We start from the raw sequence: 126,331 nt of genomic DNA on the forward strand, positions 1-126,331 counted from the left end.
TACACACACACACACACACCTATACACACAGACACACACGTATACACACAGACACACACGTATACACACAGACACACACGTATACACACAGACACACGTTTACACACACACACACGTACACACACACACACGTACACACACGTATACACACACACACACACACGTAGACACACACACACGTACAAACACACACACGTACAAACACACACGTAGACACACGTGTACACACACACACGTAGACACACACACAGACGTAGACACACACACACACGTATACGCACACACACGTAGACACACACACACACGTAGACACACACACACACGTATACGCACACACACGTATACACACACACACGTATACACACGCACGTAGACACACACACATGTACACGTAGACACACACACACATGTACACGTAGACACGTACACACACACACATGTACACGTATACTCACACACATTTACACGTACACACACACATGGAGACATACACACACACATGGAGACATACACACACGCACATGTACACATACACACACGTACACACACACACACATGTATACATACACATAATGTATACACACACACATGTATACACACACACATGTATACACACACACATGTATACACACACACACACACACACACACACACATACACACGTGTATACACACACAAACATGTATACACACAAATGTACACACACACATGTATACACACACACACACACATACTATGTATACACACAAACATGTATACACACGTGTATACACACGTGTATACACATGTGTATATACACATGTGTATACACACACATGGAGACATACACACACGCACATGTACACATACACACACACGTATACATACACATAATGTATACACACACACATGTATACACACACACACACACACGTGTATACACACACATGTATACACACACGTATACACACACACAAACATGTATACACACACACAAACATGTATACACACACAAATGTACACACACACAAATGTACACACACACACATGTACACACACACACACACATACTATGTATACACACAAACATGTATACACACATGTGTATACACATGTGTATACACACATGTGTATACACACACGTACACATGTATACACACACACACACACAATATATACATACACACAATGTCTACACACACATGTGTATACACGTCTATACACACATGTGTATACACACACATGTGTATACACACACGTATACACACACACACGTACACACACACACACACGTACACATGTATACACACACACACACACATACAATGTATACACACACACGTGTATACACACACACGTGTGTATACACACACACGTATACACACACACACTATCCCCAGCAAAACCACATCAGCACACCGCTATCCCATGCCCCCCCAGCACACTGGCATTCTCGGCTCCCCGCCATTCCCAGCCCCCATCAACACCATCAGCACCCACACATCGGCACCTTTGCACCTCCCCCATCGGCACACCCCCATCGGCACACCCACATCCGCACCCCCACATCCGCACCCCCACATCAGCACCAAACCCTCCAAAATCAGCACACCGATACAATCACCATCAGTACAGCCACAGCAGCACTACCACCGCACATGGGCCGCGTTGACCACTCCTCACCCAAATGCCACACCCACACCACAAACATCCCGGGCAACGCCGGGGCTCTCAGCTAGTATATATATATATATATATATATATATATATATATATATATATATATACATACACATATAACAAAGACAGTGTAGATTTGTTATAGAAGAGTATACTTTTTAGTATACTTACAAGAGACTTTTTTTAATAGATGTGATGTTATAATATACAGAGTTGTTAATTCTCACATATCTGTTCTTCGGTGCACCTGAATAGAAACTTGTGGGGGGTTGAAAGCTCTTTACAATATATTTTAATATTTAAAGAATTCTAATGTTAGTCCCATAGAAGGCATCACAACCTACAACATCTATTCTATTTAGTCAGAAATTGTTTGCTCAAGTATACAAATCACAGACAATGCATTTAAAAATGACATTTATTATTCAAACGTCACATGTTCCAGAAAATGTACCAAAACATTTGAAAGTGGCAAAACACTTGAGGATGACAATTGTGATTCTCTTTACTTCAGCGGTCTTTAATGGTCCCCTCCAGTGCATGTTTAAAAAAATCCCCCCAAAATGTAATCATAATGGAAAGTCATTAACACTCAGTTTAGTTGCTATTTTAACCACCATGAACCACAAGATAAATAAATGTAATGTCTTGGAGAGTAACAACAAACATGCAGTTTATGATCTTTAGTTCCATAATTATTCTTCATTGTAAATACATTGTAACAGTTCTCTGAGATTGGGTCAGTAGTAATATTTTAATTTCTAGAAATGAAATAGAAAAAAAAACTGAGAGATTTTAAAATCAATTCATAAAACTGACTATTGTCCAAACTGATGAATTTATTGTGGTATTTCTTTATTAAAGGATCTCTTGTTCTTCTTAAGGTGCGACAGGGTAATTTTACTGCTACCAATAGCCCGTACCAACATCCACCTATAACCAAAATAGTATGGTTAGAGTCATTTTGTGGTATCTCCAGTTGTTTATATGTCCCTGAATCCTTCCTCCAATTACATTAGGGAGACAGGCCTATGCTGAAAATGGAGGACACCTGAGATACCCTGGGAAATATGCTAATGGATTTGCGAATTTTATTTAAATCCCATCCCGCACTTCCTAAAAGGTTTTCCATAACAACAACATTAAGTTGTTAAGCCTAAGGCACCTCGTAACTGGAATGTTTCAGGTGTCAGACCCAACAGGACAAGAACCCACAACAACTGATTTTCTAGACAGCAGCTCTAACAGGGTGGGCTAAACCAGCTGTTGGCTGGCACCACTGTCACAGTACACTTTTGAGCTTTAGTTCCCATTGAGTTTTCATACCTCTACAAAACACTGTACCCTCTTTTGGGATAGAGAACTTCAGATCTGCCTTTCAGAATAATACTCCTCCTCTATTCTTTAAGTTACCGAAGACATAAAACATGCTAACCATAGAACCCATATTTCAGAACATCTTACCAGCAATGAGAGACAGCATTTGATGTCAACTGGACATTAAGATCTGTATCCACTGAAATACACATGACACATGCAATAGTATTGTTAACAAGGTATAGCTATTTTTCAGATAGAGTGCTAATGCAGTATTAACCTTATTGCTCCATAGCTTCTTGAATGATAATCATTTAACTGTCCAAAAAAACTCCATACAGTACAAGACAATACATACAATAGTTCTTAATGACTGGTCAGCATTTTTTTGGTAAGATACAGTAAGTGTTATGGTTCATTGAGTACTAAGTACTATTTTTCCAAAACAAGGTGCAGTTCACCATAGAATTAAAATGATTCAATGTTTCTAACATAGTTAAGGGTTTGTAATGTAGTCTCATAAAAAAACAATCAGCCATCTATAGATACGTTTACTGTACACAATTTGTTCAAGTCCCTTTGTAAACATGGTAACTTTGGTGGTACAGTGTTCAATTTCCTTTAGCAGCTCCCTGTTATGTGATGTCACGGTGTCTTAACCTGGACCTGCCACAGCTATGATTCACAAAAGGAGGGTATGTGACAAGGGTTGACAAAACTTACACTTTACACTTAGAAGAGCATTTGTTTCATCCCATCAGTACCATGGATGCCAGTGACAGCGTGCCCCTTCCCCATCTGGCAGCCCAGGAGTTACTTTAACATTTATTTGTTTGAGAGAAGTGTAAAATGTTAAGTATTTTTGCGTGCGCTAAATTAGCCTGCCGCTTTAAACAATGGTATAGTGTTAGGAAAAGCATTGATCAACATGTTCAAAGACATCTCAAGAGTGAAGAGAAGACTGTGCAGTTAGAAACATAATCGTTTTTTGTTTTTTTTAAAAGTGCAAATTTGCCAAGCAGTCTGTATGTTTTATCAATCACAGTATGGACCACGGATCTGGTGGATAACTCTACAGCAAGTGTAGCAAGTGCACTGGTCTGTCATTCCTCAGTACAGGACGTGATGTCATTACTGAAAAAGCGCAGGAGTGGACGGAATATAGCTGAAATACTGTAAGATTTCTTGACAATAGCAAACATAAGAGGGGGAAATGCACAAAAGCAGTAACCGCGATTGTGGATCACCTGGCATGCACTCGAGTGGCCGATCGTAGCCCCTGTATTTTGTGAGTCTCACCCAGTACAAGTTTAAAGTTACAAAGTTCTAAATCACGGGTGGCCAATGCCAGTCCCCACAGGCCACCAACAGGTCAGGTTTTCAAGATATCCCTGCTTCTGCACAGGTGGCTCAATCAGTGGCTCAGTCGCCTTTGCTGAAGCAGGGATATCATGAAAACCTGACCTGTTGGTGGCCCTCGAGGACTGGAGTCTGCTCCCCCCTGCTCTAAATCATATTGGTAAATCACGTAAGTGTGGTTTCTGTTTGCCCTGGTTAGTTTTAATGAAAGCATTGCCATGGTGCTATGTATTCTTCTGCTAAATGTGTTGTTGCACTGTGAGAATTCAGTTGAAGCTCTTACAGTATATACCTTCTCCAAAAAGCTGAATTTAGTCATTGTAAGTATTAGAGTAAATGTGTTTTTCTTACCTCTTCTCTGCTTAGATACACACCTCTCCCATCCTTTGTTAAATTCTGAAATACCTCTAGAATGACAAAAAATGTATTTATATATTTTTATATATATAGATGAAGAGTTATATACTGTATACAACATACAATATATTAATATAACATTAATTGCTCTGAGCATAAAAGACCTGTAAACGGAACAAAAGCTTTCGTGTGAGTGGTACATCAGGAACTAAATGATGAAACAAGCATTAAAGTTGTGAAGGTGTCATATGGCTGAGTGCTTTCTTTTTCTGCAACTCCAATAGTTGTTGCTGGAATGCCCCCCTTAAGGTATAAAAATTAGAGGAAAAAGCACAAAGTTCACCCTACTGTCTTTTATAGCCATTCCAAATAAAAAGATAATCTAAACAGCACAGCTTAACTCTACCTTAAATCAAAATACTGTATATACAAAAAAAGGATAAGTACAGTGTATTTGTCGTCAAAATTTGACATAGGTTGAACTTGGACAGGTCTTTTTTTCAACCTCATCAACTATGTAACTATGTAACTACAGTATGTAACTATGTAGCTACAGTATGTAACTATGTAACTACAGTGGTTTGAGCGGGAGGGCTCTCGTGCTGTCCCCTCCCAACCTGTCGGTCCCTCTCCCCCTGTCGGTCCCTCTCCCCCCCTCCCGGAGCCCCCGTCCTCTCCCCCCTCCCGGAGCAGGGGCAGCTTGCGAAACGGGCACCAGAGGAGGGGGCGGGGTTTGGCGCTATGCACGGCTGCACAGACAGGGTGGCCGCCTCCCTCCCCGTAGCCGCCTCCTTTCCCTTCTCATTGGCTGACTGATGCACCACGTGATGCGTCAGCGCTTCTGATCATAAGAAGCTTGCAGCACCGGCCGTCTGACGCGTCCCAGCGCGCAGTCAGCCATGTCTGAAGGAGCCAGCGGGGACCTTCAAACTGGAGGAAAGGAGCTGGTGGTCCGCCGGCCGCAGCGGGTTCGCAGCCTTACACTCCGTTGCTTTCATGTTTGTAGCACAAAGTTTCAGTAGCTTTGTAGGTCGGGGAGAAATGCAGATTCCATGTACTGTAGGTTTTTTGTGAACATGATACCCTTTAGAGGACCAACATTACAGTTCTTTAGAGATAAAATGAGTGTGCAGAGGTTTCAAACTCATACGTTTCTTCTTCTAGTGTTTTGTGAAATGTACCCTGACGCTACATTTGATATAGAAGCCTATGAAGATTGTGAAAGTTGTGTACAGTACATTATACACTGTAGTTCCATTATGAGTCATTTCTAATGTTGGCTCGCTAAAAGGTGTTCAAACCTAGAATGAGTCTCCTTTAATGTTTAAAATGCAGATTACTTGTTTTATTCCAAAGTCAAATATAGAAATGTTGGATTATTTGTGTTGGTATTACAAGGTCAACATCATCATGGTAGATTAGATTGTACTAGATGTGGTAGTGTAGTCACAGTGGTGTTAAAATGCTGCAGGTATTGTACAGTACTTCAACAGGAGTGATACTTTCTGTTAAAAGATTGAAATTTTAGCACGATTTCAGAGCTATACGCTCTTCCTTACACTGGCGACACACTTTATTCGAGCTCGGCTAGTCCCACGAATTCGGGTATACCAGGGTGTATTGAGGTTTGTGACTGTTTTCTGCCCGAGTGCATTGAGGTATTTTCCAGGCAGGGATTGAAGCATTTTATTCCCGCTGGCTGCAATACTGCACAGTATATATATATATATATATATATATATATATATATATACTGCATTACAATTCATGAATTTATGCCATCTGGTAGACACGCGAAGCATTGCAGCCTATTAAATCCTGATCATTATCATTTAACAGATCAGCCGCCCATCAGCCAGGCTTGAACCCAGGCTGGGAAGGCAAATGCAACGGGGCTTGTCAGAGGTGAGGAGCGGCGCATTCCAGGTATCTGCCAGGTACAAACTGGGTATTTGCTCGAATAAAGTGTGTCGCAGCAGTATGTCAGACTTTGGAGGCATTGGAGATAAAGATCACAGCACTGAGCAGTGGTTTTAAACCTTTTGTTTCTCAGGGCACACCTAATCACAGTGTTCAGTTGCTGAGGCGCCCCCACAATAGGACAGGGTCACAGAACATGCAGGACAGAGACAGAGGGGGCAGTCACAGGGGACCGAGGGAGGTAGCAGAGAGTCACAGGAGGCAGAGTCACAGGAGGCAGAGTCACAGGAGGCAGAGGGAGCAGAGAGTCACAGGAGCAGAGGGGCAGAGGGTCACAGGAGGCTGGGGGAGGAAAGTCACAGGAGACAGAGGAGACAAGGAGTCACAGGAGACAGAGGGGGCAGAGAGTCAAAGGAGACAGAGGAGACAGATTGTCACAGGAGACACAGGGGGAAGGGAGTCACAGGAGACAGAGGGGGAAGAGAGTCACAGGAGACAGAGGGGCAGAGTGACAGGAGACAGAGGAGACAGGAAGTCACAGGAGACAGAGGGGCAGAGTGACAGGAGACAGAGGGGGCAGAGAGTCACAGGAGACAGAGGAGGCAGGGAGTCACAGGAGACAGAGGGGACAGAGAGTCACAGGAGACAGAGGAGACAGAGAGTCACAGGAGACAGAGGGGGAAGAGGGTCACAGGAGACAGAGGGGGAAGAGAGTCACAGGAGACACGGGAGTCTTAGGAGACAGAGAGGACAGAGAGTCACAGGAGACAGAGGAGACAGAGAGTCACAGGAGACAGAGGAGGCAGTGAGTCACAGGAGACAGAGGGGACAGAGAGTCACAGGAGACAGAGGGGGAAGAGAGTCACAGGAGACACAGGAGTCACAGGAGACAGAGAGGACAGAGAGTCACAGGAGACAGAGGGGGCAGAGAGTCACAGGAGACAGAGGAGGCAGGGAGTCACAGGAGACAGAGGGACAGAGAGTCACAGGAGACAGAGAGTCACAGGAGACAGAGGGGGCAGAGAGTCACAGGAGACAGAGGGGGCAGGGAGTCACAGGAGACAGAGGGGGCAGAGACTCACAGGAGACAGATGGGGCAGAGAGTCACAGGAAACAGAGGGGCAGAGAGTCACAGGATACAGAGGAGACAGATTGTCACAGGAGACACAGGGGGAAGGGAGTCACAGGAGACAGAGAGGGAAGAGAGTCACAGGAGACAGAGGGGCAGAGTGACAGGGGACAGAGGAGACAGGAAGTCACAGGAGACAGAGGGGCAGAGTGACAGGAGACAGAGGGGGCAGAGAGTCATAGGAGACAGAGGAGGCAGGGAGTCACAGGAGACAGAGGGGACAGAGAGTCACAGGAGACAGAGGAGACAGAGAGTCACAGGAGACAGAGGGGGAAGAGGGTCACAGGAGACAGAGGGGGAAGAGAGTCACAGGAGACACGGGAGTCTTAGGAGACAGAGAGGACAGAGAGTCACAGGAGACAGAGGAGACAGAGAGTCACAGGAGACAGAGGAGGCAGTGAGTCACGGGAGACAGAGGGGACAGAGAGTCACAGGAGACAGAGGGGGAAGAGAGTCACAGGAGACACAGGAGTCACAGGAGACAGAGAGGACAGAGAGTCACAGGAGACAGAGGGGGCAGAGAGTCACAGGAGACAGAGGAGGCAGGGAGTCACAGGAGACAGAGGGACAGAGAGTCACAGGAGACAGAGAGTCACAGGAGACAGAGGGGGCAGAGAGTCACAGGAGACAGAGGGGGCAGGGAGTCACAGGAGACAGAGGGGGCAGAGACTCACAGGAGACAGATGGGGCAGAGAGTCACAGGAAACAGAGGGGCAGAGAGTCACATGAGACAGAGGGGGTCAAATCACAGGAGACAGAGTGACAGAGAGTCACCGGAGGCCGAAGGAGGAGCAGGGAGTTAGAGGAGACAGATGGGGCAGAGAGTCACAGGAGAAAGAGGGGCAGAGTCACAGGAGACAGAGAATCACAGGAGACAGAGGGAGCAGAGAGTCACAGGAGACAGAGGGGGAAGAGAGTCACAGGAGACACAGGAGTCACAGGAGACAGAGAGGACAGAGAGTCACAGGAGACAGAGGGGGCAGAGAGTCACAGGAGACACAGGAGGCACAGGAGACAGAGAGGACAGAGAGTCACAGGAGACAGAGGGGCAGGGAGTCACAGGAGACAGAGGGGACAGAGACTCACAGGAGACAGATGGGGCAGAGAGTCACAGGAGACAGAGGGGCAGAGAGTCACATGAGACAGAGGGGGTCAAATCACAGGAGACAGAGGGGCAGAGAGTCACAGGAGGCCGAAGGAGGAGCAGGGAGTTAGAGGAGACAGAGGGGGCAGAGAGTCACAGGAGAAAGAGGGGCAGAGTCACAGGAGACAGAGAATCACAGGAGACAGAGGGAGCAGAGACAGGAAAGGAGTTACAGGAGTCAGAGGGGGCAGAGTCACAGGAGGCAGAGGGGGCAGAGTCACAGGAGGCAGAGGGGGCAGAGTCACAAGAGATACACACATCAGGAAAAAACAAATACATACAGTACATACACATAGACACACACACACCAGGACACAACAAATGCGCACATGCGAGGGGACACCACCGCCTCCTCCCCCACTTTGCCATACCCCCAGGCTCCTGAAACCACTTCCTGATTGGCTGCTGCTGGGTAATGCAGCAATCAGGATGAAGGAAACTGCCCAGCCACTTTGCAAATGCCCTGCTTATGCCCTGCTTTCTCCCTGCTCTGTAAGATCAGGGAACTCTCGCAGCACCCTTTTGAGCCTCTCACAGAACCCAAGGGTGCTGCAGAACCCCTCTTGGGAAACCCTGGCCTAGGAGATAATAGCAAATTGTCCAGAGTGAGACAGAAGGATACAAAATAGTACTGCAAAATATGGCGGTTAAATAAAACATATATTGCTTATGTTTGCAAGGATGTGTGTGAACTTACTTGTTGCAGTCTCCAGTCGAATCATGCAACACACAAAGTCTGAGAAATTCAAGTTTTCTGAAAGGTTACCATATCTCAGAATCATGACATTCAGCACCTCCTCACTGACAATAAGTCCTTCACCATGCAAAAAACAAACAAAATGTTAAACTGAGGCATCAAATATATAAAGAAGCTATGACAGACATTTTACACCATGTTAGATAAGTTACCTGTGTGCTTAAATGAGAATATATACTAAAACAGGATATTAACATTTATTTAACACAGCTCATTTCCCTTTTTACTGCGTACGTAACTGACTTGATAGCTTTGTGTCTGTGCACCTTAATCATGGCAATGGCCAGGGCTGAGAAATACATCCATAGGCACACTGTGATATATAACATCAGCTCTACAACCAACATGAAGATCTTATAGAAGTTTCTTAATGGAGATTGGGCCAAAGAGAGAAAAGTACACAAGCAGCCTACACCTCTGGAACTAGGATACCTTGGAATGGAGATATCTATTCTGTGTCGGACCGGGGTATGAATGGCGACGGTGGTTAACAGGTTGTAAGGGCCCACTATTGGACAAGAATGGATAATAGGACTTGAGCCCATGCATACGCGCTGTACAAAGGTTCAAATATGCATTTACGGTGTTCATGCATACATACATACATACTACTACATACATATACATTGCAACCGCTGGTGCACTGCAGCGGGACATCCAAAATGCACCAGTGAGAGTAGGAGCAGGACTACTGCTCTATTTCAACCACTGGAGTGGGCAAGCAGCTACAATAATGTTGGCTACATCATTTTCTGATTTCGTCCTCCCATCTTGCTTTTGGTCATCATCTAGGTACTGTATTTTAATTTCCCTTGTAATCCAACCCAGTACCATCTTTGTCCAACAATGGTCCTTTCTTCTTGGAATATGTCTGGCCCACTGCAATTTTTCCTTCTTCACCCTTGTGATTATGTCACAGACTTTTGTTTGGTTTTGAACCTATTTATTGTTTTTCCCTGTCTCTTCACATAGTACCCAACATACATCTCTCCAGACTTCTTTGAGTTGTCTGAAACTTCTGAATTATCTTTGCATTTAGGGTCCAAGTTTCACATCCAAATGTGAGCACAGGCAGAATACACTAGTTCCCTTGAAAGATTGTCTTGTTTCTTCCAAATGTGCTCCATCTCATTTTCATTCTTCTCTTGATTTAATTAATTGTTACTTTTCGGTCAAGGTTGACATAGTTTTTGACTTCTAATATTCCATTTATTTCGATCTTTGCAGAGTTTACACAGTTGTTCTTGTTGAGATTCATAAGAAGGCGCAGTTTCTTCTTTGGTTAAGCAAGTCCTTTGATTTGTTGCTGGTGGTCTTCTGGACTTGTGGCAAAAATAACAATGTCATCTGCAAATCGTAGGTGACTCAAGTAATTGGGTTGGTTTCATTCATTTTTCTATCCAATCCAATGTTTTGAACAATTTTTGTTGTTGTGAAAAGCTTTGGTAACATGGTGTCTCTCTGCCACACTTCCTTACTGGACCTTATCCTGTTTGTATCTTTATGTAATCTAATGGTGACATTCTTATAAATGTTCCTTAGAAAATCAATGGGTGCTTCTTCAACACTTTGTCTCCTTAATGCGTTTAGAACCACTGAGGTGTTAATTACATGCTTTTTCATAATCTACGAATCCTGAAGTAAGTGGAAGAGCATATTCATTACTTATCACATCTTGTATTACTTGGATGTGGTCAATTGAATTGTATCCACTGTGAAATCCCAGCTGTTCTCTAGGCTGGGAGAAGTCGATTAGTAAGTATCTCAATTGTTATGACATTTTTCTGTTCTTGAAGCAGCATGTAAAGCGTTTTGCAAGGATTTTCTGTACTTCGTCCCTAGTTTCTTCCATATTTCAGTTGCAATTCCTTCTTCTCCCGGAGCGTTAACATTCTTCATGGATTGTATTGCTTTTCCCACATCTTCTGGAAGGACACATCATTGGCTGTCTCTTCTCACTCATACTCTGCTGGTTTATGACTTGTATTATCTGTTTTCACATACAATTATATATCTTCAACCCTCTTTATGATAAGTGCATGGTCTATTATTGTTGATCCATTATCTTGTTTGAGTGCAATGATTAGCTTCTTCCCACACACAAGCTTCTGCTTCGTATTCTTTAAGCTTTTGTTATCTTCGATAGTCTTCTTCACCATACAGTATCACATGTCCTTACATCTTCAGTCATACATTACTTTATACATTGAGGCAGACTGTATAGGAGGATTTGGCTTATATCCCAAGGGTGCAGCGGGCCAGTACGCGCATGGCTACTCTGACAAGTGAGAAATGACTACATAAGCTTAAGACCTCCTTTAGGTATCAATCTACAATATAATTCAAACTTCCCATTGGAGAAGATGTTAAAAAGAAGCACAGATAGTCAACTATTGGTGTACTGTATATCAGTGTATACTATGTGTGTACTTTGGCCCTTGAGTGAGCAATAGTTTGAGGACTCTCAACACTGTCTCAAGAAGCAGTGCTGCTCCCGTAATCTGTTGCAAGCCTCTCTGCCAGTTAAGACTGATGGGATCTTGCTCCTGAAGACATTTACTTTTGACACTAGAAGAAATGTACAGTAATAAAAATGAGCAAATTACTGCTGCAGATTTATTTAAGTAAATGTTGATGAAATCTGCAATGCTTCTTTGATGATAAACATTCTTTAATTGCTCATCACAATTACATAGCTGTGCTGCTTTCCTATCATTGTACATTTTTGTCTTTTCGCTCGAGCTTAGTTTGAAAATAGCTTTTAAAAACGAGGCTCTCTGGAACTGGTAGCATAGTGGGGACAATTTATCAAAGCTGTTGTTTTTGGCACATGGCAGCAAATTTGTTTCTTATATAAAATGTAAGTAATATGGTTTGTCAGCTCACTGAAAATTCTGACAAACCATTGTTTTCTTGGCAAAGATTTGCTGGCATATGATTTATTATTTGAATGAATACTGTATGTGAAAGCTCTGAGTTTGCTTAGACTATTTTAAACAGATGTCCCCATTTAAGACCTCCAGCCATGCAGGTATCAAAAGTAAATTCTAAGTTTAGAGACTATTCATGGTTATATACAACACATTAATAACTTTATTTTATATAGTGCTTTTTGTCCTGGGGGACTTCACAATTACAGCATAGAGCACAGTATACATCACATAGGATAGTTAGACCATACAATCTATGTTTATGGTGTCTGAGACACAGGAAGATCATAAGGTGACTTAACAAGGTCACAAAAAGCTGACCCTGGGAATCGAACCCCAGATTCAAACACGGTCATCAAAGTCAGTGCCATTACTCACTGAGCCACTCCTTCTCCCACAGTAGTGGAGTATAAAAAGATGTACCTGCTTCTTGAGCTGCTCTCCTCAAACCAACCCCATCAAGGAATCCTGATTGGTTCACATCTATTGCCCTAAAAATATCCTGTTAAAATAAAATATCCAGACATATTAACTGTAGTCACTGGGAGACAAAATCTTTACTATGAATACCCAGACTATTCATTTGCTATTATTAACATTCATTAGTGGGGTATGAGTACAGATGTAACTAGAGCTACTGTTCGGGGCACAATGGCAAGCTGCGGTCATGTGACAGTGGCGGCCCCCCCGGCACCAGAGGATCAACGCTGCAGGTGGTCCGACCCAGAAGCATGGACCCCCGCAGTGCGATCACGGCAGCACCGCAGACCGTGGCGCTATGAGACAGTAAGTGTTTCTACTTGTAGTTAAGAAATTTAGAAGCTCCTAGAAAATAATTAAGTAATAATCCCCGAAGAATTAATGGCCAGTAATGCCCTGTTCCGAGGGGATTATTACTATTATAGGCTAAATGTAGGCTTATTTATTTATTTACATTTTTCATAACAAAGATAGACACTTTTGTAGTCATATTGATTTTTATCAGCATGATTGTCTACATTCTTTTGATTTTAGTGCAAGTTTATTAAAAGAAAAATGTACATACACACAGACCTCCTCTCTCTCTCTATACACACACACACACACACACACACACACACACACACACACACACACACACACACACACACACACACACACACACACACACACACACACACACACTCTGCCATCCCCCACTATATACACAAAAACACTCTGCAGTCCCCCCTTCTCTGCACCCACAAAATACGCTGCAGCCCTCCTCACCCCTCTACAACCACAAACACACAAACACACTGCAGCCCCCGTAATCTCACAAATCTGCAGGCGCACACCAAAACACACTCTGCAGCCCTCCTCCACCCTCTACACCTACACACACTGCTGCCCCCCTCTATACCCACAAAACACACTGCAGACACACACACCAACAAAACAGACTGCTGCCCCTTCTACATCAACAAAACACACACCAGCAGCCCCCCTCTACACCCACTGCAGCCCCCTGTAAACCCAAACACAGAAAATACTCTGCGCCCCTCCTTCACCCACAAAACACACACTGAAGACACACACTGCAGCCCCCCCCCTCTACACCCACAAAAACACACACAGCAGACACACACCAAAAAACAGATTCTCCTGGCCCCCTCTACACCCACAAAACAAACAGACACACAAACCTTTCCCCTCACTCTCCTGTGCGGAGCTCTCTGCAGGCAGGGTGGAGGAGGATTCAGTGCCTTGCTGCTGCCTCCTGTCCAATCGCCTCTCCTGTCTGAGAGCTGATCTCACTCTTTGTGAATGAGAACTGAAAGCTGATTGGCTGAAAAAGTTAGCAGGGTGCCAAAACTTCCAGGCCATTACTGATTGGATAATGCCCAGAATTTTAACCAATCAGAGAGCAGGTATTTCAATAATGCCCGGAATTTAACAGCTGTAGCCTATAATATGATAACTTGCATATAAACTGTATGTGCCACCCTGCTATATAAGAGAGTATAATGTGATTATTTCTTATTATTGGCTAAAGCTGTAAAATTCCGGGCATTATTGAAATCCCTGCTCTCTGATTGGTTACAATTCTGGACATTGTTCATTCAGTAATGGTCGGAATTTTGGCAACTTGCAAAGTGTTTATTTCTAGCCAGTAAGCTTTTCCTTTTGTCAGAACAGCTCTGAGACAGGGCATGGGATTGGTCAGGAGGCAAAAACAGCTCTCAGGGGATTGGTCAGGAAGCAGCAGCCAAGCAGTGACTCCTCCCCCTCCCTCTGTGAACACAGCTCCACGAACACAGTTGAGTTGAGGAGGGAGAGAGAGTATTTGTAGCTGCAAAGTAAATGTCTGTCCGCAGAGTTTGTTTGTAGTTGCAGTTTCTGTCTATCTAGTGTGTGTGTGTCTGCTGCAGAGTTTGTGTGCGTGTCTGATATAGAGTGTGTGTGTGTGTGTGTCTGCTGCAGAATTGGTGTGTGTGTCTGCTGCAGAGTTTGTGTCTGCAGCACTGTTTGTTTGTGTGTGTGTGTCTCTGCTGCAGAGAGTGCGTGTGTCTGCTGCATAGTGGGTGTGTCTGCTACAGAGTTTTGAGTGTGTGTCTGCTGCAACGTTGTGTGTGTCTGCTGCATAGTTGTGTGTCTACTGCAGAGTTTGTGTGTGTGTATCTCCTGCAGAGGTTGTGTGTATGTGTCTGCTGCAGAGTTTGTATGTATGTGAGTGTGTGTAGCTGCAGAGATTGTGTGTGTGAGAGTGTGTAGCTGCAGTGTGTGGTGCTGTTGTGTTATTTGTGTGTGTGTGTGTGTGTGTGTGTAGCAGCAGCAGAGTTTGGATGTAGCTACAGAGTTTGTGTGTAGCAGCTGTTTATGTTGTGTGTGCATGTGTGTGTAGCTGTTTGTGTGTAGAGCTGCAGTGTGTTGTGTGTGTGTGTGTGTACACAGAGGGGGCGGCAATGTGTGATATACTGTAGATATCTGCAGTGTAAGTGTATATAGGGGTGCTTTAATGTATTTACCATTTTATTTGAATAATAATAATCTATATAACTACAGTATACAAAAGTGTCTATTATTTATGAAAAAAGACTACATTTAGCCTATAATAGTTATAATCCCCTCAGAACAGGGCATTACTGGCCAATAATGCCAGGCTGGATTAAAGTCCCTTGGATTTGTCTTGGGCCTTCAACTCTTCCAGAGCATTATTGGCCAGTAATGTCCTGTTCTTCGGGGATTATTACTTAAGTATAGGTTCATTGTATGAATGTTTAACTATTAGATACCGTGAAATGACAGATGAAGCAGAGGACTAGAGAATATAAAGTGGAGGAGTATGGGATAGATTTGTTTGTAAACATATTTCCTGGTGTGTGTTTGTTAGTTTAGGAGAGGAGGAAAAAGTTATTGGTCAGGAGAATTATACTAAGAAATAAATATGGTTCAAAAGAAGATGAGATGATCAGGATGCTGCCAAGAGGCTAGTATAGAACCTTGCATAGAGTCTTATAGAATGTCAACTGTGAAGGAAATGAATCAGCATTCACATTACAAGAAGGAGCAGAAATGTGGCAGAACGCGCTACAACGTGGGATTTGGGATACAGAAGAGTGACAAAATATGTTATAGGCGGAGCAGATTTGTAGCAGGATGCGAAGGGTTAAATAGCCACGGAACATTGGCAGGAGTGAGCTGATATTGTCTTGGACTTTGTTAACATTGTGGATAATGGAGTACCGAGGGACACAAGTGGCAATGCATTCTAATACAAGAAAGATGCCATTAAGCATGCATCGGTAAAGAGGAAATGTGTGTGTGGAATAAAGTGGAAAGAAGATGCTAATGGTTTAACCAGGGAGAGGCAATACATATCTCCACAAACTGGGCAGACTGCTCGAAACTATTTATTTCCTTTTTAAAGGGTTGTTGAAATGACAAAAAAGTTTATGGCACTGGTACCTTACACATGTTCAGCCGTTTCCAGAGACGTCCAAACTCTTGGAGGGTAAGTCTTCCATTTGCATTAAGCTGCACGTGTTGTTAAGTAGCATATACTGTACAGTACGGTATGTCATGGAGGTGAAAGAAAGCCGATCCTTCAAAATGATTTTAGGTTTACATATTGCTGCATGTGAAATCCACTCAATATTATAAAACCAATAGGAATTCTCCTAAATTATACCTGAAGACGGCAGTATTAGAGCAGCCTAAATTCTAGACATGTGCAAAACTGCTGAAAAGGCATTTGCTACATTTCAAGCTTGCTTTACTACACTGGCGACACACTTTATTCGAGCTCGGCTAGTCCCACGAATTCGGGTATACCCGGGTGTATTGAGGTTTGTGACTGTTTTCTGCCCGAGTATATTGGGTTATTTCCAGGCAGGGATTGAAGCATTTTATTCCCGCTGGCTGCAATACGGCACAGTATATCTATATATACTGCATTACAATTCATGAATTTATGCCATCTGGTAGACACGCGAAGCATTGCAGCCTATTAAATCCTAATCATTATCATTTAACAGATCAGCCGCCCGTCAGCCAGGCATGAACCCAGGCTGGGAAGGCAAACGCAACGGGGCTTGTCAGAGGTGAGGAGCGGCGCATTCCAGGTATCTGCCAGGTACATACTGGGTATTTGCTCGAATAAAGTGTGTCGGTGCAGTAATTTGATTACCAGTGAAACGTTTCAGCTAGTTTCAAAAAGCTAATAACATTGCCAAATAAGTAAGCTTTCATCGATATATATCCCTAGACAGTGAGTGAATCAGTGTGTGTGCCCTATTTATAATGTCAGAATTTTATAGCAGCATTACTCTCAGCAATATATATATATATACATATATATTAAAGCCTTTTGCTTAAGTCCGTGTGCCTGTGTCTCTCTCTGCTCACCTAATTGGTTGAGTGGCAAGGGAATAGAAGGTTTTTTCAGTGTTGCATTTTAACAACCCCTGATGAAGTACGTCATACAATACGAGCGAAATGCATCATGGTTGTTATATGTATATACTAATACGTTACCACGAAGTGCCTCATCCACTGTATACACAACGTTAATTAATACTTGTTCGCCTTCTCTCTCACCGTTCCTGAAGACTCCTTTGAGTGGGCTTCCTCCTAAAGCTGCGTGGAGGAATTGCACAGAAACGGAAACTGCAAGGAGATGAATATTCACTGGATTCCACAAGATTTGCTTGGGAGGACTCTCGATAGCTAATGTTACAAATCGGGCCAAATGGATTAACAGAAAACAAATAATAACTTGCCTTGACTTATGGTTTATCTTTGCCATTGACTTTAGTTTCTACTTTCAAACGATGCATGGAGAATCAGGGTAATCGGCCATTGAGACAGATATGGGGATTTAGTTACGAAAGATACATCCATTAGCATGAGAATTCCTCGGCATGTGTCCAAGGCGAACGCTCCTCTGTCAGCAATGAAAGTCTGATCTGCAAAATAGGACACAAAAGGAATTACTGTATAGTGTTTTTAGAGGTTTACACAAATTAGCATGTAAAACACAAAATTGCAATGCACATTGACTAAATGCACATTGACTTAATGCACATTCACTTAATGCAAATTCACTTAATGCACATTCACTTAATGCACATTCACTTAATGATTGGCGAATCGCTTGCTTTTTTGCAACCTCCTACAAACATTTTTCACATCTCTACTGCCAGGTAAGGATGGGCGAATCCGGATTTTCTTCTTTCATTTCCCCCCCAAAATCCATTTCGTGGTGTAAAATCCGCAAACGGATTTAGTTGGTTTTAATCTGCGCAGATACCCGTCATTGGATACAACCATGGATGGATTTGTAGGATCCACCAGATTGCTGAATCTGCGGATTTGATTCCACAAATCCGTCCCGGGTTGCGGATTCCGCGGCGTGTATTGGTAACAATAATAAAAATCTGCAAAACGCGAATCAGTTTTTTGAGATTGATCCGCTGAAATTCGCGGACCAAAGGAACCGCCAATCTGCTGTGGATTCAAATTTAACAAGAAAATTCGCCCATCTCTCCTGCCAGGATCTTCTGATCTTCCTCAAGTACACTCTGGCCTAACAAACATTTCATAATATTATTTAATACAAAATACTCTTTGCTCCTGATGAAATTATCCGTTGTCTTTCTTTCATAAAAGCCATAGGGGGTGATTCTGCACCATTTCTATAAGCCTTTTATCTGTTATGGTATATGCTGCACATATACGTCATGTACTTATTTTGCTAGAAGTAAATGTGCCTGCAAAAAGAACTTAAACCCCAAAATTGTTTGACTAGGAACAGGTGTAAAGTGCATTCTTACCTGTAATTACCACGTCATTTAGAAGTCTTTGTAGTTGTTCCGCATCCATTTCTGAGCTCTAATGAAAATGCAAAAAGAATGTTGTAGTCTTTTTGGGTCATTTTGATAGATTAAACTACTTGAAGGATCCAGAAAGATTATAATTTGGGTGGTGTTTGCTAAGATTTTAACATGAAACAATGAGAGCCAAAAGCTAGGATATTATTTCCCATCACAGTTGTATCATGGATAAAAAACTACTATTGCATACAGTACTGTATGCCTGAGATACCTTGTGACCAAGGCACTGGCATCTGAAGTGTCTGCACCTTTCCAACCTACAAAACATTTCACATGATGACCTAATCTAGTTGTTGTTAGATGCAATACAATGCTTAGCAAACACACAATCCCAGCAATCTCTAACCCCTGACCCACCACATTATATATATATATATATATATATATATATATATATATATATATATATATATATATATATATATATATATATATATATATATATATATATATATAATGTGTCGAAAGGAGTGCTACTGAGCTTTGCCAAATGTATACAACAAAAGACAAAAATATTCAATGCTACATCCAATGTGACAAAATACATCGTTAAATACTCCAATGTTAGTATTCTCATGGGTAAGGGTCATTTAGTTAAAGCCTTTGGCTGAAGCGTTATAAGCCTGCAGCCACTTCACGGCATGACCAGTGTGCAGGTCCTAACACTACCTGTGAAGATTCTCAGTTACCTCTGCTGGAGGGAGAAGGACCTCAGTGGGCCTGTCCTGCACTGGAACATGGTAAATATAGCAAATGCAATAAGGGTAAAATTGATCACCATTAGTAAATATTGCACTTTGAAGATGCGAGTCCTGGCATGTATGTGTGACTGTGTGTGTTTATTTACAATATAATAGTTTTTTTCTTGTATAGCACTGGCAGTGAACGCAGCAATGTACATAGAAATGATGCCATCACAAGTCCCAGCCCCGCCCGGTTTACAGTCTATTTGTTGGTGACTGAGGCCCAGGGAGATAAAGTGACCTTGCTAAGGTCAGTGCCTTTACTCACTGAGACACTCCTTCAGCCCAAGCCATCCCCTCGTAGTGGGGACTTTTATATCCCGGGGTGTTACCCTGGAATACCACACATTCAATGGCTGACGGTTTTATTCAACTCCTGTTAGGGGACATTATATAAAATGCAGATTTAAGAATATTCATTGCCCAGTGTTGATGCTATGTCCATATCAGAGGATTATTATATCGATATGTTTGGTAAATATTTTCATGGGAAAAAAAACCTCCTAAAGAAGAACGTATAAACTAATGAAATAATAATTAATCAATTAATAAATAGAAGGAGGCATATAAAGTTTCTTATGTGAAAACTTCAAAGTCTGTTACCTGCTTAGCATAGTGGGCAAATGTATCTTCATAGCTATTTTCTTGATATCTTTTTAGGACACTCTGAAAAGAAATGAGAAATCCCAATCATTTCATAAGTAAAGCTTCCTGATTTGTTAAAGCTGCAGGGAGGTTATTCCACGGTCTTGGGGCGGTTCTGAGAAAACTCTCCCTCCCTCCAGCTTTACCGACCTTAAACTGAGGCTCAATCAATTAAGGGGCAATGGCAGATCTACGGGCCCAATTGGGGGTGGTCCTAATTTGGCAGTTCTGAAGGTAAGGGAGGGGGGGGGGTAGTCCATGGATAGCCTTAAAGGCAAGGGTCAAGATCTTAAAATGAACCCTTTGCTCAACCGGGAGCCAGTGCAGATCGTGTAATACAGGGGAGACGTGGTTTCTCCTTGCATGCTATACAACAGGCAGTGGGGTTTTGCACCAAATGCAGGGCTGTGATATTATGTTTATGGGAAGTAAACCCAGGTTCCCTGTCTTTAAACCTAAAGGCTACTTACTGTATCTTGGACCGGGTCATTAATCCATTTTAATCTGGTCGGTAACTCTTACATACGCCTATAATATATATTATCTTTAACTGTGCATGTATTTGTCATCATAACTCCGTGCCCAGGACATACTTGAAAATGAGTTGTAACTTTCAACTTATTACTTCCTGGTAAAACATTTTTATAAATAAATTAATTCATTAATCAAATTCTCATGCACGGGCCATAGTTCAGCCAAAAAATAAAACGTACTAGATTTATCAAAGTAAAATTTCTTGTTTTGGAGATACTGTAGTAACTTTTGACAAGAATTGATGAAAGTTAACGAGTAATTAACAATATGAGCATTATTTACCTTAGGAGTGTTGAGGCTCAGGCTGGGGCTAAATTCACTGGGGGACAAAAACAGTACATAACTTTGACTTAAATCAAGTAAATGATGTACAGGTAGTTTGCACAAATGGTTCTATTATAATAACTATACAGTATAAGGCAGTAAAATAAAGAGTAAGTGAGTACTTCAGCATTAGGTGATACCTTTTTTATTTGGAGTAACAATTGATATTATAAGACAAGCTTTTGAGAGCTTTCTCTCTTCCTCGGGTCAGCGATACTGATTTACAGAAATTCCATGAGTTTAACACAGATGTAAAAAAAAAAAAAAAAAAAAACCAAGATAAAAATCTAAGGCAGATGATGCAGGAATGGCCAAGAGAATACTAAATAAACAGACAGGCAATATAGTAAATGGATAAAAGGGACAGTAAGGGCTGCATATACTGTGTGAAGCCATGCACGCGCGTGCCTGTGCGAAGGCGCGTGCACGTGCCGCACAAGTTTTGTGTGTATACTGTGCACGGGTTTAGGACTGTACAGTATGTGTGTGTATGTGTGTGTGTGTGTTTTCAAATAAATAAATAAATCCTTTAATAATTTTTTTAATAACATTGTACATACACATACACACACGCACACACACACACACACACACACACATACACATACACACACACCCACACACTTAAATTTTCAGCAGCGGTAGTGGCGCAAATGATTTCTCTTTTTCATCCTGCCCCCTGTCGGCCGGTTCCACTCTCCCTGCCGTGCGCGCGTGGCGCCATTATAGAAAGGCTGACTAACGTCAGCCAACTATAAATGCCGCGTGCGCGTGCGGCGCAGCAAGCGCTGGCACTATAGAACGGGCCAAAGACACAGGATCATGCTTCAGTGTGCAGGGGGGAGAAGGGTTGATTTGTAAAATTAACAATGGCAGGGAGTAACATTACACAAAATATATGATAGTCTGTAAGAAATCCCATATCAGAATTAAGTCCCCTTGTTTTAATGTCAAAGAGCATTTTCATACTGTAACCTCCTGCTGTCCGGCCTTCCTACCTCTCACCTGTCTCCCCCACAAACACTCTGCTCTTTCCTATATCTGTCTCTGCGTCTCCCCTGCTGAAATCCCTCTCCTGGCTTCCGATCAAATCCCACATCTCACACTCCATTCTTCTCCTCACTTTTAAAGCTTTACACACTTCTGCCCCTCCTTACATCTCACCCCTAATTTCTCGCTATGCACCATCCAGACTCTTGCGTTCTGCTCAAGGATGTCTTCTCTCTACCCCTTTTGTGTCTAAATCCCTCTCCCGCCTTAAACCTTTTTCACTGACTGTCCCACATCTCTGGAATTTCCTTCCACTCAATGTCCGACTAGCACCCTCTCTATCCACCTTTAAGAACCACCTTAATACACACCTGCTTAACGAAGCATATGAGTAGCTCCGTGGCTAATACTATACACCTGATACATAAATCTTGGCCTCCTACAGACGCACTTACCAGAATACCCTCCTACTGTCTCTGTACGTTCTTCCTGCCAATTAGATTGTAAGCTCTTTGGAGCAGGGACTCCTCTTCCTAAATGTTAATTTTTATGTCTGAAGCACTTATTCCCATGTTCTGTTATTTGTATTATTTATTATTTATATGATTGTCACGTGTATTACTACTGTGAAGCACTATGTATATTAATGGCGCTATTTAAATAAAGATATACATACTGTACATAAATACATACATACATTTTGAGTTCAAATGTTTTCCATTCTTGGGTGCTTTTAAACATTCCTTTGATGATTTTTATTTTAAAATAATTTATGGAATGATCTGGCTGTGAGAAGTAGTGTCACACTGGAGTGCAAATCCTTCCCTTATCACCTAGAACCAGAATTGGAGCTACTCATAACCAACAACCCAGGATTTGACATCTTCTATATGCTTTCCAAAATCCACAAACCAGGAAACCCTGGCAGACCAGTTATAACAGGTATGGATACACTCACTGAACAAATGTCAGGTCTAGTGGAGAATATCCTTAAACTAGTCACAGACACCAACAGCTTCATACAAGATACCACAGATTTCCTCAATAAACTAGACAACATCAAACAACTACCATCCAACACACTGCTAGTTACCATGGATGTAGAATCCCTGTACAGTAAAATCCACCACAAGGAGAGCAGTGAGGCATGCTTGCAATTCCTTGCAACATCTCCCCTGGCTAGGGAATAGGTAGAGAGAGAACAGGAATCCTTTTTTGTTGGTGCACACTCTAAACAGTAAGGAAGGAGGCCATATACTGTAGGCCAACAACTTCAAATTAGAAAAAAAAAACATATTGGTGGTCTACAGAGGCAGATAATGTCTAGAGTTGAAGCCTGGGCTAATAAGGGCTACTACCAAATAGTGAGACCTGATAATGAAATGGTAGCAAGCACTTGGAATTATAGGTGCTGCTAATAACTAGCTATAAAAACAATTTTAATGACCCATTGGGTAAAACTATTAACGTGAACTAAAGAATAAAAATAGCTGTGAGCAGCGTCTCCCCTGGACCAGAAATACATTGCTGAAGTAATTACCAAACTGATAGAATACAGTACATCCTCCCACACAGTTCACCTTAAACAAGGACATTATCTACAGCTAATGGGCACCAGGATGGCACCGCAATATGCCAATCTTTTTATGACCAATCTTGAACAGAGATTCCTAACCACATGCCTCCGCAAACCTTACAAATATTACAGATACATTGATTATCTGTTTATAATATGGACGGAGTGAAAACAATCTAAAACAATTTTACGAGTGCTTGCATTCATTCCACCCGTCAATTAAGCTCAAAATAGATTATTTGTCAAACCTAGTGAACTTTTTGGATACAACAATAACACTGAAGGATGGCAAACTACACACATCTGTATAGAAGAAACCTACAGACAGATGTAGTTACCTCATAACTCCAGCTTCCATCCCACTCATACAAAACGAGCCATCCTACACATCCAGGCTATAAAATATCAACACATATGCTCTGATACTAAAGACAGAAACAGACAGCTCACAACCCTGACTGAATCATTCAGCCAGAAGGGATACAAGCAAAAGACTATTTCCACAACAATCCCAACTGTACTTAAAGCCCCTAATGAACACCTGCTTCAATACAAAAAATAAAAAAACAACCACACACATACCACTAGTGACTACATACAACTAACTCTGCCCTAGAGGGAGTGAAAAAAATAATCAAAGATCTGCAACCCATGCTGACAGAGGATAAAATATTAAAAGATATCTTCCACAATTCTCCCATCCTCGCATTCTGGTAACCGCCAAACCTCACACAGAATTTAGTCAACAGAAAACTTCATAACTAACTCAAGGATGCTGAGTATGGCACAAGACCATGCAACAACACACACTGCAAACTTTGTGAAAACATATATGCCAAGACCCCACAGCCAGTCACACACATATAACATTCAATGTTAAAGGATCATACTACTGCACATCCAGGAATGTGGTATATATGATTCAATGCAGTCAATGTGACCTAGGATGCTACATTGGCGAAACTAACCAAAAAATGTAAATCAGAGTAAACCTACACATGCACACAATAACACACCATGAAGAAGGAAGATATTGTACTACAGTGGGATTCCACTTCTCACCGCCAGATCATTCCACAAATAATTTAAAAATCAAAACCTTCAAAGGAGTGATTAAAAGCACTCAAGAACAGAAAACATTTGAATTCAAAATGTAAATGCTCTTTTGACACTAAAACAAGAGGACTTAATGCTGATATGGGGTTTCTTATACGCTATCATCATTTTTTGTAATGTTTCTCCCTGCCACTCTGTTAATTTTACACATCGACCCCTCTCCCCCCTGCACACTTCTGGTAGATGTATGGTCCTACAGTATTTCTCACTGTCCCTTCCATCCATTTATTGCCCTGTCTGTTTATTTACTATTCTCTCTGCCATTTCTTTCCTACATCATCTGCCTCAGATTGTTATCTTTTTTTACATCTGTGTTTAACCCATGAAATGTTTATAAATCAGAACTGCTTAACCTGAGGAACATGAGGAAGAGAGGAGAACTCTTGAAAGCTTGTCTTATCAGATACCTTTTTAATTTGGACAAATAACAATTTATCACCTAATTGTGAAGTACTCATTTACTCGGCACTATCGCCACTGGACTAACACGGCTTTCTACTTAATTCACAACTATACAGTATAGTGATCAGTTATAATTTTTTACTATCTCTAGAAGTCTACATTATTCATTTTTTGCTCAACCAAGCCATATGGATAATTAAAGGTGTACTGTACATGATAGAGATTCAGGACATATACAAAGAATTTCAATCTAATAATTTACCAGTGGTGAATGCACAAAAGTACTGTAATCTTAAATTATTAAGTGAGACAAGAGAGCGACAGAAATCCGATCAAATCTAAAAAAATAATGGATTTTTTCTCTGGTCCTTTAAAGTTTCCCAGTCTACAGTGCTGGAGAGCATGCAGTGTTGTCAACATGAACAGAACTATTGTTCATGTACAGTATGTAATGTGGTTATGGCAAGGTCTCTTGGCAAGCCAATGTATTAAATCTAGTCAAGTTCGGAGGGGGAAACAGAAGAACTTAAAATATATTTTTGAAAGTGTTGGAATCCAGGACCTGCATACATGTAGGTGTTCATGTCGCTGTCCATAACAAAAGGGCTGTCATTATTATTATTTTTTATCCCAGAACAACTTAAAAATTAACTGTATAAAAATATTACTCGGCAATCTCTTCGGTCTTCAAAAATATTCGTAAGAGGAACTCTGACTCTTGTCCCTTGTTTTCTGTGAAGGGGAGAATTACATATGTCCCTGGTGAGGCCATGAAGCTTCGGGTGACTTCACGTGTCCTCTGTAGTCCAGAATTTATCGTTTCAGTTACTTGTTGTGGAGAATATTTCTGTTGTGATCCATTCTTCAGACCCTGCAATATAGAACACATTGTCCCATTAAATACCATTAAATAACCAGCTTTTTGGATGAGCGAAACAGACTGTAAAATATTAATTGAAAGTAGAAATGAAGTCAACTGGTGGGTGTGAAGTTACTATTATTGATTACCTAAATCTTGTGATAGTTATGGTATTGATTGTTGTTGTTTGTCTACAGTTCCACACCACAATATAAACCAGGGCAGATTGACTCTGGATTATATTTAAAAAAAATAAAGAGTCAAGATACAAAGGCAGCTATCCATTGTCTTAATATCTGCGCATTTGATATTGGATTGGCCTTATGCCTGATAAAGATTCCTGCGCCTACTGTAATTATGACCCCATGACATGTGTATATTAAAGATTAAATTATATCACTTACTTTGGAATCAACCTGTGGAAATAAAGATAAAACAGTATTATTTTTCCAAAATGACAAATGTAAATTGTGCATTCGTTATCAAAAGAGCAAAGGGTCAGATCATAATGCAAATATATCAAGTCAACCTTTTCTGGTTATTGGATATTGAACAGGACCAATACAAAAATACCATATTTGCTTACATTTAAAAGTGAATATTTGATCACATCAAGGATTGGCCTGATTGTTTAAAATCCCAAAAGAAATATTCTATCTTTGTATATATCTATTAACAATATATATATATATATATATATATATATATATATATATATATATATATATATATATATATATAAATATACAGTGGTTGACAAATCACCAAAATATCTACTCGCCACACAAAAAAATCTACTCGCCACCTAGTACCAAACGTGTGCTGCTTGGGCCAATATTTACTCGCCCGGGGGTTAAATCCACTCGCCCGGGGCGAGCAAATGTATAGGTTTGTCGAACACTGTATATATATATATATATATATATATATATATATGTAGCGGTCATGTAAAATGCCTACAGTCATCTCTCCTGCTGGCAGTAAGGCCTGGTAAGTGTGGGCATGCCAGCAGTAATCATGGAGGTTTTCCCTCACACCCTGGTGGGGTGCTCTGTGTATGGCTGGGACTGGTCACATGCTCTGACTCCATGGTTAGTGATGTCAGAGATGTGTCAGCCTCAGAAGCTTACATAAGGCACAGCACTGTGTTCTAAAGTTGGTTGCTAGTTGTTCTGCTGAGAAAGGAGTTCCAGCTCTTGTCAGAGCTGAGGAAGGAGTTCAAGTTCTGTCAGAGTGTCAGTTATGTTATAGTAACTCCATGGGAGGCTGTGCCCAGGGACCTGGCACAGGACAGTGATTCCTGCGGGAATAGTGAATCCCTGATCTAGGTGATATACCTATCAAAAGGGAGCACTGGCGAGATGAGCGGCTGAAGATACTCCTTGTGGAGGGCAGTTGCCCTGCCGTGTCAATAAAGATGAGTTCAGCCAGAAACCCTCTCGTGTATCTATCTGGAATGAGTGTACAGAGAGGAGCACCACGGAGGAGTTCCTCGCCAGGATCATCCCCTTGCGGACGCAGGGACCCTGGTGAGGTGGAGGCGCTGCACTGGAACTAGGTGAGACTCAGCACACTACCTCAGCTGCCTGTCTGACGGGTTCTCCCCACACACCATCATGCGGGAGACTCAGGAGTCCTGTAGCCAACAGGTGCACCATCAGGCATATCCACACTGTAATGGGGTCCGGTTAGACCACAGGGGCCAATGTGAGATTGGGTGGGTCAGGCCGGGCCAGAAATACCGTTACATTTGGAGGCGAGCTGCTGAGATCAGATCCGTCAACAGGACAGGCTTTTAGCTAGGTCACTTGGAAACAGGGAGAGTGTCTGCTGCCACTTTGTGCTGAGTAGGGACGGACCTAGGGGTGGTCAGGGGGCTGACGGGATATTGTCAGTTCGCAGGGACAACCTAGGGGCCTGAAGGGAGTGAGGGGTCTGGAGCGGGCTATAGCTGACCGAGTCACCTTGAGGCAGTGCTAGTTGGTAGGATGCCAGAAGGGACAGCCTGTTAACTTGGTCAGGAGTCCTGGAGAGGGTCTGCGCTAGGCTGACCAAGACAGGTAGACGCCCCAAGTACTGCATGGCAGAGCCAGCCAGAGTACCTAGCCATTCCAGACACTCACCGTAGGGAGCACAGACTGGGAGGAAGGAGTCACAGCAGACACTGAGAGAGTGAGCCTAGCCTGAGGTAGTGCAACACTGGGTCACACCTAGATAAGGTACACATGTGGTGGTGCATCTGAGCTAATCTTTATTGTACCGGTGTGGTGGCTGCCCCGCAGAGTGGAGCCTCATGTACGACAACTGCTACGAGAGAGTGGAGGATCCGCGTGGCGCGGAGAACGTAAAATGGCGGACAGAGGCTGATGGGGAGGGCACCCGTGGCGTGCAACCCACTGAAGAGCAGACTGTCGCTGAATTGTCCTTAACGAATCTGCTCTGGAGCGGAGCAAAGGCCGTGGCTGCCCCGTTTTTATCCTGCCTGGGACAGCGAGGGGCCACCTTTGAAGAGTGTGAGGACATTGCAATAATTGGGGGAGAACCCCGTGAGGAGAGCGAACGAATGGACTTTTTGGGCGCAAAAACCAACCAAAATGGCGGTTCCCGCTTGCTAGGGAAACCGCATGGGCCAGGCGCAGAAAAAATGGCTGCAGGACTTGCACAGAGCTGGCCGGGAATGGCGCGAACAGCAGAGCCCCGCCCTGATGGGGGGCATGGCGCGAAAGCTATGGCTGCGCCGGGATGGACAGTGACTAATTCAGCCCCTGTGCTGAGTCAACCGTTGAGTCTATGGGACCCTCCCCTGATTTCTACCAGGGGGAGTGACTTTCAATTATGGCCTGTGGGAATGCACCCACTGGGCCCAGGGACTGATATCCAGACGGCGCCACTACAAAAAGTAGTTCCGGCCGCGGAGGTGATTTACAAAAAAGAAGGGTACCTTGCACAAAAAGCTGCTGCAAGGAGAAGGCGGGAACTAGCCGCGGGAAAAGACTCCAGCTCTGAGGAGGAAACTGGCGCGAAAACGCAGACCGCGCCCACCAGGATTGTATTAAGGCCACTGAGGTGGAGGTGTACTTTTGTGATCGAGTTGTCTGAGGGAGGAGCTGGGTGTGAGCTTCCTGTCCCACAGTTGCGAGCTGGTGAACAGGAGAGACCATTGTGCAAAGTGTCTCCCGTAACCAGCACAACAAAGAGCGAGATGGACATTGGGGTATATCCCTATTTATTGCCAGGAGGCTCCCTGGTAGTCAAGGCGGGGGCGGACACAGCCATGCTGACGGCTGAAGCCCCGCGTGCGGCCTGCACCGAACCAGTTGATCCCGGAGAATGGGGATCGCTCCTAATGAGCAGAACGGAGCCTGAAGAGAAAGGGGTCTACAACCGCGGTGAGAACCCGGAACCTCACCGTCGGTCCCCTGCGGCAGTGCCACTCCCCGAGTCGGAGTTCGGCTCCTCGAAAGAGGAACAAGCGACCCTAACGACGGTGGTGATGCGCCTACCGGCGGACCACTACAGCGGTGCGGGAAAAGAACCGGCACTTACCTGTGTCGCGGCGGAGCGGAGTCTCGTGTCGCCGGTGCAGAATCAACCCGAGAGGCGGAGTCCCACGGCCGTGGTGACTTGCAGCGCGGAAGGAGGAGAGGATTCCATCCCGAGCCGACGGAGCGGTGAGATGCATCCTTACCCTTCCCAGGCGCCGGTGGTGGCAACGGCGGAGGAAGGCCTAGCCCAGGCCCGAGCGGAGCGGAGAGCAGAACCCTCACTTCCGGCGGCGGATGTCGTTGTGGAGGAAGAGATCCCGCTTGGGGATCCATCGCAAGATGGCGGAGTATCCGGTTCCGGTGATGACGTCACTTCCGGCGGAGGTAGCGGAACGACCAGAGAGAGAACCACAACGCCTCGGCGATCGGGCAGTGCTTCCCGATCACCTGTGTCAACACAGAGCTGGCAGGCTGTGAGGAGAGCTGAGACGGGTGAGGCCCAACCAGCGGCACGTCTGCACAATGATACGGGACTATCCGAAGGCAGAGAGCGGGTCGGAACCCCGCGGATGCCCATTTCCTGTCCCTATGCCCAACCCCATGCCCTAGGTAATGCCCCTGTCCCTGTCACCTTTTCCTGTGGGTCCACATCCAGTTTGGGAGTGTCGGAAGGGTCCCAGGGAATCGGTGAGGAACGGACTGGGGAGAGACTGAACAGCTATGCCTCTGATGGTGGGTCGAGGGATGGAGGGCATTTGGGAAAAGTATCCGAGTCCCGATGGGTACCTAGTGTGGCCGTAGTTAAGTCTCAGGATAGCTCCAAACAAGAGAGGTGGTCTAGGCCTCTTTCATCAAGGACCTCTGGGGTATCTTCTTGGGGGGATACAGAGGAGGGGGACTCACTAGAGTGGGGGTCTGAGGAACGTAAGGAGACCCGAGGGTGGGCAGTAGGACAGTTTACACCTGTGCAAAGGGAGAGAGAGCTACAGGAACGGTGGTTCAAAATTGAGCGCAGGGAAATAGAGCCCCTATCATGGGTGTTGCCCGGACGGGCAGGGAATGCTGAGCTAATCCGATGTAGCCGGGCCGAGAGGGCCATTATTGCCAAATACAAGGCGTCCCACGGGTTGGAGTACCCGTATGTCCCTGAACCCCTTATGGAAGGATAAATTGAGTTTAAAATGGGTTCCACTGGTGAGGATAGGGGATATGGTACTGATGAGGAGGAAGGATCAGGGGAAGAAGATTGGGATCCTGGCGGGTTACATGAGAAGTGTCGCACAGAGGGTTACAGCATTGCTGCTTTAAGCCCCGTGGACCATGCTGTGCGCAAGCCACCGTAAGAGTGTATGGTAGTACCACTAATGGATACTCCATAAGGGAGTAACCCTGGTTGTTATACATCTATGTTAGGATGTATCTGTAATGTTTATGATGGAGATATGTACTGTATTCATTTGTACTGCATTATGAGAAAATTTGTGTGATGTTAATTATGTTTTGTGTTGCAGTGCTTCCTGGAAAGAGGTATGCAAATTTAGGTCCCAGCGAGGACGATGGGATTCACCAGGGGGAGAATGTAGCGGTCATGTAAAATGCCTACAGTCATCTCTCCTGCTGGCAGTAAGGCCTGGTAAGTGTGGGCATGCCAGCAGTAATCATGGAGGTTTTCCCTCACACCCTGGTGGGGTGCTCTGTGTATGGCTGGGACTGGTCACATGCTCTGACTCCATGGTTAGTGATGTCAGAGATGTGTCAGCCTCAGAAGCTTACATAAGGCACAGCACTGTGTTCTAAAGTTGGTTGCTAGTTGTTCTGCTGAGAAAGGAGTTCCAGCTCTTGTCAGAGCTGAGGAAGGAGTTCAAGTTCTGTCAGAGTGTCAGTTATGTTATAGTAACTCCATGGGAGGCTGTGCCCAGGGACCTGGCACAGGACAGTGATTCCTGCGGGAATAGTGAATCCCTGATCTAGGTGATATACCTATCAAAAGGGAGCACTGGCGAGATGAGCGGCTGAAGATACTCCTTGTGGAGGGCAGTTGCCCTGCCTTGTCAATAAAGATGAGTTCAGCCAGAAACCCTCTCGTGTATCTATCTGGAATGAGTGTACAGAGAGGAGCACCACGGAGGAGTTCCTCGCCAGGATCATCCCCTTGCGGACGCAGGGACCCTGGTGAGGTGGAGGCGCTGCACTGGAACTAGGTGAGACTCAGCACACTACCTCAGCTGCCTGTCTGACGGGTTCTCCCCACACACCATCATGCGGGAGACTCAGGAGTCCTGTAGCCAACAGGTGCACCATCAGGCATATCCACACTGTAATAGGGTCCGGTTAGACCACAGGGGCCAATGTGAGATTGGGTGGGTCAGGCCGGGCCAGAAATACCGTTACATATATATATATATATATATATATATATATAAAACAATATATATATATATATATATAACAATATATATATAACAATATATATAACAATCTATCTATCTATCTATCTATCTATCTATCTATCTATCTATCTATCTATCTATCTATCTATCTATCTATCTATATATATATAACTATATATATATATATATATATGTATATATATATATACCTTAATAGTCGTGGTGATTACCTACTCTTATCTCATTTGAGCAAATGTCAGTAAGCCAACCTCACACTGATGAGACCCATCAAGGTTGAAACATGTCTGTGAGTGGGTTAACTGACTTTGCATCTCCCAAGTCATTGCTTAAAAGCTGTGTTTAAAGCAGCATGCATTGACTAAGGGTTGCTCATGTAATGTGAGCATGAGATAAAAAGTGGCACTGTGTGCTCATTTGCATGTCATTTCCCAGAATCCGATGCTGCAGTGGAAGTGCTGTTTGCTGGGTGATAATAGTGAAAGACAGGGTTGCAGACCTGTCTAAGACATACAAATGAATATACAGGAATATTTATTTATTTTTATATATATATATATATATATATATATATATATATATATATATATATATATATATATATATATATATATACATACACACACACACACACGTTGGCCCTATAAAAATTAAAGATAAATCAACTTTCCTTGTAAACTCATGCCCAACCTAGATTTTTTGGGACAACTTTGTCAATTTGTGAGCACATTTGCATGTCCCAGAGAGGTCTGCAACCCTGCCTTTCGCCATCATCTCCCAGCATACACTGCTTCCACTGCAGCCAGGGATTCTGGGAATTGACATACAAATGAGCACACATATGACCTATACATAAAATGAACACTTCCAACACTATAGTCGTACCCAATAAATGTATCCATGTTTATCTCATAAGCCTCACTGTGTACTCTATTAAGCTCTCAACCTCTTGCTTATGATGAAATATAACAGCGCCACTTTTATTGTTCTCGGCCTATTCTGTTTCAATACATTTCAGGAGTTACCTTGCAAAAGAGAAAGCCAATGGGTAACCAGCGAGGACTATATTTGTGCTCATTGCTAAGGCTCTGCATCAGAGCCACTGAAACAGTGTAGCATCTCTTCATTCCTTCCGACTCTGAAACTCTTATCACATGTTGAGGGTTTTTCCAGATGTCTTATGAACCAACAACAAAAAATAGAGATTATTTGCAATTGAAATATAACAAAGAGGATAAATAAACGTACAGTATTTTTTTTTAAAATACTTTTTTAGTCTTTACTGTATTAAATACTTTTTTAGTCTTTACTGTATTTAGACTTTTAAACTTCTGAGTGGTACAGCACGCTGTTTTTTAGTCTAACTTCTGTAGCTAAAGCTTGGTGACTCTTGCTGTAAGTGGTTCCTTTTTTTTATTTTGAAAGAGTCAGTGTAACACATCAGTGCAAGGATTCCACACAGGTCATTAACTTGTATTCATCAACCCTGTATTTAAACCTACCCCTGATGTTAGGGCCACAACTGCTTGCCCTGGGCCTTGCCAGGACTAGTGTCTCAACCAGGGTCCTGGATTGTTGAGCGGGAGGAGGTGTCTGCTGCCCCCCTGTTTGTGGCCTCGTGAGTCCCCCAAGACCCATCTCTCACGTACGCACACTCCTCTCTCTCACACACACATCCTCTCTCTCTCTGTATCTCCTCCCTCAAACCCCATATTCCAGGTTTTGAACAGAGCCAACCCTCTGTACATCTCACCTCACAAATGTAATGTTAAATACCTGTGATAAATATAACGGAGCTCTGTGGATATGCAATATGCATTGCTAGAGTGAACACCTCTTTTGCATATCATTACCATATAGTAACGCAACACCAGTAAGAGCACTTAACACTGCATTAGGCTACGGTCCCTACCAGTGCACGCACGCAACAGGGACACGCAACACGCACATTCCTGGCAGCAGAGCGACCTGGTGGATTCCTGGCAGCACGCAACAGGGAGGCATGGAAGGGGTGTGGCGGGGACGCTGCCATGACGTCATACGGCTAGTTCGCCCTCATTGGATGAACCGCCGCCGTGACGTGGCCAGAGCTCCGTCGCCACAAGAAAATAACAAAATCCTTGTCTTTGCAAAATGTGGTCGCGCATCGTGCCGGGGCGCGCAGGCAGCTACTAGGGCTGGCCCCATAGAGGGCCGTACCTTGTGTGTGCCGCGCACGCCATTGCAGCCGCAGCTACTGCGGACCACACATTGTGAAGTGAGTGGCTCTGGGCCTGGCTCTTTGATGTCTACTGTAGATAGAAAACATGTTTGTGCTGCCGGGCGGAAGAAGTAAGAACAATAGAAGTTTCTACGTGAACACTGCAGGCTTTGTGCATTTTTAAAAAATTAAAACGTAAACATCAAGAAAAGTGAGGTAAAAGATAAGGCTGCTAATCGACAGCACTTTAAACGGAGATCACTTTCAAGATTTGTAGATTTTGAAGGAGAACTGCAGCATTAAGGGCTAAAAAGGGGAACATTAATCGTGTGTGCTTGCATTTAATAAACATATAAAAGACGGAAATTCACAATAGTGTGACAGCCAGCCTGCAGGTTAAATCCATTTCTGATGCCTCCGGAAGCTTGTACACTGTCAACTTTGTTGGTCCAATAAAGGGAATCATAGAGTCTCTTTTTTCCTTTTTTTTACATTAATAAGGGACCCATGCGGCTTAAAAAAAACATTTTTTTTAAATAAACAGTAGAACAAATGTGTGGTGGAAGAGGAGAGATGGGATAACCCAGAAACTACCATTTGTAAATTGAATGAACGTGGATTGCAATTACAAGAAATGAGCACTGTATGGAAACTGCCTGGTGCACAGGAGTGATTTCATCTTCAGAGTTGTTCCTTCTGTAGAAGTTGCTATATTGTAATGGAACAATGTGTTTAACAGATGTGGAATCTATCTTCAAAATAATCTCCTTCTAAAAGATCAATACGGTTCTTAAGGAGGCAATGCAAGTGGGCGATTTAATTTTTTTTAACCTGGTATTTAAGCAGGTGGCCTCTGGAGCTGAACCCCGTTAATTTAAGCTCTGGGAACCCCCTGCTTCCGGACATACAGAGCTCCATCGGGAGTGCCGGTAGCCGCTCCGCTGGGCTAGCAGGGATCCTGTTAAGGCTGCTTTTCAAAGCTCCGGCGCCCTGTGATCCAATAGGGAGCCGTGATGTCATCAGGTTCGGCTTCCCATTGGCCCACGTTACCTGGGAGCTTTAAGCTTTGCAGAGATACCGGCACCCCCTTTGTAGGTCTCAATCTCGGCAATCAGGGGGTCCCCAGAGTTGAAATGAATGAGGCTCAGCTACGGAGACCACCTGCTTCAAACCTACGTCAAAATTAATAGTAATAAAAAAAATCGCATGAATTGCTCTTTTAAAACAATATAGTATTTAAAGTAATAAAATTAGAAAGACAATAATGAGTCAACAACAATACACTTTTAGTCTGACCTTACATTGGAATTGCTGCAGTGTCCCACGTGTCATGGAAATAGGAAACAAATCGTACTTACTGGAAGGGTTGGCGCCACCAGCAGTGCTTCCTTTAACCCAGTGGTTAAAGTAAGTGGACATCTTCCATATGTGTTGCGGATTTTCAAAGTCCAAATAAGCCGGAGTGTGGTTACAAATGCTTACTTGATCGAAATTTTGCAAAAAATCTTGGCAGGACATCCTGTTAGAATGTAAAATACACTAGGTTTACAACTTTAAATTGCTGTATTGTTTGTTTGTATACAATGCCCAACCACAAATATTAGAGAATTGGGTCATCCTCATCCTTCTCGTTGCCAAAAAGTTTGTACAAATGTAAAAGAAAACGGTTTGGTTTAAAACCAGACATTTATCAGTTTTAAACCAGTTCTTACATTTCAAACACCAATGAATGTCCTGACCCATTTAGAAGGACGAGCAACGCTTAATTCTGCTTCATTATTATTAGTCTATGGGTGAGTATTCCCATAAATGACAAGTCATATATTAAAGGGATTTGTCACCCTCTGTCCTAAACATGCAAAAGAAAACATACAGGTGCATGACTATTACTGCTCTTAATAACATTCACTGTTATTTAAACCCCCTCAGTGTCATAAAGGCTATCTAGCACTATTAAGAATCAATGTTTCCCAAATTTAGGGAAGCGTCTCCTTTTTGAAAACCATCTTGAAAAAAGGAAAAGATTATATAAGTACCAAAACTCTCCATCGTTGCTTTGGACATTTAATTTATTTCTTATGTCTGGCCTGATCCTTTGCCACTGCGACGAACTGTAAAAAGATCAAAAGAGAAGTGAAATGGATATTGTCTTTTAATCCTTAACTCATTATCAATTTATAATAAAGCTAGAGTATCTATTACAACATTTGAACAGTTAGACTGCAGCACAGAATGCCCAAAAGTTCAATGTTGCCAGAAAGATTTGCCAGAAAGATTTGCCAGAAAGCCTATTGGATTATTGGTAATTTATACTTAATGCAATAATAGAACATTGATCACTAAATAAAACTGGAGGGCAAAAAGGAAGAAAAAAATAATATTGCATAGATTGCTTTTTTTTTTTTTAGATATAAAAAAGCCAAATTTGCACTTACATTGGGTAAAAAAATGCAAGTACCTATAAATAAACACAGAATGCCACATCTCTCATTTTCCGGGATTTCGTGGACTGGTAAACGATACTCCCAACTGCCAGGTGATGTAAACTTCCGGTGACGAAACTTCTGGTGGCGAATTTTCGGTGACGCTTGAAGGTGCGCCCAACGGGCTGTAACCCTGGGAGTGGCTAAAGATTAAGCACAATATCTCCCCACCTGGCAGTCGATGCGAGAAGTGACATTCCATCTGTGGTAACTTATACATGCAACAACTTACTTAATCCCACTGTGATTCATATATATGTAGCCCTGTGTAATTTTGGGGTTACATGCCTCTCTCCTCCTGTGCAATAATCCTTGTTAAAAGGACAGGTTTGCCAGGAGTAATCATGAGTTTTGCCCTCATCCCCTGTGATGTGTATTTTGTTGTGAAGGAAGTGACATCATGCTCTCTGTCCACTTACAGTGACACAGGGGTGGTGCCTACTGGAGCTATATAGTACGCATCACTTCCGGAATTTAGTGTGAAGAAGTGTGTGTGAGTGTCTCATCCCACTTGAATGAGACTGTCTGACCCAACACAGTGCCAGGGCTCTGGCAAGGATTGTAGCCATCCCTTAGGGGAGAGGTGGGCAGACTATTCCCCTTACTCTATTAGAGAGTAAGGGAAGAGCAAGGACAGCTTCTAGGGCCCTGACTATGAGTGGTGTCCAGGGACTTCCTTGAGGTGGGCAACCTTTATGATGAACGGCTAGAGACTGGCCGCAATGATGGGCAGTCTACCAGTAAAGATGACAATAAAGGATGTCCAAGTTGAAAGAACCTTCTTGCCTGAGAGTGGAGTCATTCAGGGAGAAGCTGCACCCAGAGGTTCTCTTCCAGAGACTCCTCCCTGCTGTCGTGGGGATCTGGGAGAGATAAGGGCGCTGTACCAGAAGTGAGTAGCTCTCAGCATTACCTCACGAGTCAGTCCTGATGTACTTCCCCATATCACCGCGGAAGACTCAGGAGTTCTGTAAGCCAGCAGGTGCACCACACTATAGTACATGTAACATGGGGCAGTTTCCTCACTTAAGGGGCTAATATGAGATTGGGGGGGGGGGGAAACACTGTTACATATATTAAAGCAAAACCAGTGCAATTCTGGGCCGGAATATTGATACATCTGCTGCAAAGAAAAAATCCTTATAGGTTTGAATAGGAGTCATTCATTTGGTGCAGTTTTCCCCCCTAATATTGCACTGCTTCCTTTTCCAAGGGTTAGCTGTACAATCGGCAAAATCCAGCACGCAAAGGGGGAGAAGATCAACGTAAAGAAAGCGTTAATAGAAGTTTGGTTTGACGTATTGCTCCATTTGCTGAAAGTGTTTTTGCTGATCACATTTGCATCATATGTATGAAAGTGTTTCTTGCACATGACACGAATTATTAGCCAGAAAAGACTTGGCGGATTTTTGGGGACGCAAATACAAGATACAAAAGTGAAGCCTGTCTGTGGGTCATGTAACTCCTCCCTAACTACTTCTAATACCACTCCCCAAATCACATGGGGACACAAACAGCGCAAAACTTGGAGCAAAGACCTTGATACATTGACGAAAAGAGATGCAAGATAAAAATTAAGCAATTTGGGTCAATTTTGTTCCGACTGTGCTATGATACACCCTCCCCCTCCAAAGCACTATGGAATGCATGGAAAAAATGGATAGGAAGCTAAAAGTAACATGCGATCTGGGCACTTACAGTATGTCACTACAGGCATACTCCGGTTTAAGGACACTCACTTTAAGTACACTCGCGAGTAAGGACATATCGCCCAACAGGCAAACGGCACCTGGCGCATGCGCCTGTGAGCACATCAGAAATACCGGCTCCCTACCTGTACCAAAGCTGTGCGCAAGAGGGGAGACTATAGAGTCTGTTATAATTGCATTATTTACATCAGTTATGCACGTATATGACGATTGCAGTACAGTACATCAATAAGTGGAAAAAAGGTTGTGCTTCACTTTAAGTACATTTTCGCTTTACATACATGCTCTGGAACCATTGTGTACGTTAATGCGGGGTATGCCTGTACTTGTAATCCTTGTCTGCACCTTAACCCCTGTATTACCACGTGGAAACGCGTCTATGAAGAATGTTTTTGACTTGTGGAAGACTTGCAAATACACTCATGCAAATCCTATTCTGAAGGGCATACAGATGTAGTCTGAACAACTTTACTTGGGCATATAGTTTACCATTGAAGCAGGACGACGGCAAACGTGTCCATAGAAGAAGCTGACAAAAGCCCACAATTAATCTTTTTGTGCTGGAGCCATGGCAAACAGGTCAGCAGCTCTGAGAAAGATTATTCAGGCTTCATGTGCAAGTAAGAACTGAATTATTTGCAAGACTGTCTGAAAAAATTCCTATGTGATGCATACCGCAAATTATACTGTAATTGTGACGCGCTTTGAGTTCAATTGGGAGAAAAGCGCTATATGAAATAAAGTTGTTATTATTAGTAGTAGTATCTGTTAGTAACTTAAGTAGTCTTACGTTTGTGTCTGTGATTATGATTAGTATGTTTTTTGTCCTGCTTGGTATATAAATTTACCATGGAACCAATGTCAGTGTCAACTCGTACGTGCTCTTGTCACTTTCCAAGCAGTGATATCAGTTCATCCATAGTTGGGAGTATAAATGCCCACCAAAATTCATGCTAAATTCATGTTATGATGAAGCCGCGATCCTCAAACATGACTTTGTCACATACGATGTTCCCGCAATCTCACACTGATTTGAGGCTGAACTGCAGCAAAACTATTTAAATCTGGGCCCTCACAGTATAATTCCTGTTAGGTAAAGGCTCTGTGAGGGATAAGCTCTTTCAATAAGCCGAGATTACTATTGCAGCCTGGATGCATTGTTAATGTACCCAGGGGAGGGCCTAGCAACAACCAGAGGATGCCAGCCTTGGGGGATACTGGCTGGGTCACATGACTTAAATGTGATGCCTGTCAGTATCAGACCTGCCATGTTATGGGGCAGGGTTACAAGCCACACCCTGAGGATAGATACTGACACTCTCAGAAGTCAGGCAGTCTGTCTCCCCCTGCGGAGTGGGAGTATGTGTTATCCTAAATGCCATCAAGGATAAGGAGCTGAATTGGGCCATGCAGGACCTTATGCAAATGGGATGCTGTGGCTTGCTGTGTAAGGACAATAAACATCAGTTAAACATCTATCTGTGTGGATAACTGCCTGGTTCACAAAAGGAGTGTCAGCATGGACCATCCTGGTCACCCTTGGATCTAGTTGGTTGGAGGCGCTGTAACCTGAGGGATTAACACTCAAAACCTGTCCGGATGCCTCCCCACACCACCGTGGAGTATCTCAAGACCTCGTGTTCCAGCCTCACAGGTGCGCACCGCACCAACAACACAAGGTAGCAGCATGATCTCACCCAGGGTGTGGGAAAAGGTGCTACACTTATTATAGATGTAACAGCAGTTCCATCTGTAATAACGTTGCCGTGTGCTATCCCTGTCACACAGCTAATGCTATTACAATGGTGTCTACTCCCACAGGCAAGTTTGTGTGTGTGTCTCGCTGCAACTCGCCAGTGGGAGCAATGACAGCTGCTACATCTGTTTTTCCCCACCAGGCAAACAGTACCAATTATTTCTACAGGCAGTCCTATCATTACATGAAAATTGTACTTTATTCAGCTTATATGCAAATGCAATAAAACCATTAACCAGTTTTCAAAGCTTTCCTGCAGGCTTACTTCCCAGACAATTTCATTTGAACAAAACATACTGGGCAGAATTAAACATAGCTCAGAATAGTTAAAAAAAAAATGTTTCATTTTTATGTTTGCCAAATAAGTGAAGAAGCCAGACAAACAGCCAGCATGCATGTTTCAGCTACCTAAACTATAGGCCGAGTTCATGTTTTTGAACCCAACTCATGCAAAAAGGTACAAGTTTTGTAACTAGGAGAAAAAAAAACAGTGCAAAGTCTCATAGTATAGTATGTTATAAAATATATTGTTTCCAATCAGCAGATAAGTAATGCACGTACATCAAGGTTATAGTAAAAGAGCAAAACATGTTAGGGACATGTTACCACACATGGCAACAACCACTGATCATCCGGTCATGCGTTCACAGCCAGCTGGAACATCCAGGATCCTTTAATCCTTGGGGGACACCGACTCCTGTAGATAATTTCCTCAGTCCTGGTCCACCTGGCTTCTCGCGCTGAGTAACTTCTTGTGGCACCTCCGTGCTTCCAGAGAACGCCGACTGCATGAGGCAGAGCTCCAGTGAATAACGATGATGTCAGCGGGCTACCGTCGCTTGATTAGTAGCTTGTAGAGCAACCGAGATTGTAGCGGTATTAAACCCTGGAGCGCAGCATGTAGTATAGTCCCAGATGAATAAGAGGACTTGAAAATAAAGTGCACAGAATTGTAGCCTCAAGTCCAACGCGTTTCGTTAGCGTCAGCTAACTTCATCAGGGATATATTAATAAAATACTCAGAGGCATTATATATAACCCACAAACCCCAGTGATTGGGCCAGGGGGAGAAAAAACACTGGCCAGTCACAACGGTGCTACCACAGTTGATCAACATAAAACAGCTAAGATATAACACTGAGCATTATACAATAGGCTAAAATCAACATATTTAATTTAATGTAAATTTAATAAAAATGGGGTAAGGGGAAAACAAGGAGCAAACATAATACAATAATACTCAAGGTCTTGAGTCTTGGTGTTCCCCAGGCCGTCCCCACTCCGTCTCTCCCTTTGCACTGCTGAGAGAACATGGAAATCTTTCTGTTCCCCATCCCCACTTACCACTTTCCAATCCCTCCTCCACAATACACCTCCACTCTCAAATTGCAAAAACAAATATACTATAACACCCTTATCAAATTGCTATACCTCATCCACGCCAATAGTTCTGCACCCTAAACAATATGCTACTGTAGAACCCTCCCCATCTCTCTCACCTAAACCACCTTCCCCCCTCTCAGCCACAGATTTTGCCTCCTACTAATTACAAGAAATTAGCAACATCCATGCTTCCTTCTGCACTGCTGCCCCCTCTCCCCCTCCATCCACCACCCCTACCCACTCCTTCCCCTCCTTCTGCCCAAACACTGACGAAGATCTCCTCTCAATCATTAATCGTTCTCATCCCACCAAATCCCCTTCTGACCCCATTCCACACTTCCCTCCCTCACCCAACCTTCCCTCACCCCACCCTCCCCAACACACATGATCTCCCCCACCCTCACCCCTTTCTAAAGTCTCTCCAAAACCCTCCAAAGTACCCCACCTCACCGACAAGACTAAATGCAGAGACCTGACCCCAACCCCTGCCAACTAACCAAGCAAGCTCTCAATGCACCTAACCCATAGCCCGACAGACCATACTGTTCCCACCTCTGCTTAAGACAATGACATCTACAATACAGTAACAATTACTCTATAATAAAATCTATATGTAACCACACCTTTGTTTTTCCAATTAATGTACAGCTCCCTGGATAAGGTCGCTATATAAATGTTGTTATAAATAAATAATAAATGAATGGGTTTGAAAGCAAATAAAAGTCAATGACATCATCACAATGGTGGGCTGGACATATTGTAAGAAGAAATAACCATTATTGGTCAACGATGGTACTTAACTGGATTTCAAAGGATGTGAAAAAAACAAGACGGGAACCAGAAGTAAGATGGGAGGATGATATAAATTATTTGTTTAAGCAACGTGGAGGAGAGAGGCTTGCAACCGCAATACCTGGAAGATCATTTATTTAGGATAGGCAGAAAAGTTAAAATTTCAAGAACTGTAAAAAATCCCAGCTTATTTCCAGTTTTCTTTTATGAATTTTTTACAAATTCAAATCCATAACCAATCGATTTCCAGCAAAACCAAAACACCACTAAAAGGGCCGACCTTTTGCCATATCACACAATGGCAACCCCAACAAGTAGGACCAGTTGGTACAAACGGAGTGGGGAAGGACAAGGTTAAGATAACAAAAGATTGCAGCTTATTAATCCCATATCTTTGGCTTTTCATTCGTTTTTATAAAGTGCAGGTAAAGATGGAGGGACAGTGGTAATTAGATGAGAAAAGAATGAGATGGAGGTAGGGTATGACTGTAATAGAGCAGGGAAATAGTGCAGTTCCCTGGACAGATTTCAGTTGTATTCTATTAAATGGTTCTACTTGCTGCATTGATTGTATGCAAAGCCAGTGAGTGACTAACCAAGGGTAAAAGGGCACTTTAATAATAATAATATGTTCTTATATAGCGCTGCTAGTATTACGTAGCGCTTTACAGAGACATTTTGCAGGCACAGGTCCCTGCCCCACGGAGCTTACAATCTATTTTTGGTGCATGAGGCACAGGGAGATAAAGTGACCTGCCCAAGGTCACAAGAAGCGAACACCGGAAATTGAACCAGGCTCCCCCTGCTGCAAACTCAGTGCTAGTCAGTGTCTTTACTCACGGAGCCGCTCCCTTTCATCAAAATGTAAAGAAAGTCATTGGTACCCTACCCTTATTTTTACTCATCTGAATAAACCTAAGACTCTTCAATGACCCTTTTAACACAAACATTCATAAATTGTTAGATATAAAGACTTCAGAAAGATTAACATGTTATATCTGAAAAGTGAAGCCGTTAGAGAAAATGTATCTTTTAAATAAAAGGTGATACTAGTGATAATTAAAAATTTAATTTAAAAAAATTCCAACTGGATGAAGGTATATTCCAAATTCTGAGTAACTTCCCCTGAGAGAAAGAGACGAGAGAGAATGCCAGTTCACTATCTGAAAATCTGAGCGATTGTTATTATTAAATCATCCTAATTTATACAAAATACATGAGCCAATCTGCAGCAATAATATGACATACAAACCGAGTCTTATTCTCCAAATTAATTTAAAGTAATGATTTGGTTCTGAGACGCGTTGAATAAATGTTACGGTTGTGGCCTCTGATCTTTGTTACTTGTTAGTAACATTTTATACTGCACTATGGTGAAATGTGCCTACGAGGAAATAGATTTAGGTTTCAATGTATCTTAATATTTGTTGATGACTTTTATTGATTGTGCTCTTTTCAGTTGAAACAATCCCTACCCATCACTCCAGCGTCCATTCCATTCCCCCTGCCCCCAAGGATTCCAAACACGAACAAGGTCTTCTGTGCTGCTCTTGTACTCTACCTGTAAAACACAATAATATTTTTAGGGTGTATCTTACGAATCTCATACACTTTGAATCTAATTTGTTCACATAGGCAAATAGATTGTAAGCACTTAAAACTGAAGCGCTACTCACAGGACGGCTATTAGGTACATTTGGCGCCCATTGCCAGCACCTAATAGCCGTCCTGTGAGTAGCGCTTCAGTTTTACTCCACCGGATCGGCTTATCCTGAGTCTTTTCGTCCCACATTTTATTATTTTATAGTTGTATTAAACTAACTTTTTACTTTCAGCTTTGCTTTTGTGTGTTTCTGTCAGTCTTGTTTGTACTGGTCTGTAAGTTTATGTCCATGATTTTCTGTTAGCTGTGTTGCACTAAACTCTGTTTTTTTCGTTACATGTCCCATTCCACACGGATGAAGTTACATCTGGTCACCCTAAGATTACAAGATAGCTAAAGCCACCATCGTTGGGACTTGAACTATTCCATCTGAACACCCAGGACTATCACCTAATTGGACTTATTAGGCGCCGGTAACTCATTGGAAATCAAATATAAAATAAGCTAATTTGGCATGCAAGTGTTTCCCAAACCTCTCCTCAGGGCCCCCTGACTGCACCAAGTATCTGAGGTAACCACCTAATATTCTATCCATATATAAATTAGCAGCATTCACAGGTGGCAAGTGGATTGGTTAGTCCTAAAATCTGTGTGGGGGGGGGGGAGGGGGGAGTTTGAGAGGTGACGGGTGTTCATGAGGAGATATTTTGAAAACTCTGCATGAAAACCATGGGTTATATGATATGAAAAATGTTGTAAAGTATCACAACTGTGAAAATGTATACATTGTATAAGAGGGTATAATTTATAGATGGTCCCTTACATTAAACCATGTAAATAATAAGGACATTTACAAGGGATGCCTAGCATGTGGGAGGAACAGGGTGGGAAGTAAGTTCATTTGACGCCACCAGGAAAATTCTTTACTCCACAAGATGGCTGTTGTTCATTATTAAAAAGTGTATATTTCTCTTTCTTTCTACTTTATAAACTCACAGAGATCATTACATGGTGTCAGGACTTAAGTGCTGAATGAGAAGGATGAGATATCACATTGGTGTTGTTTTCAGTGCTGGAAGTAGCAGAGCAAGTGCAGGTACAGGGGCCGATCACACAGAGCAGTGATAAGTGGTTTAAAGGGAGATAAATGCACTTATAGCGTGATACTGCCTGCTCTGCTATTCACAAAGCAGTGATAACAGTGCAGTATCGCGCAATAATGGCTTTTTATCACCCATAAACAGCCAGTGAAAAAAAAGTCTCCCGATAGGCCAAAAAATGTCAATCCCGTCGTTTTTTGCCAGAACAGCTATTCACAAAGCAGTGATAACTGAATCGTACTATAAAAGCTTGCCAGTTTTTTTCACCAGCTAAAGCTGGCGCAAAAGCGATTGAATCATGCATAAAAGCATGTTTTATTTATTTCAGCATAGCATTGATACAAGAGGCAGACGGGGGTCTCCGGGTGGTCCCCGCGGGTCTCTGAGGGCCCTCGAGTGGTACCTGCGGGTGTCCGGGGGTCCTCGGGTGGTCCATGTGGGTCCTCGGGTGGTCCCCGTGGGTGTCCAGGGGCCTCTGCTTGGTCCCTGCGGGTGTCTAGGGGCCCTCGGTAGTCCCCATGGGTGTCTGGGGGCCCTCGGTAGTCCCCATGGGTGTTCGGGGGCCCACGGTTGGTCCCCGTGGGTGTCTGGAGGCCCTCAGGTGGTCCCCACAGGTGGCCGGGGGCCTCCGGGTGGTCCCGGCAGGCCTGCGGTACCAATCCTGTGCCCCCCCAAATTTTTTCCAATACTTTGAAATAAATACACATCCCTCCCCACCCCACCCCTAACACATACATTACTATTATCCCGATATGGATAATAGTGCATTTGCCCATTTAAAAACAAAACATTAACCAGAAGAAATAAAGTAAATAAAACTTCCACTTACCCCTGCAAGCCTGATATGATGAAGGCCATCCTCATCACCGTCCATGTCCTCCGATGCCAGCAAGAATACAATAAAAAATACAATCTAATGGCCCCTAACTCTTAATCACCTTAGTGGTTAGTAACCGCTATTGTAATTAAGGGGTTAACCCACCCTCCCCCACTACCCACCAAGGAGGCCCAAGCATCCTCCCCAGGCAACTACCCCCACCCGCCACCCATTCCTTGGTACAGTGGGTTCATCATGCTCATATAATATGAGCCTGATTTACCACTATAGAAGTAAATGGTGAAGCTAAAAAAAACCAGGCCAAAAATAAAACACATTACATAGAAAAATAAACACATTACAAATGCCAATAAAGCAATTGATTGACACAGTGGGTACATCATGTCCATATACTGTCAATTGTCAACCAAAAAAAAATAAACAACCACCAACAATATCCAATGCAATCAAAACAATCAAATGAACAACAATAAAGAAGTAAACACCACAACATTACCACCAATCAATAAAGCAAATACCAAATAGACACCAAAATTAACAATTTAAACACCAAAAAAAATCAATAAATGAAAACTCCAAATAAACACCAGTATTAAAAAGCATAAGACAAAAAATAAACCACTGTCATGGAACAAGAACTGCATTTCTGATTCACCCCCTCTCTCCTTTGCAGCTTCTGCCTGTCAGTTCTTATTTTCAGCTGCATGGAGTTTGCACACACATACTGTGCCTGTGTGATATGCAACAATGTTGCATTTCTTGCCTCTGGGCATGTAATCAGTGAACTGCTACTGCAGCCTCTGAGATCCTCCAGTTAATGGGCTTTCCCATTTTCTCCCCTGCCCTTGCTGACAGTTGGTGCAGTCTCACTTCACTTTCAGTGTGACCCTTGCCCCTCACTTCCTTTTCCACCATCACCTCTGGATAAGTGAATACCCTGCTGTAACTGCTGTACTGGTAGGATTACCCTTTTCACCTGCCCTTAACTACAAGGCACCCACAGAGAGACACTATTTAAACACCAACATCTCCTCACAAGTGCCTGTCTTTTACCCTGCTTTCCCTCAATATAGTGAAGAAAAGATACAGGACTTGTTGTGCTTTGAAAAGAGGGCAGAATTGAAACTATCTGGGCTAAATCATCTTACATATGACCCTGGCCTCCAGAAGAACCACAATTAAAAAGCAAACAACAAAAAAAGTAACAGAAATAAACAATTGAAAACACCACAATAATTCCCATCATTAAAAATCAAAACACAAAATAAATAGCAGAAATATTTCAAAGCAAAGAACACAAACAGATTTAAAAGAAATAAAAGCAAGCATTTGCCAAAAAAAAATGTATTGCTTGCCACTGTACAGTATGTATATATAGCCCTAAAGGGGCATACATATATACATTGGCAATCAATGGGCAATAAAAAAAATTACAATAAAAAAAAATACAATGAAAAAACCTGTAAAAGAAAAATAACATACATTCAATAGTTTTTCTTATCCTTAGATGTCGTCACCCTCCGATTCCGTGGTCTCAGCAAGCTCTCGAACAAATCCACGTTCCAAAACAGCAATGGCCTCAAGTGAATTCCAAAGTCCTTTTCTTCTTTCTTTATCTTCATCTATTAATTGTAATGCATTTGGGGGTTCTTCTTCTTCCTTCTTATATTATGCTCAGCCGATTTGGAGTAGGGATTGGTGAGCATATAAAGGGCTGTAAGCCAATCAGCAGGGTTGCACAAGACTGCGAGAGATGAGCATAATCCACCCACTCGGTCGTCATCTGCCCACTCAGTCATCAGGGGGCGGGATGTGCTGCAGGTGCGGAATGGTGAGGTAATCCTGTGTCAGTGTTGAGTGTGAGATGTAACCCTTCGCGTGGCCATGGTAGCGCGACTCCTGCGCTTAGCTTCATCCGTGTGAGGTGCGTCAACCGTGTCATCACGGGAGGCGTTGCGGGGGCGGAGCCTAAGCCCGATCCTTGTCGTGTCCCCTTGCATGATAGTGGTAGTGCTGCGCTTGCGCGTAGTTCCTTCTGCGTGAGCCGTGTCACTGGTGTTGTCACGAGACCTGTCAAAGGGGCGGGACCTAAGCCCGATCCTTGCGGAGTCCCCTTGTCTGACAGTGGTAGCGCAGCACTTGTGCGTAGATCCATCAGTGGGAGGTGTGTCACCTGTGTCGTCCGGGACCTGTCACGGGTGTGAGACCGAAGCCTGATCCTCACATTCTACACATTTTCGTGGGCCAACGAATAATTTTTTTTAAAAATTTATATAGCATAGCCTCCCGGCCGCTACTTAGTTTTCAAGGGCCCTTCCAGTGTCAGTCCTGTTAGGAGCAGGCAGTGGAGGGGTTAATTCCTTCTTTAGGCTCTGTGTGTGTATTGCAGACTTGGATACATTTCAGGTATCCAAGCACAGGCCTAGCAACCACCAGAGAGTGTCAGCCTGAGAGATGGATACTGACTGGTTCATCCAAAAGTAGTGATCACCAATCAGTATTCAACCTGTTCTGATATGGGGCAGACATGCCAACTCTCCGCTACAAGTCGTAATTTTTCTCCTTCTACTGAATTAGCGGGAGATTTGAATGTTGAGGCAGGTGATCGGAAAATTAGTGTTAAATTCTGGTCTGTGCATAGGGTTGCCAGGTGGCTTGTTCAAAAATACTGGACCCCCACGCCCCCCGAATACATATAAAAAATACCCCCACGCCCCTCGTATACATATAAAAAATACCCCTACCTCCCGAATACATTTTTAAAATATCCCCACTTCCCCAATACATTTTTAAAATACCCCCACCTCCCCATTACATTTTTAAAATACCCCTACCTCCACAATACATATAAAATATACCCCACCTCTCCCCCCAATCATCACCACAGGTCATCTTGGCCCCCCCATCATCATCTCCTCAGCTCACCCTTGCTCCCCCCATCCCCCAGCTCCCCCATCACCCCCCAAATTGTGTCCTTACCTTATTGCCAGGAAGGACACAGAATTCTCTGGGCCGCCGGGGTGTGGGCTCCGCCCCCACTGATTGGCTCTCTGCTCCTCCAATCAGGGACAGGCTGTACAGACACACACACACAGTGCTCCTGCCCATCCGCCCCCGCCTCCAGTCTCTGCACTTCCAGCCGCACCTGCGCTACCAGCCCTAGCTAGTGGAGCCCACGGGCAACTGCCCAGCGTGCCCATAGGTTAAGACGGCCCTGATTATCATCTGCCTGCAATAAAGCCAGTTGTATCAGAAACAGTGTGATTACTTTCTGTTGCTGTGAAGACAAGGTGTCAGTAATGCACATCCCCTGCCCCTGCAGAGAATCTATGCCTCGCTGCACCAATGAGGAGTAAAGGTAACCTGCACCACTGTTCTGGCTCTTCCCACACCATCGCAAAGCACTCAGCCCTCCTGTTTACCCCAGGTACACAGCACCATACCTTGATAGAAGTAGCTAGAAGAAGCAGGACCCCCCCCCCCCCCCAATATCACTTAGGGTGGGAGTACAAGGGCTACATATATTTTATAAATGAATGAATACGTTTTATTTGGATTTTTTTGGGGTAATTATCATGATATGATTCAGAACAAAAGAGAAATGTGACAATTCCAAAGAAAGGATGCCGCGCTTACACTGGGAAATGACCGCAGTTCAACCGCGGGTCCCGGGCGGCACGAATGCAGCATGAGCACAATTTATTGCGCGTGGAATTCAGGACATGCAACCACAACGCCCACGCCCCTGAGAAGTTTTAGAATAAAGGCTGGCGCAGCGGTAATGAGCAAAAATATACATATTTCCAGTTGCTGTGGGCCGGATAAAATCTTGTGACGGACCGGATGTGACCCTTGGGCTGTAATTTGGGGACCCTTCACATAGCGGATAGCCGCTACAGTAATGACTTTAAAAAAAAAATTGCTTTTGGGGTTTTGATACTAGTGTACATGCGCAGGGGGTCTCCTGAGATGAACCGCATTGGTTTCAGCCTTGGGTACCCCTTACTTCCCGAGACACAGGCCCCGTTATGGGGTGCCGGTATCATCCTGCAGAATTTATATCCCCCGGTCACGTGACGCGGGAGATTTAGAAGCACAAGGTATACCGGCACCCCATAACGGGGCCTGTATCTCGGGAAGTAGGGGGTCCCCAAGGCTGAAACCAATGCGGTTCATCTCAGGAGATCCCCTGCTCATGTACACTATTATTAAAATCAATATTTTTACTGCACGATCGCCTGTAAGAGCCGTGCATGGAGACGCAGGATTTATAGCTCGATAGCACGGATACAAAAAAATGGTGCATTTTTTTTATCGGCCTTAAAAAAAAATAATCGTCAGTTCTTAGTGAATCTCGTTTTTGGCTTCATGCTTTAGTGCACGATAAAAAAAATGCATAGTCGGACTCAAAAGCACTGATTTTATCACTGCTTTGTGAATCGGCCCCACAGAGGCATAAAGGTAAGTAATGGATGCATTGTTACCCCCATCCACCCTGCAGCTACTGTCTGGCAATGTGAGAGGGAACTGGAAACCGCTCAGGCAGAAATCTGATCTGTATTTGATGACCATGGGGTTTGTAGATGAAGAAAATCATAATAAAGTTACAGATGTAGAAAACGTTATTTCCCCCTTTTTTGCTCAATTAAGCATTACCGCGGCCACCATTTAAGGCGCGATTTAAGTGCGGCTCAAATGAAACAAATGGAGCTGCCAAAAGCTACAAAGTACGCACATACAGTAGTAATGGGGGCAATAACATCAGTAAAATCATCAATATTTCTGCATATTGCGGGAGGAAGCACTGGATATTTACAGTAACTTCATTCAAATGCTTTACTGCTTTATAAACACACATTACAGCAATCAAAACAGATTCTACAAGCTATTTTAGAAACAAAGACTGCAGAGAATCAGGAGAGTCGATGTTAGCACTTGTCATGTTCAAAGCCTATTTTATGTAACATACCTGCTGAATATTTTGATTACAGGGCCACCCACCCTGACACCTAGTGACAGCTTGGTTATTGCAGCAGTACACATTGCAGCCAGTAGATGTCAGCGATCACACAGTTTTAGCAAGTAACACATGGTTGATGAGAAATTATGCATTTAATTGCCCTAAAGTACCTACAGTATATTTTGGATGCACACTTTACTCACACAGCAGCCTAATAAAATCCCTTTTCTCACCCACCAAAAGAAGACGAGGGCAAACAAAATGCAGATGGAAATCTATTTAATATATGACATTATTTGCAATCAGCATTTAAATCCTAAACCTGAAAAGAAACATCTACTATACATCAAGTTCAATTAGTTTTTATTTAAATTCCACCAGATAATTGATAGAAACATTTTTTTAGCCTAAACGTTGCCCTAACCTTAATTTACTGGCCTGAAACAACAATCCACAGAAATCGCCAAACAATCTGATTTTACTTCAAATTTTTTTAATTTATTTTTTAAACCAAAAGCTCAAATGTAAAATTGCTAACTGGAGCAGGTTCATCTTTAATTAGGATAGTTATCCAGGGCAGGCATGGTCTTGTCGAAAAACCACTTGTTGATTTTCTCAAATCCCTCGAGTAATATAATACTCTGTCTAGCACAAAAATGTTGTCAATAGTTAACAATGAAGAGTAACTAGAACACCCTTTTGGTTCCGTTCCCAAAGAAACAAGTATCACATTTCCAATAACACAATGGATAACAGTAAAAGCAAATCTCTCTCATCCCAGCTTTGTTGCAATTGGAAACCTCTGTATACAATGTCTATTGAATCCTTACATTGTTTATGATAACCACCAACATATTCGGTTAGGTGACGTTGAATCCATTAAAAGCACCCAGTATAAATAACACATTCGTATTCCATTTCCTTAATGGAGCAAATTGTATTCATGTTTACATATATTATACTGTTTATCATATGGAGAATTTGAAAAGGGAATTGTTTATTTCCGGTCAATTGTAAGATTGTAAATGTGACATTTCATTTAAAGCATTGGGGAGTATTTAGGTGGGATGTACAGTATCAACATTTTAATTATGCAAAATTGTACTCAAGTTTTACACCAATGATAATAATTGAACATTTGAATAGGTAAACTATCATTGGATCATTGGCCATTTGACTGAGAAAACTGTAACCTGCCTTGCAACTTTTATACTTCAAGGCATTGCACACAAATAGTGTGAAGAAAAGTCTGCACTATGGTTAGGTGAGTCCTGGTTGAATTTTGATCACATATTCAAGACGACTCTTTATCACTCAAGAAAATACGCCACTTACTTTCCCGAAACATTTCTCATTTTCACATTGTCAGTCAATGCATAATGCTGGAGCAGTCTGCAGAAGCATCGCGAAACAAGACAGGAAAAAAGCTCCACCTGCTGTATAACTTGACTCAAACTGAATCTGTACAGGACGTGGCAATGTTTATTGGATTTACAGTATATGTAAAATATACAAAGGGAACACACTCGTTCTGTGATGATCAGATTATAACGGAGCACCTTCACTTCCCACAATTTATTTTTTGACCTATGTTGACTTTCATCTGTTTTATTTTAAGAGATTTTACCAGGAAATAAATATTCATCTTGTTTTCAATTATGTTGCAGAAAGATGCAGGGAGATTGTGATTATCCCAATATCAAGCAATCTATTTATCAGTCTCCCAGTTACAAAAGCAGATCAATATACTGTATAATATATATATATATATATATATATATATATATATATATATATATATACAAATACAACTGTATGCTCATCTGCATGTCTTAGGCAGGTCTGCAACCCCACCTTTCACCATTATCACCCAGCATACAGCACTTCCACTGCAGCAAGGGATTCTGGGAAATGACATGCAAATGAGCACTCAGTGCCATTTTTTGCTTCAAAAACCATTTTTAACATGGTTCCCTATAGGCTTAAGCTTGCTGCATGGTCACAGCTTTGAGCACAGCCAGGGTTAAGGTGCATACCCAGAAAACCACCCACAGACAGCAGTTTCGACCTTAATGGGTCTCATGAGTGTGGGACTGGTTAACTGGGTATGCAAAGAAGCTATGGGATAGGCTATACCATAATACTGAGTGCTCATTTGCATGTCATTTCCCAGAATCCCTTGCTGCAGTGGAAGTGCTGTATGCTGTGTGATAATGGTGAAAGGTGGGGTTGCAGACCTGCCTAAGACATGCAGACGAGCATACAGTTGTATTTGCATATATATATATATTATATATATATATATATATATATATATATATATATATATATATACACAGTACACAGTGGTTGACAAATCACCAAAAAATCTACTCGCCACACAAAAAAATCTACTCGCCACCTAGTACCAAACGTGTGCTGCTTGGGCCAATATTTAGCGTTTTTTTTCTTATATTTTTCTATGCAGGTGGAGAGGGAGGTCGTTGTGCCCTTTTAAGAAGCTGCCTGTTGGTCCTAATAGTGCCACTGTCACTCCCCAATTATTGGACTTATTTGTTGGACTCTAGAGGACTATCTGCATTGAGCAGATTAAGGCAAAGTTCACAGCACCACACAAAAAATTTTTTTTTTGTATAACTGTATGTTTTTAGCTTTTTTTTATATTGGACATTCACAGTGCATTTTTGGTATATTAATTAATTTCATTATTTAGGATATATTGCATTGATATATCATTATATTAATTCATTAATATTATGTTGATGTATTTATGATTTATTACCGGTTTAATTAATTTTATATATCCTATACTTCTGGCGTTCCACACACGAGCGCAGACCCCTATTGTATATATATATATATATATATATATATATATATATATATATATATACACAGTACACAGTGGTTGACAAATCACCAAAAAATCTACTCGCCACACAAAAAAATCTACTCGCCACCTAGTACCAAACGTGTGCTGCTTGGGCCAATATTTACTCGCCCGGGGGTTAAATCCACTCGCCCGGGGCGAGCAAATGTATAGGTTTGTCGAACACTGTACATATATATATATATATGCACTGTCTGTACATGCATATATACAATTTTGTCCTTGATGAACTACTGCACCAATATTTTGCCAATTTAGCAGTCTTGAGTACCACTCTCCCACTGGCACACATGACCCCGACACCCCTCAATTCCCTTCACTGCAGAACCCGGCACAGCGGTCACTGGACATGCAGAACGAGATCTAAGCTGGAAAAAAAGCACTCTGCGGGCAGTACGTCACCCCTGGAGTGCCAGGCCCCATGATGTAGTGATTACGTCGTGGTGCACCCACAGGGTTAATAAATAGCCCCGGTAAAGCATTTGCACATTACCCTCTCTATGTCGCTCCTCTAATTTCATTCTGATCAAATGTTTATTACCAAAATTCACCAGTTTTTTTAATTTTGAAATTCTTTTTATTTTCGTTTTTTTCTCGGGCATTCCTACAAATGTCTGCCTCTGTGATTTTCTACTTTACACATAAATTGTGGATTGGAATCGCGTATAGCATTATATCCTGTGATTGTTAACAATGCTTTTAATAGAAGAGTTATATTCTATAACATTTGTAGTTGTTCTTTGTACATGTAATGCTCGCGCTGCCCACAGACCAGACAAGACCCCGGCACTGAGGTGGGAAGGTATAACACCACACACACCAGCAGCAGCGGAGGCGTGCCTGGAAGGCGGATAGTCTAGCGTAGCCGGGTCTGGGTTGGAGTGTAGAGGATGCGGTATACTTGCCGGGTTCTTGGACTGGAGAGAGCAGGATAGTAGGGGTCCGTAAGCCGTGGTCTGGAATTGGAGAGAGCAGAGTAGTCAGAGTCCGTATGCCATGTTCAAGGGCAGGAGAGATCACCGTAGTCGAGGGTATGCCAAAGTCCAAAATCCAGAAGGGTCCACTAACAAGCCGAGTCGGTGCACAAGAGGTTAACTGCAAGACAAACCTTAGAGCAAAGCACAACTGAAGTGAGCGTCCCTAGGCTACATAGGATTATGCTAAGCAAAATATGAGAGCAACCAGGAAATACATAAAGGAAGGACTAACCAATGAGGACAGGGGGCGGAGCGAAGGCGCGACCCCAGCAAAGCTGGTATAGGCTGTAGGAGACAAAGCAGGCATGAGAGTACTTGCCACACAGCTGGGGATCGTTGCACGTCATCGCGTGTGCGCGCCGCGTGGGAGAGATGCGCAACGCGTGTGGGAGGCGTAGCCAGGTTCCGTGCGGCAGCTAGAAGAGCTGCAGGTGCACGTGCGCTCTGTAATGAGAGCGGTGGTGCGCGCATGGGCAGGAACAGTGGCCTTGGAGACAGCAGCAGGTAAGGAGGGAACACGTCGCAAAGGACGTGTTCTCCGATTCCTTACAGTACATTTAAACACTTGGGCCTTAATGTGCAGGTCTACTAAATATACCATAAACCAGGGGTGCTCAAACTTTCCTCCCTGAGCCCCCCTATCTGCACCCCCCCCTGCTCACGCCCCACTCCTTACCATGTTTCCAGCGTCAAATGACGCTGCAGGGTCATGTAACGTCCAATGAGACAAGGTAAGTGAAGTTGCAGAGGCCTCACGCGATCCACCTGCATTTAATTTAAATGCCTTGGGGAGCTCTGCAACCGCCACGCCCCCCAGTTTGCGCACCCCTGCCATAAATAATGGAACATCTATTATGAAATGACAGAGAAATTGTTACACAGCTGAATGCCTTCTCTTTATTGTACATTCAGTACTTATATCTCCTAAGTAGCTATCCGCAGGGCCGGCCTTAGGGTAAGTGAGTAAGGCGCCTGCCTTGGCCCCGTGCCTGCCGGGGTTCTCCTGTTGGCCCCAGGATCCAACTTTCACCTGACCAGAGGCGAGTACTGGAGGAGCGTGTGCGGGGCCCCCTCTCCTCCAGCAACGACGCTGCTGGAGGAGGGCTGCTGGTCTAGATAAGTCCTACCCCCTTTTTTTCAGGGGGGCCCCCGCTGCCAGCGTGCCACTTTTCCCGTGAAGCCTAAGGCCGGCCCTGCCTCTGGCGACCAAAATCAGTGAGATTTGGGGGTTCTGAGCCAATAAATAGCATTTCAATGGAAATATACCGATTTGTTATCATTGTCTCCACTGAAGCCTATGTGGTATATTCTATAAGCTCAGAGATCGCCAATCTAAAAGGCATCTTAATGTATGTTACAAATCCGTGAGTCTGCAAATGAGCGAAACGCACCGGAAATAAGTAATGACCTGATAGGTGTTACCCATAAAAGTCTGCTTGCTTTGTACTTTATATCTACCACCTATTTATTTTCACATTTCTTCCAGTCCCCACAGAGGATTGATAAAATAAATAAAGAAAGTGTTTCATTGCTATTGGATGGAAGTAGGAAACCCGTGAAAGAAGTGTTCACATTTTACTGCTACTCTGAGGGTTGACTTCACTTCTGTAAGTGTGGAAAAATATCCCAATCTTTTTCTAAATAGTTGCAACTTTTCTGAAATAAAACTGCAGAAAATAACAATGAGCTATGATTAGGGTGACCAGATGTCCCAGTTTAGCCGAAAAAGTCCCATTTTTATGGGTTGTTTCTCCCGGTGGCCCGAAATTGTACTAAACGACACGTTTTTTTTTTTTTAAATCACAACTTGTGCATGCGTGATCAGCCATACCCGGGAGGCCAGCGATTGTCGGAAATTGGCAGGTGTGCATGGGTGAGCAAATGCGCTGACTGCGCATGTGCGAGAGTCCCGCACTGACTGCGCATGCATGAATGGTCCACTTCAACTGGACATGCGCAACTGGCCCATGCCGACTGCGCAAGCGCAAACTTCTCGGTTCGTCCCCGGAAAAATATGGTCACCCTAGCTTTCATTGTAAAATGATTTACCCAAAGTTACGTGTCATTTTAAAAACACCACATATTTGCGACCTTCACTTGAGGTTTAAAGTTAACAGCTCCTCCGCTGGCTTTTTAGGTAATGGCCGCAGTTTTGGGAACGGGACGCACAGTACAAGAGGAAATGACCATCACCCTCTCCCTGGCCTTCACCTACATTTAATACAGTACATGCAAATGTACTTCCTTATCTCCACTGCCACTCCTAAGCTTACTGTACCCATTACTCCCCAACTGGAACAATCTACCGGAGACTCTCACAGTTCTTTCAAAACAAAAGCGGTCTCACATTTTAATCTGGGTTGTAACTGTTACATACGTCTATAACTTTTTTTATCTTTAGCTGTTCATGCAATGTCTTAATACAGAGGGGCGCAAACTTTTTTCCCTGCACCCCCCTGCCAGCGGTCCCGTCACCACCGTGCCGCCCCTCACCCCCGCTCCGGCGTCATGACGTTACGTTGCCATAGCAACGTGACGTCACATGACCATGCGGCGTCATTTGATGCCGCGTTGCCATGGCGACGCATGTGAGAAGCCGCCGGAGCCAAGGTAAGTTAGGTTTACAGAGGCCCTGCTGCTCCTCCGGCACTTAATTTAAGTGCCTTCGGGAAGCGCGCGGGGCCTCTGTAAACCCCGCGTCCCCCCCGCACTCAGTCTCGTGCCCCCCCAGTTTGCGCACCGCTGTCTTAATATATAATGTATAACTCTGTTGACTTAATATAACCATGTATTTGTAGCCATGTACAGTATTTGTCATCATAACTCTGTGCCCAGGACATACTTGAAAACGAGCGGTACAGTAACTCTCAATGTATTACTTCCTGGTAAAACATTTTATAAATAAATAATAAATAACTACTCCCACGTATAATTGCTCATGACTTTTTTGGGACACATCTACAACCTTTAAAAAAGAAAAACAAAAAAGCCCACCTGCAACACAGCAAAAACCAGCAGGTTTTCAATTGCAAGCAAATTATTATTACGTAATTCGTGTATGACAAGCTCGTAAAAAGCCCGGGCATACGAGCACTTGAAAACCTATACAGTTGTTAACTTCATTCTGATTGTTCTGTGCAACTGACGTTTTTTGTTAGTACGGTAAATAAATTATGACCAAAGGCAATAAATCAAGTAATTTGGCTGCATTCTGCTTCCCTAGTTAGATGCAAGACAAGCTTTCAGAACTTTCTGTTCTATGGCGTTGGTACAATGCTCTTTCTGGAGCGATCAGCAGTTAACAGCTCATGTTTTGACACTTTCCATTGTTAAAGGCGACCTCATTGAGAAAGAATAACACAATGTTAAGTCTCACCTGTGTAGCATCAGTCACGGTGTAGGCGTGACCTTGTACAATGCCATTTTTCAATTCTAGATTTCCAGACTTTGGCTAAAACAAAACACAAAGTGAAAGTCAGTTAAATAGAATTTCCAGGCTGTTAGTAATGCACCTGGGTGGTTTGTACAATTTAATGTATATTTGCTGAAAATTAGCATTTACAGCAACGCCATGTTGATTCTTGCAGATGGAGTTTAATGGCCTGGACACGGCATTGCCACCCTCTCTGGCAGTGAAGAGACTAAAGGGTAGTGAAAAGGGCGAGGGAGGAGGAGGGAGGGGGAAAGAGGCAGGAGGAGAGGGAGGAAGAGAGGGGAGAGGGAGGAGGAGAGGAGAGAGAGAGAGAGAGAGAGGGAGAGTGGAGAGAGAGGGTGGAGGAGAGCGGGAAGGAAGAAGGAGAGGGGAGAAGGGGAGAGGGAGGCAGGGGGAGAGGGGAGAGGAATGAAGAGGGAGGGGAGAATGGGAGAGATAGGGATAGAGATTTTACTAGAGTCTCAAGCACTATTGATACCTGGGAGATTTGATAATGAGATATGCAAACTATATTTAAATGACTCACACCACACATTTCCTAAAAGGATTTCCATAAGACCTATATTGACAAACCTAAGGCACCTCTCACTTGCCCTTAAAATAATATACCATGCCATAGTGATCTACTTTAAGCACTAAGTACAGTACGGTATCTATATTTCTACTTCCCATATGTGTTACTATGTAATTGCATGACTTTAGAATAGGAAGATTATCTGCAGTACATAACACACACAATGGAATTCCTAGGGCATCTTCTAATGTTAATTTACTTTCTCCAGTCGGGGTGGGCTAACTCTCTACTAGTTCTACTACAACTCCTCAGACTATGAATAAAATGCTTCCTAGGGCATCTTCTAATGTTAATTTACTTTCTCCAGTCAGGGTGGGCTAACTCCCTACTAGTTCTACTACAACTCCTCATGACTATGAATAAAATGCTCCCCTACTTACATTTCCAGGAGTTGTACTCCCCATCAGGGAAGCCGATTTTGCAGCTGCTTTAACTATATCACGTAAGTCCGGTGGCGGGTTGGTTAGAATGAATTGAATTTGCACTCCTCCCGTGAAGTCTACCAAAGCTTCTGAAATGAAGCCCCAGTGCAAATTCTGATACGAGCCACGCAGTCTACAATAATAACAGCAACAAAAGGATAAGGTGGTTTAATTACAATTGATAACGGGTATAATTCAAGGCATTCGGAACTCCTGGCAGAACACACAACTTTTCAATCCGAAACGGATACCCTTGCCATTTCTGTAATGTTCATGTTGTGTTGCAGTTAATGCCATGATGGTGGGATAATTGAAATAATTTTGCATATCTTTTGTTGAATTTCTTCTTTCTAATGAATACATATTTTAAGTGTTACCTAAAATGTGGATGTGTGGTATCATTCAATATTTCTGTATTCTGAAGCATGGTAATTGTCAAGGACTGGTAATAACGGTCATATTATCTCACTGATGTTTAGCATCATTAGTCTTATAGCTTTCAAGGAGTCTCACTGATATAACGCAGCACTTTTCCATTAGAGTGAACATTGTTGGTCTAGAACAGGGATGGCCAACTCCAGTCCTCAAGGGCCACCAACCGGTCAGGTTTTAAGGATATTCCTGCTTCCATACAGGTGGCTCAATCAGTGGCTCAGTCAGAATGATCTGAGCCACTGGTTGAGCTACCTGTGCTGAATCACGGATATCCCTAATACCTGGCCTGTTGGTAGCCATAGAGGACTGGAGTTGGTGACCACTGGTCTAGAATTTCCTATTTCCAAATGATCAGAGGTCGAGGTAGATGTCGATACCTTTGTGACAATTCTGAGTGGCTGAGCAACCAACCTCACACCTATGATACTATGAAGGTTGAAACATGTCTGTGAGTGGGTTTACTGGCTTTGCATCTCACCCAGCCTATGCTTAAAAGCTGTGTTTAAAGCAGCATGCATTGGCTTAAGGGTTGCTCGTGTAATATGAGCTTGAGACAAAAGGTGGCACTGTGTGCTCATTTGCATGTCATTTCCCAGAATCCCTTGCTGCAGTGGAAGTGCTGTGTGCAGGGCGATAATGGTGAAAGACAGGGCTGCAGACCTGTCTAAGACATGCAAATGAACATACAGTAATATTTACAATTGATATATATGCTTGTATTCACTATCCTTGTAAAATGTCAGTGTCTTACTTAGCATATGCCTTCTCCAGCAGGGATGGCCAAAATTCATTGTTGCTGCGTGGCTGAACAGACAGGTATCTTCCATTCAGGAACGGCAGCCTGTCGTCTATGACTACATCCACCCAGTCTCCAAATTGCCAGAACTGAAACAAAGAAAAGGGGGTTTGTAGGCAGAGCTACAAATAGTACTTGATACTATAATAAGCTATCCTGAGCTGTAGGTAACGCAGTTACAGTGCAGCAAATTAAAACCTGAGGTTTCCATGTTCTTGCTGGACCTTTCGAATGTTATAAGATTAATTTTAATTGACCTTTGGACTTGTGGACAATAATGTCATGGAGCAGTGATAACCACAGTGCACACAACCTAATGTAATAAGGATAATGTACACTAAACAGAATTATCTGTGAAATAAAATGGGAACCATGGTGAGTATTATTTAATGCCAAACAAACAGTAGATAATCAAACTGATGCGTTTATTACATTTTTCCTTTTGATCCTCCAAGTTTTAGTCTATTTACTGCAAATATTACTTAAGGTTACAGTAACTGAAATTGGACTGAAATATTGAATAAAAGTAAAAAAATATTACTCACTCATCTCTGCTTTGTTTGACAGCTACCATGCACTCTCTTGCCTTATGATGTAGCACTGCTTAGTAAATTTGGACCATAATGGGCAAATACGAGTATACTGAGGCTGCAGTGCAATAAAGGTGCGCATTGGAAACTGCACTGAGTTCCACCAACTTGTAATACAGTATCTCTTCAATGTAGAAAATTAGAGACATGTAATTATAAAAAGTATTAATAAGTATAGAAATTATTACTATTTTATTTATTTTATTAAACTCATATTTATGGTAAAACCTAGTGGAAAAGAAAAGTTAATTCTTAGAACAGAATAACTATGCATGAATAAAAGATCAATTGTACAACGAAAGAAAGAAAAAGGGCAAAATCTTTAAAATTGTAAAAATATTGAACACATGATGTAGTACAGCTAAGCGCTGCAGTACATGCAGTACAGCTAAGCCCTGCTGTACATGCATTACAGCTAAGCCCTGCAGGACATGCAGTACAGCTAAGCCCTGCAGGACATGCAGTAAAGCTGAGCCCTGCAGTACATGCAGTACAGCTAAGCCCTGCAGTACATGCAGTACAGGTACGGCCAGGTCCCCGCTGGCTTCTGCAGTGCCCACTGTGGCGGACGCTGCAGGGACAAGAACCGACCCACAATGGGGCCAGAAACTTCTGGTCTCAAGAAAATTGAGATCAGGAGTCACGAGGAGTGCTAGGCCACGCCCCCGAGCGGTTCAGCCGATCACGGCCGCGCCCCCTTCACTCCCCCGTCACACCCTCCCCCCCATTCATGCGTGCAGCTAAGGCAGCTAGGCCGCAGCCTAAGCCCTGCAGTACATGCAGTACAAGAGGCTACATCAATACGTTTGTTTGTATTATATGAAAAAGAACCACTGCATTTTCAATTGTTTGTCTTTTTACTTTCCTTTGCTGTCTCATGTCCTATTTCCAGAACTTGAGTTTACAGAACATGTTACATAAAATAACTAAACTGCACCTTTTGTTGACCCATAAAATATACAAAGGTGTAACAACTGGGACACACTTGGCACTGTAAAAGTGCTCACTGGTTGATCTGATTTAAAGTTCATAATCCTAGTTAAATATAGATGTAGCCATAAAAACTTTCCCTGCTACTGCGGAAATCTGCGAAAAACATAACCTTATCTACACCAAGCAGTGGGGGATTAACTCAGTGGGGGTCTGAAAGCAGAAAATGTAGCCCCCAAACCAGCCCCAGAATGTCCGTGTCTGGCTACATTTGTAGTACAAAGGAAAACATTTTAAAAGAAGGGATTATGGAGTGATGAACTGCAAATACAAGCGATATGAAGCCAATATACAGTAGTCACCTGGCATTAACCATATACTCTCCAGATATCGTAGAGGTACAGTACAGGTTTATATTACCTATCATTCCACACATTTGTATTACTTGAGATAAATGGTGAATTAGGATCCCTGTTCATGGGGTTATTAAGGATCAGAAAGCCTTATCTTTGTACTACAGTGCATTTATCAGTGAATACATCAATAAAGTGAAACACCGTCAGCACATTTACAGTTATGCTATCTTAGTCCCAAACTGTGTGCCCCTCTTCTGCGACTGCCCTACAAATTAAGGATGCAATCCCTCTGAATTATTTTCACACTCTGCATGGCTAACCCTTTTGTGTGGAATAGAATATGTACCTAGGGATGGCTGAACTTTTGGGACAGACTTGGATCCACCTCAGATCGTCTGGTTCCTTAGGTCCGAAGATTTCCACAGATCCGTCTCAAAAAGGAAAATCCGTCTTTTCCAGACTTATATTTTTATATATCGCTGACACGGAAAATTAATAATCCGCGGTCAGATTAAATCCGAGGGGGGGAGAGAGAGTGCAGATTTTTTAACAATCCGCTGCACGGATTTCAGATTCAATATGGAAACCGAGTGCAGATTCTTTAAACTCTACCCGAATTATATCCAATGGCGGATTCGGATTCATCCGCTCGGATTGTTTATTACCCAATCCGCAGATGGATTTTACCCCACGGCACGGATTTTGAAGGGAAAGCCCTTGGAATTCTTGGGAACGGATTTTTGACAGTTCTGCCAATCTCTATTTGGAACCCGTCAAACATACAGGCATACCCCGCATTAACGTACGCGATGGGACCGGAGCATGTATGTATAGCGAAAATGTACTTAAAGTGAAGCACTACCTTTTTCCCACTTATCGATGCATGTACTGTACTGCAAACATCATATATGTGCAAAACTGATGTAAATAACGCATTTGTAAAAGGCTCTACAGTCTCCCCACTTGCGCACAGCTTCGGTACAAGTAGGGAGCCGGTATTGCTGTTCAGGACGTGCTGACAGGCGCATGCGTGAGCTGCTGTTTGCCCATTGGGCGATATGTCCTTACTCGTGAGTGTACTTAAAGTGAGTGTCCTTAAACCGGGGTATGCCTGTATACATAAAATCTTTAAGTCCTCTAAATCCTAAAACGGTTACATGCTTGACACTTCTTGTAATCCTCTGCTTCTTTCAGAAACTCAGTTGGAAACAAACATAAATCCTTATTAAATAAATAAAGAAGCAGATAAATGCACACTTATTGATTGTGCTCATTTTCTGGGAAGTGAATTGAAGTTACTTCCTTGTTAACGCTGCAAATAGGGAGGGGCCTTAGAGACTGTTCAGCTAAGATGTTTCCTACTCAGCTCAATTCTTGAATGTGAAGGGAATAGAATAAATGAATATAGTGAGTAGGGTTTTCTCCATGACCAGTGTGGATAGTAAACCTGAGAACTACTGTAGCACTAAATATACCGGCAGCCTTCGGGTTTTGATAAGATTGTTAACTGATTGTACTAGGCTTTGAAAGAGATTCATTTCTATACCTATCTGCAGTCCGATGCAAACTGACTTGACGACCAAACACTGAATAGTTTATACAAAGGCATGTGATGTACATTACGGTTCATGTTAATAGAGATGGGCGAACAAGTCTAAAACCATTTCCCGGAAATTAACCGAGTAGCACCCCCTACCAAAATCCATCTGCAAATTGGGTACTAAATATCTGAGCGGATTAATCCGAATCCGCCATCGGATACAATCCAGGTAGATTTTTAAGAATCCGCTCTCAGATTCCATATTGAATCTGAAATCCACACTCAGATTGTTAAAAATCTGCACCCCCTAGGATTTCATCTGAGTGCAGATTTTTAACAATCAAACCGTGGATTATTAATCTGCTTTGTGGATTGTCAGTGATAGGCTGGAAGGAGTGGCTCAGTGAGTAAAGACACTGACTGGCACTGAGTTAGAACCTGGTTCAATTCCTGGTGTCGACTCCTTGTCACCTTGGGCCAGTCACTATATCTCCTTCTGCCTCAGGCACCACAATCATAGATTGTAAACTCCACAGGGCAGGGACTTGTGTCTGCAAAATGTCTCTGTAAAGCGCTATACAAGAACATGTTATTATTATTATATGATAGAAAAATGTTTTTTGCAAAAAAGGCAAATTTTACTTTTTAAAATGGATTTGCTCAAAGGACAAAAAGAACCAGCCGATCCAAAGCGGATCCAAATCCGCAAATAAAATCTGCCCATCTCTACTTGTCAATGAAAAAAATATATAATCCAATGCATACCCTGAAATGGAAAATCCCTGCATATTTCTGCTTAAACTCTTGATTCTTGGGAATAACATTTTCTAGAAATTTTCGGTGCAATGTCAAAGCACCAACAGCAGCAAGGACCCAGCAATCTCCTACAGTAAAAAAATACAGGTCAATTAGACATGTACAGTATACACGGGCTTTAATCATGGACATATCAGATGATTACAGCTATACAATGCATTGCTGGCGCCTCTGTCAGCAAATGGATAAATTTGTGGGATGGGCAGGATTTAATCACAGTGCACTGCGGCATCCTCCTTCAGAGATAAGGTTAATAGAATAAACATACTGAAATGTAATTGGATTACTATTTGGGAATATAAATCTCCCTTTGCATAAGTACTTCCTGTTACTCGTATTATCAGTGGACAGCTGAATTATGGCATCAGAGCAATATGCTCTTTTAACAAAAGTCCTGGTAAATACTGTAGCACCCTTGAGGGATATGCTATGTTAATTAATGAGGTTCATGGTTCCTACAGGGAGTTTAGGGGGTTACTCCTGGTAATGGCCCTTAGACAAATGTTGCAGTTAGTCTATGTATATGTTGCAAAGTGATTAAGATAGTTGTTTAGCCACGCCCACCTAGTATGGCACTAGATAAGGATACTTTGTAGACAGCTAACCCTTCCCCTAGTAGTCATAGTGACTAGGGATGTCACTCTGGGGTATATAAGATGGGGATGGAGCATTGCAGTTCAGATCTTAGTGGACCCAGAATGAGGAGAATCTCATTTATGAAAGTCGTACCAGTCTGTAACTACATGTGTTAGTGTTAGGATCACTTTGTTGTTTTCCAGCTAGGCAAGTGTCACTCCTAAAGATAGAGCCTCTCTCTGTATGGCAATGGCTGTGTCCACCCACAAGAGGGAATGGACATGTAATCCTAAAAAGATTCTGTAAGTAAGGGCCTGGGAGTATTAGCTTAGAATTAATAGGGTTCTGCTTGCTTCTGTCAGAGGTGATAGGGTGTCATCTCTCATGCCAGAGTGTACCTGCCTAGGGATTCCAGTGAGGTGGAAACAGCCATCATTGAGGTAATGGAGTATAACTTTACCACACTACAAAGTGCAAGAGATGTGCCTCTTTTTGGGGACTGCTGCATGATTACCCCTGAAGAAGATGCTGTATGTTTTCCTGTAAATAAAGCAACAAAGTTCCTTGCACCCTCGATTTATTGCTCACCATACCAGTCCTGCATGAATTCCAGCACCCTGAGAACAAGGTCAAATAACCTCTGAGCATCACCCACATCCCTATAGAGACACTATAGGACACTTTGGTTGGACCCCTCTTCTATTGGCCGGGGGTAGAGGTGTTATACTACTCTTAGAGAAATGAAAGAACGTAAATAGGGGAGGTGGAAGCCTTATTGGTAGATGGAAATTGACGTCTAATCAGGACTTCACTTGTTTGAGGTTTGTTTCCCAACAGGTAGTTTATTTCCCTTACAGTGGAGGGTAACCAAGTGTGAGAGATGTATGTGACAATGACACAAACAAGCAGTGAGAGAAACAACAAACTGAAAGTACTGAAAGCACAAGCAAAGAAAGACAAGGGGCAGAGAAAGAGAAACACAGCAGAAATATATTACACCCCAAGCATACTGTACAACAGGAGTGACCAACTCCAGTCCACAAAGGCCACCAACAGGTCAGGTTTTAAGGAAATCCCTGCTTCAGCACAGATGGCTCAATCAGTGGCTCAGTCATTGTCTGAGCAACCTGTGCTGGAGCAGGCATATCCTTAAAACCTGACCTGCTGGTGGCCATAGAGGACTGGAGCTGGCCATCTTTGCAAAGTGCCTGGATGTGACACTTGGACTTTCTGCTCCTGCTAATTTCAAAATAGTTGCTTACACAGCTAGATGCAATTATTCACACTGAATCTCGCTTGTAAGCTACGGTATATATGGTGCAGCTGTTATAAATGCTGGGCAAATATTGAAATATAGTAATTTTCAAGTCTTTAAATGTATCTAAAATTACATTACAATAAAGTTGTGGTCCTTCTACTTCGAAATGTTTTCTGATCTGGCACCTTTGGAGAAGTAGTTGGAGGGTCCTGCTGTACTGTATGAGAGAGAATGAAATACTTGGGAAATGTCCTACTCCCTCATGTACTCTTACCAAAGCACCTTCACAAATCCCCATAGCTCAGTCAAACATTATGGGTAGACATCTGTGAAAAGTAAGAAATTACCCATACCATCTTCCAGCTTTGCTTAGAACTAAAATTGGGTAGAATTCGAAAGCAAGGGGATGAAAGATAAAGAAAAGGCACTGAGAACTTCATTTCTAGTTATTAACATTTGGTCACTTTATGGATTTTTATACATAAAACATGTGTTTATTCCAATTATTGATGTAATGACCTGCAGTACAGCTGCCAAGGACTGTATATGTTAATTAGATTCAGAAAATGTGATACATCTTACCTATTTCACCTTGGACAATATCAAAAATGCTAGCTCCATCCACCAAAAACCGAGGATCTCTGTGGATTTCCTTTAAAGACAAAAAGAAAGCACATACTGAATAATTTATCCCATGTGGCACAACATAAAGCAAAAAATTGTCTTTTTAAATGTTTAGTGTTATACTGTTGTACGTTTAGGTCTTCTCAGGTGTTCAGTGTTATCAATCATTTATACATGATCAGAGCACTTCATGTTCCAGGTGATACTGATATCACAACTCGTAAATGTTTCTTACAATGTCAGTATTTATTTCTTCAACACTTTGTCTTCTTAAAACAGCTGAGATGTAGACAGACTCAGAAGCGTTTTCATAATCTATGAATCTGCTGTTATCCTTGATATTGCTGCAACACATTGTTGCGTGCAATATAATGAGGATGAAGGACAACGAGAACCTAATATACTTTAATAAACAAATATAAAACCAAGTGATAATGTAACATGCTGATACAATGGGTAAAAAAGGTCCCTGCTCAGCAAAATATTGATGTAAAATAGCCACAGAACAAGGTTATTTTTTCTTCATTAAGAGCCTAGAATACAAACCATACAAGCCAACTGTGATTTAATAATGTATTTCAATACATCTCTCTTATATGATACTGTATTTTACGTTTATTACCTGTCATCATTTAAAAATGCATCAAATGAGCTTGGGTTGTTGCTCTTATCCTAATAACTATAGGCTAATCACTTCCATATCTGTCTCAATTACTGAAGAGACATGCTCATCAGCAACTCATTCAAAGCCTACTGTATGTGATTATTCAATTTTGATTCTTTTAAAAGCTGATTTCAAATCATTGAACTACACAGAAGTGTTCCTTTCACAATGCACTCTTGATTGTTCATGCCATGAGAATTGCTTTATTTAGCCTTGGCTCTTAATACCGAGAATAAATCATCTTTTTATTTCATTTATATTTTTATTGAATTTCTCCAATTTTTGTTTGGGGGGGGGGGAGGATGGGGAATAAAGAAGACAAAATTGGGTTAAAGGAGGGATTCAACACTCCTGATGGGCATTTATACAGAATAATATGCGTACTGTACATTTTAGATATTGATAACATCCTTTATACATTACGGTTAAATACATACACAATAATTAGATGAATACTGATATACTGTAAAATTGCTATTGTTGCGCACCTGAAAGTTTCATATGTTTGTTTTTATATTTGTGGTGTTCAGGTAAGGATTACAGTGTTTACCATTATGGGGTTATGGAGAGACGAATTTCTTGAAATACTGTATAAACCCATCTGGGCCCGGGGTCTTATTTGGTTTTAGAAACTTCATCACCTCTGCCATCTCCTCTGGGGTAATTCGTTTGTTTAGTTTTTCTTGTTCATGCTCGGACAGAGTGGGGAGGCCCGACTTGGCTAAATATTTATCGAGCTCCTAGCTACAGTTCTGATTTTTGACCACTTTTTGGCCATCATACAGAGTGCTATAGTATGAATTTAATTCACTTGCCATCACTGATAGGTTTGAAGTCAAACAGCCTGATTTGGTACAGATCTTATGGATCCTGTGCATGGGTTACCTATGTCTTAGGCGGTGAGCTAACATGGAGTCTGGCTTATTAGCCTTCTCAAGGAACTTTTGTTTAGTCCAGGTCATGGTATTCTCTGCTGCCTGGGATAGACAAGTATTTTCTTCTCCTCTGTGGGCTGTTAATACTTTTAGAATGCTTCTGGAGGGGTTAAGTTTGTGCGCTGACTCAAGATGTATAATTTCTATGTTCAGCGAGTCAATTTTTGCTTGTCTGATTTTTTTCCTAGCTGCTGCTATTCCAGTAATGTTGCCCCTAAGTACCGCTTATGGTTCTCCCAAATAAAGGATTGAGTTTGGACACTGTTTATGTTATGATGAAAATAGTCTGTGATTTCTTGGGCTAACACCTTTGTGACCTCAGGGATTTTAATCAGTGATTCGTTTAATCGTCAAGAGCGAAATGGAGGAGGAGCCACTTGGTCTCCAAGTACTACTGTACTTCCACTGGGGCAAGATCTGACCATGAGATTCCTCTTATGATTGCCGACTAGGGAAGATGGGAAGATGAGGGACTAGGGAAGATGAAATAAAGATGTAGTCTGTTCTAGTATGTAGTCTGTGCGGGCCGAATCAAATGTGAAACCTCGGATACTGGGCTTCAGGTCAAATAGGCCGAATACCCTTAATTGCTACAATATTTCTGTGTGAAAAATGTAGACCGGTCAGTGTTCGGTGCATAGACATACACAATCGTCACTTCCATCCCAGGGGTTCCAGGGATGCCAGCAAGCAGGGATTGCTAGGGTCTGAGTTTCAAGGGAGGGGGGGGGAGTTGTGGAGGAATTGTTGCCAGAATGGGCCTAGCTAGTCAGGGTCCAGAGTTGCTGGTTCCCCTAAAAATGTACCCGATAATCATGCTTGGTTCTCGGGTACCTGTAGGTACATTGTCCCGGCAATATCTCCCCTTGAAAACACTTGCGCGACTCACAGCTAGGGTTCCCTACTTCAGCATAGCTCAGAAAGGTAAATGGGGCAAAGGGATGTAAAGTGTCCCTGTAACTATAAGAGGTCACTAGGTTAAGGGGGATACCCAGTTACGGTATTGGGATTCATGGGCACTCGAACCATAATTATGAGGTTGTGAGGGGACTTTTAGAGTCAAGTCCAAGTCTATGAGATAGTGTGTGGGGAATATGGGCTAGTAGAAAATAAATGTAACCCTGCTTTCCCCCTCCCCCAGACTCTACGGTGGTGTCTAGGGTACATGAGGGCAGATTACATGCGGTGTGGTGCGTACCTGTGAGGAAAAGAAGGGCCTGAGCTTCCCGCGATGTTGTGGGGGAGACAGAACCGGGCTTCTGGGGTGATAGCCTCCATGATCTCTTAGTGGTGCAGCGCCTCCATCTTCTATAGTCCCAGGGTAATGGGACAGGACCGGTATAGAAGAACCCCTCGTGTCCCAGGGTAATACTCTCCAAAGTCACACACAGTCTTTACGGATGAAGAATAGTCTCTTTATTTGACAGAGCAACAATATCCCAATGATAAGGCTTCCAACAGCCGCAACACAATAGCCAGGACGGGTTATACACAGCTCGTCTCCGCCCAAATAATTCCTCCTCTCCTTCCCTCCAAGTCACTCCTCCGACAGGATGGTCTGAGCTAGGGCTTCAATACCCCGTGGCCCACCCCCGAGGTTAGCCTCGAGGTGGGTCTTGAATTCTCCCCCCTCACCCCTGGCAGTGGGGTGAGGGCATTGGTCCACCAAGTCTATAATTCTATCAGCTCTACCTATAGACACTGATCGTTTCAGCTCCTCTCTCTCTCTCTCTTCCGGCACTCTGCACCGGGGAGACCGCAGCCTCCTGATACTCCTCGGACCGTTCCGCAGGATTCTTGGGCTCACGGCATAATAACTGTCAACTCCAGACTCTCGATATCATTGTTCACTCGAACTCTCCCTAACTACTCTCTCGAACGAAGAACGAACAACCACTACTCACAGGAGTTGGCTGCTAAATATAGAGCTAGCCCCGCCCCTCGTGGTGTCAGCAGAACCTCACCTCTTGCTCACGCCTGCAGCAGAGTCCAGGCCTGCGTCTACCACTCAGGATAGGGCTATGAAGGGGGGGAAACCCATGATGATTACTGGCGCCTGATCTTAACAGGGCTTATCACAGTAGAAGGAAGATAGGTATAGCCTGTGCTGTTTACAGGGGGCTACACTCTCCCTATGGTGGAATCCAATGGTCCCCACTTGGACCTATCTTTAGCAGTACCATCCTGCGGCGAACCACCTGGGAACAGCACACATAACATTCATAATACATGACATAATGAGGTAGTAAATGTAAGTACACCGGGTACTCCCAACATGGAGAACCCTACAGATAGTGCCTTGGATCAGGCTTCCTTACCCGTCGTCCATTATGATCAGTGACAGTCACAGCGAAAGACTGAACTGGCCCATGCTCAGGCCTGTATGTAACACTGTGCATGTAAATACACCTACCGATGCTCCATATGCGCACTAGCTCATTAATCTTATCCTCATTGTGATACCCCGCCCGACCGTACTTGGTCCGCAGGTACTCTTGAACTGCCTCCCTAAGCCAACTGTCTCGGTTATCTTCAACCTCTCTCATGATGGGCTCCGGCACGTAGGGATATTCATAACCGTGCGACTGCCGGTATCTAGCGACTATGGCCCGGTCAGCTCGACTTAGCTTGGTAAGTGTGCGGTGCCATGCCCTGCATGGCAGTACCCAAAACAATGGCTCCTCTGGGGCTACCTCATCATACAATATACTGGGGCTTTGAGGTACAATACGTTTCTGGTCTATCTCCCTCAACCAGTGATCTAACTCAGCCTCCATCTCCTGTGGAGTGAAAGCACCAGCCGCCCACCAATGATCGACTACATCGTTCTTAATTAACAAGAACCGCGTACGGTCCACCCCCTCGTGGTATCCGGTGACCAAAGGCGCCCAACATTTGTCGCGGTGTTCGTACTCTGCGGCCTGACTAGTGCGTTCTACATCAGACTCTACCTGTGATAATACACCGGACGTACCCGCATCAGTAGATCGCGAGCAATCTCTCCTTCCCTTGGCATTATAATACCTAGTGGGGTTTTTACATAATTTATCCCTGGTAGGTCCCGGTGGCACCACTCGTGACAGGGCAGGGGCAGTGGCCGGGGCAGTGGAGCTATGGGCCGGGGCTGGGGAAACGTCCAGAGCAATATCCAACAAACGGGTGACACCCCGCCCAATGAACTTTTTCTTAGCGGCACTCCCCCTCATACTTTGGGCTTCTCGGGAGGGGTCTCGATTCTGTAGGTTAGCCCTGGCCATGACAGAGGCTATGTGTTGAGGGGAGAATATCCCTCCAAGACTTGTCTTCCTCCCAGTGGAACTGGAACCGGTGTTGTCCGAATCGCCTGCCGAGTTCCCATCCGCCCCGGGGTCACGCACCGGTGGTGCGTCGAGGTCCCCCGGGGGTGACGGTGGAACATCCGGTACACGGTCGAATAAGTAGGCCTCAAGCCTCTCTTTCTCATTCACCGTGAGTGCGGTCTGTGCCTGGCGGGAGTAAGGGGGTGGTGGGGTCTCCTTACCACTCCGCTGCTTTTTGATGACATCGGGCTCCGTTAGGATCGTCTCAGTCTCGGTCTCCGTTGCACTGGGAGTCACCACAGTGGTTGGACTCATACAGGCCTCCGGCCGCACCAGCGTTCGCCGTCGGATGGTCCCCGGACTTGTCTGCTCTCTTTTGATGCCTTTGTGGTGGTTCGCTGGTAGGCGCATCGCCACCGATGTTACACCAATCTCCTCCTCCTCCGAAGAAATCACGATTGGTTCCTCCGCTGGGGAGTCACCTGGTTCTTCAGCGATACAACCAGTGGGTATTGGTACAAAATGTCCTCTCTTGTGCACCTCCACTGCGGTCGTGCCTGTCTGGGTGGCCAGCTTGCTTAGTTCAATAGCTAGTTGAGCCTTGGTTCCTCCCGATATGGTATAACGGGTACCCAGGGCAGTCTTTTCCTTGTCTTCCGCCACCTCCGTCAAAGTTCCTGGAGAGGCACCTCGCGGCATTCCGAACAAATCCCGCAGCTCGGTTGGCCAAAGGTAAATTGTGCCACATTTAGTACATCGGGCCTTGGTAATTGGTACCGCGCCTGGTAGTCAGCAGTGCACACACAAACACCGAACGTATTCGTGCTCCGCTACCGCCACGACCAGTAGGCCTCCCGGTACTTGGTGAATGGAAGTACTTATCTCGGACATGGTTCGCTCAGAGTGAAGACAGCTCAGTTTTCGAGCTCCTTGCTCCTCGAATGCCAGACAAAAGTGACGCTCTTCGCTCAGGTCTCCGGTCCCTCCCTTCGCAGGGAAGGACTCTCCTGATTGGCTCTCCTTGGGCCCCCTCCCCCTGTGGAATCCAGAAACGGGGTCTTTTCCTTGTCAGCATGACGTGGCCGGGCTTTTTGACCATTCACTACACAGGTGGGTGGGCTTTCGGCTTTCGCGCCGCTCCGCTCCCCTTGCCAAGAATCCGGATTTGGCGCCAAATTGTTACACATGTCCCGCCACATTCTACTGATTGTCTCTGTGCACAACGCACGTGCTTGCTCCAGGCTTGGCTGGAATTGCCATCTTAGATCACTGTCCTTGCTCCGCGGAGCTCATGTAGGAATGTCCGCCATTTTGGACGAGTCCTCCAAATGTCCATGGGCCCTATCCTCAATGTCTAACGGGAATCTCGTACCTAAAATACACTGACGGACTGTCACTGGTGTGCTCTGCATTCTGTTTTCTCACTAAAACTTAGGTGGCTTGTACCCCAGGCTCAGCGGAACTCCTCTCCTCTTATGCACTATACTAGATGTTTAACATGCAAGTGTTCTGTGTTGCGGGTGTGTGGGTGATAGCTATGGTACCTCTTGTCTAGGTACAGGCATCTCCTGCTTTTGGCCACTCATAGCATGGCCCTGGGCCATGGTCTCTGTGACTGTGATTGGTTACCGCTATGACCCCCCCCAGTTGCCTCATGCTACCTTCTTAAAGGCTCCCAGGGCGTACAGTGCGGGAGTCTCCGCTCCCCTGACTACCCCCAGTTTGGGCAATCGCACCCTTCTTCCTCCAGCACCTGCACGGAGAGTGCATCTTACTCTGCCTGTTCCGCCTTGCTATAAGCCGGTCCTGTTCTGACATATCTCAGCAGCGCCTCCAAATGTAACCCTGCTTCCCCCCTCCCCCAGACTCTACGGTGGTGTCTAGGATACATGAGGGCAGATTACATGCGGTGTGGTGCGTACCTGTGAGGAACAGGAGGGCCTGAGCTACCCGCGATGTTGTGGGGGAGCCAAGACCGGGCTTCTGGGGTGATAGCCTCCATGATCTCTTAGTGGTGCAGCGCCTCCATCTTCTATATCCCCAGGGTAATGGGACAGGACCGGTATAGAAGAACCCCTCGGGTCCCAGGGTAATACTCTCCAAAGTCACACACAGTCTTTACGGATGAAGAATAGTCTCTTTATTTGACAGAGCAACAATATCCCAACGATAAGGCTTCCAACAGCCGCAACACAATAGCCAGGACGGGTTATACACAGCTCGCCTCCGCCCAAATAATTCCTCCTCTCCTTCCCTCCATGTCACTCCTCCGACAGGATGGTCTGAGCTAGGGCTTCAAAACCCCGTGGCCCACCCCCGAGGTAAGCCTCGAGGTGGGTCTTGAATTCTCCCCCATCACCCCTGGCAGTGGGGTGAGGGCATTGGTCCACCAAGTCTATAATTCTATCAGCTCTACTTATAGACGCTGATCGTTTCAGCGCCTCTCTCTCTCTTCTGGCACTCTGCGCCGGTGAGACCGCAGCCTCCTGATACTCCTCGGACCATTCCGCAGTATTCTTGAGGCTCACGGCATAATAACCGGCAACTCCAGACTCTCGATATCACTGTTCACTCGAACTCTCCCTAACTACTCTCTCGAACGAAGAACAAACAACCACTACTCACCGGAGTTGGCTGCTAAATATAGAGCTAGCCCCGCCCCTCGTGGTGTCAGCAGAACCTCCCCTCTTGCTCACGCCTGCAGCAGAGTCCAGGCCTGCGTCTACCACTCAGGATAGGGCTATGAATGGGGGGAAACCCATGATGATTACTGGCGCCTGATCTTAACAGGGCTTATCACAGTAGAAGGAAGATAGGTATAGCCTGTGCTGTTTACAGGGGGATACATAAAATACAGCTTTCTATTCTATTCCCTATACCCAGAGACTTAGGACATGTAAAAGTATATTTTTCTTAACATTGTGTTTCATCTAAAATGTACTGTTGTGCACGGTAAATGAGCTGGGACTTTCATAACCAATGTTGCGACAGACTGCCAGGGCTACCAAGTTGGTCCAGTGAGTCTGGCTGAAAGCCACCAGAGAATGCCTGAGGTGTGAAGACCATTTGGGTAACAGGGAAGGGCTCAAGTACCCCCATCCTGGTATGAATGAAAATTGTCCGGACTACCATTTTCCCCACCAGACTAGGAGAAGCCTGACCCAGCGGGTGGCATCTGAATAGTAGGGGACTAGTGGCAAACTTGCGCATTTCCCTTAGCAGAACCAGAATCCCCGCTTGCCTGGCTTCATAGGACCAGCTTCGCTCTGATTGGCTGTTGAATTTTGTGAATGAACTCCAAAATACTATAAGAAACCTCTCAGCCAATCAGACGGCAGATTCTTTTATTCCAGTTCCCAAGTAAGTGTGTCTCTTCTTATGTAGTTTGTGTATCATTGTGTGTATGCCTTTTCATGCAAATAAATTTACAATTTATTTCACTTTACCTGTTTTGCTCAATGTATGATCCTGGTAAAAAGGTGTAAATGCCTGGTCTCCCATGACAGCATACTTATCTGCGGGCACTCGGTTGATACTGTGGGGTTCAGGCACGTCTCAGCCGTTTGAAGATGAAGGGACCTGGCACTGATACGGGGTGTTTCAAGCACCTCTCAGTGCTTGCAATTGTCCCGGAAAAGATAATTACATGGCCTTGATGGTCTGTGGTTCAGACACCTCTCATATGGCAGCAGTGAGGTTTGCAATCTTGTGCCATGAACCATCCCTAGGTATCCTGCCTGGAAACAACTGGGAATATTTGGCCTGGATACGGTGAGTGCCACCATTCACTTATCCTATTGAATTTAAACTGCCCTTGTTGCTTCATCTCAGCAGCGCCTCCAAATGTAGCACCTGTTCTTCCTCCCCCCCCCATGGGAGATGTGGCAGCTACCTGGTGTGCTCTGGTGCTGTTAGCTCACCAGTGGTCTTACAGGAGGTCTGAGGGCTCTGCTAGGGGTGTATGGGAGCAGCAAAAGAACAGGGTTTTCCTTCTCAGGCTGGGGAAGTGTGCATGACCGTGACGTGACCCGCTTGAAGCGGGTGCGTTTTGTGGCCAGTGGAGATGCCTCATGCCACGCCATAGGGGCATGCCTAGGGGTGTCACAGAGATGGTTCGCCCTCATTGGGCGAACCACTCACGTGACCGGCCAGTCGCGCCAAGATATCAGTTTCAACTGATTTGTTGCGCAACGTGCGCCCAGTCCCGCTTCCACCCACATGTGCCCGCACGCCGCATGGATGCGTTCACTGCTTTAAGGCAATCTTATCACTCAGCGTGCGGATGCCTTTGCATGGTCTGCAGCACAATGGCCCCAGCCTTAGGGTGGTGCAGCGCCTCCATCGCATGAAGATCCTGGCAGAGGCAGGATTGGTGTCCCAGGCACATACTCTCTCCAGGACAGACACGGAGACTCTGCATGTTACAACTGGTCTTTATTTCTCCTCACATTCCCTGGAGTCGACCACAGGGGCTTGAGGCCCCAAGAGTTGCTCCTCAGCTCCCTCACCCCCTGATGGGGCAAGGGGAATCACTCCCACTCCACTAAAGGAGGGAAGACACACACCACAATTTGGTAGACCGCCTGCTTTTATACCCGTGGCAGGGTCTTGAAACCTGCCCCATAACAGGGCAGGCCAGGTACTGACAGGCATCACACCATATGCATATGACCCAATCAGTACCCTCCCCAGGTATGACACTCCAAACTGCCGGTAGGCCTGCCCTTGCCTATGACAACATTGTAGCTATCCAGGCTGTAACTGCAGGCTAGGCCCTGTGCAGGAGTTTAACTCCAACACTGCCTGTTCCTATCAGGACTTATAGTGTTGAGGCCAGTGGAAAGGCTATAGCCAAGGGCACTAGGCTACATCTATATATTTATTCTCTAATTATCTATTATGTAGAGATGGTCTATCGTGCTTTCTAAGTTAAGGGCTACTTATACAGTTCTTAGAGATTAGTTTATATGAGCTGTAATTAGGTAGTGAATGTACAGTTGGCCAGTTGTGTAATTAAGCATTGTTCAGATCAGCAGACGCTAGGCCTTAGAAGTCCTCTCAGGTTGCTGTTACATCGAACCTATGAGTTTTCTGTTTGATTCCAGGAAAGAGTGTTCTGGAGCCGTCAGCTATCATATAGTAAAATGTGGAAGCCGGGTAAATTTGATTTTTCAGAGACTGTTGCCACATGTGACTGTCTCTGAACCAATCAATGACCCTGTCGCTAGCAACGTCGCTGAAAGTTAAATTATAAGTTGTTTGGGCGTATGTTAGCAAATGGGTAATTTCATCATTTGGTCTCTAGTCTCTCTTCGCCTCGTCTCAGGAATGTGAGACGTCTGGATGTGACTTTCTGGTTGATTTGTAATCTCACACCTTAATGACTATCTTATGAATATGCAAATGTCCGTGTTTGCATAGAAAATTTGCATATATATCACACAGCATTGCAAAATAAGAAATTGCATCACAAGCAATATTTTCATGCTACGGACTTGTGCTAACAGCTTAATTAATAATGTGAGAGGCAACTCCATTCAAAAACAGCAATTTTTTCAATGTAGTGAATAGTCCCATTATTCTCAATTACTGAAGGGCTTGCAGACAACAAACTTGTGAACTGAAAATGTATATTTAAATTTCCTTTTGTTCAAATTCCATCAACACTTTCAGGAACTGCAAAAATCAATGGGGCTTATTCTAGGAGCTGTGAGTTTGTCCATGTAAAACCGAGCATTTGACAAGGCAAGAATTAGCAGAATGGAAATTGTCAATTTGCTGAATTCTAGTGTAGCCCTTGTACCCCTTGTACCCCTGGGGTACTACAACTACGCGTGCTGCTGTCACCAGTGTGGCTAACAGGAGGCCTGAACCTCTGCCACTGGGAGCCTGGGGTATACTTATACACGGTGCAGCGCCTCCACCGATGAGGGATCCCAACGTGGTGGGAGTGTTCCATCACCAGAACCAACATACACAGTAAAAACACATACAGTATCATAAGAACAGTATTTACTAAGCATATGAATATAACTTCTTTACATAGACCTCATTGCATCATTCCTCATGTCAATCGTGGCATCACCCCACATTTCAATCATGGCATTCCCCCACATGTCAGTCATTGCATCACCCTTTGTCTTTTCAGTAGCAATGTGCCTAGGCACCTAACCCCTGAGAGTCCACATACAATAGTGCGAGTGTGAGGGATAGCGCTTCCCTGTGTTGGGGCCCGGTGGTGCACTTATGATACCTCCCTGGTCATAGTCCTGACCGGGATAATCAGCAATCAGTGGCTCTGCAACGTGGTCCTGCTGCGCGGCGCGCTGCTCCTTGCGTGGATTATTCCGCCGTCTGACTCCTCTGGAGAGGGACCCCCCAGCCGGATGATCCTTTGGAAACAGTCTCTACTATTGAGTCCAGGTCTCCTTTCAGCTATCAAGCTGCACTGGCATTCAGGCAATGTCCTGCAGCATATCCCTCTCTCTATGGCTATAGTGGAAAGAGTCCCTCTTAAGGCCTTTCCATATATCATGCACATAGAACACTTCTACAGTGGCTCAGGGAACTAAGTGGGCCCTGGGGGGTTACCTCTGGCCTAGTCCCTGGAGCACATCTCCGTGAACACTACCTGTACCTTCAGGGTCCAGGTCTTGACTCCCCGTTTCCTGTCCCAGCATGCAGTACTCTTTCCTCCCTTCAGGAGCAATCCAGCCATCCCATTGGCTATCGTGCATCACCTGGCAGCTTCTCCCTAAGCATCATGGGAGTTGTATACAGTAAGGGTGATGTGGTGCTCAAGCATGAAGTCCCATCATGTTATGTTGTAAGAGTTATACTTCTGGGACATAAATATTGTACCTTTAAACCTGAAAAAGGGGCTCCAGTTGCCCTGAAGGCAGGGGTAGATGCACAGAGACACCCCCCCTGAACCTCATTGGGCTGGCCCCAGGTATGTACTCACGACTAGTTGTCACCAGAGATCCTCTCAGTCTGCGTGCTGTTGCTCAATGAGGAGAAATCCAATGCAGTGTTTGTTGGTGCAACGCACAGCATAAAGGGTGATAGCAGGTCTGGCAAAAAAAATTCTTTATTGAAGGGACATAAAAAACGGAAGGCTGCAACCTTCTACGCGTTTCGTGCAGTCAAATGCACTTTATCAAGAAGTGAATTAACATGGTACACATCACACTATATATAGCCACAGTCTGCCGATTTGGCGCCAAAATCACTAATTGGTAACCTCATAATGATTAGAAATGTGTAACAGCCACGCTGCGCAAGCGCCATGCAAACCGGCTCATTACCTGGTCACACTACGAGAAGCCTGCCTCCCAACACACCTGCTCGGTGACACGCACCTTAAGGCAATGGAGGGCTAACTCTCGCGAGATGCGCCTCAAGCAAGCCACGTCTGTTCGCGCATGCGCAGACTCAATGTGCCAAAGTCAAACCAAATACCGCGAGATGGAGCCACTAAGGTCCTAAATACTCGCGCATGCGCACAAAATTTATTGCATAGAATCGTGAATATACAGTAATCAATGATTTGATGTTGCCAACCACTACAACGGGGATAATTGTGGGCTTGTATCATATATCAATGAGAACACCCACTAACATACCCCATTGACAGGGGAAGATGTACTAAGCACAAAGTCCCTTCAATAAAGAATTTTTTTTGCCAGACCTGCTATCACCCTTTATGCTGTGCGTTGCACCAACAAACACTGCATTGGATCATGGGAGTTGTAGTCTCTCTGCTGCTGAATTAACATTGGGGCCGTGTGCGCATAGAGCACTGCGCATGCGCGACTCTTAATGGCCGCGGGGGTGCCCTGCGCATGCGCACCCTCTCAGGCCCCTGTCTATCATTCGCCGCTCCTGCGCATGCTCGCGCACACAATATGGCGGAGCCATGCGGCGGGAGCCACCGGCGACTTTGTCGCCCTGCCAGCAACATCCCCACATGTGAGAGGGTAAATGGGGGGAAAACAGGAGAGTGGGGGACCGGAGGGGACCTGGCTACACAAGGAGACAAATCGCACCTGTTACATCATGTCTACTAAAATCTGACATTCCGTGAGAGTACTGTATACAGGCAATCCGCGCAAGTTTGTTGCTTTTATTTTGAAGCAAAATTACAATAAACTCATGATATTACGCGTCAGTGACAGCCATTTTAGGCAGCACGTGTCAGTGCTGTTGAGTGAGGAAGAGGCAGAGTGGGCTTTGGAGTTTTGAGATATTTTAGAGTTTGGTGCAATTAATATTGTGGTTTCTAAGTGAGATCTCATTCTTCTATTTTGTTTTTTCCTAATTGTCTTATTTTCGGTTTGAAAGTATATTGTGGAATTGCGTGAGTTTCTGTGTGTTTGTTAGTCCGTTTGTGTTTGTTTCCCTAACTTTTCTGTTTGTTTGGAGTGTGAGTGAGATGGAGGAGTGAATGTGTGGGTGAGAGGAGCGGGAGAGGGCATGAGATGAATCAAAGTGGGCATGAGAGGCGTGGGAGTAGGCATGAGAGGAGATAAAAAATTTGAGGGGTGGGAGTGTGGGTGAGAGGAGTGGGAGTAGTGTGAGGGGGCATGAGAGTGAGGAGTGGTGGAGTTGTGGATGTTAGGAGTAGAGGTAGGGAGGAGATGAGGAGTGCTACCGCTGTGCAGGTGAGTGAAGAGATAGATGAGCCCAGGAGGTGCTCAGGAGAGAAAGGGGCTGCTTGGGAGGAGTCAGAGGGGACCGGAAAGAGTGTTCAGGAAGAGAGAGAGAACACTCAGCCTGACACAGGAGACCCAGACTTTGAGCCTCCTGCTGAACCTGTGCTTGAAGCCCACAATAAGCATGTTGATGGTTTATGCAATATGCGTTTCACTGCTACAAAAAATGAGGTGCTCATAGAGAGTGTCATCAACTCCAATTGCCACCTGTTTTGATGCTTGGCATCGCAGATGAACATGGGAAGACATATGTTCAGAAGTCAGTGACCTAGGTGTTTTGCGCGATTGAAAACTGCAAGAAGCGGTTCTCTGACCTTACAGCTGTGATTATACCAAAAATCCCCCGTGGTGTCTCCTGTAGAGACACCAAGCGGAGCGAAAACAAGTGTTATACATACCTGAAAACTGCTTATACCAAAGTCAACTGTCTCCCCGCAAAAGCAGGAGACAGTTGAGGAGAGGGGCAAATCTGTTTTCAAGCAGCGACAGCCACGTCACATGACGCAGCCGTCCAATCAAAGTGAAGTTCAGTGCACCAATCATGTTCCTCCAAAATCTAACCAATGAAAATCCTAGAAAAAAATTACCTCAGGATTTCATACAAAATACAGTTTTCCTTTATTGAAAAGCCATATACAGTATACCTTGAAGAACATAAAATACACATTGAAGAAAATAGATAATTATTGACTGACGTAAAAAAAATTTTTTGAAGTAATTAATTAAATTACATTGATTATTTTATTAATAATTAATCAATCACTATTATGGACAAATCTTCAATTGAAGAATTCATTGGATTGGTGTTCGAAAGGCAGGCGTTATGGTAAAGGAAGTGACATCTGAGCATGTCTCCCCTGCAGTCGCTTGCTAAATCTCTTGTACATGTGCACATGTAGCTCTACTTATGAAGCCACAGGAGAGCGCTGCTGCACTGAAGCTCTTGGTATAATCACAGCCTAAGAGAAAGGTCAAAGAGAAGATGGCACTGTCCCACAGACATGCTGCGGGTACAGGAGGCGGTCCTTCCAAAATTGTCACCATGACACCAATGGAGGAGAGAATACAGTTCATCTATCCTCGGAGGCTATATATAGTCTAGATGGGAACCTGGATAGTGAATCAAGTGAGTGAAGAGGAAGCAGGTTCGTATTATGACATTAGTAGTACATCACTCAGAATATAGAGTTTTACACACAAACTAAACGACTTACCTCTGTTAAAAGCACCATGGGAATATATACGTCCACAAGGACTGCACCTGGGCTACTTTAGCTCACTTGATAAAAACATTGCCAATATCCTACCAAACAATATGTGTTTTCACATTTCTAGGGGCTTATTAAATAAAGTGAGTGGTGCACTTTCCCAGTTGTGCACCTAATTTCCCGTAGCCTTTTGGGGTTTGCACAATATTGATGCAATTGCACTTGCAGTATGTGTTAAGTGACTAAAATGAATTTATACGTGTCTGAGATACACAGTTCCATGTTGAATTCGATTTAACGTTGAAGAGAGTTTCGCTCTAAGAGCACTGCTGCAGATAATATACATTATCTATACGCATTATATATAGTATGAGACCTGCCTGACTACCATAAATGTTCTTGGCCGTGCTAATAGAATAACATACTTGGTATTGTAATTGACAGGCAGCAAACGTCATATCTAAATGATATTGGCTCTCTGTGCAATTGATATTTTAGTGTAATTGAAGAAGGTTAATGTGAAATTTATAGTCACTTACAGTCGGCCACGAATGGTGTTCTTATTCTTAATGTAAATGTCACCTGTAAATAGGGCCATCAAACAAAGCATACAGGAGATTGTTATTTTGAATCTCACAGAAGTGACAGCAGCAACCAGTGGTTGGCCAGAAACACCATTTGCGGCTCCACTGCCTGCACCTTTGTCGCCAGCTGCTGCCACGGCCCTCCGTGCCGATTAGGGAAAGTGAGGGTCTCCCATCAACTCAAGCAGTCACACAGCAGAATTCTCAATCACACCATCAGATGAAAATCAAAGGGAGAGCATGACAATGACTCGCAACATAGTCGATGTAATAAAGTGCCAGACCAATCAGCTGTTATGCGAACTCCAGCAGGCAGTTGACATCTTGAGGTCAAGTTCAGTGTTAAATATGCCTTCTGTTTCTGTTAGTTGGGTGTCTGCTCCATCTACAGATACCCCGTTTCCTCAGTTTACCAGCAGCCTGCAATGTGCTGGATAGGTTGAACTTGATGGACGCATGTCTTTTTTTCAACTTCATCTACTATGTAACTATGTATAAGAAGGCAGCACGGAGGGCGAACAAGTACTCCCGCCCGTGCCCAAAAAGAGCCAAGCACACATAAATGTTGTGTAAACATTTTATTTTTGTTATAGACATATTATGTTCCTACAGTGACGGGAAAACACGAGACGTTCTATCAGTTTGGAGGAGAACGGCAGGATGAATACATGGCAGTAGTTAGTAAGGTGCGTTGAGTCTAGGTTGTTTTTGAGAATAGATGTGACCACGGCATGCTTATAGGAAGAGGAGAAAGTGCCAGAGGATGGGGAGGAATTGAAGATGTGGGCGAGAGTGGGGACAAAGACAGGAGTAATAGTTCTGATAGTTCTGATAAGGTATGAGGGGATAAGTTCGAGAGGGCATGTGGTAGAGGGAGAAGAGGAGATCATCTTAGAAACGTTCAACTCTAATCGAAGAAAAGGAGTCAATATTGGAAGAAGGAGGTTTAGGTAGAAGTAGAGACGAGGTGGAAGGGACTGAAGGAATCTCCTTGTGGACAGCGCCCACCTTGCCTTTAAAGTAGTCGGCAAAGGCTTGAAGAGAAAGTTAAGGAAGGATGGGAAGTGGGAAGAGGTCGGAGGAGGGAATCAAATACAGAGAAAGGATGGTGTGATTGGATTTATAAGTGTTTATGAGGGAGGAAAAGTAGTGTTGTTTGGTGATTGCCTCTATAAGCATTTCGAGGAGCGAGTGCATGCGAAGGGAGCGTGTTTGTGAATTTAGCCAACTTAGAATTTAGAGGGACAGGAGTGCCAGAGCCTCTAATGGGCAGATTTATCAAGAGAGGAGGAGAGGATAGAGTTGTAAGAGTTGACAAGATTGTCAGGTTCAGAGGAAGGTGGGGGAGAAGAGATGTCAGAGTAGAGAGGTCAATGGAGCAAAGGATCGAGAGTAACCAGTAGAACAGGTAGGAGGGGGTGAGGGGAATGAGTGGGGGTGAATTATAGGAGGTGATGGTCAGAGAGCGGAAGGGGGGAGATAGAGAAATCAGATAGGGAACAGTTTAAGTAAAGACCAGGTGTAAGTAGTAACCATCCTTGTTGGTGCTGGAATTGGTCCATTTGTGGAGGTCAAAGGAGGAGGTTAAAGGGAGAAGGTGAGATACCCAGGAGACAGAGGGCTCATCTATATGACAGTTGAAGTCTCCCAGTAAAAGGGTAGGAGAGTGGGAGGAAATAAAAAAGAAAAGCCATGATTCAAAGTCCAAGAGAAAGGTGGAGGTAGCGGCTGTAGAGGTAGGCGGTCAGTAGATAACATTCACATGCAGAGAGAGAGGATGGAAAAAGCTGAACAGTGGAAACTCAAAGGAAGAGAAGAGACAGATGGAGGCATGGGGTGGAGCCGATATTGGCAGCAGGAAGAGATGAGGAGACCTACCCCTCCTCCCCGACCATTGGGTAATTTAGTGTGTGAGAGAGAGAGTTGGTTGACATCGGTGTGAGTGCCCTGGAGGTATTTGCCAGCAGCCGCAGCGGAGTCAGAAGAATGCGGGATGTGTTTGATTTCCTACACAGACATCCCAGGTGTGAGTACCCTGGAAAGACAACCGCTGTAGCCACCTGTAGCCAGCTGCTGTGGATAGAGACTATCCTCTAAGCTCTGTGAAATCCTGCTTGTCATACATAGTAGGATTTCAATTTTTCCCATTGGAGGCGCAATCATAGTACCCTTGTGCTCTAGACAGTTGTCTTTCAATTTTTTATTATTTTGATAAATAAGTATTTTCAGCTTATCACTAGGTGTTGTGCTATTGTACTGTTTGTCTGTCTGTGTGTCAGTTAGTCATTGTTAGTATTGTTTGTGGCCACAGTTTTGCACTATGATATTTCCTTTGTTTATTTTTTCATATGTTGTGAGACTGTTCCTGTGATACATCCCAAGATTCCCGGATCATCCAGACTGGACATTTCATTTATGGACAGATTCCATAACTTGATATTTGTTTTTGGCGCCGGATTCTATTTGTTTTTTTGTGATTTTGTCTGACTTGTACAGTCAGTTTTTCCAGGCAGCCTGGCTTATATGTATAAGTTGTTTGTTACTTATCACAGTATATTTGTAACACTAATTAGTATTTAAAGCATTAGCGCTTTCAGCACATTTTCTTTTCTGTTCTAGCCCTACATGCTCTAGAAAATGGAAGTACATGTCCCAATGGGAAGATGACCTGGGGGAAGTGTTGGAAGATGAGTTATGGGATTACATTTTCAAGGCAGCAGCGAAGAGTTCGATTTGCACAAAGTTAAAGAAGAACACAAAGTTCTAATGAGATGGTATCTCACCCACTAAAACTAGCGAAATTTGTCCCGGGTTACTCACCATTGTGACCAAGACAATGTGGAGAGCAGGCAGACTTATTACATATGCTGTGGTCTTGTTCTCTGTTGGTGCCCCTCTGGGAGCAGATTGGAAATTGGCTACAGAGGATGTCAGACCTTACAATTCCATTAGACCCATGGCTGTTCCTATTAAACAGACCAACGCAAGGCTTATCCAGGGTCAACTGTAAATTAGTTGCACATTTTGCAACGGCAACGAGGTGCAAGATCGCAGCATTATGGAAATAAAAATAAATTCCATCTGTTCCCAAAATCAGAAATAGAATTTGGTTTGTTTTCCAGATGGAAAAGTTAACGAGTTTGGTTAACGACATGGCCCTAAATTCCAAAAAGTCTGGCTATGTTGGTTGGCACAAACAGATATCCCAGGGGTGAACAATAATACAATTATGCTTTGCTAACATGGAAATGCGTTCTCTGTTGACTGGCAACCGGACACAGGGGCTGCAGATGGACAGGACCTGATACGATACGAGATATAGGGGAGAGGGGCTGCATGGGAGAGACATATATCCCAGTCAATCTATGGAAGAAAGCTACAGTACATGAGGAACAGAACGGAAAAAAAAGAGATTGGACAGGGGAGACTTTCTTTCCCAAACACCCACCCCTCCTCCCCCCACCCCAACCACCCCCCTTTTTGTGTTTTATGCTTTTCGGTGTAAATGGATTTATGATGTCAGCATTGTTTGTATGATGTTTTACAAGCCAATATAATTTTTAAGTTACAAACAAAAAAAGTTATAATACACAATATGGAACAATGGCGTCCATGCCCAGCAAACCTTAATCAGCCTGTGTGGCTTGGAATCATGCAATTTCACATCTATTGAGACTATATCTTGAGCCTTTAGGTGGAGTGAAAAAAGCTTGCAAGTTATTTGTCTTATCTAACTTATTTCAAAGAGGTTTTGTATGTTTGACTTAACAGAGCTACTTGAATTCCAGCGTGTTTGCAAAAGTTGAGAAATTTCAGCAATCATAGCCTCATTGATCGGGTTTGCAGAGCCAGTTTGAAATTGCTTCTAAAAAAGCCTTTCTCGCATGGTTTGGACCATGGTTTGGTTAGACCTTTTAGAATACGGTGACTTGCATAAAACAGGGCTCTCTCCACATGGATATGCACTTCCCCCAGCTAGTGTAATAGGCCCCACTGCCTCAAATGTACACAACTCTAAAACCAGTAAACCCTTTAATATTTTATTAAAACACAATTGCACCTTAAAATAAATTAACCATTTTACAGACTATTAATTCCATTCCATAGCGTTAGTGAAGTAAAAAGACAATAAGAAAATTAATTCACAGAGTCATGGTTAAAAACACAAAAGAAATTGAAATGGGCACATCATTTTACAGTGCATTAATTCTTGTAATTCTTCTAATCTAGTTCTTTGGAGTTTACATAAGAGATTGAATTACATATTATATTTGTGCAGAATAAATCTCTTAATGAAATAAGAAAAAATACATGTAACAGGCTATGTCATTCTGCCTTTCTTTCCCCGCCCTATTATGTATGGCATGCTAGCTGCAGGCTGTAAGGGGTTAATGTTATGGGTTTGTGACCCCACCCATGTTCCTCTATGATTGACAGGAGTAAGGTGGTGACTCATGGCTTGTTTAAGCCTATCAGGGATAGGTATAGACCATGAGCACACCCCTTTTGTCCTAATTAGGGGAAAAGCCAAATTTAAAGTCAGTCCTGTTCCTGCTCTGGAGGAGAGAGGAAACAATAGAGCTATCAGACTCTCTCATGGCGGGATGAGCATGCTCACCTCCAGCCTGTGGGTTGGAGGAACATCTGATTCAGCCACAGATGCCCTATACTACAAGGGGCAAAGCACCATACAGAGGTATGGAGCCTCTGAAACCTTTCATCGCTATAAAAGATCTGCAGTGGATGTTCCCCAATAAAGATCCTGTTCAGAATATACCTCTGGGCAGAGGGAGAAAGTGAGCAATAGTGGGGGCTGACCTCCGAACACCCTGGAGCCTACTACTGCTGGAGGCACTACGCACTATGAAAAGAGCCGAGAGAAAAACCTATGCCTGTCCTAATTTTCCACCATCGCAGATCAGACTCAGCTCACCTGACCCTAACAGGTATTTGCACCACACACTAGGTAGCATAGGCTGTGTATTTCCCAGAGGGTGGCGGGAACAGCGCTACATTTGGAGATGCTGCTGAGATCAGCACAGGCTTTCAGGACTGCAGCAATGCAGCAAGTAAAAAGGGACATTAAAAAAAGCAGCAACAGCACTGCAGTAGAAGGGAACTTGTCCAGGAGGGCTTCTGCGTGCGCAGAAGCATAGAAAGGAGAAAAGGGGCCAGGGCCTCTGATGGGATGTTACCAGAGATCCCTGGGTACCCCTCCACAGAAGGCAGCTGCCAACCCGGCCAGGGGTAAGCCTCACCATGCACTGTGGGGAGCCCTTGGGCACCTAGTGTGGGGGGGAGGGGGGAGACTTTCTCTGGGGCCATTTCCAGGGAGAGACAAAGTTCCCTGAACCCTTCCTTAATCAACTGTGTTGGGGCAACTCTGATGGCAAGATACCAGGTAGCGTGGTTACCCTTCATAGCAATTTCAGATCAATATAGGGGCGAGCCTGGTAGGGTAACCACGCGCCCAGGATAAGTTTCCTATCTAAATACTCCAGGGTGAGGTTGGGGCCAGGTAACTTGCATGGAGCTTAAGGACCCTGGGCCCCGTTCTACAAATGGCACGAATGTACTGTGCCATGGGGGAGTTGTGCCGGAAGGAGACGCTTTCCAGTAGCATGACCCCCCATTTTGTTTTTCTCTCTTCAAATTATGTTTTATATTGGGGGCTCCCAGTTGGAAAATTATCCTGGGAGAGTGAACCCCAATTGAAAATCTGCTGTAAGGACCAAGCCGTGCAGTGTATGTGGAGATTGGGTACCTGGCAGACTCTGGACCTTCCAAGAGGGTCCTAAAGGAGATCTATCTCCAGACCACTGGGACAGCCATGGGGACATGTTTTTTGGGACTTTTTATGGGAAAATGGGAGCCCGATTAAATCTGGAATATTAATGTGTTTAACAAACATCTCAAATGTTACCGAAGATATATAGATGATATCTTGATTATCTGGGCAGGGACCTTGGAAGATCTTAACTACTTAAATGGAAATTAAAGAAGTATTGTACTGAGTCGTATGAACCACAGTACTGAGATTTACTTTTTGGATATCAACTTGAAGATCGAGAACAATAACATTGTTAGAAAAACACTTTAAACAAGTTGATGTCAACTCATATCAGGATTATCGGAGCAATCATTCTAGAAAATGGTTGAATAACATCCCGTATGGTCAAATGCTATGGGTTTGTAGAAATTGCTCCAAGGTGTCAGATTTTGAGGAACAATCTAGAGTTTTAGCAAAAAGATTTGCTGATGAAGGTTATGATTTAAACCTTGTTAATTGGTCCATTCAGAAAAGTAAGGTTTAACCGAGAGATCAGTTGCTGATCCCTAAGAAACAACAAAAAACTATTGTAAATGAATTTTGTGACACACCATTAATCATTACAGCGTTTTGTAAGCAGAAAAATAAAATTAGAAAGATTAAAAAAAAAACACTGGGGTGTCCTCCAAATGGACCCCATTCTGTATGACAAAATCACAATGAAACCCAACATAGGTTTTAGAAAAGCCATAAACATTAAAAACATTTTGGCTCCAGGTGCATTGAAAAAGACAACTTTGAATGCAACATCAAATGGGAATTTTCTATCGAAACCAAAGGGAAATGACATATGCAAAAAATGCGTTGTGTGCAAACACATGACGTGTGATAAGAGCATATGTGATGTAAAAACTGGCAAAATACACAACATTAAACATTTAATTAATTGTCTGACAACGTTTGTTGTGTATATCATAGATTGTCCTTGCAATCTATGGTATGTTGGTAAGACAATTAGACAGCTCAAAATAAGGATTGGTGAACATGTTAATGGTATCAAAAATGCCCAAATAAATCTAGATAAAGGTAAAAAGATTCATAACATTGCACAGCATTTTTGACTCACCAAACTTAATGGAACTGCATTTCAGAGGAATTGAAATTGTTCCAAGGAGTTCAAGAGGAGGAGAGAGAGATAACATTCTCCTACAAAAGGAACCATTTTGGATTTACACCCTCAAAAGTAATGCACCTGGAGGTTTGAACAAATTAATAGAACTAGTTTTCTTTCTGAAATGAAATAGAATTTGCATTATCCATAACTCCATGATATCTAGATCCTGTGTTTTGCATTTTATTTCCTGGCTGTTACGGAGTGCTCACCACAAACAAGGCGTGAACGCGAGGCCGAGGTGGGGATAGATATATAACGCCACCCACAGCCGCGGGGGTGCATCAAGAGTGTAGATTGGTCTAGGTTGCCGGGTCAGGTTTGGAGAAGTAAGGATAGTCAAAGATACTTGCCGAGTTCTGGGTTGGAGAGGTGCGGATCGTTGCAGGTACTTTAGCCGTGGTCAGGATTGGAGAGATGTGGATCGTCGTGGTACTTTGCTGAGGTCGGGGATGGAGAGGTGCGGATTGTCGTTGGTAGCTGGGTTCAGGAGTATAGAAGAGCGGAGTCCAGAGAGAGAGCAGAGGTCAAGAACAGAGAGCTAGGAACCGAGGAGCAAGACAAGATTGTGGAGGCAAGGGTAGCAGTGAACATGGCTGAGCATATAAAAGAGACAGGCACCAATGAGGGAGAAGCATATTGGGGGCACATCAGCAGCACCTGCTGTGAGTGGCCGTTAAGATGCAGGAGACAGGTGTGGGAAGGATTGCTGATGAAGATTGATGATGCGGTACATACGTGCTTTGAGTGCGCGTCCGTCACGTGCATGCGCTGCACCGATGGCAGCACCGCACGGGTGCAACCTAGAGGCGGGACCAGGAGATTGTGCATTTATCTCCGCGCGTAATGTGCGTGCACCCATAGTGCGGCGGATGGTGGTGGATGGCCCAGATGACGTGTTGCAGGAGGCAGAGGAAGCAGGGCACCCATCGCGGGTCGGGGTAATCAGGGAGCACGCCGAGGGTGGCGAGACTCACGGATCCTCACACTGTCAATAGGGAATAGTTTTTGTGTTATTTAACACCATTTTTATGTTATTTATCATTAATATTGTATATGTATTTTAGTATGTTTCACATGTAACCATATGATTACAGTTTGTATATAATTCATTATACACATTATATTTATATATTTTTTTCATCAATACACTATTAGTTATGTGATTTGTAATTTGTGCTTAATGTAGATTTGTATGTGTATATTTTTTATGTGATACTTTAGTGTTGTTTTTTATTATGTTACATTATGTAGCTTTTGCATTGATTGTTTGGCTGATTGGTTGGCTTAGTAGTAATATCCTGATGCAATCCTGATTGGCAGGAAGGTATGAGCTTTCTGGTATTTAAACTCTGCCTCAGGACTTTTTAGAGGACCCCCTGATGAAGCACTATTAATGCGCCCACTATTAATGCGCGAAACGTGTAGAGGTGACGTCAGTACGCAGCACGTGATACCGTGACGACGGAGTTCCGAAGGCTTCCTTTCATCCACTTTCCCGCTTCCACCAGGACGCCGACTCAAAACTAAGTTCACTGTACATTGCACATTTAGTGAGAACTAAATCCATTATTTCGATCTGGGACTTTTTGAGTTCCAGTGACCCTACTCTTACAGGATCATACCCTCTGGTTTTGTTGATAAGCGGAGGATTATGTGATGTTTTACATATTTTTAAATCTTGTTAGCATTAATTGTGCTTTTTATATAAATGTGACCAAATTGGTACTTATTTTGCTTTCTGTTTTCTTTTTTTGCGCCCCATTTTTTGTTTTATATGTTTCTAAGTGACCTCACTGATCACGGGAGAATGGGAGCTGCATGGAGATAACTACAATTGTCTAAAGGATATAAAGAACTTTTGGGACAGCGAGCCTTGCATTTCTTTTCTCTACAGTAAAGTAGCCCATTCTCTTGTATTTATTAAAATGATCAGAATTTATCTTATGAAACAAATGTTAAAGTACTCAGGGGTACTCAGAAAAAGAATCTCCTTTGTGGTGCACAGCAAGAAAAGAAAGGCATTTTGAGGACATAGTTAGTAATTTAATTACATTAAATGGAAAATAAATGCCACATATGGTGTAAGAAAATACCATATGTGGCATTTCTTTTCCATTTAATTTAATTTCTAACTATGTCCTCAAAATGCCTTTCTTTTAAAATGTATATTAAATAAAGCTAGTTTAAATAATTCCAATTGTCAACCTTTTCTTGCTGTGCACCACAAAGGCGATTCTTTTTCTGAGTACCCCTGAGTACTATAACATTTACAAATCCTATTCCCCGGTAGCACGCATTACCTTTTGTCCAATTGTAATTAAGAATAATTTATTTGGTTTGGAGCGAGGTGTCTTTCCATATAATAACCTTGTGAAACAAGTAATACATTGCAAATAACTAAATATTGCAAAACTTTTAATCCAATTAGTGATTTATTTTCCTCAGACGTGGAGGATTTTGTGTGTTTCAACAAAACAATGGTTATTAAAATAATGTCAGTCATGCATGCCTATATTTTATACACCTTAAATGTGTGACCTACTCAAAACATTATAAATATATTTATTTGTTACCCTTATGAGGAAGTGGCTGCCAATTAAATCTGCCTCAAGGTGACCTCTACACATACACATAACCACTGCAGCATAACAACTCTGTTAACTTAGTGTAATAGAAATCTCCACCGCATAATATTAAAAATGACAAAGCTGAACTCAGCAGGTACTCAGTGATAGAAGAGCAGATGGAATTAGTATTCATATATACATTAATATCTATATGGGGACCAACTTGTACGAAGAACAACAAAGCAAAATATATTGGTGAAGGGAGAACATAAAAAGAGAAACAATTAATAGTGGACACTTCTGCTTATCCTGCTGCTAGTTGTAAATTCACTTGAGACCACTTAACTCTGGATACACATTGTGCAGATATCCAGATGTTTAAATGACGGGTTCTTTGATCCAAGTAATACATTATGGTTGTTTGTCACTGTTGCTATTTGTTAAACAATATAAGTACTAGGTGTAGCACCTGTTCCGCCACCCACCCAAAACCGAACAAACACACACAGGACACAGGACACAGTCTCACTTCTCTCTGCTCTATACGTTCCCCCTCGCTCTTTGGCCATACCCCAGGCTCCTGCCACCTCCATCCTGATTGGCTGCTGCTGTCTAATGCTGTCTAGGATGGAGGAAACTGCCCAGCCACCTAGCAGCAGCATCCCTGCTCTATCCCTTCTCAGGGGAAATCCTACGATTGGTAACTAAGTGCGGAGAGGTACTGTAATATTTCCGGTCACATACATGTCCTATATGTCTGGTATTATCTCTCATTTTTTACTGGACAGAGTAACCAAATACCGGACTGTCCGGTTCAATACCGGACACCTGGCAACCCTAACTGTACTTGCCTCGGAAGGGGGTGATGATAGCAGCCCAGATTGGGCTGTTTGGGGCTATTGAAATGGCATCTTAAAATCTCCCACGTCTTGTGAGCGGATAGGAAGTCGTGATGTCATCCCTTGAGGGAATTAATTTAATTAACTGAAATTAACGGAAATAAATGCGGTTCTGCATCGGAGACCCCCTGCTTCAAACCTATTTTTAAAAAATGATAATAAAATTAATGGTGCCTAGGAGTGTTTTTTTTTAAAACAAAAAATGCACCTGTTAATGTCTGGATCAACAATTGGTCTTATAACTAAAACAGATTATATGATTATAAGGTTTCAGCTGCAGTACTGTTCATAATGTTAATATAAGCCTCCTGTGCACGATCTGCTCTTAAAAAAACAATAACCAAAAAAAAAAAATGTGTGTGTTAAAAATTAAGATTTTCTTATTCTCTAGCTTCTGAGGTTGCCATGGTAACAAGCACTGGGGTCTGGGAAGAGCTTCATTTTAACCTCCGGGAAACCTAAAATGTCAAACGCTTATATCTCCTGAACTGATTTATTTAAATAAAAGCCGACTTGGAGAAAAGATCTTTAAAGAAAGAGTAACAAAATAGGATACAAAAAAAAATGGCGGTCAGTGTGGACTTCTGCCTTAATATTCCCAATGGCCCTTTGTTAATAAACGTTATGATATACATAAGGGAAATTAGATATTTTAATACATTCACAATCTATTGCAGGCAGAAATTAGCAACGCACAACAGTTCATTGCAAGCCTCTCAAAGGCTGAAACGACAAAAAACGAATGAAGCTGTTTTAATTATAACTCGCTCTATTTTGTTGCCATCTTGCTCTTCTGATTCACGACATTATGACAAATGATAGTGTAGTCAGGTCCCCCATGGCTCCCCGGTCCTCCATTCCTCCCCCCCCTTACAGGGACCCCTGCTGCATGTCGGGGCACTGCGGGGGCGGGCGCGTCGCCGGGAGCTCCCGGCAGCATCTGACACAGGGTGTCACCATTTTGCACGAGGTTCGCGCATGCGCAGTGAGTGCGGGAGTTGCGGCGAAACTCAGAGAGCTCGCGCATGCGCAGTGCAAAAGCGCGCGAAGCCACGACCAATCGGAGGAGGCTCTAGACAGGGACTACCAGTCCCATGAGCCTTAGAAATGCACCACCGAACCCACGACAGCCAATAGGGCTCTAGGATCCTCCTCAGAAGGGAAGTAGGAGGTTGCACAAGGAGAGCACAAGTGTTAGTCTATGCCAGGAGAGGATAGGGGTAAGGAGGTGTGTATGCAGGGGTCTGTGACCTGCTGCACTAGGCCAGAGACCCCCCACCCAAGGCCCTAGCTAGGCCCCATTCATTTATATAGTTTGTGGCTGCTACAGGGACGGGCCCTTAGATAGGGACCCTGCCACTTTAGTATTGATTAGGTTGAGGGACAGAGCTGCTACACTGAGCAGCCCGACAAGAGTGGTCTGGGACCAGACCTATTCGGAAGGACAAAGAGACTGTCTTCAAGGTGGGATCACCCCAAAAAGGACAGCAACCCACGCTGAGACCAAGACGTCGCGGAGGATATCGCCAGATCAGCGGATCCCTTGCTGGTTCATTTGCACCCGGCAGGTACCTTTATTAAATTGCACCAACCAAAGTACACACACTTAGTGGCAGTGCTGACCACAGGACAAGGGTGGGGATTATATTGTGGACACTACAAGGGTAGAGTGCCCAAGGGCCTCACACAGAACTGTGGACACAGTGTAGGGTACACAGTGGAGGGTTACAGCCTTGCATGGTGCGTGGATAGTTGTATCCATAGTACATATCAATATAGAGTGTTAAGATCGTTAAATTGGCTAGTAAAGGTTACTGCTATATCATACGTTGTGGGTGTGTATTGAATTGTGTCCTGTGAGGGGCTCCTCCCACTCCGTTGGGATCCCTCTCAGGTGGAGGCGCTGCACAGGTATTTGTAAGTATATCACCCCCAGGCTCTCAGTGGCGGAGGCTTAGGCTCCTGCGAGCCAACAGGTATAGAACAGCATCAGTAGCTTCTGTGTTCAGGGTGAAACAGTGCTACAACAGTAATCTAAATAGTGACCCGCCAGTGCTTGAATGCATGACTTGGAGATACCGTTAGTGAACAGGAGCGCAGTTATTATGGAAACGGCTTAGGCTAAAGCCCCGCTCCCTCCGTCAGCGCTCCCGCACTGCAGACAGGCGGGGCGCTGACAGACACAGACCGCGATATGCGGTCTGTAGGGAGTGGGAGCCGGAGCGGGAGCCGGAGCGGGAGGTGGGCGGGAGTGGGAGGTTTGAGCGGGAGGGGGGTGTGGCTTGAGCGGAGGGACCCGCTACTCTCCCCCCCTCCCTCCCTCCCTCCACGGGCTCGGGCTGGCACTCATACACACACGCAGACACACGCACACACACTCAGGCACACACACAGACAAAGACAGAGGCAGGCACTCTCTCACACACAAACACACACGCAGGCAGGCACTCATACACATACACACACACACACAGAGGCAGGCACTCATGCACTCAAGCACACACATACACAAACATAGATAGGCACTCAGACACACACATACACACACACACACAGACAGGCACTCACGCTGCTTTCCCCCCACACTCCTCCCCGCTCCCCGAAGCCTCTCCTCCTCCCGAAGCCTCCCCTCCTCATTGGCTCACAGCCACACCACGTGACGCGTCAACGCTAGGGATCACCATTCTCTTGTATCCCGTAGTGGCTGACGCGTCACAGCGTGTAGTGAGCTGTGCAGCCAGGGGGGACCGGCTCGGGAGGATTCCCCTGCTGGTGGGGAACTCGCGTGTGGCCGCCCGCTCCGCCGGGCGCACCGGGTCCCAGGCCTTACAGTTTCCAGAGCTTGCGCTGCGTTGTGTAACATGAAAAAAGTGACCCATGAACCCCATGGGAATGGATTACATGACTGAGAATATTCAGGGTCAAGTTGTGAGCAAAATTTCAAAATATTTGAATGAAAGGTTCTATTGCTTCAGGAGGGATAGGGGCGGAGCTAAATAGGCAGTTGGGCTGACATGCTCAAGGGCATCCATTTTGTTCCTAGCCTTGAAGGAGCCGTATTCTGCCCACCCACACCTTTTTTAGGTTAAGGGTATAAGTTATGTATATTGTAATTTGTATGAGCCATTAAATACAATGTCATATATTTGTCACAGCCGTGGGGTTCCTTGCTAGCTGGAGAAAGAAAAGTGGATTAATGGACAAGGTTGTTTTCCCTCCTTGGGAAAGAAGTAGCAACGCATTAAGCTTTATGGCACAGGTTGCTCTCACCTTTGGCATGTGATGGGTACCGGGCCTACTTAGCAGTATGTGTCAGTGGCAAATATGTTAATAATGTTAATAAGCTGGCAAGGAGTTTGTTTGTTTAATGTTAATAAATGCTGTGGCTGTCTACATCCAAAGTCTGACTCAGTGTTTTCATTGGGTTTTGGGTTGATGGGCTGGGCTTTCATGGGTAATAAATGAATCTGATAGTCAGGGGTTAAAACAATTATGTTCTTAGATTCACTGATGAGCATGTAGCCCTTTAGGTAGCCACAATCCTAAAAACACCCCTACTAGGATTCACTTAACTGATCCTGAAAGAGCTTCAAGGTTGGGACCACTAAGTGGTTCCGTCATGTTACTTATTATACCTGCATCTCACGGCTGCTCTAATTACCCGAACTGTGTATATATTTATATTTACAGTGCTGGACAATTTGAGATTTACCTATATCTCTTTAAGGGCCGTTATATAGTGAGTGCGTGCGAATTGCGAACGCGCGTGCATGTGACGCGCGCTTTTTGTGAGTATGCTGTGAGCGACTGGAATGGAAGATAATGTGTGTGTGTGTGTGTGTGTGTGTGTGTGTATATATATATGTGTGAGTGTATGTGTGTGTGTATAGATTGTGTGAGTTAAACATGTATTAAATAATATTTAAGAAAAAAAAAGACATAAATAAAAAAAATTATTGTGCAGCTTTGACACATACACACACATACACACACATACACACACACATACACACACACACACACATACACACACACATACACACACACATATACACACATACACACACACACACACATACACACACACACATACACACACACACATACACACAAATAACAGAGGTGCAAAATCATTATTTTCCCCATCTTCTCCCTCGTCGGCTGGCTTACTCCACGCTCACTGCCGCAAGCGCTGCCCTATTATAGAAAGGCTGACTATCCACAGTCATTTATAAGCACGCGTGGCCACTATATAACAGCCCTAAGACTGTCTTTTTGAGCTATGAATGGCTCTTTCACAATCTCAAGGTTGGGATTGCCTATAAATTTGAATATCCACAAATAGTCTTTTTCATGGTAGATATATAAAACTGGTAAAATCATGTCAAAGCAATTGGTTAACAGCAAAACATGAAAAACGTTCAAACACATTTAAAGACACATATTGTATATTTTTTTTAAGGGTGATATGCCACTGACTTTAGTTTTTTTTTTATTGTAGATGTGACCTTTCTGCCAATAACCGAATGTGCACTTTACTACATTTAAAGGAGCACTCCTGGCGACATTTGTTGTTGTTGTTAAAGCAGGGGGTCCCCAGACCTGAATCGTGTTAATTTCAGCTCCGGGGACCCCCTGCTTCCCGAGATACTTAGCTCCGTAGGGGGCGCCGGTATTGCTGCACAGTTTAAATGTCCCACGTCATGTCGACCAACACATCAAGCCACAAGGGATGATGTCACGGCTTCCTATTGGCCCGGACATTTAAGCCGCCGTATTGATAGCCCCGACTAGCCCGATCTGGGCTGAAATTAACGGGGTTCAGCTCCGGAGCGCCCCCCCCCCCCCCCCCCCTCTTTAAATCTATTTAAAATGAATCGTTTTAAATTTAAAGCAAGCAGCGCCTCTTTAAAGATAGAACTAACAAAGTATCAGATTTATAGTATTTAACAGAATCTCTGTGGCAGTATTTTTATTGCACAACTACTCAAAACAACTGTTCTTAAAAGGCTAATACCTTCCAGGACCAAAATGAACTTTCCACTGACTTTTTTAAGAGGTGTCGCCTATACTATAAGTAGTTAAAAAAAATGTAGATTGGGCTTGGGGCGTGTTTGATTTCCTCTGGCTGCTCCCTTTTGTGTGATGTCAGTGTTAAACAAGAACTGGTGCAGCCGGAGTCACCCCTCTAACTCTCCTTTAGTTTATTGGTGCTGTAATAAGGCCAGGGTGGGACAAGGTTAGGGAAAACACATGAGTGACAAACACTTTCCTAAGAACTTGTGGCTCATTTTTTAAAGCATCAAAACCTTTCCTATTAGCATTGTTACATGTGATTCCGGAAGTCAGTTAGACTGTTATATTCTCAACTATATTTATGCCCATGTATGTGGATGGCCCTTTTTAAGCTGCACATTTTCTGTAAAATGTGATGGTAAACCCTCACACATCATGTATGTATGTGAAAAAATGCAATGCCTCAAAAAGAACACGTTGAGTTAGAAAGTTGAAAACGGCAAATATTGTATTGGTCAAATGAAGGGTATCATGTAGCCTTGTTTTTCATGTTATTGTTTAGGAGTAATAGATACCAAGGTTATAGATGTATAACTATCAAGGTAATAGATGTATAGTGGCAAATTGAAACTAGATATGACATTCCCTCAAGTGTTTAATGTTTTATAACCAACATCATTGATATACATGTTTTGAAGACCGAAATCCTCTCTCATTGATTTGAAAAGCAATTAAAATAATCAGTTGTTAATTTTCAGTCATTCACAACCGCAGGCCCGGCTTCTGCGTCTCCCACCCTCTGGCCTCCCACCCTCTGGCCTCCCACCCTCTGCGCCTCCCACCCTCTGCGCCTCCCACCCTCTGGCCTCCCACCCTCTGGCCTCCCACCCTCTGCGCCTCCCACCCTCTGCGCCTCCCACCCTCTGGCCTCCCACCCTCTGGCCTCCCACCCTCTGGCCTCCCACCCTCTGGCCTCCCACCCTCTGCGCCTCCCACCCTCTGCATCTCTCAAATATAATAAAATTAGCTTTATTGGCACGCCGAAAGAACATTTCAGTATTGCCAAAGCATGAATAACAGGGGGTAGGGTATAATGATTACACAGTACATGAATAACAGGGGCTAGGGTATAATGATTACACAGTAAATGAAAAATGGGGGTAGGGTATAATGATTACACAGTAAATGAATAACGGGGGTAGGGTATAATGATTACACAGTAAATGAATAACAGGGGGTAGGGTATAATGGTTACACAGTACATGAATAACAGGGGGTAGGGTATAATGATTACACAGTAAATGAATAACGGGGGTAGGGTATAATGATTACACAGTAAATGAATAACAGGGGATAGGGTATAATGATTACACAGTAAATGAATAACAGGGGGTAGGGTATAATGGTTACACAGTACATGAATAACAGGGGATAGGGTATAATGATTACACAGTAAATGAATAACAGGGGGTAGGGTATAATGATTACACAGTAAATGAATAACAGGGGGTAGGGTATAATGGTTACACAGTACATGAATAACAGGGGATAGGGTATAATGATTACACAGTAAATGAATAACGGGGGTAGGGTATAATGATTACACAGTAAATGAATAACAGGGGGTAGGGTATAATGATTACACAGTAAATGAATAACAGGGGCTAGGGTATAATGATTACACAGTAAATGAAAAATGGGGGTAGGGTATAATGATTACACAGTAAATGAATAACGGGGGTAGGGTATAATGATTACACAGTAAATGAATAACAGGGGATAGGGTATAATGATTACACAGTAAATGAATAACAGGGGGTAGGGTATAATGGTTACACAGTATATGAATAACAGGGGATAGGGTATAATGATTACACAGTAAATGAATAACAGGGGGTAGGGTATAATGATTACACAGTAAATGAATAACAGGGGGTAGGGTATAATGGTTACACAGTACATGAATAACAGGGGATAGGGTATAATGATTACACAGTAAATGAATAACGGGGGTAGGGTATAATGATTACACAGTACATGAATAACAGGGGGTAGGGTATAATGATTACACAGTAAATGAATAACAGGGGGTAGGGTATAATGATTACACAGTAAATGAATAACAGGGGGTAGGGTATAATGGTTACACAGTACATGAATAACAGGGGATAGGGTATAATGATTACACAGTAAATGAATAACGGGGTAGGGTATAATGATTACACAGTACATGAATAACAGGGGGTAGGGTATAATGATTACACAGTAAATGAATAACAGGGGGTAGGGTATAATGATTACACAGTAAATGAATAACGGGGGTAGGGTATAATGATTACACAGTACATGAATAACAGGGGGTAGGGTATAATGATTACACAGTAAATGAATAACAGGGGGTAGGGTATAATGATTACACAGTAAATGAATAACAGGGGATAGGGTATAATGATTACACAGTAAATGAATAACAGGGGGTAGGGTATAATGATTACACAGTACATGAATAACAGGGGGTAGGGTATAATGATTACACAGTACATGAATAACAGGGGGAAGGGTATAATGATTACACAGTAAATGAATAACAGGGGGTAGGGTATAATGATTACACAGTACATGAATAACAGGGGGTAGGGTATAATGCTTACACAGTAAATGAATAACAGGGTGTAGGTGTGACAGGCAAGGGTAACCAGACTATACAATAAGTTTAAGCCCTCTGGTTGCCCTTGGGTCCTGTTGGTCCCTAGCTGCTACCCTGCACTATAAGCCAGGACCAGGTATCTTTTTATGCAAAGTTAAAGTGACCCCTGCTTTTCCATATTCCCTTTACCCCAGAATCATGACACTTTCTGTGTGTAAGTTTTAGGTGGGATATTTGGGTAAGAAGGCAGTCCTTTTGTTTGCAGGAGTTCGGGGACCGGAGCTACCGGTAGTACCTTAATTCTACCCGGTGAGTAGGCATGCTTTTCTGGTGCGGGGGTGGAATTACACTGGGGCTGCCCCGTGTCCCCCAGACTCCTGCTTTTCGAGCCCGATATCTCAGTCCTATATCCCTTACAGTCATGAGTCTCCCCAATGTCCCCAGGTATTAAAATATGTGTAATATTTTGTATTTATGTAAAATATTATATTTTATGTGTTACATTTATTATAAGGTTCTATGCAGTCAGCCAGGGCATCTGATTATGGTGCCAGCAAGTCTGCATAGAGTCTGTAATTCAAAGAGGAGACGAGATGTTGAGAGGTGTTGGGGTGCTAAGTGGACGGGGCAGGGCGGAGTACTGAGTCCGGAGAAAAGACCCTTACGAGGAGGACCCTGTGGTGTGCCAGACTTAGTGGAGCCTGTCCAGTAGGTGGCAATGGGTTGGCTGGGGGAAGCGGTAGAATGTTGGTGCGTTTCCCATTGGTCAATTCATATGTCCCGCCCATGGGGCATCCCGAGACAGTTTGACACGCCTCCTCCTCTGACGTCAGCGATGAGACGAGCCCCTGTTTCTATTGGCTAGTGGGATAGGGTTCCCACGCTCTGATTGGTTGCTCCTCCTACCTCCATGCTAGGGATAGCTTAGCGGACTGTATGTAAGGAGATAGTCGAGACAGAGAACCAGACCATCCAGTGACTTGTGTCGATGAAGCTAAGACAGGCTTTTCAAAGTTGCTCTGTTGCGAATGACAGAGCAACTGGCTTCGTTTTGAAGCTAAGGAAGTCTGCTTCGTAGAGACTAAGTCCCGTCTTTTGCAGCCAAGTTCTGAGATTCAAAGTAGCGGTCGCGCCTAGGAACTGAAGCCGAAAAGAGGACTAGGACAACCGGTCAGGGTAAGCTCATCCAAGCGTGTGCCCTGCACCTAGGAAAGTCTTGATTTCTCCCCCAGGCCCCCAGTACGTGTATTTTTAACTGTTCCTTGTGTATCTCTTCTTGATGTACGTGGGTTTACCAAAATAAACGCAATTTGTTTTGCCTAATGAATGATCCCGGTAATATATGAATGGCGTTAAAGGTGCCTGGTCTCCCGTGACAGTAGTGTATAATGATTACACAGTACCTGGGTAACAGTTACACACAGGTATGTGGGGGTTAGTGGGCATCTCTCATCCTGCGGCAGGTGCTGATATAGAGTGCAGCCAGTTCTGCTGTGGTTTCATCTTCTCCTAGGAGGATCGCTATTTTTTTGGTTCTCTTCTATATTATTAAAGTTCTGGAGTTTTCACCCTGTGCGTCCCTCACCCTCTGCGTCCCTCACCCTCTGCGTCCCTCACCCTGTCACCAGCAGAAGCAGAAGCAGTCAGAAGCACACTCTGCTCTGTTCAGTCGGCCTGGATGATGACGTCGTAGATGCCTGGATATGGATATGTCCATATTTGGGTATGTACGACGTTATCATCCAAGCTGACTGAATGGAGTAGAGTGTGCTTCTGACTGCTTCTGCTTCTACAGTGGAGATAGAAAAACATATGGAGGATACAAGATAGTTCCTGTAGTTTATCAGAAAATTAGCGCAGTGGGGGCCCTTTGTCAACACCCAGGAATTTTCCCATGGGTTGCGCATGACTGAAGTGGAGCAAGCTGTGTGGGGCACCGAAGGCGCAGGGCCCAAGGTAACCACCTTGCTCACTGTGCCCTAAGGTGGGCCTGCTGTTTGAATTGGAGCCCACAGGAAGTAAAGCTGCAATAGGGACTTAGTGACTCTGAAAACAATGACACTAATCTCTGACGTCATCTCCTAGTGATCTTGGCCAAGTCACCTTATCTCCCTCTATCTCAGGCACCAAAAGTAGATGGTAATTTATGTAAACTGTACAGCGCTGGGGCACACTGTGCCTGCAAAATTCTACGTACCGCGCTGCGTATAAGAAAACATATTAGTGCTACTGTATATAAGAAAATGTTTCTTTTTAAACAGAAGGAAAGGAATTCTTTATGCTTTTGCTTCACATAGTAAGTATGACCTTAAGTGTTTCCATGTGAAGGGCCACTTATCACATTTGTATCCATGTATCATTTTGGCTACTAATCTGCCCTACCCAACACATAAACCCTGGTACCAGCGCAGGCAGGGTTAGGGTTATGTCTATGCCCTTGCTGCTGCAGCAGTAAACAACTCCCTTGAGTGACAGGGAGGTGAGCCTAAGGCCTGTGTACTGCCCTATCAGGGGTTCAGACCTAGGACCCTCTCCCTGGGTACAAAAGGGACTGCAGATCCAAATGTAGTTGTTGTTGTTGGAAGCGTGGAGCCAGGCCTCTGGCCACCTTCCTTCTCCTCTCTCAGGGGAGTGGGACAACTAACCCTCACTCCACCAGGGAATAAGGGAGCAAAGGATAGACCTGTGGGGCCTCAAGGTCTGGGGGTTGATTCCAGGGAACAGAGAGAAAGAAAAGAGTGTACATGTAGGTATGCTGTGTGAAGAATAAAGAACCATCCTTTGTTTTATACTCCTGCCTGAAACTGCAATTTATCAGGGGGAGTGCGAGAACGTTTTCCTGCAGGGACTGCACCCAGACCTGCTGGCAATGGAGGCACTGCAACCATGAAGAACTGAGAAGATCCCTAAAGCCTGTCCTGTTCGTCCCCAACTAACACCAGCGGACACTATCCTGTAAGCCTAGCAGGTGAGCACACAACAACACCAGGTAGCAGTGAAAGCTCTCGGGTGGGGGAACACCTGTTACACATTTTTTTTATATTGTTTTTTTTTTGTCCCCCCTACAGCTGCATGAAATATAAGAAACCTGTTTTCTTAGTTCTTTACATTTGCTGCAGCACTTTTCATGCTAGATTTCTGTCCACATTGAAAGCTAACCCAAAATAAAAGGAACACATTCAAATCCACCATAAACCGTCCTCCATACACAAGCTGCTTCACCTTGGTGCTGCACTGGTCAAGAACACAAGTACTTAGAGGTGCACACATGTCAATACCCAGTGTTCGACAAACCTATACATTTGCTCGCCCCGGGCGAGTGGATTTAACATCGTGGCGAGCTCCTATTGGCCCAAGCAGCACACGTTTGGTACTAGGTGGCGAGTAGATTTTTTTGTTTGGCGAGTAGATTTTTTGGAGATTTGTCGACCACTGTCAATACCTATGCAAGGACTTGTATTTGTATTTTTTTTTAACAGACCGGTTCATTTCTGTAGGTGTTACCATTATTCCCTCCATCACTAATCTATCACCTATATTAAAGTATTTGAGTAAATGCTGTAAATGTATACCATTTAAATAAAAAAAAATCTGGGCAAACAAATCCTGCCCTTTCTGAAATCTGCCATTGGTATTTATTTTGCTAAACTTCTTAAATCTCAGAGGGAAATATTGATTTATCGCTTGTTTCTGTTTGCAGGTTTAGATTCCCATGGAGCTGTTTGTAAGCTGTGGGATCCCAGCTAAAAGGCAAAGCAGCTGATTATATTAAACCGCATTCTATATCCATAGGAGTTATTCTGTATTTGATACACGCACAATAGAGAGAAATATCGCTGTATCTGCATTTGTGCTAGGTCACGCTGTGTTCTCATGAACAATTGTTGTTGGTGTTATTAATTAATGTCTTGCACCTGTTAACCAGGCCCACTTAGTACACACTGGTCAGTGCTACCGTACATAATCCATTTATATCAGGACAAAAGAAAGTTGGCTCCGTTGTTACTGTATGTACAGTACCCAGTACAGCGCTTAGAAATGCAAACTGCTGGTGTTTATTCATCTGAAACCTGAATCGGTCATAGGCAACAGCTTAGAGTGAGCTCTTTGTCAACAACTTAATGTTTATCATATGTTGTTGACAAAGTTATAAAGAAATATATTTGTCAGTAGTAATGCTCAATATATGCATCAACTGACCTTAGTTCAACTCAGTTGTAACGTTAAGGGAACTCTGTAGATGTTTTCTATGTGGCGGTAGGGGTAAATATGGCTGCTGTTAATAAAGGTCAAGCCTGCCATTACCCCTACCTGTGAATAATACACTGGTATAATGTTATGTGTATGTCTAATGTATTATGTCTAAGGCCGCGCTTATAGTGCTGGCGACGAAGACGCGACCGATGATGTCACCCGTTGCAGTCGCCACTGGCGAAAGTTGTAATTTGATTTTGAGCGATGTCACTGGCAACAAGGCCAGTGATGTTACTAATAGGGGCAGGGCGCGCAATTTGATTGGTTTAGAGACAGTCACATGTGGTGACTGTCTCTAAAAATCAAATTTACCCGGCTTCAAACTTTTTGGTCGCGACGTCGCTCTGTTGCGCTTACTATAAGTGCTTGCAACGGAGTCAATGTATTTGTTTCGGAGCAACGTCGCGTCACCGTCGCAAGGCGCTATAAGCACAGCCTTAACCTAGTTCCAGCACCTCAGGGACCAGGGGTTAATTTTGTATGCAGGAAAAATGTTGCAAAAAACTGTGTGTCAACTTTCCCTGTAGTACAGTATTTCTATGTAACTAATGTTATGTTTCATTTCAACGGGCTGGCAGGTAGACTGCACCTAGCTCTGAATGTTGTGGGTTTAGTATATAAAAAAGTGGTGAGGGAGACCCCTAACTGGCCATAAGAGTTGCAGAAGTTGTTGCTGTAACTGAGAGACGCTGCAGTGTTTTCTACTGTGCTGGTGCCAGGCCTGGAGTCCTGTTCGTGAGGGCACTGCAGGGAAGGAGGACAGGGGAAATCTCTGCAAGGGGTTCCTGGCAACTAGGTCTGCAGGGTATCTCATTTTCTCTGCTTGGGTGTGTGTTGTCTGTTTATATGTATACTTGTAGTTGTGGATAACTTTTTTTTCCAATAAATTAATTTTTATAAACTCTTGTGTTTCTGTCTGGCGAGTTCATCCCTGGTATTAGTCCTGGCCTCCTGTGACATTTAGCACCAATGCAAAGAGAAGAATATTTGAATGCAATGCTCCGTTTCTGCTCTCTGTATCCTTAAATGTATGAAGGTTGTTTGTCCACTTTCCTACACCAGGCGCTGATTGTTATCTTAGACCTGGCAGACTTTTTGGAATCAGAAAGTAAAAGAACAGGGTTGTCATGTAAATGTTGAAAATGATATATCCCATCATGTGCTGGCTAATCCTTTCTAAGATTAATATATAAAAAAAAACATATGTTTAATTAGGAGCTATGCTCAAAGTAAAATAAAGGGTAATGAGTACTTGACGTAAAGAATAAACGTGTGTAGTGAAAGGGTATCATCAACGTGTGTTGGGTGCTCTACCCTTTCAAGACACACATTTATTCTTTGCATCAAGTACCCATTACCCTTTATTTTACTTTGAACATAGCTCCGGATAAAACATATGGTTTATAATATATTCATCTTACCGCACACCGTCTCATTATACTATAGGAATTGAGTGCTCCCACTTATGGGAATCTTTTTCTTCTAGTTCGTATACTGACATTTATCCCTGATTGTAGCACCTCTGACTTATTCAAATTGGGTTCTTGCTGTTGCAAGGGCATTCCCTGTCTCTCCCCCCCTAGTACATCATTCTACCAAACCCCAAATTGCAAACTAGTTAACATAGAGTATAATTGTGCTGTACCTTGATACATTGATACCAAAAAGTACAAGATATAAAGGCTTCCCTTACCCCAATTTCTACACCAAAATTGCCTTGTTACGTATCTGTTATTTAATATAGTGATGTTGCTATTGTAATTTAATATGGGAATCAGCAAGTTGCTATTGCTAACTGTGTGTTAATAGTTCCTCACTATATTAAATAGGATAGATACGCCTCGAGCCTTTGCCCTAGTTTTTCAATAATGTGAACTGCTGTATGAGCAGAATAATTACTCCACTTGTTACTGAAAGGCAATAGGAAGCCCTTTAATAAAACAACGTTAGAATTATTTATATGTTCTATGTACATGAGCTCTTAAAATACTTATTATTAATAATAATAATTAGGACTACCACCAGTAATGGTATTATTAAAAACATGCACCAGTCTGATATTTAGTTTAAGGGTTACACTCGACTCCTCTTTCACATTCGCCCCTCAAATTCAAAACATATCCAAAACCTGTTGCTTTTTCCTCCGCAATATAACAAAGATACGCCCTTTCCTGTGTTGCTCGACTGCTAAAACTCTGACTCAGACCCTCATTCTCTCCCGTCTTGATTACTGTAACCTCCTGCTGTCCTGACTTCCCGCCTCTCATCTGTCTCCCCACCAATCTACCCTAAACGCTGCTGCAAGAATCACTCTACTCTTCCCTAGATCTGTCTCAGCACCTCCCCTCATTAAATCCCTCTCCTGGCTTCCGATCAAATCCCGCATCTCACACTCCATTCTTCTCCTCACTTTTAAAGCTTTACACTCTTCTGCCCCTCCTTACATCTCAGCCCTAATTTCTCGTTATGCACCATCCAGACTCTTGCGTTCTTCTCGAGGATGTCTTCTTTCTAACCCCTTTGTATCTAAAGCCCTCTCCCACCTTATACCTTTTTAACTGACTGCCCCACACCTCTGGAATGCCCTTCCCCTCAGTACCCGACTAGCACCCTCTCTATCCACCTTTAAGACCCACCTTTAGACACACTTGCTTAAAGAAGCATACGAATAGCACTGTGGATATTCTGAACACATGATACATAAAGCTTGGCCCCCTGCAGACGCACTAACCAGAACTCCCTCCTACTGTCTCTGTACGTTCTCCCTACCTACCAATTAGACTATAAGCTCCTCGGAGCAGGGACTCCTCTTCCTTGATGTTACTTTTATGTCTGAAGCACTTATTCCCATGATCTGTTATTCATATTATCTGTTATTTATTTGATTACCACATGTATTACTACTGTGAAGCGCTATGTACATTAATGGCGATATATAAATAAAGACATACAATACAATATAAGGGTGAAACAAAAATGAGTACATTTTGTTTTTTGTCTGTATTTTCTATCGTTCTGTCTTTACAAAAAAAAAATATGGACTGACTTTGTCTCTTTGACTTCATAGGCAATTTTCAAAAAGTTAAATGCTACACCCCCAAAAATATTAAGTAGAGGCATGCGCCGGTATAAGGACACTCACTTTAAGTACACTCGCGAGTAAGGACATATCGCCCAATATGCAAACAGCAGTTCACGCATGCGCCTGTCAGTCCGTCCTGAACAGCAATACCGGCTCCCTACCTGTACCGAAGCTGTGCGCAAGCGGGGAGACTATAGAGCCTGTTACACATGCATTATTTACATCAGTAATGCACATATATGATAATTGCAGTACAGTACATGCATCGGTAAGTGGGGGAAAGGGACTGCTTCACTTTAAGTACATTTTCGCTTTACATACATGCTCCGGTCCCATTGCGTACGTTAATGCGGGGTATGCCTGTACTCTTTGTGTCTTCATGTGACAGCGGAGAGGTGCAGAACTCTGAACATGGCAGCTCAGAGAGCTGTACTAACTGCCTTTAAGCATATGTCCAAGCAAAATACTGAGCTATATTGATACTGCAGAAACATTTAGTGCCACGTAACTTACATTTGGTCTTTTCCATTTGATACTATTTAGTTTTTCCTTAGATAGTAGCTCTGGGCCAATGGTACTCAAATTTGCTGGGAAGGTGTCATCCTCAAAGAGCAGCCTCCTGCTGTAGCAGTATTCCCGGATGTCATCAAAATCTTGACCTTTAAACTTTTGGGGGTTTTCCACGCTCCCGAGCTTTCTCTGGGACTGCTGTCCTTCTGCTACTTTCTGATAGATCCCTGGGATAGGCATCATATCACTTTACTGTTTAGGATAAAAACAACAAAACGATTGATTAAATTGAAAGATAATTCAGATCAGCATATGATTAGTAGAGTCTATGTGTTTAAAACCTATTCAATAAATCAGCTCTCTTTGTTTTAACTGTGTATAATTTAAACTATTAAACAAACAGGTGGAGGTTGATCAACCCAAAGACTATAAATCCAAGCAAATATGATGTGCGATTACACAAATAAACACTTCTTTCCCCCACACCCCCACGTCTCATGCACACCCATCTCTCTCCCGCACCTCTCTCTCCCCCACCTCTCCCCCCACACCCCACCACTCACGCACACCCATCTCTCTCCCACACCTCTCGCCCACACCCAACCTCTCTCGCACACCCATCTCTCTCTCCCTCACCTCTCTCCCCCGCCCCTCTCTCCCACACCCCCACTTCTCCCCACCCCACTCTCCCACACCCTCACCTCTCAAGCACACCCATCTCTCTCCCCCACCCCTCTCTCCCACACCCCCCACCTATCTTCCCCCCACTCCACTCTCCCACACCCCTACACCACCTCGCTCTCCCCCCACACTCAATAACCCCCTCCCCAGTACACATAACAACCGCCTCCCCCAATACACATAACCCACCTCCCATAATAACTAACACACACCAGTTCACTTATTACATATGCCTAAACTTTTATGTTTTCTACAGTCTTATTTTATTTCTTATTTATAAATTCCATTAGTAATGGGGAGTTTACTGCTAATAACTGTAAAAGCTGTGTATTAAAATACAAATCTATCGCCTTTGTCACATAGTATTCTGTTTCTGCCAATATGTGTGCATGTGTACTGTATGTATATATATATATTGACAGATATAAGGGGATGGTAGTGGAGGGTATATGTTGCCCCCCAATTAATTATTGCCCCAAGGAGATGCAGTGAATACGTTTGGATTGTTGTACTTCCTATTGGGTGTGTTTTGGGTCCCTGGGGTGGAGCACTTGCAGAGTTGGGTGGGCTGGTGCTCCACTCCACGTTTTGGAGATTTGCCAGGTAGAATCCAGACCAGGACTTTTAGCTCTCCCAGGTCATTTGACACAGCTGCCAGGTAGGAGGGTGGCACGAGCTCCGGAGCAGGCAGGCAGGGGGGCGAAGCAGGAAAAGTTTGCGCTCCCCTACTTTAATGTATTTCCCATTTTAATAAAAATATCTATACAACTATACAAAAATGTCTATTATTTATGAAAAAAAAAGCCTACATTTAGCCTATAATAGTAATTATCCCCTCAGAACAGGGCATTACTGGCCAATAATGCCCTGGCTGGGTTAAAGTCCCTTGGCTTCGCCTCTGGCCTTCAACTCTTCCAGCCAGGGCATTATTGGCCATTAATGCCCTGTTCCGAGGGGATTATTACTTAATTAATGATCAATGGTTGACTGAGTCGTCACAGAATGATTGTTCATACATCCTGATGCACTAAAATGTTTGCATTGACTTACATCTCAGTTGATAAACTTCACTGACAATTTGTATGCATATATGACGCACAGACGTGACACATGCTTGTAATTTAACATTACATGTCATTTACATACATGTGTGCACCACTGACAACAATCAAACTCCGCCTCCGGGCCACCTCTTAGGGATAAATTCTACAAGCTCGGAGATCGTGATCCGTGCGTGTGAAATCCTTGGGGTTTCTGTGCCAGGACGCGCGGGCAGGCGATTTCACAGCTGTGAGAATCTGCCCCTTCGTGTCTTTCCTTTCTTTGTGGAAATGATGTTGACGCACTCATTGCAAACACAAACAAATAGCTTTTGTTGGCGGGCGCACCAGGACGCGTTCCTTTTCTACTCTTTTATGCTTCTGTTTTTACTGCAGCTTTGCACGTCGGGTCCCTTTTTGCCAGTCAGAAAGGGAAAGGGAAAGGGAAGGGCTCCGGCGCAACTGCGCATGACAAAAGTCCAGACTGCTTCCGGATGAATATGGCAAAAACTTTATTGGCACATAACACACTTGGGCTACACCACGATCTCCCCCTCTACGCGTTTCACGCTCTAGTACAGCGCTTTGTCACGGAGTGACTCCGGAAGCAGTTTGGACTTTTGTCATGCGCAGTTGGGCCGGAGCCCTTCCCTTTCTTGTATCTACATTGAAGGCTGCACGCGGGAGCTGAGGAACAGAGGAGAACAGGACCCAGACCGGAGTTTCAACATAGGTAAGGGTTTATTTATTTCCCTCCTACTCTGGTCAACTCAGTGGCCATACGTTGCTCCCTCACTCCCAGCCACACATGACTATGACACCATAGGTGCAAACCACTGACTACCGAAGCGCAGGACAGTTTTTTCTTTGGTCTACTGTATATACCGTAGCTTATAAGCGAGATTCAGTGTGAATAATTGCATCTAGCTGTGTAAGCAACTATTTTGAAATTAGCAGGAGTAGAAAGTCCAAGTGTCACATCCAGGCACTTTGCAAAGATGGCCAACTCCAGTCCTCTATGGCCACCAACAGGTCAGGTTTTAAGGATATCCCTGCTCCTGCACAGGTTGCTCAGACAATGACTGAGCCGAGCTCGAATAAAGTGTGTCGCCAGTGTATATATCCGATAGATGATTTTGTATACATGTAGCCAGATTAACCTTCTGTAGAGCCATGGGAATTTGGGTAACAAAGGCATTTTTCCGCAGCTCCGGGGAAGGTGAAAGCTGTGAGCAGTCGTAAAAGCTCAATATTAGCATACACGGAGCCCTCGCCTTAAGGTGGAAACATCTGTATAAGGATTTCTATGTTCTTTAGCAGTCCGTTAATAAAATAAAGCGTTGTACATGCTTCCTGTGATGCAAAGTGATTGTTAAACAATAAAACAGATTAGTCCATTCTCAAAATACCTTACCATGCAAATCTGTACCATAACTTCCTTTAAACCATATGTATGTAGTGCAATCAATGTAACATTGCAATCATTTTATCACATACTGTACAGTATAATCAACATAAACTTTTGTCAATGACAGCTGAGTTAGGCTTTGGCCCCGCTGGTGCTCAGCGCGCTCATGCTTGGAAAGCTCTCCAAGCATGAGCACCGGGTGTCCTTTACATTTTTGCAAGTGCTCGCATTGGGGGGGTGGGGGACATGGGGGTGCTGGGGGGATGCTGCAGGGGAAGCTGAGTGCATTGGTAAGTAAGAAAAATGTATTTACCCGAGCGCCGGTGAGCGTGTGTGCACGCGCATACCCGTGTGCATAGCGTGAGCAGGGACTTGCATATATATATATATATGCAAGTCACCTCGCCAAGTGCCGCCCGCTCAGCGAGCTAAGCGCTAGCGGGGACGGAGCCTAAGTCTCCCATCGATAGCATGCTTAGTGCTGTTTTTCTCACTTGTTCAGAGTGTAGTTGCTCAGGCATACCAAAAAATAAAAAAGATAACATCTGTATGTACAAGGAAAATATCTGAGGTTTTACAAGCAATGGACCAGATTTCATAAGAACGGTAAATTCAAAAGATATCCAACATTGAATACATAATGGATATAAAATTCCATGCATTATTTTTGGGGGGTAAATACCAGAAGCACTAACGTAAATATACACATTCACACAAGTAAAAAATGCACCAGGGGGCGGACTGGTCAGTTTTGCCCAGGTGGTTAAGGTGCTGGAATGTGAGGGGTCCCACAGGATGCACTCCTGGGTCAGGCCAGGTGCGGAGGGCCTCAGGGTGTACTTCTAAGGCTGAGTCCCCAGTCTTCACTGTGGCACGCGCGCCCGGCGGGGGGGGGGGGGGCGGCGCGTGCACAGCGCTGCACCGCGATAGGCGGTCTAAGGGGAGAGGGAAGGTTTGCGAAGGGAGGGGGCGTGGCTGTGGGTTTGCGGGGGCGTGGCCATGACGTCCCGCGGCTGGTTCGCCCATATTGGCTGAACCGCCGGCGGGGGCATCGCAGATGCTAATTTCAAACTCCCCTGCCTGCCTGAAAACCTGTCGCGAACCGCTGGGGAAAGGTGCGCGACAAGGTAGGGACTGGGACCGGCCGGACTGGGGGGGTGGGGCTTGATAGCACAGCGCACGCCGAGCGCTGTAGAAGTGACTGGGGCCGCCCCCTAAGAGGGACTCCCAGATGTTACAAACCATAAGTGATCACTGGGCTACCGTATGTAGTGGCGGGGACCATAAGCAGGTTCACTGGTTGGGGCTACATGCTGCACAGGTCGGGGAGGTTGCTGTGTATATTTAATAAAAGGCTATGGCCATTTTTACCCAACCAATGGGTCTGCATTTATTTGGGTGGGTTATTGAACGGAATCTGAAGTAGTTCAGATGCTTCATGATGTTTGAGAGACTGGAATAGGACTGCGCAGTGTGTGTGTGCTATGGGCAAAAGCATTGGAGTATTAATTTGACAGTATTTTGTACAATAGAGAGTCTATGTATTATACAGTATCTCTTCTACTTATTAGAATCCTATTGAATTTGGAAAGCAGAGTCTCACCGATCTATTCATTATACCAGGGATCACCCCTCACCTTTCCAACAGGTCAGTTTTTCAGGATATCCCAACTTCAACACAGGTAGCCCAATTGGTCTCTGCTTCAGCAACGGTGGCTCCAGATTGGGCCACCTCTGCTGAAGCTGGGATATCCTGAGCACCTGACCTGTTGGGGGAGACGGGGGGGGGGGTGCTTTAGAACTGGAGTTGATCACCAATGCCCTATAACACTATTCCTACATAAATTATTTCTAATCAAATTAAACTAGATTAGAACCAACAGACCTTGAAGATGAGAGCTGACAAGAATTTCTTTCCTGTTGGTTAGACTGCATTATTTAGCACTTCAAAATCAATGTGCTTGGTCGTCTGTAGCCAAAAATCAATGTGTAAAAGGTTTTTTTGCTTCCAGTACATACAACGCATTAAATAAGAATGTCAGGATTTAGCCAAGTCAGTAACAGGGAAGATGAGAAGTATTCAATTAAATATATACAGTAGTAGCCTACATTCTGGAGTTTTTCTTATACTGTTTTCCACAAGTGAATAAGTACAGTAATCACTAATAACAAAAACCGTACCAACCGTTTCCCATGGGGAACTGCAACTTTGCATTCATTTTTTTTTTGCATCTAAAAACGCATTAACATAAATACATAGGGAACTGCGTAGCAGTCTAAATAGGTCTGAAGCAAGGTGTCTCTGGAGCTGAACCCCATTAATTTCAGCTCCGGGGACCCCCTGCTTCCTGAGATACACACCTCTGTTGGTGCTGCCAGTATCTCTCTGCAGTTTAAGAGTCCCGGCCCCGGCTTTGTATTGGCACACGTGACTGGGACATTTAAACTGAAAAAATACTGGCACCCCCTAGAGGTGTGTGTATCTCAGGAAGCAGGGGGTCCCCGGAGCTGAAATTAATGGGGTTCAGCTCCAAAACCCCTGGTTCAAACCTCTTCCATTTTTTTTTTTTTAAACCTCCTTTTTGGGAATGATTTGCCTGAAATCCCCGTGCCAAAGGAACCAGTCACTCTGAGGCAGATCCAAATTCGCCAACATTTTTTGCCCAACTCTACCTTCTACAAGTAGTTCAATGTTTAGAAGGAGATTACGGTAATAATTGGTAAACTTACAAGTACTTTGCATTTTGTGTAACTTCACCTCATTGCCTTAATATAGACACATGGGCATTAACTGATAATAATAATAATAGCATGTTCTCGTATAGCGCTGCTAGTTTTATATAGCGCTTTACAGAGATATTTTGCAGACACAGTTCCTACCCCGTGGAGCTTACAATCTATGTTTTTGGTGCCTGAGGCACAGGGAGATAAAGTGACTTGCCCAAGGTCACAAGGAGCCGACACCAGGAATTGAACCAAGATCCCCTGCTTCAAACTCAGTGCCAGTTACTCACTGAACCACTCCTCCACTGCTGCTGAAATTCAAATGAAACATGTAAAATGTGCTTATGTGTTATCTCTAGCCGGAAATATCCCCCGCGATAAACACTTCTTCAAAAGAAGGGATGGAATTTGATCCCATGGTTATTTTCTAAACATATCCTCTTTTTCTGTAACATGACTAATTTAGGTGTGGGCAACCCCAGTCCTCTAGTCTAAAGCCACCAACTGGTCATTTTTTCCGGATATCTCTGCTTCAGCAGACTGAGTCACCTGTGCTGAAGCATGGATATGCTGAAAACCTGACCTGTTGGTGGTCCTTGAGGACTGAAGTTGCCCACCCCTGCTCTAATGCTTGAATACATGACATTGTACGCATCGACAGGAATGCCCTAAACCATTATAAAAGCAAAACATGTTACCTGTTTACAAGACGAGGAACCATCAGCATACAGTACACTCAGGAGAAGATGACCAGCAGGTAAATTGGAGACGTGTGTTTTATTTTCCTTGCTTTCGTTCTTGCTTTTCCTTGTGGGTTATCCGGTAGAGTCCTAACCTTGGTTAAATATTAGCTTCTTGATTTGCGCAAACAGTATATACTGCGTGTATGCAAAGTACAGTATTAGCTGACATGCCTTGCTTGCACTGTATCTCACAGCAAATCTTACAGTTCCATGTTAATGGAGATCTCTGCCAAGACGTCCGCTCACCTGAGTCGTCCTGTGTATACTGGTTTCTGTGTGTTATTGTTATGCAGATTAGGTAGCGTGTACTCTTGTTCCACCTGCAATCTCCCTTGGTGTAGGAAGATGTCAACACAGAAGCATAGTGTGGAAGCTCACCTATTGTAGTAATTAACGTCTTTGTGTGTTTTTGTTTTCACAACATCCAATTTCGTGATTGGGCCGATGCCAAAGGGGGAGCCGTATCAAAGTTATAAAGTGCAATTGAAAGGTTGTGTAGACCCACTGCTCCAGTTTCTGCTAGGGATTTGCTTCAAAGTGTTTCTTGTATTTGACGCAAATTGTTAGGCAGAAAAGTTCACGCCAGCTCAGACCTGGCAGATTGGGTTTAACGCAAATACAAGAGCCAAAAGGGATGCACAAAAACAGTTTGTAACATCTTATTATAATCTGTGTGTCGTGATTTCGCCTGTTGTCACTCAGGGCTGGTTGCAAGGGTATATGGCACCCTAGGCGAACCTTCAGCCATGCACTCCCCCCAAAAAACAAAATATATTCCCTGAATTGTTGTATTCTTCTATAGGGAGGAGCGCGGTAATATGTAGTGTAGCCCTGTTTCCCCCTAAACAAGAAGGCTACCGGTGTTGCCGCTACCTGTTGGCTCACAGAGGACCTAAGCCTCCACCACTTGGAGCCCGGGGGGATATAACAGTCTCGGTGCAACGCCTCCACCTGAGAGGGATCCCAACATAGTAGGAGGAGCCCCTAACAGAAACCCGTAAAAATAATAAACACACACGGTGTAAAATTACAGACTTTACTATCAACCATTTAGTATAAACGTCCTCCGCGCGTGCGCACACACTCCCAACATGGCAGCGCCCTTCAGGGAGTACCACAGGAGCCTCCGGCGATCCCGCTGCCCGTCACAACAGCTGCAGCCCCCCCCCCCCCCACTTCCCCCGCACTACCATTGTTCACCGGGAACCGCGCACTCCGCCGGCAGCCGTGCGCTCCCGCACGAAGCAGAGGTGAGGGGACCACAGGAGGACCCTGATACAGTAGTCTTCCACAAATATTAGGCCAATCCTTTTCCATGCTGCATTCTCCATAAGGGCATTTTAATATACAGTATTGTCACTGAAATGCCATGGGGGTAGGTTTATTGGCGCATCGGCTTTATATAGCAGTTCCTTGTAGGTGTATGTCTCCTCTCTTCAGGACAAAGCCCCTACCAATTTTCCAATTAGTGCAGGTATAATACACCCCAGTGTCAGTCTGCACATCACCCTCCATTGAAGAGTAGGTGAATGTATAAGTCTGGCAGAAAGAAATGTGTAAGTTTTATTATATTCACACCAGGGATTTGTGCACTTACAGTTTACCTCTATAGTAAGGTAACTATGGTACTTTGAGCAACTTTTAATTGCGCTACTCACAAAAGCTTATGCTTTATTTAAACCTTTAAGGGCTTTCTCACATTTTTGAGGAAGCTTTGACTACTCCCGTACCTTATACACAAGAAGTGCAATAGTCAATGTGCAGTGTTTGTTTTTATTATCCTTCAGCATTGGTTTTACGGTATACACACATACGTGGTATCCAACTATACAATGTATCAAAAATAACTGCAGATATTTGGATTGCTTATTACAGATATTTAAATTGGCATCATGAATACAAATATCTGTGGCCTGCCCATACTGTACATTAATATCAGCAACCTACTGAATGTAATGTAGAAAGTATGACAACGGTTCTTTCTTGTTCTCTGTTCATTACCCCAAATGTTTTGTGTATAGAGGATACACCAGAATAAACTCTGATGTCCTGACATAGGAATACAAATGTGTACCACCCTCTGTATGTATCCTGTGTGATTAGTATTCACCTTGGAGTTTTTTTTTTTTTAACCATTTCAATGGCTCCCATTGCATGAACTACAGAGACTTTATCAGTAAATACCTAACACTGAGACTTTATACAAACTGTTCATAACTCAGTTCCTAGAGTTCAGAATGAAAGAATCATATCTGAGGAACTGCACCAGGTAGAAAAATTAAAAGTAGCTTATAAAACAAATTCATCGTGTTTTTACATTAGCAGTGTAGTCCTAATTATTAGAATTGAGTGTTATTGCACGAACCTCAGCTATGCAACACAAGCTCTACAATTTGGTGTTTTATCATTGTAATATTGGCATCATATTTTTTTCCGATTTCTTCCAACTCGTATCAACATCAAAATGAACAGTAACAAATTAGAGGAAGCTCAATATATGCTGTTTTGTAATGGTTTAATACCAAACAAAACAAAAAATGCTTGTTACTGTACATTAGGTTGTGTTAAAAATGTAATTAAGAGTAGTTTAAAAAAATGCTACAATTATTTTTTCTTAGTAAAGAAATGATTTGTTTAAACAAAAACAATACTTTTTAAAATTCTCTTCTCTCTCTTTTCTCTCTCTCTTTTCTCTCTCTCTTCTTCTCTCTCTCTTCTTCTCTCTCTCTTCTTCTCTCTCTCTTCTTCTCTCTCTCTTCTTCTCTCTCTCTTCTTCTCTCTCTCTTCTCTCTCTCGTTTTTTTTATTATACTTATAATATTTGTCTGATCAAAAGAAAATACCCTGGGGACAATATGCTGGACAGCTACAGAATCCTTCTCTTGCTCGGCAACATTTTAAGTGTAGTTAATAGGGGCCATAGCCGGAATTCACTTGTCATTATCTCCGGGTGTCTCCTATAACCGGCTATTAGTAGACAGCTCAATTACAACAAAACACATGTCTCTCTCCAACTACACAAGTTTTTTTTGTCCCAATCTGTGGGTTTGACTGTACTTCTATGTTGTTCTGTAGCATGAAATAGCAGCATATTCAAATACATGTACAGTATATCACCCATTCCAGATTCATGGTCTGTTACATTTAGCAAATTGCAGGGTGTGTGCGGGCATCAAAAAACATCAAATACAACAAAGAGTTCCAGTAAGTTTATTGGACCTGGAGTAAAGAGGATTATTTTTAATTATTGCCATTGTTTACATCTGAGGAAGAGATATACGTTATCTAAGAAGATCATGCAATGCATCATGTTACTTACAGTATATGCTGTTCATTTTATGTTGGTCTGCTACAATGTATAACCTATTTGATATAAATGTGAACATAAATTGGAAATTTGTCTTGTGTTTGCAAGAAGTGCAAGAAGTAAAAGGATTGCAGCACTTTTAATTATATAAGCACAACCATCTATCAACACAGATAATCATTAGCTAGCCGCAATTTACTGCATTTAAGTACTTATGACAGTGGTGCCAAGCAACCATTATCTTGAATTTCAATCTTAAGAGTCTGGGGGTTGGGTATTCTCTTCATATATTGGTGAAAGAAAGTTGCCAGTTATTTAGCTCATGTAAAATGCAATTCCAGCTAGAATGCAGCTAAAGTACAATAGTGATCTATTTCCCAAAGTCCCCCATATGTGAACTGGTGAGCTAACAATAAGCATCCCAGATACACAGTAAGTGATATCTTAGCTGGGACACTTATTATTAGCTCACCAGTTCAAATTTGGGTAATTTTAGGAGTGCCCCCATCCAAAGGATATTTCTCTCCTTCTTCTGCCCCATTTCCCCAGTTTATGTTATCATTCAGCTTCTAGTAAGCTAATATATCCAGGGCGAGCACCCTACAGGAAGAGCGAGCTTCCATTATTTATCTGTCCCCCATACTGTATGTCCATCAATTCATTTGTTCTTCAAGTAATATCTTCAGAAATATTGTGTGAGTTATGACTTCAAATCCACCCCCCAAAAAAGCTCATACTGTAGATTTCTCTTTTCCTATTGTTTTACAAATGTGTCTCTTTTAATAATACCATTCCAATGGTAAATCAAGCCGCTGCTCACGTTTGCACTGCTGTTCAGATTGGTCGCTTTCAGGCGGTATAAGCAGACGGGGTGGGCTATTTACAGAGGGGCAGTTTTAGTTTTTAAAACACTTGTTTTACATGCCAACACATGTTACTTTGTTAAATAGTATAAGCAGTGCTCTTGTATATAATTTACAGATCCTCCCACTGTACTGATTTGGCCGATTTACAGTACTGTTTTTTCCCTGGGAGTACAGGTCTCCATGCCGTGTATCTGCTTGTAGCAGTTTTCATGGGCCCTTACAATTTTCCCGCTCAACTGCAAACGCTCCCTGTGATCTCCAGCTTTGCGGTTAGATCAGAGCAGGGTTGCCACCTGAGACTTTTTGCAATTATATGTAATTTATTTATTTTTATATTTATTTCTCTTACCTTTCTTTTCCGGCATCTTCTGGCATCTCCTCCTGCAAGGTCCTGTTGACATGACTCTGCGACGTCAAATGGCGTCGCGTTGGCATGACAACGGGACGTCGCAGCGCCATGTGGTGTTAAGTTGCCATGACAACGGGACACCTTATGGCGCTGAGGAAGCACGTGACGTCCTGTCGCCATTTGACGTCACTGAGCCATTTTGATGGGACCCTGCAGGGGCGAGATGCCACCGCCGCTGCCACCGTGCGGAGATCTCAGGTAAACTCATAGCCCAGAGATACGTGGCTGAAACCCGTAGTCTCCAGGTCAAACTCGGAGTGGTGGCAACCCTGGTTCAGGGCCCGGGCTTCTGCGCCCTGTGTGAGGACACGAAGTTCTCCGCCCAGGGTCACCTTCTGCGTTCCAATAGCGAGACGCATGGGGACATAAGGAGACCTGACCGTGTGGGGCTGTAATGCGGCTCGGTGAGCTGCTGGGTGGTGCTTCCCCTTTGCAAGGTTCACATCTCTGAGGGGGAGTTGAGTCGGGGTCAGTTTCTTAATTTTCTATCATTCTAAAGACTTCTTCCTATAGCAAGATGAGGGAGGGATAGGGAAAATGCTTGATTTTATTGCAACCGGAAAACTGATGATAAAGTGCACCTGCTTATAAACATACATACAGTATAACATTACAATATAGCTTTGTCTGTGAATCAGTGGCAGTATTCAGTTACACATTGATAGGATTCAAGAAACGTACATCAAACACTGTACAAATAGAATGTAACATGAAGGGGCATGTATATAAATGACACCTTTATTTCTCAGACATGCTATATGGTAGGTGGGTGGTACGTTAGGTAGGTATCGTTTTCCAAACGCTTTCCCAAACCTAAGAGGAAAGCAAGAATCAAAGATTGTAATGTTCAAGTGTTTAATGATACAGTGCAATTTTCACACCTAAATAAAGAATCACAGAATAATTATCGAGAGAATGGTGATTTATGTAAGTACTCAAAAGATTTGCAGTCAGTTTAAGAGATTATCATCATAAATCACAACCAGATGTTAATACCGACACTTCAGTCACACTAAATGATATCAAATAAACACCTCACATTTTATGTTTATAATTAACAGCTAAAGTGCATAACACAACTCCTTAAATCCAACAAAAATTAATGACACATAAATCAAGTGCAAACCCTTCTAGGAAAAAGCTGCAACATGTTTAATCAATTCTGACACCCACTGTATAAGCGTTTTCTAATCATTATGTAATGTTAGAATGTATACATGGTGAGCTGAGATTGGGAGGGGTTAGAATTTCTCTGGCTGCTCCCTATCTCCCCCAGCATGAGGGATAGGGTGTACAGTCAAAAATTAGGGATGTAACGGTCCCAAATGTCTTTTCTGCTGCCTCTTTAAAACAGTATTGCTGTTTAAAGGTGTATGTGGGTGCTCAGTGGTTACCTGGTTCTTTTCAGGGTGGAGGATCCGCGCTGGCTTGTGATGCGGAGTAAAGATAAAAGATCCGGGTGTCAGGAACTTTTAACTGGGTTTATTAACAGATGATCTTCTTTACAAGCATCCAGCATTCATAAAGAAGCACATATACACTTCTGGTTACAACAGGACAGGTTTTCAGAATATTATCCGACCCCCTGCACTTAGGTTTCCTCAACCATGAGGTTAGTAGATGGGATAGCTCTTTTTCTAGCCTTTCTCCCAGCCAAGGAGAGAACTGGGTGTAACCTTTCCCAGCAATTTCTGGCAATCCCACCCAGGTCTCCTTGCAAACCCTGCGGTAAGGAATCTCCTCTCCTCTGGAGATGCCCGTACTGTCAGGTTCCTTTATTCTAGGGGAGGGTACTAGAATTTTAAAAGTGGCGAATTTCATAAAAAGTAGCTTTTTTGGAGAGTTTTATTCTCCATATGCAGAAAAGTGCGAATTCTGCTATGTTTAACATATGTGTGGCGCGTTTAAATTGGCGAGATGCGCGCTTCAGAAACGTGTAAAAACAAATTCTCGTCTTTTTTTTCCCCTTTACTATAGGCGGCGAGCGCCATCTTGCCATCTTTTCCTGGCGCGGCAAAAATGCGAGAATCGCGCCATTTTTTGGCGCGAACAGCCGCTACATGCCGTTCGCACCTCTCTGCATTCGGAGAGTTTTAAAAATGGCGAGATGGAGGTTCTCGCCAGCCGCGAGGCGAGTTTTAGACATAGGAAAAAAAAATTGGCGCGTTTTTCGTAACTCGCCATTTTCTGCCGTTTTCTGCGCGAAATTGAACAAAAAATGGCGAGTTTTGAAATAACGATGCTCTCTGCATGAGGCCCTATATGTTGCACAAGCATCACACCATATCATGTGACCCTTCTAGCAGTTTCTGGAAACCAGTCAGTACCATATACATATTGTACATATTGTAATAGAAACTACTTTATGAAATACTGCGGCCTGTGATGATTAACTCCTACACTGCCTGCAGGGACCAGAACTGACTGCAGAGATTGCCAAACTTTAGCAAGGGTGCTACACTAGTTAGATCGCGGAGTTCAATGGGAATTTGCATAGGTAAAAACATCCCTCTCTACCCACCCTCCCTTTCATTTTTGGTCCTTTGAAAAGGACCGGAGGGATAATAGTAGATGAAACAAACACTACCCCATTCTGAGGCCCCTTAATAGTGCAATTTACAAAAATGAGTTTCAAAGAAATAAAAGCAGCCGTCTCTTTGCTTTTAGCACCACTAGATAGGTCTAGAGAAGGAAATACAATCATTACCGATGTAACCCCCGGTGTCTGCAAGCAGCACAAAACATGGCCCCTTTAAGAATTTCATTCCACCGGACCATGTGACTGTGCTTAGCCAGTGGAATGACAGTTGGTGACAGTTGGAGAGGGGCTGAGTTCAGGGTGAATACTACGCGATGTGCGCGCGCACGTTCGTCACAATCTCGGTTTGTTCGGTGGGAGATTTCAAACTGAAAACTACACCCGGCGGCAAAGTACAGCGTTGACGCTGCTACATTTTGCCGCCACAACCGAAATGGATTTTTGGGGCTGCAGTCGCGTCACGTGAGCTGGTTCAGCGAACCAGCTCCGTGACGCGTTTGCCACGCCCCACAAATGCCGCGACCCAACTCCTGCAGCTAAGGCACAGATCGCTGGGCTGCAGGAGCGCGTGGTGGACGTGCGCACGGAAGCTGTAGTTTCTACCCCGACCTCAGCCTAAGAGCTGCATGGAGCGGAGACAGTGAGGGTGCAGGCAGAAGCCATCCTACATACAGTATAGGAACCTGAGTGTGCCTCACAGAGAGCTGATTGAGTGGTGAGCGACAGCACCAGGAAGCAGAGCACAGTGAAGCAGAGTGAGGAGCTGAGAGCTGTGAGGAGCTGGCAGCAGAGAGGAGAGACCAGAGGAGCTGATCATTGCCTGAGCCCATAGGCAGCAAAACAGTTCAGGAGACAGACAATTAAAGTGTAGAAGGGAATCCCACTGCCATCAGAGAAACTGGTACATCACTAAATATGTCTTTATAAAAGCACCGGCCTGCCACTGATACATCAACATAAGAGCTCCAATGAGATACATGTACCACATAGGCTAACCCAGGACTGGGAGGTCTGGATTCACCACCCGCCCTCTCAAGATTAGCCTCTCTGGGTCCCCAATTCAAGTACCCTACATTTCAGGAAACTCATCCCTGTCTGTTGTAACAAGGAAGGAAAGCTTTCCCTTGTCTTCCTGTCAGAAGTATTTGATCTGCTGTGGATGCATTCCCTGTAGTCCCTCTATTATAGAAGGATCTTCTATGCAGGGAACTCCTTTGGGGTCCCTCTGCCCCTGGATAGTAAAGCTGGAACCAGGACTCACACTCCCCAGGGGTCTGCCCCAGTATCTGGACAGATCTTGCTGTAGCAAGGCTCTCATCCTGTCAGGTGATCACCTGCTCACAAACAGACATGTGCCTGAAGTGGCAACATAAAAGTAACAAACGGGAAACTATTTCACCAGCCTAGCCCGGTGACTAGTTAACCCTGGCATTGCCTGCAGCTTTACAAGGCAACAGATGCAGCGGCCGTTATTCGAACAAATCACAGAGCCGTTTTCGTGTGCTCTGCTGTATTCCACGTGGCATTAACGCGGCCAATCGCCCCAGGCACCCGTGTTTATCGCGGTTGCTTTGTTTGAATTTCATGGGTTCTGTTTCTTTGTGTGCAATGAAATGAATGAATTGTAATGTGTACAGTACTGTGCTTCTGTGTCAATTTCAGGTGTTTAAAAAACCAGAACACTAAAATTAAATTTTCTGCACTCGCGTCTTAAGGCGGAACGGTTGGAAGAAATCACGCGCCATGACATGGGTATTCCGAGGTATACACCGCGTGAAGGGTTCGAATAACGGCCGCTGCATCTGTATCATGCAGGGCAAGGGTAAATAATATAGCAGGGTGCTACATATGTAATATAAGGAATATAGTAAAATATGAGAAATTATAACAATATATGATCGTATGGCTAAAGCCTGTAATTGTCGGGTCAGTCGTAGGTCCCTCCCATAATGCCTCTGACCTCGGTCCTTCGTGTCATCGGTGAGTGCTCCTGGAAGTGTGCGCAGCAAGTTCAGTAAATGCAGTAGTGCCATAGAGCTCAGTTCATGACTGTGAGATGCCTCCATTCCTGAGCTGCAACCAGCTGTCCCATCCCAATCCAAAATAAGGTACAGACACTTATTTGGATGAAAACAGCCACAGCATTTATTAAAGTATACAAACATTAACCTTGTCAGCAGCGGTGGATTGTACTTGCCTGGGGGCCTGGGCAGTTCCCTGAAGAGCAGCCCTCCCCCTGCAGGGTCAGGGCGTGAATTGACATAATTTCATGGCAACGCGTCATCATGTGACGTTGCAGCATCATTTGAAGTTGGTTCGCCATGACAACGCGATGCTGCTGGAGGAGGGCCGCTCCGGAGAGGGTAAGATTCACTCACCCCCTCCCCACACACACACACAGACACACTTACCTAGTGGTCCTGTCAGGCTGGGAGCTTCCCAGCTCCCTCCTCGTGCTCCCTCCTCGGGTCGGTGGAAGTTGGATCCCGGCACTGACAGGAGGAGGGAAAGCATTAGAGGTGGTCAGGGAGCAGGGGAGCCCCAGCACCAGCTCACTGCACCACCATTCCCATAGCTCGATAGGGCAATCCACCTGGTCTGACAGGAAAATGACTTGTTCAAAAGATTGATTCAGGTTGTCGATCTCAGCCACGAGCGCACACATATTGTTATGAGTAAATATAATTTATTGGGTACTTAGCTTGAGAAATATTTCAGCATTCTATGGCACTCAGGATACCGCTCATGATGTCATCAACAACCAGGGGACTCCCATTATCGGTTAAGATGAATTGCCTGGTCAATAGTTGTTGTTCTGTGATGACATTTGTACTGCGCACAGTCCTGAGTATACTATCAGCTTTGGCACAGTTGAGCGTCTGGCACATTTCTGTGCTGTACAAATGTATCAGAGAACACGTCCAGGCATTCAGCCAACATCCCAGTTAGGGAGGCGAGATGGGAGGTCTGAGGAATCCCACACATCTCTGGAGAGCGTCTCATAACAGTGACTTTCCACTCCGTATCCTGTTCACAGCAAAATTAACTACATTTAAGCATATCTGTAAGAGACAAAAGTTAACTCGTCATACACCTTGGCCATCAGAAACACAAGAAAAGTCAATTCTCATTACACCACCCAAACTTGTCAAGTAGATTAACCACTAACACGTCAACACAACTTTCACACCAAAATATGCCATCCACTGACACTATCCTGGAACAGGCTTATCTTATTCCTGTGTCATTTGCAGCTCACAGACAGTTGCTGTGTCCTTAGTTCAGCTGCCTGTAATTTCTTCTGTCCCAGCAGCTAGCTGCATGTGAGAAGGCTACATTGTTTCTTTATTTCCTTCCACAGCGGTAGTTAGTCAGTTGCTATAGCAACCTCAGCTTTTCTCCTAGAATGGGCTATTCTATTTCCCCCCCTGTCCCTGCTGACAGTTAGTTCAGTCCCATACTTTTCCTGTGTGACACTTAGCCCTCACTTCCTTTCCATCCAGGACACTGAGTGAGTACAGTACCTGCCTGCTATTAGCCCCAGCAAGGCCTTTCTGTTTTTACACAGTCTTACCTTGATACACAACACTTCAGATAGAGAAGCACTCTCTACCCACAACATCTGCAAGTACCTTTCATCCTACAGTACGACTTTCCTTCAATAAAGTTAAGAAAGACAAAAGGACTTGTGCTTTGGAAGAGGGAGGACTTGAGTTAAGCTAACTGAGATTATTCATACATCATACGTGACCCTGGTTCCAGAATAGACACTGATGTCAAATGGGCACATTATCCATAACATACCAAAGGTTAGTGCAAACCCCCCTATCAAAGCTAAATGTGTTGCTGCTACCTTCCCATGCCTCACATAGGGACAAACCCGCCATATCTCCCTCCATATGCCCTAGTTGGCAAGGACACCCCGCCGCTGTGACAACAAACCAAATAATGTGCAAAGTACCTGCCTAAACAGGTGAGAGAACCCCTTTTCAACAAGCACTCATATTGGGATTGATACAAGAAAGTTAATTAAAAATACCTTTATTAGTGTATATGGGTAAAATAAGTGAAGCACATAAACACTCAACACAATTAAAATACGTATTAAACTAAATGTCTCTAAGTCCGAATCGTAGACTAATAGAGGTTGCTATTTGAAGGAATATGATGTATCTGGCACCATGTGCAATAAAGAGTTTTAATATTGCAGTGTAAATTAGATAGGGTGCCTCAGTGTGATGTGT

General features: G+C 43.8%; 1 protein-coding gene across 1 annotated transcript; it reads right to left on the reverse strand.

Moving 5' to 3' along the window:
• Positions 1–2,068: 2,068 nt before the first annotated feature.
• LOC142492630 (calpain-13-like) lies at positions 2,069–115,230 on the reverse strand. The gene is made up of 23 exons (XM_075595454.1): positions 114,923–115,230; positions 108,375–108,623; positions 67,007–67,076; positions 64,540–64,658; positions 60,314–60,447; positions 59,086–59,260; positions 58,075–58,149; positions 43,806–43,891; positions 36,244–36,318; positions 35,566–35,726; positions 33,033–33,184; positions 26,519–26,530; positions 25,924–26,126; positions 21,130–21,166; positions 20,272–20,334; positions 18,866–18,923; positions 17,928–17,998; positions 16,500–16,568; positions 12,996–13,074; positions 9,583–9,699; positions 4,687–4,742; positions 3,124–3,175; positions 2,069–2,592 (listed from the first exon to the last, which is right to left on the reverse strand). The coding sequence occupies exons 2-22, from the start codon at positions 108,612–108,614 to the stop codon at positions 3,149–3,151; spliced, it is 2,079 nt and encodes a 692-aa protein (XP_075451569.1). The 5' UTR covers positions 108,615–108,623; positions 114,923–115,230; the 3' UTR covers positions 2,069–2,592; positions 3,124–3,148.
• Positions 115,231–126,331: the final 11,101 nt, after the last annotated feature.

The sequence above is a fragment of the Ascaphus truei genome, chromosome 4 (assembly GCF_040206685.1).
Source record: "Ascaphus truei isolate aAscTru1 chromosome 4, aAscTru1.hap1, whole genome shotgun sequence".
NCBI lineage: Eukaryota > Metazoa > Chordata > Amphibia > Anura > Ascaphidae > Ascaphus > Ascaphus truei.

What these genes read in the sequence shown, in the direction of transcription:
- LOC142492630 (XM_075595454.1), bottom strand. Translation starts at nt 108,614, where the DNA reads ATGATGCCTATCCCAGGGATCTATCAGAAAGTAGCAGAAGGACAGCAG. An exon ending in GGAGTACAACTCCTGGAAAT is followed by an intron (nt 58,150 to 59,085) that starts GTAAGTAGGGGA and finishes GTTTTGTTTTAG; the next exon opens with CCAAAGTCTGGAAATCTAGA. An exon ending in GAGAGCAGCTCAAGAAGCAG is followed by an intron (nt 9,700 to 12,995) that starts GTACATCTTTTT and finishes TGCATGGTGAAG; the next exon opens with GACTTATTGTCAGTGAGGAG.